The 115,519-nt window shown below is 39.9% G+C and overlaps 12 protein-coding genes and 1 pseudogene across 12 annotated transcripts; all 13 read left to right on the top strand.

Moving 5' to 3' along the window:
* The first annotated feature begins 9,662 nt into the window (after window positions 1-9,662).
* LOC118356395 (keratin-associated protein 2-3) lies at window positions 9,663-10,052 on the top strand. Its single transcript, XM_035724740.1, has one exon. It carries the CDS (start codon window positions 9,663-9,665, stop codon window positions 10,050-10,052), a length of 390 nt encoding a protein of 129 aa, XP_035580633.1.
* Window positions 10,053-14,710: 4,658 nt separating this feature from the next.
* Window positions 14,711-15,100, top strand: LOC118356400 (keratin-associated protein 2-3-like). Its single transcript, XM_035724770.1, has one exon. It carries the CDS (start codon window positions 14,711-14,713, stop codon window positions 15,098-15,100), a length of 390 nt encoding a protein of 129 aa, XP_035580663.1.
* Window positions 15,101-19,356: 4,256 nt separating this feature from the next.
* Window positions 19,357-19,746, top strand: LOC113908092 (keratin-associated protein 2-3). Its single transcript, XM_035724769.1, has one exon. The coding sequence runs from the start codon at window positions 19,357-19,359 to the stop codon at window positions 19,744-19,746; it is 390 nt and encodes a 129-aa protein (XP_035580662.1).
* Window positions 19,747-28,544: 8,798 nt separating this feature from the next.
* Window positions 28,545-28,934, top strand: LOC118356387 (keratin-associated protein 2-3). The gene has a single exon (XM_035724695.1). The coding sequence runs from the start codon at window positions 28,545-28,547 to the stop codon at window positions 28,932-28,934; it is 390 nt and encodes a 129-aa protein (XP_035580588.1).
* Window positions 28,935-32,609: 3,675 nt separating this feature from the next.
* On the top strand, window positions 32,610-33,065 carry LOC113908088 (keratin-associated protein 9-3-like). Its single transcript, XM_027568054.1, has one exon. It carries the CDS (start codon window positions 32,610-32,612, stop codon window positions 33,063-33,065), a length of 456 nt encoding a protein of 151 aa, XP_027423855.1.
* A 4,803-nt stretch (window positions 33,066-37,868) lies between these two features.
* On the top strand, window positions 37,869-38,267 carry LOC113908091 (keratin-associated protein 9-3-like). Its single transcript, XM_027568057.1, has one exon. The coding sequence runs from the start codon at window positions 37,869-37,871 to the stop codon at window positions 38,265-38,267; it is 399 nt and encodes a 132-aa protein (XP_027423858.1).
* Window positions 38,268-56,646: 18,379 nt separating this feature from the next.
* Window positions 56,647-57,114, top strand: LOC113908087 (keratin-associated protein 1-3-like). Its single transcript, XM_027568053.1, has one exon. The coding sequence runs from the start codon at window positions 56,647-56,649 to the stop codon at window positions 57,112-57,114; it is 468 nt and encodes a 155-aa protein (XP_027423854.1).
* Window positions 57,115-59,330: 2,216 nt separating this feature from the next.
* LOC113908089 (keratin-associated protein 9-3-like) lies at window positions 59,331-59,756 on the top strand. The gene has a single exon (XM_027568055.1). The coding sequence runs from the start codon at window positions 59,331-59,333 to the stop codon at window positions 59,754-59,756; it is 426 nt and encodes a 141-aa protein (XP_027423856.1).
* A 15,765-nt stretch (window positions 59,757-75,521) lies between these two features.
* LOC113908042 (keratin-associated protein 3-1) lies at window positions 75,522-76,093 on the top strand. The gene has a single exon (XM_027567927.1). The coding sequence runs from the start codon at window positions 75,556-75,558 to the stop codon at window positions 75,847-75,849; it is 294 nt and encodes a 97-aa protein (XP_027423728.1). The 5' UTR covers window positions 75,522-75,555; the 3' UTR covers window positions 75,850-76,093.
* Window positions 76,094-80,888: 4,795 nt separating this feature from the next.
* Window positions 80,889-81,239, top strand: LOC113939064 (annotated as a pseudogene).
* Window positions 81,240-83,796: 2,557 nt separating this feature from the next.
* LOC113908050 (keratin-associated protein 3-3-like) lies at window positions 83,797-84,093 on the top strand. Its single transcript, XM_027567947.1, has one exon. It carries the CDS (start codon window positions 83,797-83,799, stop codon window positions 84,091-84,093), a length of 297 nt encoding a protein of 98 aa, XP_027423748.1.
* Window positions 84,094-90,400: 6,307 nt separating this feature from the next.
* Window positions 90,401-91,002, top strand: LOC113907987 (keratin-associated protein 3-3). The gene has a single exon (XM_027567835.2). The coding sequence runs from the start codon at window positions 90,621-90,623 to the stop codon at window positions 90,915-90,917; it is 297 nt and encodes a 98-aa protein (XP_027423636.1). The 5' UTR covers window positions 90,401-90,620; the 3' UTR covers window positions 90,918-91,002.
* Window positions 91,003-94,011: 3,009 nt separating this feature from the next.
* KRT40 (keratin 40) lies at window positions 94,012-108,757 on the top strand. The gene is made up of 8 exons (XM_027626413.2): window positions 94,012-94,138; window positions 102,968-103,415; window positions 104,133-104,215; window positions 104,472-104,628; window positions 106,028-106,189; window positions 106,268-106,393; window positions 107,711-107,931; window positions 108,451-108,757. The coding sequence occupies exons 2-8, from the start codon at window positions 102,969-102,971 to the stop codon at window positions 108,548-108,550; spliced, it is 1,296 nt and encodes a 431-aa protein (XP_027482214.1). The 5' UTR covers window positions 94,012-94,138; window position 102,968; the 3' UTR covers window positions 108,551-108,757.
* The last annotated feature ends 6,762 nt before the right edge of the window (window positions 108,758-115,519 follow it).

Below are 115,519 nucleotides of genomic sequence, written 5' to 3'. Positions count from 1 at the left end.
CTCTTTAATACCCATCACTAGGCTAACCCATCCCCCCACCCTCCTCCCCTCTAGAACCCTGTTTGTTTTTCAGAGTCCATCGTCTCTCATGGTTCGTTTCCCCCTCCAACTTACTCCCCTTCATTCTTGGCCTCCTGCTATCTTCTTCTTTTTCTTTTTTTTTCTGCTTAAAATATATTTTATTCTGTTTTAATAATTTATGTTATGTTAATCACCATACATTACATCATTAGTGTTTAATGTGTTCCATGATTCATTGTTTGTGCATAACACCCAGTGCTCCACCCAGAATGTGCCCTCTTTAATACCCATCACTAGGCTAATCCATTCCCCCACCCCCCTCCCCTCTAGAACCCTCAGTTTGTTTTTCAGAGTCCATTGTCTCTAATGGTTCATCTCCCCCTCCAACTTACTCCACCTCATTCTACCCCTCCTGCTATCATCATCTTTTTCTTTTCTTAACATATATTGCATTATTTCTTTCAGAAGTACAGCACCGTGACTCATCAGTCTTGTACAATTCACAGTGCTCACCATAGCACATACCCTCACCAATGTCTATCACCCAGCCACCCAATCCCTCCCACCCCCCACCACGCCAGCAACCCTCAGTTTGTTTCCTGAGATTAAGAATTCCTCTTATCAGTGAGGTCATATGATACATGTCTCTCTCTGATTGACTTATTTCACTCAACAAAACACCCTCCAGTTCCAACCACGTCGTTGAAAATGGCAAGATCTCATTCCTTTGAATGGCTGCATAATATTCCGTTCTGTATATATACCACCTCTTCTTTATCCATTCATCTGTCGATGGACATCTTGGCTGTTTCCACAGTTTGGCTATTGTGGACATTGCTGCTATAAACATTGGGGTGCACGTACCCCTTCGGATCCCTACATTTGTATCTTTGGGGTAAAAACCCAGTAGTGCAATTGCTGGATCGGATGGTAGCTCTATTTTCAACTGTTTGAGGAACCTCCATACTGTTTTCCAGAGCGGTTGCACCAGCTTGCATTCCCACCAACAGTGTAGGAGGGTTCCCCTTTCTCCGCATCCCCGCCAACATCTGTCGTTTCCTGACTTATTAATTTTAGCCATTCTGACTGGTGTGAGGTGTTATCTCATTGAGGTTTTGATTTGGATTTCCCTGATGCCGAGCGATGTTGAGCACTTTTTCAGGTGTCTGTTGGCCATTTGGATGTCTTCCTTGGAAAAATGTCTGTTCATGTCTTCTGCCCATTTCTTGATTGGATTATTTGTTCTTTGGGTGTTGAGTTTGATAAGTTCTTTATAGATTTTGGATACTAGCCCTTTATCTGATATGTCATTTGCAAATATCTTCTCCCATTCTGTCGGTTGTCTTTTGGTTTTGCGGACTGTTTCTTTTGCTGAGAAAAAGCTTTTTATCTTGATGAAATCTCAATAGTTCATTTTTGCCCTGGCTTCCCTTGACTTTGGCGTCTTTCTAGGAAGAAGTTGCTGTGGCTGAGGTCGAAGAGGTTGCTGCCTGTGTTCTCCTTTAGGATTTTGATGGACTCCTGTCTCACGTTTAGGTCTTTCAACCCTTTGGAGTCTATTTTTGTGTGTGGTGTAAGGAAATGGTCCAGTTTCATTCTTCTGCATGTGGCTGTCCAATTTTCCCAACACCATTTGTTGAAGAGACTGTCTTTTTTCCATTGGACATTCTTTCCTGCTTTGTCAAAGATGAGTTGACCATAGAGATGAGGGTCCATTTCTGGGCTCTCAATTCTGTTCCATTGATCTATGTGTCTGTTTTTGTGCCAGTACCATCCTGTCTTGATGATGACAGCATTGTAATAGAGCTGGAAGTCCGGAATTGTGATGCCGCCAGCTTTGCTTTTCTTTTTCTATATTCCTCTGGCTATTCTGGGTCTTTTCTGGTTCCATACAAATTTTAGGATTATTTGTTCCATTTCTTTGAAAAAAGTGGATGGTGTTTTGATAGGGATTGCATTGAATGTGTAGATTGCTCTAGGTAGCATTGACATCTTCACAATGTTGGTTCTTCCAATCCATGAGCGTGGAACGTTTTTCCATTTCTTTGTGTCTTCTTCAATTTCTTTCATGAGTATTTTATAGTTTTCTGAGTACAGATCCTTTACCTCTTTCGTTTAGTTTATTCCTAGGTATCATATGGTTTTGGGTGCAATTGTGAATGGGATCGACTTCTTGATTTGTCTCTCTTCTGTCTTGTTGTTGGTGTATAGGAATGCCACTGATTTCTGTGCATTGATTTTATATCCTACTACTTTACTGAATTCCTGTATGAGTTCTAGCAGTTTTGGGGTGGAGTCTTTTGGGTTTTCCACATACAGTATCATATCATCTGCAAAGAGTGAGAGTTGCGAGGCACTTTCTTCTAACAGACCAAAATACACCCAAAATCTAGTGTGTGGCACTGATTATGCACTAGCCTGATCATATTTGATCATATTCTGTTTTTTTTGTTTTGATCTGTTTTTGTTTGTTTTTATCTTTTTCTTTTTCTTTTTTTTTTTCCTCTTTCTTTTTTCTTTCTTTCCCTTTCTTTTCCCCTGGTTTCAGGTCTTTTCTGATTTGTTTAGAGTATATTTTCTGAGGACTTTGTTACCCTGTTAGCATTTTGTTCTCTCATTCATCTATTCTCCTCTGGACAAAATGACAAGACAAAAAATTACCTCAACAAAAAGAACAAGAGGTAATACCGTCAGCCAGGGACCTACTCAATACGGACGTTAGTACAATGTCGGACCTAGAGTTCAGAATCATGATTTTAAAGATACTAGCTGTGCTTGAAAAAAGCATGGAAGTTATTAGAGAAACGCTTTCTGGAGAAATAAAAGAATAAAATCTAACCAAGTCGAAATCAAAAAGGCTATTAATGAGGTGCTATCAAAAATGGGGGCACTAACCGCTAGGATAAATGAGGCAGAAGAGAGAATCGGCGATACAGAAGACCAAATGATGGAAAATAAAGAAGCTGAGAAAAGAGAGATAAACAACTACTGGATCACGAGGGCAGAATTAGGGAGATAAGCAATACCATAAGAAGAAACAACATTAGAAAAATTGGGATCCCAGAAGAAGAAGAAAGAGAGAGAGGGTCAGAAAGTATACTGGAGCAAATAATAGCAGAGAACTTCCCTAATGTGGGGAAGGAAACAGGCATCAAAATCCAGGAGGCACAGAGAACCCCTCTCAAAATCAATAATAATAGGTCAACACCCCGAAATCTAATAGTAAAACTTACGAGTCTCAGAGACAAACAAAAAATCTTGAGAGCAGCTCGGGAGAAGAGATATGTAACCTATAATGGTAGAAACATTAGATTGGCAACAGACCTATCCACAGAGACCTGGCAGGCCAGAAAGGACTGGCATGATATATTCAGAGCACTAAACGAGAAAAATATGCAGCCAAGAATACTATATCCAGTATATTTTTCAATGACATTGAAAATAGAAGGAGAGATAAAAAGCTTCCAGGACAAACAAAAACTAAAGGAATTTGCAAACACAAAACCAGCCCTACAAGAAATACTGAAAGGGGTCCTCTAAGCAAAGAGAGAGCCTAAAAGCAGCATAGACCAGAAAGGAACACAGACAATATACAGCAACAGTCACCTTACAGGCAATACAATGGCACTAAATTCATACCTTTCAATAGTTACCCTGAATGTAAATGGGCTAAATGCCCCAGTCAAAAGACACAGGCTATCAGATTGGATTAAAAACCAAGACCCATCAATATGCTGTCTGCAAGAGACTCATTTTAGATCCAAAGACACCCCCAGATTGAAAGTGAGGGGGTGGAAAACCGTTTGCCATGCCAATGGACACCAAAAGAAAGCTGGGGTGGCGATCCTTATATCAGACAAATTAGATTTTAAACCGAAGACTGTAATAAAAGATGAGTAAGGATGCTAAGTCCTAGTTAAAGGGTCTATCCAACAAGAAGATCTAACAATTGTAAATATCTATGCCCCTAACATGGGGGCAGCCAATTATATAAGGCAATTAATAACAAAAGCAAAGAAACACATCGACAACAATACAATAAGAGTGGGGGACATTAACACCCCCCTGACTAAAAAGGACAGATAATCTAAGCAAAAGATCAACAAGGAAATAAAGACTTTAAATGACACACTGGACCAAATGGACTTCACAGACATACTCAGAACATTCCATCCCAAAGCAACGGAATACAAATTCTTCTCTAGTGCCCATGGAACATTCTCCAGAATTGATCACATCCTAGGTATAAATCAGGTCTCAACTGGTACCAAAGATTGGGATTATTCCCTGCATATTTTCAGACCACAATGCTTTGAAACTAGAACTCAATCACAAGAGGAAAGTTGGAAAGAACTCAAATACATGGAGGCTAAAGAGTATCCTACTAAAGAATAAATGGGTCAACCAGGAAATTAAAGAATTAAAAAATTCATGGAAACCAGTGAAAATGAAAACACAATTGTTCAAAATCTTTGGGATACAGCAAAGGCAGTCCTAAGAGGAATGTATATAGCAATACAAGCCTTTATCAAGAAACAAGAACGATCTCAAATACACAACTGAGTACAGATCCTAAACCTACACCTAAAGGAGCTAGAGAAAAAAACAGCAAATAAAGCCTAAACCCAGCAGGAGAAGAGAAATAAAAGATCTGAGCAGAAATCAATGAAATAGAAACCAAAAGAACAGTAGAACGAATCAATGAAACTAGCAGCTGGTTCTTTGAAAGAATGAACAAGATTGATAAACCCCAGGCCAGACTTATCAAAAAGAAAAGAGAAATGACCCAAATCAACAAAATCATGAATGAAAGAGGAGAGATCACAACCAACACCAAAGAAATAGAAACAATTATAAGAACATATTTTGAGCAACTCTATGCCAGCAAATTAGATAACCTGGAAGAAATGGATGCATTCCTAGAGATGTACCAACTACCAAAATTGAACCAGGAAGAAATAGAAAACCTGAACAGACCTATAACCACTAAGGAAATTGAAGCAGTCATCAAAAATCTCCCAACAAAGAAAAGCCCAAGGCCAGATGGCTTCCCAAGGGAATTCTACCAAACATTTAAGGAAGAATTAATACTTATTCTGCTGAAACTGTTACAAAAAATAGAAAACTTCCAAACTCATTTTATGAGGCCAGAATTACCTTGATCCCCAAACCAGACAAAGACCCCATCAAAAAGGAGAATTACAGACCAATATCCTTGATGAATGTGGATGCAAAAATTCTCTTCAAAATACTGGCCAATAGGATCCAACAGTACATTAAAAGGATTATTCACCATGACTAAGTGGGATTGATCCCTGGGCTGCAAGGTTGGTTCAACATCTGCAAATCAATCAACGTGATATAATATATTAACAAAAGAAAGATCAAGAATCATATGATCCTCTGAATAGATGCAGAAAAAGCATTTGACGAAGTACAGCATCCTTTCTTGATCAAAACTCTTCAGAGTATAGGGATAGAGGGTACATACCTCAATATCATAAAACTCATCTATGAAAAACCTACAGTGAATATCATTCTCAATGGGGAAAAACTGAGAGCTTTCCCCTGAGGTCAGGAATGTGGCAGGGATGTCCACTCTCACCACTACTATTCAACATAGTATTAGAAGTCCTAGCCACAGCAATCAGACAACGAAAAGAAATCAAAGGCATCCAAATCGGCAAAGAGGAAGTCAAACTCTCACTCTTTGCAGATGATATGATACCTTATGTGGAAAGCCAAAGGACTCCCCCCCAAAACTGCTAGAACTCATACAGGAATTCAGTAAGGTGGCAGGATATAAAATCAATGCACAGAAATCAGTGGCATTCCTATACACCAACAACAAGACAGAAGAGAGAGAACATAAGGAGTCGATCCCATTTACAATTGCACCCAAAACCATAAGATACCTAGGAATAAATCTAACCAAAGAGGCAAAGGATCTGTACTCAGAAAACTATAAAATACTCATGAAAGAAATTGAGGAAGACACAAAGAAATGGAAAAATGTTCCATGCTCATGGATTGGAAGAACAAATACTGTGAAGATGTCAATGTTACCTAGAGCAATCTACACATTCAATGCAATCCCCATCAAAATACTATCCACTTTTTTCAAAGAAATGGAACAAATAATCCTAAAATTTGTATGGATCCAGAAGAGACCCCAAATAGCCAGAGGAATGTTGAAAAAGAAAAACAAAGCTGGCGGCATCACAATTCCGGACTTCCAGCTCTATTACAAAGCTGTCATCATCAAGACAGGATGGTACTGGCACAAAAACAGACACATAGATCAATGGAACAGAATTGAGAGCCCAGAAATGGACCCTCAACTCTATGGTCAACTCATCTTTGACAAAGAAGGAAAGAATGTCCAATGGAAAAAAGACAGTCTCTTCAACAAATGGTGTTGGGAAAATTGGACAGCCACATGCAGAAGAATGAAACTGGACCATTTCCTTACACCACACACAAAAATAGACTCCAAATGGTTGAAAGACCTAAACGTGAGACAGGAGTCCATCAAAATCCGAAAGGAGAACACAGGCAGCAAACTCTTCGACCTCAGCCGCAGCAACTTCTTCCTAGAAATAGACTCCAAATGGTTGAAAGACCTAAACGTGAGACAGGAGTCCATCAAAATCCGAAAGGAGAACACAGGCAGCAAACTCTTCGACCTCAGCTGCAGCAACTTCTTCCTAGAAACATCGCCAAAGGCAAGGGAAGCAAGGACAAAAATGAACTATTGGGACTTCATCAAGATAAAAAGCTTTTGCACAGCAAAAGAAACAGTCCACAAAACCAAAAGACAACCGACAGAATGGGAGAAGATATTTGCAAATGACATATCAGATAAAGGGCTAGTATCCAAACTCTATAAAGAACTTCTCAAACTCAACACCCAAAGAACAAATGATCCAATCAAGAAATGGGCAAACGACGTGAATAGACATTTTTCCAAAGAAGACATCCAAATGGCCCACAGACACATGAAAAAGTGCTCAATATCGCTCGGCATTGGGAAATCCATATCAAAACCTCAATGAGATACCACCTCACACCAGTCAGAATGGCTAAAATTAACAAGTCAGGAAACGACAGATGTTGGCAGGGATGCGGAGAAAGGGGAACCCTCCTACACTGTTGGTGGGAATGCAAGCTGGTGCATCCACTCTGGAAAACAGTATGGAGTTTCCTCAAAAAGTTGAAACTAGAGCTACCATACGACCCAGCAATTGCACTACTGGTATTTACCCCAAGGATACAAATGTAGGGATCCGAAGGGGTATGTGCACCCCGATGTTTATAGCAGCAATGTCCACAATAGCCAAAGTGTGGAAAGAGCCAAGATGTCCATCGACAGATGAATGGATAAAGAAGATGTGGTATAGGGGCCCCCAGGTGGCTCAGTGGGTTAAGCATCTGCCTTGGCTCAGGTCATGATCCCAGGGTCCTGGGATCGAGCCCCACATTGGGCTCCCTGCTCGGCGGGAAGCCTGCTTCTCCCTCTCCCTCTCCCCCTGCTTTGTTCCCTCTCTCGATGTCTCTCTCTCTGTCAAATAAATAAATACAATATTAAAAAAAAAAGATGTGGTGTGTATACACACACACACACACACACACACACACACACACACGATGGAATATAATGCAGCCATCTAAAGGAATGAGTCTTGCCATTTGCAACGACGTGGATGGAACTGGAGGGTGTTATGCTGAGTGAAATAAGTCAATCAGAGAAAGACATGTATCATATGACCATATGAGGAATTCTTAATCTCAGGAAACAAACTGAGGGTTGCTGGAGTGAGGGGGGTGGGAGGGATGGGGTGGCTGGGTGATAGACATTGCGGAGGGTATGTGCTAAGGTGAGCGCTGTGAATTGTGCAAGACTGTTGAATCACAGACCTGTACCTCTGAATCAAATAATGCAATATAAGAAAAAAAAAAGTAGATAGCAGGAGGGGAAGAATGAAGGGGGAAATCGGAGGGGGAGATGAACCATGAGAGACAATGGACTCTGAAAAACAAACTGAGGGTTCTAGAGGGGAGGGGGGTGGGGGGATGGGTTAGCCTGGTGATGGGTATTAAAGAGGGCACGTTCTGCATGGAGCACTGGGTGTTATGCACAAACAATGAATCATGGAACACTACATCAAAAACTAATGATGTAATGTATGGGTATTAACATAACAATAAAAAATTATTAAAATAAACTAATGATGTAATGTATGGTGATTAACACAACAATAAGGAAATTTAAAGAAAATGAAAAAAAAGAAGTAAATTTATGGAACTCATCACAAAGGGTAAGGTATGGGGTGAAGCATAATTAAAAAACAGTAAAAGGAATTAGATATGCGCATTATCTCAGTGCCACCATGTGTTACCAGAGGGAATCAGACTGCACTTTGAACATCCCGGAACAAGCAATCCCCACACACCCACCCACCAATAAGCCAAGATCTGTTGATTGCTTCTCACAGAGAAACCTCTGCACTGGTGCACAGATCTGACCCAGCAAACAAGTCCTGGGGCCCTTTCGGATTATCTCTCACTGGGACAAGACACTTCCCTAACTCTTTTTCATTATCACTTTTAATGATGCTTGCTTACTTTAAGACTTAAGATAAAAATGGGGGGAATACTTGCAATGTTCTCTCTCCTGTCTGAAGACTATGTTCTACCGAATAAACATAAACATAAAACTCATAGTAGAGGCTGCTCACTGAGGACCGAGGAGACCTAGACCCCACTGTGTGACTGTGGTGAACCCACATGACCTCTCTTGTAAGATGAGGGGATAGGCCTATATGTTCTCTACAGTCCCTTCCCAGAATCTACACATGCAATGATTAATCCTGAATAAATTACAAAGATAAAAACTGCAACAGATCCTTGATGAAAATTTTACAGTCAAGGTAGAAGTTGAGTTTGGTCAGGAAGAGGAGGGCATTCCAGGCAAATGGGGCAGAGAGCCTAGGACCTACTGGGGAAGAGTGACTAAACCAGGATGGCAGGGGTCCAGGATACCATGTGGTCCCTCCTCATCTGAAAACCACAGACCTGCCTCTCAGTGAGTCATGGAAGGAGACATCTAGGAAGCAGATAGATGTCTACTGGCCAGCACAAGAGTGTTGCTATTAACTTGTTACTGTTAGGGGCACGGGTGTAAATTGCCAAATTACCACTGTTTGGGTGGTAATTATGTGAGTCTTTGAAGTCCAGCAATAAAATGCTGACTTTAAGGCTAAAGAGCAGAATGATTAGATAACTATCCTAGTTTAGAAAACATACTCTTTTCTCTTGTATGAGTTAGGAATATTTCCAGGAAAAATCATCAGAATTGAATCCAATGTCTACATTTGGTAAGAATAAACAATATGAAAAACAAAGGAATGTTTGTGGTTGTGTGCATGGATGTGTATAAGGTGAAGATTCAAAAAACATCATTTACTCAATGCTAAATCCTCACTTAATTGGCCAGAAGATTAAGAAATGATCATGTGTCCTGGGGGTCATCAGCAGCTGGCCAGGGTATATAAAGGCCCCAGAGCCCGACAAAGACATTCACACCTGACAACACCCAAATCCTCTCACCAGTCCAACCCAAACCAACTCCAGACATCACCATGACCGGCTCCTGCTGCGGCTCCACCTGCTCCTCCCCGGGCTGTGGGGGAGGCTGCTGCCAGCCCTGCTGCTGCCGTGACCCCTGCTGCTGCCGCCCCGTGTCCTGCCAGACCACGGTGTGCCGCCCCGTGACCTGCACCTGCCGCTGCACGCGCCCCATCTGTGAGCCCTGCCGCCGCCCTGTCTGCTGTGACCCCTGCTGCCTGCAGGAGGGCTGCTGCCGCCCCATCAGCTGCTGCCCCACGTCCTGCACGGCCGTGGTCTGCCGCCCCTGCTGCTGGGCCTCCACCTGCTGCCAGCCCATCTCTGTGCAGGCGCCCTGCTGCCGCCCCCCCTGCTGCCAGCCTGCCCCCTGCCGCACCACCTGCAGGACCTCCCCCTGCTGCTGAGACCCCACCACCCCCACAGAGCAACACACTGGAGCCTAAGCACCTATTCTGCATTTTAAGAAAGTAGAAAGAAAAATAGATATTTTTCATAAGGTGACAATAGTCATTTTTACATCCTACCATTTGGATACACAAGCAGATGTCCATCACCACCCTCAGCCAAATTCCTACATCTCCATCAGCAGAAGACACCATGGATGGTAAATCTCTCTTCAAAGGTCCTCAAAATGGACTTCGCAAACTCATCCTGAACTCTGAGGGCTGCTCAAACCCTCCCTGCCATCTTTTGTAATGTGCTGCTCACTTGTTTTCAATAAACTCATTTTTCCTGTAAACTTCCCTGCTCTCTGATTCATTCAGTAGTGCATGTTTATTAGTGTACACAGATGATCAGACAAGGAATAGGAAGAAGAAAGACAAGACAGAGAAGGTGAGGAAGACAGGAGAGGAAAGGGAGAGGTGCTAGGAATCCTGATATGAATCTTAGAAGGTGGTACAGGAAGGCCAGGCTAGTCCTCAGACTGCTTATGTGGGTAGGAAATCTGTGCACATGGGGTCCTCCAGGGTCTGTTCTTTGCCCACATGTCCAGGTTCATGTCTCAACACCCCTAAGTTTCACTGCAAGTAACACTAAACTCACAGTAATGGCACATGCCATGCAGTTCCATATGTCTTTGCTTCTGTCACATTCTTTCATTTGTCTGGAATATTTTTTTCCACCTACCCCTTCCCTCCACTTTCTTCACCTACCTAACACTGAGTCATTTCAGATTCAGCTCAGCCTTCTGTAATAATCCTGGCCTAACCCCTCCAACACATAAACACACCCACACACATGTGCACACACACAGACGTGTGTACATTGCATGCACACACACACACACAGAGGTCAGGTTAGGTGCCCCTAACATGTGCCAATAGTATTCTATGCTTACTTCCTTCCCCATGTGCCATAATATTGAGATGATCTATTTCTCTGTCTCCAATGAAGGGGCCACAATTTATTTATTCTGGCTTTCAGTACTGAGCTCAATGTTTAGAATATGGTTGGCATTTGATTTCTATTTGTTGAATCAAACAAAATGAGAAGGTAATTGTCTTCATGACAAGAATTCTAAAAGGTAGATATTCTACTTTAAGCAGAATCTTCAGCGTCAGTATAACTTAACTTCTCTGACCCTCAGGTTTCCTCATGGGCCAAATGGGAAAGTTAATCTCATAAATGTAAGTTGCTAGGAAAGTTAAATGACCTTATGTATGTAAAGTGCCTGGCACACAGTATTCACCCAGTATTCACACAGTACCATCCACTGATATTCCTTGTTGCACATTTGAACATCACTGTATCAAATGGGCTCAAAAGATGTGCTATTTATTACATATTATGTCACTGAGAGTGGGAGAAGATTGAGGAAAAGGATTTTTGTTTTTTCAAGATAGTTCACATCCACTGGCAGAAACAGATTTCCTAAAGTAACAAAGCATATTCCTAAGATTTCCTAAGTATAAGAAAACAGGGCAAAAAAAAAATTCATCATCAGATTGAAGCTGTCTCAGAATGAAAGTGCTCTTTAAAAGTTGATCGGCTAATCCATAGGAAAGAGCCCTAGATTACAAGCTTTAAGAATAAGGGTTTAGCATCAGGAGCAAGGAAAGCTGGGGATAATACATGCATCTGATGGACTTTTCCTTCTACCCTGAACCACCCAAAGGAATTAAACAACTCAGACTGTAAGAAACTCTGAAAGATTACTTGGGTTAGTCTTCCCTGGCTTTAGGCAAATGGTATTTCTTAGGCTGAAAACAAATTTTTTTTTAAGTAAGCTCCACACCCAGCATGGAGCCCAACACGGGGCTTGAACTCATGACCCTGAGATCAAGTCACTTAACTGAGCCACCCAGGTGCCCCTAGGCAGAAAAGATATTTGTTAAATTCCAGAAAAAAAATCCCACCCACTCCCTGATCACCTAGAATTTTTCCCATCTAAAACATTCTCTTTTCAATGAATGATATCCATTTCTTTTGTCTTCCACGTTGTACAGATTTCATGATAAACCTGGCCTATGAAGAACAGCAGAGACAGATGACTCTTCCCCTTCTACAGCTGAGGAAACATGCTGGCAGAAGGACAGGTATCAGCTCTAAGCCACACAACTGCTAGGTGACGGAGGAAGAATCTGAATCCCTCTTTGTCATCCCTACCCTGTTCCTGCCCTTTCTCCCTCACTCTTTCCCTTCTCCATCTCTGACTCTTATGATTGAAGGGTATTTCAAAGATCATTTTGGAGAACAGGGAATGCATATTCTGTTTTCAGAATTTAAAAACCTTCCGAACATCCAGTGGCCAGTTCCTAACAAAACACAACTCATGAAACTATGAAGGAGAGGGCATGGTTCACCAACAGAAAAAGTCACCAGCATTGCATACTTTTTCAGTCCAACCACAAAAATCCCACAATTTATCACCACCATGGTTAACATTTACTTGTTCCCACTCTGGTAATTATGTTCTTGCAGAACATCTGGAATTCAAATAATAGGACTAAAAAAGCCCACGTGGTAAAGATTGGAGACAAGCTCTTGTCCAACAAGCTTAGGTTTATTTATGTGCTACAGCAAAGGAGACTACACAGCATAGGACCAGGGGCACCCCACCCAACGGAGGTTTTTTTATAGAATTTTGAAGAATGGTAGAGTTTACGTAAAATTACACGAAATGGTGTCTTAATGGGCTCAAAGCAAAACAGGTTTGTGCAAAAGAATTAACATCAGGACTGGGCTGTGACAGGACTTAGGTCCTCTATCTTGAAAACTACAGAATTAAGATAAATGAGGAATGTTGTACCTAAAAACCTCAAACTTTGCCTTTGGGTTGGGTATTGAGGCTGCTTCTGTGTGTTAAGATGACTAAGATCCTGTCCCAGAAATAGTGGGATCTTCCATTCTTACCAATGTGTCTTAAAACAGCAAAGTTTCTGACAGACTATGATTTAAGGACACAGAATTTCTTAGTGTTCTGTCCCTTTTGTTACTTAACAAATGCAGTGAGTTTACAGACATCTTTCTATTCTTACTATTTGAATTGCTGTATATATTCTAGGACAAATAAACAATACACTAAACCATAAATCAAGCAAGTTCCCATTTTACTTCACTAGATGGGATAGAAGTTTTGCTAACTAGGTGGTAAGGGGCTCCACTAGTCTGGAGAAGACTAGGGGTCATTCATCGGTGTTTAGAGCCAACAAAAGACCACAGTGTTGTCAACACTTTGCCCTCCTTTTATCTGCATGACTTTAGAGAAATCATTTTACAAACCAGGACACTCAAAAACTGTGAAGGACTATGATGGGTCACAAACTCAAAGGCCTTCAAGGACCAGGATTATGGCAGACCAACAAATGTATAAAACATGATCTATCAAATGAAACACTTTATGGAGACAAATTTGGTCTGAGAGTCATCAGCAAGCCTTGGACAATGTCATCCTTAACCTACCTTCCAACTATAAATTTATTTTCTATACTCCCACTTTCCTTAGCTGTGGCTGAAAAAGACAAAGCTATTTTATCAGTCGTCAGTACATGTGGTTCCCCTTGTTTTTCCCAAAGCCAATTTCACACTTCATAAGGAACCAAACCCTTGGCCAATGGACCAAAGCATCTACAACAGAAAGATAATTGGTTCCTTTATAAATATTTTCAATATGTTTTGAAGAACTCAATACAAGTGCTTATGGTCACACCTGGAAAGAAAGAGCAGTCCCAATTTCAATTCTATTTCTAAGACCGTACTCAGGAAGGGTCATTCAAAATGCATAATATGAATAAAGTCCTCACTTAGTTTGACCTTGTTGTCCCATGAAAAGTCTTCTCCTTTCATTGCTTTATCTGCCTTTGTCTTGCCATCCCAACATGTGTAATTATTGTGTGATAAGAAACTACTTAGAACTTCCTTTTCTTCCTTTCCCTCTCCACTCCCAAATAGCATGGTGCTGTTCACACAGTAAGAGTCTCAGAAGTATCTCTGATTTATAGGCCAACTGGAGTCACTCCAGTGCTTCTGGTGATTACTTCCTTAAAAATGAGGTAAAGCACTATTCTGTTTTCCAGAAGCACTGGGCCATTCTTCCCATAGCAGAATCAGTCCATGTCTCCTTCCATGAGTCATTCTGGTTTTTCAGAAATTCTTGCTTCATCTCAATGTCAATCAGAAACCAGGCCTGTGACCTCATGAAACTTACAGTCTCACACTTAATCATGGGTGGTGAATAAGATGAACAAGAGGAAAGTATGATGGTGGCAACACTGGATTCTTCAAACTTTCAACTTGTCATGTGACATGGTCTGGAAGGATTGGTTATTCCAGGAGTAATTTTTTGGATAATATAAATCATCAAGTATTCATTTCAATGAGGAAGAAAACAGGCAGAAAGGAAAGCATCTTCCCATGATGTTGGAATCACTGCCTCAGTAACTGAATCCACCAATCTAGAGGTCGATAGGCAGCCACCACTCCAGGAAATGACCTGTGACCTGGGGGGTCATCAGCAGCTGGCCAGGGTATATAAAGGCCCCAGAGCCCGACAAAGACATTCACACCTGACAACACCCAAATCCTCTCACCAGTCCAACCCAAACCAACTCCAGACATCACCATGACCGGCTCCTGCTGCGGCTCCACCTGCTCCTCCCCGGGCTGTGGGGGAGGCTGCTGCCAGCCCTGCTGCTGCCGTGACCCCTGCTGCTGCCGCCCCGTGTCCTGCCAGACCACGGTGTGCCGCCCCGTGACCTGCACCTGCCGCTGCACGCGCCCCATCTGTGAGCCCTGCCGCCGCCCTGTCTGCTGTGACCCCTGCTGCCTGCAGGAGGGCTGCTGCCGCCCCATCAGCTGCTGCCCCACGTCCTGCACGGCCGTGGTCTGCCGCCCCTGCTGCTGGGCCTCCACCTGCTGCCAGCCCATCTCTGTGCAGGCGCCCTGCTGCCGCCCCCCCTGCTGCCAGCCTGCCCCCTGCTGCACCACCTGCAGGACCTCCCCCTGCTGCTGAACAGCTCATTGAGAAATATTCCAGGTGTTCAGAAACATGCAAAAACTCTTCCCACCCCAAGGGATCTGATGAGAGATATCTCCTTTGCAACCTACATGCTCTTCAACAACTAACTCAACAGTAGCTGTCTATTCATTTGCCCACATAATTACCCAGTTAATCCCGGCCCTCTTTGACAATCTTTAGAAACATCCCAACTTTCATCATTTGAATTCCTGGCTTGAAAAAATGAGTGAACAAAGATCAAAGTTCCTCTTCAATGGAGGTCTATCACACTGATTCATCATCACTTCTCTACTATTACAAGACAGGGTATTTTTCCAGGATATCATTATATTTACGATGGGGTTTCACATGGTAAAATAATAAAAATTTTATTTCTGGGAAGCAAGTGTGTTTCTATTGTTTATTAATCTTCAAAAGCTTATTTTTAGCTTATAGTATGGTATGCAGAATCAGAAAAAAACAAAGAAAGAAGGATTTTTCAAGGGCCTTTTAAGTGTTCGGAACAATTCAGGTGCCAAGTCTGTAATTTTAATAGCAACTCAAATAATGTAGAACATCTCATGTGAGGCACCTTCAGAGTTCACGCCACAGGCTTCGTGGTGATGCTGAAGAAATGGAGAGACTACAGCAGGTTTCTCTAATTGTGAACTTGACCCATGAATCATCCCCACACATGTGATAAGGGGGAGGAAGCCTAAGTTAGAGCTGCATTTATACCCTGATTTAGAAAACTGTGCAGTGATTAATATAATTGGTACCTGGGAATCCTGAACCACTGAAGGCCTAGGCTGGAAGAATCACTATTCCATCTTTCCCGTGGCTCCCCTCCAGCACCTCTATGGCCAATTCTGATTCTAATAGAGTGACTGCTGCTGGGAAAAGGAGATATGCGGCTGGAACCATTCTGATTTAGACCTCAAAAGGATTTTACCATTAAAACAATGTCAAGGTAGTTGCAATAGTAAAACATTAATCCACACTGGATATGCTTTTGTTGTTGTGAAACACTTTTAGGCTGGTCAGGAAACCAACCACTATTGTTTTCCTGAGAAATATGCACTGAGTTTCCAACATATGATCTAAAAGAGTTTTTCTGAATGTGTTGCTTGTCTGCTTGGGCATATCTACTGGCCCAGAGAGAGGAGGCAGGCCAGGTAAGATTTGTGAAGGGCTGGACCTTGACAGACTTTGTTCATTGCTGGATTCCCACTGATCTGCACCATATTTGGCACATAGGATATAATAATTTGTTGAATGAGGGAATGGGTAAGTTCTACAGGGTTAGAAGAGAGAAAAACACCTCCATCCCTCACAGATTCTCTCCTCATGCTGGACATGTGCATTCCTACAATAAAATAAATAAGCCACCTCATGAAGGAAAGTATTTTTCTTGAAATATGGTAAAAACTTTTCAACAAGAAGTCCATTACAGTCAAAACATTTACATGCACAATGGTGTTTTCTCTTTAGTAAGGGTTTAATGGTTTACTGGTAGATAGGCTCACAAGTCCAGTTACTTTTACACGTTCTTGAACACCATTTAAAAAATTCTCTAACTACACGATTTTCCCCTCTCAGGGTTTTCCTTGTTAGCCTTCTAGAGAATTCCTTGTCTTACAGTATTTTCTCAGATGCAGAATTCTTTGTGTACTCCCAAGCTTATCATTATTATTGGATTGTGTTTGTTTCCACAGTAACTCCATGCCATGGCCAACCACAGTGGTTGGTGTGGATCTCGGTAAGCCTGCAAGAGACTATGCAAGCAGAATGATCAAAAAGGAGGCTTGCACCACAGCTTTCAACCACAGATCTAGAACAGACTTAGCTGTAAAGCAAAAGGTCAAAACCAAGAAAATCCAAAGGCAGAGTCTACAAAATGACTGAGTGAAATGATTTTCCTACAGTCCCAAACAATTGATAATCACAATTGGCTCTGTAAGCAGGAATATGCTCAAGCGTAGTGCATGGGGAGACATTGGAACAAGACACAGGGTATGACAAAGCAAGCCTGGAGACCACCTTTGGCTGGGATCACCACCTGGGGGCTCTGTTATGCTGGCAGACTGCAACCTTCATGTAGATGGTGGTATAAGGGCTAAGGGCAGGCTGCTCCAAAATGGGCCACTTTGGCATGAACATTTTTCTGAGTTAAAAGCAATCAAAACCCAGCAGATTCAGGAAATGCTCTTTACCTACCCCTCAACTACCTGCATCTACCAGGAAGAAACCTATTAACAAGATTCCTCTTTATCTAAGACACTTATCTGCATAATAGGGCAACCTATGTTTTCCAAACATCTCCTCTCACCTTCCTGCTAATGGTCTTTCTCCCCTTTGTATCCTCAGGCCCCTATCCCTCGCCTTAGCTCATATAAGTATCATGTTGCCTCACTGTCTTTGGAATTTCCATGGCCCTGTGGATTCCCCATAAGTATGCTATTAAATTTTATTTTCTCCAGTTAATCTCTCTCATGTCAATTTGTTTCTTAGTCCAGCTAGAAGGACTTTAAAGGGTAAATTCTTCCTTCTCAAAAGTGGCTTTGTTCATAGTGCCCCATAACCACTTATTTATGTCCAACTTTGATCCTATCTCCTTAGGGTATGTTTTGGAATTTTTAGAAAGCTATGTAGGAGATAATTCTTTGAATTCCTGAGGATTTTGGAAAGACATAGTGTCCTTTCAAATAACTCTAAAAATTAGCCATTTCATTTTATTTTAAAAATATTTTTTTAAAATATTTATTTTAAAAATAAATTCACTGTTAAAATTCCTACAAAAAACAAACATTCCTTAATGACAGGGAATATGGTAACCATTTCATTCTTCAGCTCCTTGGGCTTACAAATAAAGTTCCCACAGATGTTTTTGCAATAAGTCCTGGCTCCAACCTAGTAGGTGTATGACCTTAGGCAAGTCACTTCTCTGGTTCCTTATGTGTAAAATGAGGAATACAATACCTCCTCATGGGATTTTATGAGAATAAATTAATACATTTATTTCTTTTAGCACAATATTTAGAATATAGTTGTTAGAATTAAATGATATTCACTTCATGAAGATTAAAAAATGAAATTCGCCATGGTTTGGAAAACTACAACTATGGAAAATAATGAGCACATACCTAAGACAAAAAAAAAAAAAAAAAAAAACCTCACAGTAACAAAGAGTAGAAGAGAGGTTACCAGAGGCTGAGTTTATATTCTACATTCTATACATAAGGAACCAGATCAGTGACTTGCCTGAAGTCATACACCCATGACACCCAAGTGTTGGAGCCAATATTGTGGGATGGGGGCGCGGGGGGAGGAGATAATTAAGAAAAAAAAGGTGCAGTAGTGGTTGCCAGGGGCTGGGGAGAGGGGTTCAATGTGGAGTTAGTGTTTAATGGGTATAGAATTTCAGTTTTGCAAGATGAAAAGAGTTCTATGGGCACCTGTGTGTCTCAGTCAGTTGAGCATCTTGATTTCAGCTCAGTCACGATCTCAGGGTCAGGAGATCGAGCCCCACATCAGGCTCTGCATTCAGCACGAAGTTGGCTTGGGATTCTCTCTTTCCCTCTGCCCGCCCACCCACACCCTCTCTCTAAATATTTTTTTTAAAAAAGAGTTCTAGAGATGGATGATGCTGATGGTTCACAACAATATGAATGTACATCATACCACTAAATTGTACACTTAAAAATGGTTAAGATAGTTAACCAAAATAAAAAAATTGGGGGAGAAAACCCCACTGATAATAAAATGATAAGATGCATTCCTGTAGCTCCAAAAAGTACACAGTAAAACTTCTTTTACTGACAGACCATGACTTTTAAAATAGTCCCTTACTATTTTCCTGAACTTGTTTTGTCCAGGAAGCATGACAGCTACACTGTGCTATCAAAACAACAACTGGCAAAAACATCACTGAATTATAAAGATAATTGGAAACTTTGAAGTTAAGGTCATTAAGTTCATATTTGAACCATAAATAGCAAAATATAATGGGTCTTCATTAAATAAGGAAAGCAAATGATCTTTCATGAGTACCTGAGCATCTAAAAAAAAAAAAAAAGAAGTCTAGGGAACTTGCTAACGTATCAGTGCCATTTCAGAAAGAATAAACACAAACAAGGAAATGACTTGTGTCCTGGGGGTCATCAGCAGCTGCCCAGGGTATATAAAGGCCCCAGAGCCTGACAAAGACATTCACACCTGACAACACCCAAATCCTCTCACCAGTCCAACCCAAACCAACCCCAGACATCACCATGACCGGCTCCTGCTGCGGCTCCACCTGCTCCTCCCCGGGCTGTGGGGGAGGCTGCTGCCAGCCCTGCTGCTGCCGTGACCCCTGCTGCTGCCGCCCCGTGTCCTGCCAGACCACGGTGTGCCGCCCCGTGACCTGCACCTGCCGCTGCACGCGCCCCATCTGTGAGCCCTGCCGCCGCCCTGTCTGCTGTGACCCCTGCTGCCTGCAGGAGGGCTGCTGCCGCCCCATCAGCTGCTGCCCCACGTCCTGCACGGCCGTGGTCTGCCGCCCCTGCTGCTGGGCCTCCACCTGCTGCCAGCCCATCTCTGTGCAGGCGCCCTGCTGCCGTCCCCCCTGCTGCCAGCCTGCCCCCTGCCGCACCACCTGCAGGACCTCCCCCTGCTGCTGAGAAGTACATTATCACTGATGGTCCCCAGTAAATGGTGGCGTCCGTCCATCCTGCTCTTCATGACAGAACAGCATGCCTTTTCTGAGAAGCCCGTTTCACATCTCTTCAGTCTAGCTCAGAATAGGCACTGGAGCCCCCTTTACAGACTGACTACTGATGAAGAGTACCCTGTCCTCTCAGGACCCCTGTCTAACTCCTCAATCACGTCTTCTGTCTTCTAATAAACTTAGTATTTCCAACATAGAAATCATGGTCTTTGTGATACTTTCTTTCAGCAGGTTCTGTCTGTTTTGTCGGGAGACATTCAAAGCAAGATGCAGAAAAATCCTCTCCAACTGTTCTCTAAAATACCCTAAGTCTGGGTAGTTTCCTTATTATTCTTGTAAGGGGAATTTATAAGGCACAGTAACCAAGTGAGAAAGGTGGGCACGGCTAAATCTTCATCACACATACAGAGTCAGATGTGCTAACAATCCAGACGTCTCAAACATCTGAGAAATGTCCTTTAACAACAGCCAGTAAGGAGGCTGCATCTAGGCTGATACTTACATCCCTGGGATGAGGGCTCATTCACTGACCTGACACCTGTTAGCATAGCTTAGAAAATCCCGTATGTTAGAGGTGGAAAGAACCTTAGGCAACATCTGGCCAAACACGTTTGTGAAGCTGAAGAGCAATGAGTAATGAAAGATTAAATAAGTTTCTTACTAATATAATTAAAATCACTGATGTTCAGAAAAGACCCAGGAGACCGTAAGCCCCCTGACATTAAGCCCTTAAGTCAAATACTTCCTCTCAGTATGGTAGGAGACATGTTCTTCTGCCCAGAGGAACTCTTTGGTCTTTAGTGGCCAAGAATAACTGTGGCTTTGGCTAATTCCTTTCTATGTGTTATAGATCTGGTAGTAATTTTGAATGTTATTCACAGTGTCAACTCTTGTAGGTACTGAATTGACACTGGTTCTCAAGGGCTGCCAATCCTTGTGCTCAGGAATTGGGCAATAATGGCATTTTCTAAGCAAATTAATCACTGTCAGTCTACACATTGTTTGTTGAACATCTACTATTACTATGAGTAAGACACTGAGTTGACCACCCTGAGGAAATATGAACAAATAAGAGGGCTCTTGTGATACAATACATTAACAAAAGAAAGAACAAGAATCATATGATCCTCTCAATAGAGGCAGAAAAAGCATTTGACAAAGTACAGCATTCTTTCTTGATCAAAACTCTTCAGAGTAGAGGGATAGAGGGTACATACCTCAATATCATAAAAGCCATCTATGAAAAAACCTACAGCAAATATCATTCTCAATGGGGAAAAACTGAGAGCTTTCCCCCTGAGGTCAGGAACGTGGCAGGGATGTCCACTATCACCACTACTATTCAACATAGTACTAGAAGTCCTAGCCACAGGAATCAGACAACAAAAAGAAATCAAAGGCATCCAAATCAGCAAAGAGAAGTCAAACTCTCACTCTTTGCAGATGATATGATACTTTATGTGGAAAACCCAAAGACTCCACCCCAAAACTGCTAGAACTCATACAGGAATTCAGTAAAGTGGCAGGATACAAAATCAATGCACAGAAATCAGTGGCATTCCTATACACCACCAACAAGACAGAAGAGAGAGAACCTAAGGAGTCGATCCCATTGACAACTGCACCCAAAACCATAAGATATCTAGGAATAAATCTAACCAAAGAGGCAAAGGATCTGTACTAGGAAAACTATAAAATACTCATGAAAGAAATTGAAGATGACAGAAAGAAATGGAAAAACGTTCCATGCTCATGGATTGGAAGAACAAATATTGTGAAGATGTCAATGCTACCTAGAGCAATCTACACATTCAATGCCATCCCCATCAAAATACCATCCACTTTTTTCAAAGAAATGGAACAAATAATCCTAAAATTTGTATGGAACCAGAAGAGACCCCGAATAGCAAGAGGAATGTTGAAAAGAAAAGCAAAGCTGGCGGCATCACCATTCCAGACTTCCAGCTCTATTACAAAGCTGTCATCATCAAGACAGGATGGTACTGGCACAAAAACAGACACATAGATCAATGGAACAGAATTGAGAGCCCAGAAATGGACCCTCAACTCTATGGTCAACTAATCTTTGACAAAGCAGGAAAGAATGTCCATTGGCAAAGACAGTCTCTTCAACAAATGGTGTTGGGAAACTTGGACAGGCACATGCAGAAGAATGAAACTGGACCATTTCCTTACACCACACACAAAAGTAGACTCCAAATGGTTGAAAGACCTAAACGTGAGACAGGAGTCCATCAAAATCCTAAAGGAGAACACAGGCAACAACCTCTTCGACCTCAGCCGCAGCAACTTCTTCCTAGAAACATTGCCAAAGGCAACGGAAGCAAAGGAAAAATGAACTATTGGGACTTCATCAAGATAAAAAGCTTTTGCACAGCAAAAGAAACAGTCCACAAAACCAAAAGACAACCGACAGAATGGGAGAAGATATTTGCAAATGACATATCAGATAAAGGGCTAGTATTCAAACTCTATAAAGAACTTGTCAAACTCAACACCCAGAGAAGAAATGATCCAATCAAGAAATGGGCAGAAGACGTGAACAGACATTTTTCCAAAGAAGACATCCAAATGGCCAACAGGCACATGAAAAAGTGCTCAACATCGCTCGGCATCAGGGAAATCCAAATCAAAACCTCAATGAGATACCACCTCACACCCGTCAGAATGGCTAAAATTAACAAGTCAGGAAACGACAGATGTTGGCGGGGATGCGGAGAAAGGGGAACCCTCCTACTCTGTTGGTGGGAATGCAAGCTGGTGCAACCACTCTGGAAAACAGTATGGAGGTTCCTCAAAAAGTTGAAACTAGAGCTACCATATGACCCAGCAATTGCACTACTGAGCATTTACCCCAAAGATACAAATGTAGGAATCCAAAGGGGTACGTGCACATAATAGCCAAACTGTGGAAAGAGCCAAGATGTCCATCGAGAGATGAATGGATAAAGAAGAAGTGGTATATATACACAATGGAATATTATGCAGCCATCCAAAGGAATGAGATCTTGCCATTTGCAACGACGTGGATGGAACTGGAGGGTGTTATGCTGAGTGAAATAAGTCAATCAGAGAAAGACATGTATCATATGACCTCACTGATACGAGGAATTCTTAATCTCAGGAAACAAACTGAGGGTTGCTGGAGTGGGGGTGAGGTGGGAGCGATGGGGTGGCTGGGTGATAGACATTGGGGAGGGTATGTGCTATGGTGAGCACTGTGAATTGTGCAAGACTGTTGAATCACAGATCAGAAACAAATAATGCAACATATGTTAAGAAAAAAAAAAGAAGACGATAGCAGGAGGGGAAGAATGATGGGGGGAAATCAGAGGGGGAGATGAACCATGAGAGACGATGGACTCTGAAAAACAAACTGAGGGTTCTAGAGGGGAGGGGGGTAGGGGGGATGGGTTAGCCTGGTGATGGGTATTAAAGAGGGCACGTTTCGTGTGGAGCACTGGGTGTTATGTACAAACAATGAATCATGGAACACTACATCAAAAACTAATGATGTAATGTATGGTGATTAACAATAAAAAAAATTTAAAGAAAAAAAAAGAGGGCTCTTGCTTCAAAGAGGTTATAATGTATTTAGGGAGATGAGGTATAAATAAGAAAAAAAAGTCAAATAGTACATAATGTAAGCAATATAAATATAAAAGAAATGCCATAAGTAGTTAAAAATAGTTGAAGATTATAAACCTACTAGGAAACATGATGCAATTGTCTTGTCATATATTTAAGTTACAAATAAATAAGCTGTAAAATATTCAACTATTTTGTGAGGAAAAATGTATTCTGCATGTTTATGCCTAAAAATTATCTAAAACATTATGCAACAAAATCTAAGAGTAATTGGGGATAATATTCAGTTTCTTCTTTATATTTTTCTTAATTACATTATTTTAAAATGAACATATATTTTCTCTTTAATGGAATGTACTGTCTAAAACCTGTATCTATTTTGGGAAAAATATTTAAACCTTTCTCATAATTATGCTCTGCTCTTAAAAACCTAGCAGAGTCTAAATGGATTTAAAGCAGATAATTAGCAGCTCTTTGTACTCATAAGAAGTTATTTATTATATAGAGAGAATACCACTATGCTATATATGGTGGACTTTCTGATAGCTTTAAACTCTGATTAAATTATTAAACACTGATTTGTATTTTAACTCTTCAGGGATCATCTCAATTGCATAAAATTAGGTGGCAATTTGATACGTCCCAAATAAGAAATTTTTTAAAAATTGTTGGCAGTTTCAAAAAACAAGTATAATTATTTTTGTCCATTTGAATAGACTATTGAGAATTAAGAACACAAGACAATATTTTCCATGTTAAAATTTGTTCATGATGTCATTGTTGAATGTTAGCATTAAATAAAGACCTAGCATTAGTAATACAAAATATGCTGCCCATCACCACCAGGAATCTGTCTAAATCAGTTTTAAGGCTTTTTTTAACAGACGTTTTTCTAAGACCTCACTCTGTGTTGCATGGACTGTGGAGTTCTCAGTATGGTTCAGGTCACTATCCACAATTCTGCCACATATTCTTCTTGTAGGTTCTACAACAATAACCTAACTCCCCTTTCCAGAAATTGGTGTTAAAAAAATGGGGCTCTATATCTTCCTTCCAGGCATTTTTATTTTATTTCATGCTATTAATGAAACTCTCCAATGGATAATCTTATTTACTATATATTCTGTGGTAACCTAGCAAAAAGCTGGCCATTTGTCATATCAAATATGTTCATCTTTATTATAAATTCAAAATTTAGAGTTTATAAGGCATCCACAGAAAATGACTTTTTAAAAATATATTTTGTCAATTATGCCTCAATAAAGCTGACAAAAGATGAAATGCCACATAAAAAATATATATACACATATATATTTATTTATTTATTTAATAAACACAAAACAGTTGCTAAGTGCCAGGCACTGTTCTTAGTGCTTGACAAATAATAGCTTATTTAATGTCACAACAACCTGGGTGTGTCCTATCATTAGCCCTCATGGCCCAAGCACACACAGCCAGTAAGTGGCCAAGTTTTCAGTGAAGGTTATCTAGTTTTAGGATAAGTGGCATTAAAAAATGCCATGTGGCTTGCCACCAATGTCAAATCACAGAGTTCTGTGGCATAAATTACTGAAGTATGACCCATATTTTCTCTGCCTGGAGATGAAGTTTTTGTTTTGTTTTGTTTTTAATTTATTTATTTGTCAGAGAGAGAGAGAGCACAAGCAGGGGGAGTGGCAGGCAGAGGGAGAAGCAGGCCCCCTGCTGAGCAAGGAGCCCGATGCGGGACTCAATCCCAGGACCCTGGGATCATGACCTGAGCCGAAAGCAGACGCTTAACCTACTGAGCCACCCAGGTGTCCCTGGAGATGAAGTTTAAATATGGGTTAGGGATGAGCATCTTAGACTGAGTAATACTAGAACTGCTTACTGAGAGACTCATGGACTCTCTTTGTGGATCTTTACAAAGGGGAAAAAAATGTCTTTGGAATGATTTTGGATCAAAAGTATTTAGATTAATTAGTCTTGTTAACTTAAGGTTTTATGTATCTTCCAAAGAGGCCCCCTTTGCATAAAATGTGATCATCATGAAAACCCCCAACAACATGAAAAATTATGAGACAATGTGCCTTGAAAAGAGCTAAGCACAAGCAACAAAAGCAAAAATCAGTAAGTGGGACTACATCAAACTAAAAAGCTTCTGCATAGCAAAAAAAACAACGCACAAAATGAAAAGGTAACCTACCAAATGGGAGAAAACTTTTGCAAACCAAACATATCTGATAAGGGGTTAATATCTGGAATATATAAGGAACTCCTGCAACTCAATAGCAAAAACAAAAAGCAAAACAAACAAAAAAATTTGAAAAATGGGCAGATTACTCAGCCATGAGAAAGGATGAATACCCACCATTTGCATTGACATGGATGGAACTGGAGGGGGATTATGCTAAGTGAAATAAGTCAGGCAGAGAAAGATAATTATCATGTGGTTTCACTCATGTGTGGAACATAAGGAATAACATGGAGGACCAGAGGGGAAGGAAGGGAAAAATGAAGAGGGGAGAAATCAGAGGGGGAGACGAACCATGAGAGATTCTGGACTCCAGGGGAAAAAACTGAGGATTTCAGAGGGGACGTAGGTGGGGGGATGGGTTAGCCCAGTGATGGGTATTAAGGAAGGCACATGTTGTGATGAGCACTGGGTGTTATAAACAAACTAATGAATCATTGAACACTACATCAAAAACTATATGTTGGCTAACTGAACGTAATGAAAAAAAAAAAGGAAAAGAAAAAGGGCCAGGGGACCTGAATAGACGTTTTTCCAAAGAAGACAGAGACCAACAAGGTGTCCAATATCAGTAATTATCAGGGAAATGCAAATCAAAACCACAATGAGATATCACCTCACACCTGTTAGAATGACTAGTATAACAAGATAAGATATAATAAATGCTAGTGAGGATGTGGAGAAAAGGGAACCTTCCTTGGTGCACTGTTGGTGAGAATATAGTCTGGTACAACTACTGTGGAAAATGGTATGGAGACTCCTCAAAAAATTAAAACTAGAACTACCATATGACCCAGGCAATCCCACTTCTGGGTATATATCTGAAGGAGACAGTTACAATCTCAAAGAGGTATCTGTACTCCCACGTTCATTACAGCATTATTCACAAGAGCCAAGGCACTGAAGCAATCTAAACTATGATAGATGAATGCATAAAGAAAATGACATATATGAATACACACACACGTCATATATATATTACTCATATATATATATGCCGTGTGTGTATATTCCAAGAGAAGTCTTGGAATAACTGTGTTTTATAAATACATAATGAAGTATTACTGAACCATAAAAAAGAATGAAACCTCACCACTTGTAACAACATGGATGGACCTTGAGGGCATTATGCTAAGTGCAGTAAGTCAGAGAAAGGCAAATAATGTATGATCTCACTTACATGTGGAATCAAAAACATCGAATTCATAGAAACAGAGAGCGGAAAGGTGGTTGTCAGGGGGTGAGGGTAGGAGAAATGGGGAGATTTTGGTCAAATGATACAAATTTTCAGTTATAAGATGAATACCATGGATCTAATGTACAGCATGGTGACCACAGTTAACAATACCATATTGTACATTTGAAAGTTGTTATGAGAGTAAAGCTTTAATCTCCTCACCATAAAAACAATAACAAAATGATAATTATGTAGGGTAGGGTGAAGGATGTGTTGACTAACTTTATAATGGTAAGCATTTTGCAATATCCACATGCATCAAATCATCACAATGTACACTTTAAGCTTACACAATTTTATATATCACTTTTTTCTCAATAAAGCTGGGAAAAAGAAAAAACAAAAAAGAGCAGAATACACAAGTTTTTAATCTCGGCTCTGGTTACTGCTTTGAAAAAAATCATGTGTGTCCATAGACAAGAGAAAGAACATGAAATGTGAGAGAGTCAAAGGTCTTCACTGATGAGACCATGCTTCATTCCTCCCTCTTCTGTTTCCCCAATTATGACTATATGTTCAGTCAGTTTACATTCCTTTTAAGTTTTGAAATTATGTTTAAAATTCCATGGGGATTTGGGGAGCTTTAACTCCTGGGGCTTGAGGCACATTCTTTTGAAGGATGGGAATGATCCTAAAGTGACCCCCCCCCAAATCCTATCTGGTAAATAATAAGAAGGGAAAAGTTGAAAAGTAATGAGATTTCTTCCCCCATGCAAATCTCCAAGAGCCTCTGACAACCCTTCCCTAAGAAGCAGTGTCATCACAGAATGGCTGTGCAGCCTCCTACATACCTCCTCTGATCAATGTATTGTCTATGTCTGCAGTGCTGGTTGAAAAACCCCCATCTTGTCACCTAGTCATAGTGCCCACGTCAAGTATATTAAGAAAAAAATTTCCCGTTACACAATTCTTTATCACACACACAAGAAAGGCAAATATAAAAAATGTCATGTCTCAGAGCTAAATATCAACATTCTGTGGTCAGAAGGACCATAGTTGCTCAAACTTGAGCTAGAGAAAAGAAAGGGGAAAAGCTGTGGATATTTTATCCCAATACTTACCTGGTTTACAAAAATAACCTTTTAGCTTTCCCATACAAGTTATCTGAGCTGCAGTCTTATTCAAGGTACATGCATTCCACTGTATCAAGTGATATGTCAATAAAGTTCCAAGGAGTCCACACCCAAGGATATGTCTAATACCTGTTTGATTCACATGCAGGTTTCCCAGGGCAGGTCCTGGGGGTCAAGTACAGGATCCAGTCACTGATCTAGGAACCCCTATATGTTTAATTTCTTTTAAAATTTGCAGTTCCTTTAGGACCATTTTCCCCAAGATTCATCAGGTGCTATCTACCCAAAATAAACATCAAGAGCTGCTATCATCTCAAATGACTGTGAGTGCTTAGATTTGGTGATGAACAGCATGAATATATCCATATTTAGGAATGCAACAAGAGTTCTTTAATGAGATCATGAGTATATCACAAGCAATGCAATCATTAGTCAAAACAAAATTCTACTTAATTGGCCAAAAGATAAATGGTTGGGGGGGGCGGTCAGCAGCAGCTGGCCAGGGTATATAAAGGTCCCAGAGCCCTACAAAGACATTCACACCTGACAACACCCAAATCCTCTCACCAGTCCAACCCAAACCAACCCCAGACATCACCATGACCGGCTCCTGCTGCGGCTCCACCTGCTCCTCCCCGGGCTGTGGGGGAGGCTGCTGCCAGCCCTGCTGCTGCCGTGACCCCTGCTGCTGCCGCCCCGTGTCCTGCCAGACCACGGTGTGCCGCCCCGTGACCTGCACCTGCCGCTGCACGCGCCCCATCTGTGAGCCCTGCCGCCGCCCTGTCTGCTGTGACCCCTGCTGCCTGCAGGAGGGCTGCTGCCGCCCCATCAGCTGCTGCCCCACGTCCTGCACGGCCGTGGTCTGCCGCCCCTGCTGCTGGGCCTCCACCTGCTGCCAGCCCATCTCTGTGCAGGCGCCCTGCTGCCGTCCCCCCTGCTGCCAGCCTGCCCCCTGCCGCACCACCTGCAGGACCTCCCCCTGCTGCTGAGAAGTACACCGACTATCTAGAACAAGCAATCAACGTTCTGAAAAAGTCAAACTCCCATCTCTACCTAACAAACCTCCTGCCCTGAACCATCAAGACCCAAGTCAACCAGAGGATGAATGGAAATCCAGGCTCATCTATTAAGACTTGGGCTGTTCTCAAGTCTGTAATAGTATCAACTCCCTTCTTCCCACTGGAGATCTTAGGTCTTGTGGCATGCTTGTTTTCTAATAAACTTCTCTTCTTTGGCCTAGCAAATACACATTTGGTTTTACTTATTCTAATTTTTTCCATTAAATTTAAATAAAACAAAATGTATTGATTGCCTACCATCTGCAAATCAAGGCTAGATGGTATACAAGAGAAATTAAAATTGAGTTAAAAATGTGCCCCTCTTTAAGAAACTTCTAGGGAGATAAATGAAAGTCATAACAACACAACTAAAAATTAAGAAATGAAAAAAAGCACAACACATTTTGGTGTCGACAGAGAAATCACTATTGATCGGGGAGGAAGACTGAAAAGGGAGCTAGCATTTTAAATGGGTTAAGATTTCGGCATGCAGATCTAAGGGAAGATGGCATTCTCAACACTGGTAATAGTATGCACAAAGGTATAGAGAGAGGGATTGTTCAGAGGATAGTTTGGCTGGGAACACTGGACATATGTAGAATAATAATGGAAGATAAATTTGAAAAATGTGTGTGCTTTGAATACTAACCAAAGGAGTATGCCCTTAATGCAATAAATACTAACGAGCTGTTGAAAGCCTTGGGGAAAGTGAATAGAGGACAGGCATTGGGCATCAGGATGATTCTTATGGTAGCTGCTTATCAAAAAAGAAGGCCAAAGGCTAGACATAAAATGGCTATACAGAAACAAATCAAGAGGCCATTGTACTCATCCAAGTGATACACAATAAGAACTGACCTAAGATGATAGCCATGGAATAAAGAAGACACAAAGGGTATGGCAGACATAGAAACCCAGAAGGTATGTTACCTAATATGAATGTGGGAAATAAGAAACAATTAAGAATTAAATGTGTTATTGCAGCTCTAGAGAAAACTCTTCTGGTCAGAAGACACTTGAAAGAATCTAAACATATTCATGCTTATTTACTGTGTGTCCACAGCATTTCTGTTCACTAATATTTCTATTCTTGAGCTATTATAAAGCATTTTTTAATAGGAAGCAAAGCGTTTTAATAATTAATTGATCCTGGAAAACAGCATGGATAAAATAAAATGAATTGATGTAGGAGGGGGAGACAGAAGTTTTATACCCTGCTTTTCTGGCTGTGTGCTGTGTGAATAAAGCAAGTCACTAACCTCTCCAAAGTGCAGCCAGTCCTGGACTCAGTAGTATTCTAACATCAACTGATGCCAAGAGGAAATTAAAAGCAGTCTGTACCACAACATCAGTGTTCCAACTTAAAACTGTGAGGATGGATGGAAGTATATTTGCCTCTTTTCCTTGATTCATCCCTCCTATCAGTACTACAATGATTTGCACACTAGAGCAAGATATGAGACAGACAGATTGAATCTTGCTTTCTGCCCAAAACTTTAGTGCTCTGTGCATAATATATGATGATTTACTACTTATAAAAACAATGATGTCAGTTTCTTTTTTTTTAATGATGTCAGTTTCTATAACTACAATCAAATGTTTGGACAAGGTGATTTATTAATTTTTTGATCTCTGATATTTGATGATTCCTTCAACCACTTTTCAACCTCATACCTATAGTCATGGTTATCATATGACATGAACATCTTTCTTGACAGTAGCATGAATCACATTCTAATGTAATTCTATCGCTGCACAAACCAATACTTCATAAAAAGCTAACTATGTGCTTCTATTCAAGATTGGAAGGAAAGAATAAACCTACCACAAGTAGCAATAATATGCTCTTTTGGTTACCACTTTTTTTTTTATTTCCCCCCATGTAACTCTACACATTCTTCTTTTTTTATTGTTATGTTAATCACCATATATTACATAATTTGTTTTGGTGTAGTGTTCCATGATTCATTGTTTGTTCATAACACCCAGTGCTCCGTGCAGAATGTGCCCTCTTTAATACCCATCACCAGGCTAACCCATCCCCCCACCCCCCTCCCCTCTAGAAACCTCAGTTTGTTTTTCAGAGTCCATCATCTCCCCTGGTTCGTCTCCCCCTCTGACTTACTCCCCTTCATTCTTCCCCTCCTGCTATCTTCTTCTTTTTCTTTTTTCTTAAAATATGTTGCGTTATTTGTTTCAGAAGTACAGATCTGTGATTCGACAGTCTTGCACAATTCACAGCGCTCACCGTAGCACATACCCTCCCCAATGTCTATCACCCAGCCACCCCATCCCTCCCACCCCCGACCACTCCAGCAACCCTCAGTTTGTTCCTGAGATTCACATTCTTCTTTTGACAACACATTCTTTCTTTTGACAACCACCAAAATTGTTTCAAATTTATTTCACTGAAATTTATATACAGCTTTCTGGCTGTGTACTCTGTAAATGGAGCAAATCACTTACCTCTCCAAATTATAGCCATTCCTAGATTCAACAGTATTCTAACATCGACTGATAATGAGGGGAAATCAAAAGTGGTCCATACCACATCAATCCCTTTACACTTATACCTTAAGTATAAGGTATATTTAATCTCTTTGCTCTTATACCTATTGAATGATATTTGATCATTCATTTCCTACACTGCCTTATATACATTGTAATCCAGGAAAAAGTATCTCCTAACTCCTGCTTTTTCTTTTATTGATTCCCCTTCATAAATTCAATTGTCATGCTCTTTGGTCTAGTATCATTTCACAGGACACATGGTGTAGTTACATAAAATGATAAACTGAAAATAAATCTCACCTTTAAGAAATACTGTCTAGATAACTCACATAGCAGTGATTTTTATCTTTCATAGAAAAATATAAATTACACTTAAAATTTTGTGTGATATTTTCCTAATTACTGACTACAAATTTTAGTCCTTCTTTTAAATTCATGCTAATAAAATATCCACAGTAAATTGGGATGGAACAGTTTATGTTCAACAGGTCTTCCTGAGTGATATTTTCTCAAGTCAATGTGTGAAGTTCAGGAGAGATCATGGAAATTGGAGAGATTCAATTTCTGGAAATATCTATGAATTTCTATGAATGTGAAGTTTATCAGAGTTTCTATCTGGCTGATTGTAATCAAAAGAATATAAACACAGTCTTACATAAAAGACAGTCAATTGTTAGTAATTTTTTTCTGGAGACTTGAGTTTGGTGAATATGACCCTAAAATCACATCATCTTATGAGTGAGAGTCACTTTGTCAGGTGATGTGATCGTAAATGCAGAATGGAAGCTGAGACTTGAGGAGAAATTACAGCATTATTTGGAAATGAAACAACAACTATTTCTATCAAGGACAAAAACATTCAGTGAGTATTAGCTGAGCAATAAGGAAAAACCAATCTGGGGATGCATTTAAAATAATTCGATATTTGAACAATCAAAGGACTCTGGGAAAGCTTGTTTAAAGAGTAACAAGATAAAAATGCTGCCCATCACAAACACAGGAACCAGCCAAGACCTATAAAAGGCCCAAGTGGAACAAGCAGCTCTAACTCAGAAAGTCCACCAAGCAACCCAACTCTCAACCCAGCTCCTGACCATGGCCTGCTGCTCCACTAGTTTCTGTGGATTTCCCACCTGCTCCACCAGTGGGAACTGTGGCTCCAGCTGCTGCCAGCCCAGCTGTTGCCAGACCAGCTGCTGCCAGCCAACCTGCTGCCAGCCTAGCTGCTGCCAGCCCAGCTGCCAGACCAGCTGCTGCCAGCCAACCTGCTGCCAGCCCAGCTGCGGTGGGACCAGCTGTGGCACTGGTGGTGGCCAGGAGGGTGGCTGCGGAGCTGTGAGCTGCCGAGTCAGGTGGTGCCGCCCTGACTGCCGTGTGGAGGACACCTGCCTGCCCCCCTGCTGTGTGGTGAGCTGTACGCCCCCAACCTGCTGCCAGCTGCACCATGCCCAGGCCCCCTGCTGCCGCCCATCCTACTGTGGACAATCTTGCTGCCGCCCAGCCTGCTGCTGCTACTGCTGCCAGCCCACCTGTTGTCAGCCCACCTGCTGAAAGCCTTCTAAAGGAATCCTGAGAAACTGGCACGAGCCATTGTAGAGTCACAACAAACTTCTGAACCCATACTCCAGCTTGCAAACTCTTGTCACATGGCTACATAATTTTCCTAAAATGTGAATTTATAATTGAAGACCAAAAATATTTCATAAACCTGGATATGAATAGAAGTCCTACAAGGTTAAGAGGAATACGTAAAACTGTACTATAAATATCATCTGAAATAGTTCAACAGCTCATTGGATTTGGGATTTAATAAAATTTTTATTCTTCAGTAATGAAGTCATTGTTGGAGCTTTTATTTGGAATTTGTTATTGCTATCGGGGTACTTGGATTTTTCAAAATCTCAATAACTGTGATATGGCAGTATGGTTTTTCTTTATTTTTGTCCTTTTATAAAGGTCTTTAAAAGATGGTTTCCCTTTGTTTTACCATTAAATGGTCCAATATTCTGCACCCAAAATCTATGATTAGAAGAATCTATCAGTATTTAGAAATTATTTCCCAAGGTCCTCACACGTGCAAACTGATGGGCTAGGTGTTCCAGAAGATCGATTGTACAAAAAAGGAATTTTTATGTCATTTGGTTTTTTTTTGATGTAGTGTTCCATGATTCATTGTTTGCGCATAACACCCAGTGATCCATGCAGAATGTGCCCTCTTTAATACTCATCACCAGGCTAACCCATCCCCCCACCCCCCTCCCCTCTAGAACCCTGTTTGTTTTTCAGAGTCCATCGTCTCTCATGGTTCGTCTCCCCCTCCAACTTACTCCCCTTCATTCTTCCCCTCCTGCTATCTTCTTCTTCTTTTTTTTCCTTAACATATATTGCATTATTTGTTTCAGAAGTACAGATCTGTGATTCAACAGTCTTGCACAATTCACAGCGCTCACCATAGCACATACCCTCCCCAATGTCTATCACCCAGCCACCCCATCCCTCCCATCCCCCTGTCATTTAGCTTCTGGAGGTGTTACCAAATCCATTCACTTCATTCATATAGGATTCTGTGTACAATTCTTTCAATTATCGAGGGTATAAAAGGGTAATACATAGTTGGAAAGACAGTAAACACAAGATTTCAAAGTACTAGCATAAGATGTAAAGGCATCCCGAGTTCTTGTTCCCACTTTGTAACTAAGAATCCATGGATTCTTGAGCAAGGCCCTTTGCCTCCCTGGGCACCAGTTTAGAAAGCCTGGAAAATAAGAGAACTGACGTTCATTGCTTACAACATCCCTCCCAGGCATAGGATGGATTATTTCCTAAACAGGTGATGCACTAACAATTAGAGTCTTAGATGCCCAACAGGGAAAAAGTATTTAATGGTCAAATAATGTTGCATGCGTTTTCACCATCTTGAAGGTTTATAAAGCACATTAGAAGGATTGCTTAGCCGGGTGATGGGTATTAAGGAGGGCATGTACCGCATGGAGCACTGGGTGTTATATGAAAACAATGGAACGTGGTATCACCACATCAAAAATTAATGATGTATTGTATGGTGACTAACATAACATAATAAAATTTAAAAAAATAAAAAATAAATTTAAAAAAGCACATTAGAATATTAAAGAAAGTTCTATAACTATTACTCCCACACTGATTTAGTCAGAGAATCTTCCATTTATTTATTACTAACATCCTGTAACACTAGTATTCCTCAAAATATACTTTGGAAAATGATGAAAAGGAATTTCAACTAATGTTTCTATAACATCTATACAGTTGTTTCATGTATTGTTAAGTAGAAAATAAATATTCATTACAGGAATGGATTTAAACAAGCATGATACTGACATTCACTATGCCCATTCTTACACACAATGAGTCTAAAACATGTTCAACACTCTATGTCCCTCATATACCACTCTCTTATCTTCCAACAGATTAGGAAGACTTAGGTTGGATGCACCTTTGACTTAGAAGGCTTCAGCTTGGAGGCACCAAAAGAGCCAGGTTGACATTCAGAAAGAAGATCTTATTACTTGATTCAGAATAAAAAGTTGGGGATATTCAACTGGTTGGTATATCAACCACGTCTTATCACTCAGGAACCTAAGTAAGGCAGAGGCAACTGAATTAGAGAACTATTTAAAATGGATTTTTAAGGAATTGAGAGACACCCCAACATTTACAGTAAAAAACCCAGAACCTTGATCTCTTAAAGAAAAATAACTCAAATATTAGTATGTATAAACAGAAGGCAAACATGCAATAATAAGAGACAAACACATCCTTTCTTCTTATGGTACTATTTGGTCTGGGCCCTGTCGCTTAAATGAAGTAATGAAAACCAAAGAGAATACACATAGTAATAAAATAGTTTTAAATGTAAAGTTACTGGCATTCTTTTCTCAAAGAAGACCACAGATGGGGATATCCAGCATTTAAACAGGACAGAAAATCTACCATCACAAATGATTAAAACTTCTTACTCTATTTGTATTAGAACCAATCAAGAAGAATTGGATTTAAGTGGTAGGAGGAAATAATTTTATTTTCTTGACTTATTTAGGGAAGATAAGGGAATATTCAGATTAATCTGTGGCAGAAAAATAGAATTCTCAAATTTTAAATGTCATATCTTATGTGATGGTTTAATCTTGTATCAACTTAACTTGTTTAAGGGATCCCTAAATAGCTGCTAAAACATTATTCCTGGGTGTGTCTGTGAAGGTGAAGGAATTAGCATGTGAATCTGTAGAATGAATAAAAAACATTGCCTTCACCAATGTGAGTGGGCATCATCGAATCCATTGAGCCCCAAATAGAACAAAAAGGCAGAAAAGGTGAACTGTTCTATGGCTCAAGCTGGGACATTCATCTTCTCCTGCCCTCAGACTTCAGTGCTCCTGGTGGGACTTCTTAGGCTCCATATTTGTGTGAGCCAATCCCTCACAATAAATCTCTTTCTACCTATTTATATATATCTTACTGGTTCTGTTTCTCTGGAGAGCTCTGGCTAACACATCTAATAATTCTCTGAGAGCAACTAAAGACCAGAAACATGAAAACTGAGTTAAGTTTTGCACCAAGGGAGATGCTGTAAACAGTGCGACACCAGAAAAGCCAGAAATGGAGAACTAACAGACAACACTACTATCTCCAGGGCCCTTATCAGGAGGTATTTCAACTCCTCAAACATATGAACTTTTTTGCAAGGGGAGATAAATGTTTTTATTATTTACCATTTATCAAAATCAAATATTCTACTGAATTTAAATATGAATTAAATAGCTCCTGAGATTGTAATGGTGATAAATCTACCTATTCCAAACATCCACAGTAAAAATAAATTAGCTAATCAAAGAATCTGTGATATCAGATTTGCTTAAGGAGAGGAAGCAAAAAATTCACATACCTTTTAACTCACATTTGACATGGGATTTGAAAATGTCTTAATTCTGATTTGGGAAGAGTTATGATCTTAACTCAAAGCTGTCATTTCTGGAGAAGCAGAACTAATACCTGGTATTCTGGTTCAAACTCTGTATTTTAACTTCCATTTCCCTATAATAGAATCCATACTCAACGAAGGCCAGGTCACCTTTCATTGTACCTACACAAAAGCTTCATCTTCATCCTCATCAGTTGTTTCATTCAAATTATATTAACTTTCAGCGAGTTGGACTAGTTTCTAATATGTACAGTAAACTGCATACAGCAGATCTAACACACCATAATGTGTCACATGCTCCAGTGTTAATACACTGGGTATGATTTTTATGCAGTTAAGGACATTTAAATCTAGAAGACATCCTAATATCAAAGTTTAGATGAAGTCACAAGTCAAATGGATTAACCTTTTTAGCACCTGAGATTTTCTCGAGGTGTGATTATGGAGTTAAAAAAAAATTTCCAGAGAAGTCCTAATAGTGTTATTACTCACCCAAAGCTCTGCCTTTCTTCCCTTGACTCTAAAAAAGTTTGAAAGTGGACAAATTTTTACATCTTTCTTTTACCCTTTGATTTTCTCTAGAACAATTGTTTACATGGAAAACAGAGTACTGACTGTAGTGGTTGAAAGACTTTACGCTGGAGTCAGATGATGTGGGTTCAAATTTCAGATTCACCACTTGCTGCTGTGAACCTGGGCAAGAGATGTAAATCTGTTTGAGGCTTGGTTTCATGGAAGTAGCTCTAGGCATGGCTCATAGGACTGCAGTAAAAATTAAATGAACTGATACATGCAAAGTAGTCAGAACCATTTAAGCACCTAAGTGCTCCAGAAATTGTGATCAGTAACAACCCATCCACATTTCCCAGTCCCCCAAAAAAGCATCCCTTTCCGGCCAGCTGGATCACTTTGCTTCATAGTCAAATTGAAGATGAAAAAGATAAAGGAGCAGTGGTTGACACTGGAGCCATGTTGCTGGGAATTAAACTGTCATGTGAGACCCAAGGGCCCGATTATCAGGGTCAACACTGAGTAATACTGACACTCCTTAAAGGTGAGGCATCAATTATTTGTAGGGCGATGACCAAATTTTAACAAATATGGGGGATTATGGGTTATGTACCAAATGAACGCCAATGACTACTTAACTGTGGTAAAGAATCTTAATTGAAGACCAAATAAAATGAACTTACAAAGGCTTTCAGAGGTTGAACAAATAACTCAGGAATAGGGCAATTATTATTCAGAGACAGATTATTTATACACAAACAAGGAAGAGATTTTGAGAATTATGTAAATCATAGCTAGTCAAGGCTTATAAAAGGCCCAATGTGGAAGTCACCACCAAAACTCAAAAACTTCTCTTAACAACCCAACTCTCAACCCAGCTCCTAACCATGGCCTGCTGCTCCACTAGCTTCTGCGGATTTCCCACCTGCTCCACCAGTGGGAACTGTGGCTCCAGCTGTTGCCAGCCCAGTTGTTGCCAGCCCAGCTGTTGCCAGACCAGCTGCTGCCAGCCCAGCTGCGGTGGGACCAGCTGTGGCACTGGTGGTGGCCAGGAGGGTGGCTGCGGAGCTGTGAGCTGCCGAGTCAGGTGGTGCCGCCCTGACTGCCGCGTGGAGGACACCTGCCTGCCCCCCTGCTGTGTGGTGAGCTGCACGCCCCCAACCTGCTGCCAGCTGCACCATGCCCAGGCCCCCTGCTGCCGCCCATCCTACTGTGGACAGTCCTGTTGCCGCCCAGCCTGCTGCTGCTACTGCTGCCAGCCCACTTGTTGTGAGCCCACCTGCTGAAAGCCAGGCTGCTGATTTTGGATTCAAAGTTTCAGCTTCCAAATCAATTCATGAACTAATTATCTCTTCCACCATCCATGGAGCACTAACAAATTCTTGAACTTTTATTTGGTTTTTGTTTTGGGGGATACCAAATATTTGGGCTTCACAGACCTATCTGATTCCATTCAATTCTGGAAAGACCTTGATTTCCCCAGTGAGGTTGCCAAAATACAAATTTAACTCAAGAAATTGCCTTCAGGATGCATTTCAATCTACTCTGTGACTCAGTGCCACCGATGCTGCAGAAGAATCATCTGTCCTTCTCAGATATGTTCACCTCCTATACTCCACCATTCTGCAAACTGCACTCTTTATGAAAGAGGAATAATATACCAAGGTCTTTTAAATTATATATTTGGTGCAGCAAACATATTTTTCTTCATTGAGTGTGTTCATGATATGTGTTTCATAAAAAGTCACAAAAGATTTTAGTCTGTTTTTGTTATCCCACACTGCTTTCTAGGAAATTTGGCCACATCTAAAGGAGGTTAATCCCCATAAAAAAATACAGCAAAGGCAGTTACACAGGGCCTCAGAAGTGGCACAGGCTCTATTTCCATATCCTGACCTCACAAAGTGCTTTCATAACCAGAAAGTTATAGAAGTCAAGAAGCAACTCTGAATCCAGAGCCAGAATATGATGTATTTTTTTCAAGTCTGTTAGAGGAATGCTCTTTCAGGCCATCTTCAAACTGTGGGAACATATGCTAATATATTATACTCTTCCACGTATACATAGTCTTGCAGAGTAAAGCAAGAGAGCTACAAGTTGGGGAAGGCTCTCTGAGGAAATATGCTTTTGGTTAGATGGAGAAGTCTACTTTTTTTTCCCCCATTTCTAAAATGGAAGTGAAGATAATAACATAACGAATTTGGTTTAAAATTTTCACTTAGAAATACGTATATTTATTATACATACACATGCATTTATACATAATAAACAATGAAGGAAAAAATAATATACAATGAACTTATACATACTTAAACAGAGCATCAAGAAATGCTTCATAAATCTGGGTAGTTTTTGGAAGGATCAGGATTAATTTGTGGTTTCTTGGACTTAGAACTGGAGGGAGCCAGGGGCTCCTGGGTGGCTCAGTCAGTTGAGTGACTGACTCTTGGTTTCAGCTCAGTTGTGATCTCAGGGTCATGGGATTGAGCCCTGCATCAGGCTCCGGGCTCAGCTCAGAGCTGAGTCCTGCTTAGGACTCTTTCTCCTCCTTCTGCCCTCCCCCCTGCTTAGTCGGTCAGTGTCTCTCTCTCTCTCCCCCCACCCTCTCTTCTCCCTCTAAAATAAATAAATAAATCTTGGAGAGAAAAGATGGCGGAAGAGTAGGGGAGCCTATTCCAACTGGTCCCTGGAATTGAGCTGGGTATCGGCCAGACCACTCTGAACACCCACAAAATCAGCCTGAGATGTAAGAAGATCTGGATCTCTACAAAACAGAATATCACAGGGCAGTTGGTTTCGAGGTACGAAGCAGGGAGCCATGATTCCACAAGCAGATATCGGAGGATAAATGGCAGTGGGAGGGAGTCTGGCTGTGGGGATCTGACACCGCCAGTGAGCGATAGCCTCCTGCTCTGGGGATGGGGCACAGACTCGCAGACCTGTAGCGGTGGGAAAGGACTTTAGATGGAAACCAGAGTGGTGGGGCTGTGCATGGGAACTTGGGGCGGCTGGCGGTTTTAGAAGCACAAAGGACAGAGACAAGCCTGGACCTGGAGGTGAGGACTGGGAGAGCTGTGGAGGAGCCCACGACCCAGGATGCTGCAGTTTATAGCAACACAGACAGAAATGGAGATAGTGTGGCCTGGAGAGCTCACTGAAGAACAGATTGAGATCTCTCTGCTCTGAGGCAGAGGGTTGGAAATGGTCTCTTCTGCTCTGACTCTCAGAAAAGACATGGAAAGCCACCAGAGAACAAAAGCCCCAAAAAACCGGTTCCCACTGAGCCCATCCCCTGCCACAGGGGGCAGGGCAACTCTGCCCAGACAGGGTTGCCTGAGTAACAGTGTGGCAGGCCCCTCCCCCAGAAGACAGGCTGGGAAAACAAGAGGCCAGCAACCCTAAGGTCCCTAAAAAAACAGGTGCATCTTGCTTGGGTTCTGGTCAATAATTTGGACTCTATACATTCCCTCAACCACCCATCAACAGAATGACTAGGAGGAGGCACCCCCAAAATAGGAAAGACTCAGAGATTATGACTTATGCCACAGATTTACAAATGGATTCAGAATAACCAAGGCAGTTACACAGGGCCTCAGAAGTGGCACAGGCTCTATGTTGGAGATGGAATTCAGGCTAGCAATTGTGAAGACAATAGCTAGAGTGGAGAAATCAATTAATGGCAACATAGAGTCTCTAAGGGCAGAAATGAAAGCTGAATTGGCAGAACTTAAAAATGCTATCAATGAGATCCAGTCGAATCTGGATAATCTAAGAGCTAGGGTAAGTGAGGCAGAAGAACAAATTAGTGACCTGGAAGACAATTTAACAGATAAAAAGGGAAAAGAGGAGGGCAGGGTAAAACAACTCAGATTCCATGAAAATAGAATCAGAGAAGTAAGTGACACCATGAAGCATTCCAATGTCAGAATTATTGGAATCCCGGAGGGGCTGGAGAGAGAGAGGACTAGAAGAGATATTTGAGCAAATTGTAGCTGAGAACTTCCCTAATCTGGGGAATGAAACAAACATTTGTATCCTAGAGGCAGAGAGGACTCCTCCCAAGATCAAGGAAAACAGGCCAATACCCTGGCATGTAATAGTAAAACTCACAAATCTTAGAACCAAGGAAACCATCTTAAGGGCAGTTAAGGGGAAGAGATTCCTTACGTACAGAGGGAGGAATATCAGAATAACATCAGATCTATCCACAGAGACCTGGTAAGCCAGAAAGGCCTGGCAAGACATATTCAGAGTACTAAACGAGAAGAACACGCAGCCAAGGATACTTTATCTGGCAAGGCTATCATTTAGAATGGATGGAGAGATGTAGAGCTTCCAAGAGCAACAGGCTCTTAGAAGAATATGTGACCACTAAGCCAGCCCTGCAAGAAATATTAAGGGGGGTTCTATAAAAGGAGAAAGACCCCAAGAGTGACATACAACAGAAATTTACAGGGACAATCTATAGAAACAAAGTCTTCACAGGCAACATGATGACAAGAAATTCGTATCTTTTAATAATCACTCTCAACATGAACGGCCTAAATGCTCCCATAAAATGGCAGAGGGTTGCAGATTGGATAAAAAGACAGGACCCATCCAGATGCTGTCTACAAGAGACTCATTTTGAACCTAAAGATACATCCAGACTGAAAGTGAAGGGATGGAGATCCATCTTCCATGCCAGCAGACCTCAAAAGAAAGCTGGGGTAGCAATTCTTATATCAGACAAATTAGATTTTAAAGACTGTAGTTAGAGACACAGAAGGAGACTATAGCATTCTTAAAGGGTCTATCCAACAAGATCTAACAATTGTAAATATCTATGCCCCAACATGGGAGCAGCCATCTACATAAGCCAACTGTTAACCAAAATAAAGAGTCATATTGGTAACAATATGTTAACTGTAGGAGACCTCAATACTCCACTCTCAGCAACAGACAGATCATCTAAGCAGAAAATCAACAAAGAAACAAGAGCTTTGAATGACACACTGGACCAGATGGACCTCAGAGATATATACAAAATATTCCACCCTAAAACAACAGAATACTCAGTCTTCTCGAGCACACATGGAACTTTCTCCAGAATAGACCACATACTGGGTCACAAATCAGGTCTTAACTGATACCAAAAAATTGAGATTATTCCCTGAATATTCTCAGACCATAATGCTTTAAAACTGGAACTCAATCACAAGAAAAAATTTGGAAGAAACTCAAAAACTTGGAAGCTGAAGACCACTCTGCTCATGAATGTTTGGGTCAACCAGGAAATCAAAGAAGAACTTAAACAATTCATGGAAACCAATGAGAACAAAAACATATCGGTCCAAAACCTATGGGATACTGCAAAGGTGGTCCTAAGGGGGAAATACATAGCTATCCGTGCCTCACTCAAAAAAAAAAAAAAAAAAAAAATATATATATATATATATATAAATCCTGAATTCACCAACTAACTCTACACCTTAAAGAACTAGAGAAAAAGCAACAAATGATGCCTAAGCCATGCATTAGAAGAGAAATAATTAAGATTAGAGCAGAGATCAATGGATTAGAAACCAGAAACACAGTAGATCAGATCAACGAAACTAGAAGCTGGTTCTTTGAAAGAATTAATAAGATCGATAAACCACTGGCCAGACTTATCCAAAAGAAAAAAGAAAGGACCCAAATTAATAAAATTATGAATGAAAGGGGAGAGATCATGACTAACAACAAGGAAATAGAAACAATTTTTAGAAATTACTATCAACAGCTATATGCAAATAAACTGAGCAAGCTGGATGAAATGGATTCCTTCCTGGAAACCAATAAGCTGCCAAGACTGAAACAGGAAGAAATTGACAACCTGAATAGGCCAATAACCAGTACCGAGATTGAAGAAGTAAAAACCTCCCAAAAAACAAGAGTCCAGGGCCTGATGGATTCCCTGAGGAATCCTACCAAACATTCAAAGAAGAAATAATACCTATTCTCCTGAAGCTGTTTCAAAAAATAGAAACAGAAGGAAAGCTTCCAGACTCATTCTGTGAGGCCAGCATTACCTTAATCCCCAAACCAGGCAAAGACCCCATCAAAAAGGAGAATTTCAGACTGATATCCCTGAATATGGATTCCAAAATTCTCAAAAAATAAATCCTAGCTAATAGGATCCAACAATACATTAAAAGGATCATCCACCACGACCAAGTGGGATTTATCCCTGGGATGCAAGGGTGGTTCAACATTCGCAAATCAATCAGTGTGATAGAACACATTAAAAAGAGGAGAGAGAAGAACCATATGGTCCTCTCAATTGATGCAGAAAAAGCATTTGGCAAAATACAACATCCTTTCCTGATTAAAACTCTTCAGAGCATAGGGATGGAGGGAATATTCCTCAGGTTCATAAAATCCATCTATGAAAAACCCACAGCAAATATTATCTTCAATGGGGAAAAGCTGAGAGCCTTTCCCTTAAGATCAGGAACACGTCAAGGATGTCCACTCTTGCCATTATTGTTCAACATAGTACTAGAAGTCCTAGCAACAGCAATCAGACAACAGAAAGAAATAAAAGGTATTCGAATTGGCAAAGAAGTCAAACTCTCTCTCTTCGCAGATGACATGATACTTTATGTGGAAAACCCAAAAGACTCCACCCCCAAATTACTAGAACTCATAAAGCAATTCAGTAATGTTGCAGGATACAAAATCAATGCACAGAAATCAGTTGCGTTCTTATACACTAACAATGCAACTGTAGAAAGAGAAATTTGAGAAACGATTCCATTTACAATAGCACCAAAACCCATAAGATACCTTGGAATAAACCTAACCAAAAAGGTAAAGGATCTATACTCTAGGAACTACAGAACACTCATGAAAGAAATTGAAGAAGACACAAAAAGATGGGAAAACATTCCATGCTCATGGATCAGAAGAATAAACATTGTTAAAATGTCTGTGCTACCCAGAGCAATCTATACCTTCAATGCCATCCCAATCAAAATTCCAATGACATTTCTCAAAGTGCTGGAAGAAACAATCCTAAAATTTGTATGGAACCAGAAAAGACCCCGAATCGCCAAGGAAATGTTGAAAAAGAAAAACAAAGTTGGGGGCATCATGTTGCCCGATTTTAAGCTATATTACAAAGCAGTGATCACCAAGAGAGCATGGTACTGTCACAAAAACAGACATATAGACAAATGGAACAGAACAGAGAGCCCAGATATGGACCCTCAACTCTATGGTCAAATAATCTTCAACAAAGCAGGGAAAAAAAAGGAATGGAAAAAAAGTCTCTTTAATAAATGGTGCGGGGAAAATTGGACAGCCACATGCAGAAGAATGAAACTTGACCATTCTCTAATACCACACACAAAGATAAACTCAAAATGGATGAAAGACCTCAGTGTGAGACAGGAATCCATCAAAATCCTAGAAGGAGAACATAGGCAGTAACCTCTTTGACATAGGCCACAGCAACTTCTTTCAAGATACATCTCCAAAAGCTAGTGAAACAAAAGCAAAAATGAACATTTGGGACTTCATCAAGATAAAAAGCTTCTGCATAGCAAAGGAAACAGTCAACAAAACAAAGAGACAACTCACAGAATGGGAGAAGATATCTGCAAATGACACTACAGATAAAGGCCTGGTATCCAAGATCTATAAAGAATTTCTCAAACTCAACACCCAAAAAACAAATAATCAAGTGAAAAAATGGGCAGAAGACATGAACAGACACTTCTCTGAAGAAGACATACAAATGGCTAACAGACACATGAAAAAATGTTCATCATCATTAGTTATCAGGGAAATTCAAATCAAAACCACATTGAGATACCACCTTACACCAGTTAGAATAGCAAAAATGGACAAGGCAAGAAACAACAAATGTTGGAGAGGCTGTGGAGAAAGAGGAACCCTCTTACACTGTTGGTGGGAATGCAAGTTGGTATAGCCATTTTGGAAAACAGTGTGGAGGTTCCTGAAAAATTAAAAATAGAGCTACCCTATGACTCAGGAATTGCACTCCTGGGTATTTACCCCAAAGACACAGATGTAGTGAAAAGAAGGGCCATATGCACCCCAATGTTCATAGCAGCAATGTCCGCAATCGACAAACTGTGTAAAGAGCCGAGATGCCCTTCAACAGATGAATGGATAAAGAAGATGTGGTCCATATATACAATGGAGTATCACTCAGCCATCAGAAAGGATGAATACCCAACTTTTACCTCAACATGGATGGGACTGGAGGAGATGATGCTAAGTCAAATAAGTCAAGCAGAGAAAGTCAATTATCACATGGTTTCACTTATATGTGGAACATAAGGAATAGCATGGAGGACATTAGGAGAAGGAAGGGAAAATGAAGGGGGGGAAATCGGAGGAAGAGACGAACGATGAGAGACTATGGACTCTGAGAAACAAACTGAGGGTTTTAGACGGACGGGGGTGGGGGGATGGGTTAGCCCAGTGATGGGTATTAAGAAGGGCACGTACTGCATGAAGCATTGGGTGTTATACAAAAACAATGAATCGTGGATCACCACATCAAAAACTAATGATGTATTGTATGGTGACTAACATAACATAATCAAAAACTTTTTAAAATAAAAAATGAATTTTTTAATAAATAAATAACCTTTTAAAAAAAGAACTGGAGGGAGCTGAAGATAATTCTTTTTTATTAAAAGTTTTACTTTGGTGAAAAACAAACTGAGGGTTCTAGAGGGGAGGGGGGTAGGGGGATGGGTTAGCCTGGTGATGGGCATTGAGGAGGGCACGTTCTGCATGGAGCACTGGGTGTTATGAACAAACAATGAATCATGGAACACTGCACCAAAAACTAATGATGTAATATATGGTGATTAACATAACAATAAAAAATTAAAAAAAAAAAGAGGATATCTGAAGAATAATAAAATATAACACTTAAAAAAAAAAAAAAAGTTTTACTTTGGTTAAGATTATAGTGCTTTATGAACAGCCAGCAAGCCAAGACAAAGTTTACCGATCAAGGAGAACGGGAGAACTCCACTGCTAGGGGAATACTGCACATAGAATTCATGGCTTTTTTTACCATGATTCATTCGTTTTTCAGTTAATTTTTTTAACTTTTTTTTATTGAATTTTTCTTTTTCCCCTTTTCAACCAACATCATATCAATCCCTTTGTTAAAAAAATATTTTCTATTTTTCATTTTTAGAGTCATATTTTATCCCTTCATAGTAGTTACCCTTATTTTTGGCATATATATATAGGTTGTTCTCTCTTTAAAATTCTGAGATACAGTTTCTTCTAACAGATCAAAATATACCCTAAATCACTAGTGTATGGTTTTGTTCTAGTCTACTGCCTGATCACATTCTCTCCTTTTCTTTTCTCTTTTTTTTTAAATCTTCTTCTTTCTTTTTTCAAACAACTTATCAATTCCTTTTATAAAATCTTTTATAATTTTCATCTTTACAATCATCTTCCATCCCTTCATTGCATCAACCCTTATTTTGTACATATATGTCTTTCTTCCTTTAAAATTTTAGGAGGCACTTTTTTCTAACAGACCAAAATACGCCCAAAATCTAGTGTGGCACTGATCTATGCACTAGTTTGATCATATTTGATCATATTCTGCTTTTTTTGTATTGTTCTGTTTTTGTTTTTATATTTTTTTCTTTTTTTTTTCTCTTTTTTCTTTCTTTCCCTCTCTTTTCCCCTGGTTTCAGGTCTTTTCTGATTTGTATACAGTATATTTGCTGGGGACGTTGTTAATCTGTTAGCATTTTGTTCTCTCATTCATCTATTCTCCTCTGGACAAAATGACAAGACGAAAAAAATCACCTCAGCAAAAAGAACAAGAGGTAGTACCGTCTGCCAGGGACCTACTCCATACGGACATTAGTACGATGTTGGACCTAGAGTTCAGAATCATGACTTTAAAGATACTAGATGGGCTTGAAAAAAGCGTGAAAGGTATTGGAGAAACCCTTTCTGGAGAAATAAAAGAACTAAAATCTAACGAAGTCGAAATCAAAAAGGCTATTGATGAGGTGCAATCAAAAATGGGGGCACTAACTGCTAGGATACATGAGGCAGAAGAGAGAATCAATGATATAGAAGACCAAATGATGGAAAATAAAGAGGCTGAGAAAAAGAGAGATAAACAACTACTGGATCACGAGGGCAGAATTCGAGAGATAAGTGATACGATAAGACGAAACAACATTAGAATAATTGGGATCCCAGAAGAAGAAGAAAGAGAGAGAGGGGCAGAAGGTATATTGGAGCAAATAATAGCAGAGAACTTCCCTAATGTGAGGAAGGAAACAAGCATCAAACTCTAGGAGGCACAGAGAACCCCTCTCAAAATCAATAATAATAGGTCAACACCCCGAAATCTAATAGTAAAACTTACGAGTCTCAGAGACAAAAAGAAAATCCTGAAAGCAGCTCGGGAGAAGAGATGTGTAACCTACAATGGTAGAAATATTAGATTGGCAACAGACCTATCCACAGAGACCTCGCAGGCCAGAAAGGACTGGTAAGATATCTTCAGAGCACTAAACGAGAAAAATATGCAGCCAAGAATACTATATCCAGCTAGGCTGTCAGTGAAAATAGAAGGAGAGATAAAAAGCTTCCAGGACAAACAAAAACTAAAGGAATTTGCAAACACGAAACCAGCCCTCCAAGAAATATTGAAAGGGGTCCTCTAAGCAAGGAGAGAGCCTAAAAGCAGCATAGATCAGAAAGGAACACAGACAACATACAGTAACAGTCACCTTACAGGAAATACATTGACACTAAATTCATACCTTTCAATAGTTACCCTGAATGTAAATGGGCTCAATGCCCCAATCAAAAGACACAGGCTATCAGATTGAAATAAAAAACAAGACCCATGGATATGCTGTCTGCAAGAGACTCATTTTAGACCCAAAGACACCCCCAGATTGAAAGTGAGGGGGTGGAAAACCATTTACCATGCTAACGGACACCAAAAGAAAGCTGGGGTGGCAATCCTTATATCAGACAAATTAGATTTTAAAACAAAGACTGTAGTAAGAGATGAGGAAGGACACTATATCCTACTTAAAGGGTCTATCCAACAAGAAGATCTAACAATTGTAAATATCTATGCCCCTATATGGGAGCAGCCAATTATATAAGGCAATTAATAACAAAAGCGAAGAAACACATTAACAACAATACAATAATAGTGGGGAACTTTAGCACCCCCCTGACTGAAATGGACAGATCATCTAAGCAAAAGATCAACAGGGAAATAAAGACTTTAAATGACACACTGGACCAAATGGACTTCACAGATATATTCAGAACATTCCATCCCAAAGCAAAGGAATACACATTCTTCTCTAGTGCCCATGGAACATTCTCCAGAATTGATCACATCCTAGGTCACAAATCAAGTCTCAACCGGTACCAAAAGATTGGGATTATTCCCTGCATATTTTCAGACCACAATGCTTTGAAACTAGAACTCAATCACAAGAGGAAAGTCAGAAAGAACTCCAATACATGGAGGCTAAAGAGCATCCTACTAAAGAATGAATGGGTCAACCAGGAAATTAAAGAAGAATTAAAAAAATTCATGGAAACCAATGAAAATGAAAACACAACTGTTCAAAATCTTTGGGATACAGCAAAGGCAGTCCTGAGAGGAAAGTATATAGCAATACAAGCCTTTCTCAAGAAAGAAGAAAGGTCTCAAATACACAACCTAACCCTACACCTAAAGGAGCTGGAGAAAGAACAGCAAATAAAGCCTAAACCCAGCAGGAGAAGAGAAATAATAAAGATCAGAGCAGATATCAATGAACTAGAAACCAAAAGAACAGTAGAACAGATCAACGAAACTAGGAGCTGGTTCTTTGAAAGAATGAACAAGATTGATAAACCCCTGGCCAGACTGATCAAAAAGAAAAGAGAAATGACCCAAATCAACAAAATCATGAATGAAAGAGGAGAGATCACAACCAACACCAAAGAAATACAAACAATTATAAGAACATATTATGAGCCACTCTATGCCAGCAAATTAGATAACCTGGCAGAAATGAGTACATTCCTAGAGATGTATCAACTACCAAAATTGAACCAGGAAGAAATAGAAAACCTGAACAGACCTATTGCCACTAAGGAAATTGAAGCAGTCATCAAAAATCTCCCAACAAACAAAAGCCAAGGGCCAGATGGCTTCCCAGGGGAATTCTATCAGACATTTAAAGAAGAATTAATACCTATTCTCGTGAAACTGTTCCAAAAACTAGAAATGGAAGGAAAACTTCCAAACTCATTTTATGAGGCCAGCATTACCTTGATCCCAAAACCAGACAAAGACCCCATCAAAAAGGAGAATTACAGACCAATATCCTTGATGAACATGGATGCAAAAATTCTCACCAAAATATTAGCCAATAGGATCCAACAGTACATTAAAAGGATTATTCACCACGACCAAGCGGGATTTATCCCTGGGCTGCAAGGATGGTTCAACATCCGCAAATCAATCAACATGATACAATACATTAACAAAAGAAAGAACAAGAATCATATGATCCTCTCAATAGATGCAGAAAAAGCATTTGACAAAGTACAGCATCCTTTCTTGATCAAAACTCTTCAGAGTAGAGGGATAGAGGGTACATACCTCAATATCATAAAAGCCATCTATGAAAAACCTACAGCGAATATCATTCTCAATGGGGAAAAGCGGAAAGCTTTTCCCCTAAGGTCAGGAACGCAGCAGGGATGTCCACTCACACCACTGCTATTCAACATAGTATTAGAAGTCCTAGCCACAGCAATCAGACAACAAAAAGAAATCAAAGGCATCCAGATCGGCAGAGGAAGTCAAACTCTCACTCTTTGCAGATGATATGATACTGTATGTGGAAAACCCAAAAGACTCCACCCCAAAACTGCTAGAACTCATACAGGAATTCAGTAAGGTGGCAGGATATAAAATCAATGCACAGAAATCAGTGGCATTCCTATACACCAACAACAAGACAGAAGAGAGACAAATCAAGAATTTGATCCCATTTACAATTGCACCCAAAACCATAAGATACCTAGGAATAAATTTAACCAAAGAGGCAGAGGATCTGTACTCAGAAAACTATAAAATACTCATGAAAGAAATTGAAGAAGACACAAAGAAATGGAAAAACATTCCATGCTCATGGATTGGGAGGAACCAACATTGTGAAGATGTCAATGCAACCTAGAGCAATCTACACATTCAATGCCATCCCCATCAAAATACCATACACTTTTTTCAAAGAAATGGAACAAATAATCCTAAAATTTGTATGGAACCAGAAGAGACCCCGAATAGCCAGAGGAATGTTGAAAAAGAAAAGCAAACCTGGCGGCATCACAATTCTGGACTTCCAGCTCTATTACAAAGCTGTCATCATCAAGACAGTATGGTACTGGCTCAAAAACAGACATACAGATCAATGGAACAGAATCGAGAGCCCAGAAATGGACCCTCAACTCTATGGTCAACTCATCTTTGACAGAGCAGGAAAGAATGTCCAATGGAAAAAAGACAGTCTCTTCAACAAATGGCGTTGGGAAAATTGGACAGCCCCATGCAGAAGAATGAAACTGGACCATTTCCTTACACCACACACAAAAATAGACTCCAAATGGTTGAAAGACCTAAACGTGAGACAGGAGTCCATCAACATCCTAAAGGAGAACACAGGTAGCAACCTCTTCGACCTCAGCCACAGCAACTTCTTCCTAGAAACATCGCCAAAGGCGAGGGAAACAAGGGCAAACATGAACTATTTGGATTTCATCAAGATAAAAAGCTTTTGTACAGCAAAAGAAACAGTCCACAAAACCAAAAGACAACCGACAGAATGGGAGAAGATATTTGCAAATGACATATCAGATAAATGGCTAGTATCCAAAATCTATAAAGAACTTATCAAACTCAACACCCAAAGAACAAATAATCCAATCAAGAAATGGGCAGAAGACGTGAACAGACATTTTTCCAAAGAAGACATCCAAATGGCCAACAGACACATGAAAAAGTGCTCAACATCGCTCGGCATCAGGGAAATCCAAATCAAAACCTCAATCAGATACCACCTCACACCCGTCAGAATGGCTAAAATTAACAAGTCAGGAAATAACAGATGTTGGCGGGGATGTGGAGAAAGGGGAACCCTCCTACACTCTTGGTGGGAATGCAAGCTGGGGCAACTCCTCTGGAAAACAGTATGGAGGTTCCTCAAACAGTTGAAAATAGAGCTACCCTACGATCCAGCAATTGCACTACTGGGTATTTACCAGAAAGATACAAATGTAGGGATCCGAAGGGGTACGTGCACCCCAATGTTTATAGCAGCAATGTCCACATTAGCCAAACTGTGGAAAGAGCCAAGATGTCCATCGACAGATGAATGGATAAAGAAGAAGTGGTATATATACACAATGGAATATTATGCAGCCATCCAAAGGAATGAGATCTTGCCATTTGCAATGACGTGGATGGAACTGGAGGGTGTTATGCTGAGTGAAAAAAGTCAATCAGAGAAAGACATGTATCATATGACCTCACTGATATGAGGAATTCTTAATCTCAGGAAACAAACTGAGTGTCGCTGGAGTGGTGGGGGGTGGGAGGGATGGGGTGGCTGGGTGATAGACATTGGGGAGGGTATGTGCTATGGTGAGCGCTGTGAATTGTGCAAGACTGTTGAATCACAGATCTGTACTTCTGAAACATATAATGCAACATATGTTAAGAAAAAAGAAAAAGAAGATAGCAGGAGGAGAAGAATGAAGGGGAGTAAGTCAGAGGGGGAGACGAACCATGAGAGATGATGGACTCTAAAAAACAAACTGAGGGTTCTAGAGGGGAGGAGGGTAGGGGGATGGGTTAGCCTGGTGATGGGTATTAAAGAGGGCACATTCTGCATGGAGCCCTGGGTGTTATGCACAAAAAATGAATCATGGAACACTACATCAAAAACTAATGATGTAATATATGGTGATTAACATAACAATAAAAATTTTTTTAAAAGATTATAATGCTTTAATAGAAAAAGATTATAGTGCTTTATTCATTAAAGAGTTAATGAAAATCATGAAATTATAAAGCATGAATAAAGGATAACATGTAAGCAAAGAATCAGTTTCCCCAACACTTCTAGAGACCTGATCCAACCCAGAAGACACCCTTGCACAACAGAACAAAAATGGAAACATGTTTTGTCCTCTTGTTCCTTTAATTTTAACTACTGAACACTTTCAGGTATCACTACCTAAGAGCTCCTACTGAGAAAAAAATTAGAAAATAAAATGACAAGTGACTTGGGTAAAATGCAAAATTGGCTCTTTATCATTTCAATACACTGTCAATCATTCATTCCCTTCTTGATTCAACAAGCATTTACTGAGTGCCTACATTCAAGATTGTGCAGAAGGCACTGCGTAGAATACCAAAATGAATCAGACATGGCAGATCATACCCTTAAGGAATGAATGATCTGGTAGAGCAATTACATAATTTTAGCCCTGGAGTGTCCGAGAGATCATCTCATTTTACAGACGAATAAAACAGTGTTCAGGGAAATCAAGCGACTTTTCTGAGGTCACAGAATCACTTAATGGTAGAACTGGTTTGAGAAACCTGTTTAGTTTAATTAGCTTAATTTAATTCTCATAATCACCTAAAGCTGGACTCCTTTAAAGTCCCTTTTAGCTTAAAATTCTGATTTTTTTTTTAATTCAAAAGCACAAACTAAAAACAATTGAGGATTTTATCAATAGGGGGATGTGAACAGAGTATGATATGATCATATTCTGGAATACTGCATAGTTTTTAAAAGAATGACTAATACATATGGGATAGGCCAAAAATTAGATAACCTAGATAAAATGGATAAATTCCTAGAATCACATAACCTATCAAAACTGAATCAGGAAGAAATAGAAAATCTGAACAGATTTATAATTAGCAAGATTAAATCAGTAATAATAATAAAAAAAAAAACCTCCCAACAAATACAATCCCCAATACCAGAAGCTTCACTGGTAAATCCCACATTTAAAGAAAAGTTAAAATCAATCGTCCTCTAATTCTTCCAACAAATTAATGAGGAGGGAACACTTTCAAACTCACTTTATGAGGCTAGCATTATCCTGATACCAAAGCCAAAGACACTACAGAAGAGAAAACTAGAGACCAATATCCCTGATGAATACTGATGCAATATTCAACAAAATACTATCAAACAGAATTCAACAGTATATTAAAAAGGTTACACACCACGACCTAATGGGATATTATCCTAGAATGCAAGGATGGTTCAACAGAAAAAAAATCAGTGTAATATATCACATAACAGAATAAAGGGGCAAAACACATGGTTATCTCAATAGATGGAGAAAAGAATTTGATGAAATTCAACACTCTTTCATAATAAAAAAAACAGAAAACAAAACACTCAACAAACTAGGAATAGAAGGAAACTATGTCAGCCTAATAAAAGCCAAATATGAAAGCCCAAACTAACATCATACTCAGTGGTAAAAGACTGAAAGCTTTTCCCCTAAGATTAGGAAAAAGAGAAGGGTGCCCACTTTTATTTATTCTCTTTATCATAGTACTAGAAGTCCCAGGTAGAGCAATTAGGCAAGAAAAAGAAGTAAACAGCATCCAAATAAGAAAGAAAAAAGTAAAATTGTCCCTACTTGCAGATGACATGATATGATATATAGAAAATCCTAAGGGCTCCACAAAAAAAAAAAAGAATAAGAAAATGTTTAAACTAAACAAATTCAGTAGAGTTGTAGGATACAAAAATCAATATACAAATCAGCTGCATTTCTATATACTAACAACAATCTATCAGAAAGAGAAATTAAGGGGTGCTGGGTGGCTCAGTTAGTTAATTGCCAGACTCTTGATTTCAGCTCAGGTCGTGATTTCAGGGTCATGAGATCGAGCCCCACATCAGAGTCTGCACTGGGCATGGAGCCTGCTTAAGATTCTCTCTCTCTCCCTCTCCCTCTGCCCCTCCCCGCTGCTCTCTCTCTTAAAAAATAATAAATAAAATAAATTTTAAAAAGAGAAAAATACTTAGTAATAAATTTAACCAAGGAGATGAAAGATCTGTGTACTGAAAACTAGAAGACATTGATGAAAGAAATTAAAGAAGACACAAATAAATGGAAAAGTATTCCATGCTCATGAATCAGGAGTATCAGTACTGTTAAAATGCCCATACTACTCAAAGCAATTTACAGATTCAATGCAATCTGTATCAAAATTTCAATGGTATTTTTCACAGAAATAGAAAAAAGAAACATCCAAAAACCTGTATGGAACCACAAAAGACTCTGAATAGCCAAATCAATCTTGAGAAAGAGGAACAAAGCTGGAGGCATCATACTTCCTGACTTCAAACTATATTACAAAGCTACAGTATTCAAAACAGCATGGTACTGGCATAAAGGCAGTCATATAGACAAATGAAATAGGAGAAAGAGCCCAGAAAGAAACCTTTATATGTACAGTCAAATAATTTTCAACAAGAGTGTCAAAACCATTCAATGGGGAAGCACAGTCTTTTCAACAAATGGTGCTAGGAAAAGCGGATATCCACAAGCAAAAGAATGAAGGTGGACCCTTACATTACACCATACACAAAAATTAATTGAAGATGGATAAAAACCCTAAAGTTAGGAGCTAAAACTGTAAAACTCTTAGAAGAAAACACAGGGGGAAATGTTCATGACATTGGATTTGGCAGTGATTTCTTGGATATGACACCAAAAGCATACACAACAAAAGTAGAAAACACATAAATTGAACTATATCAAAATTAATTTTGCGAAGGACCAACGAACAAAATGAAAATTCAATCTACAGAAAGGGAGAAAGATTTGCAAATCATATATCTGATAAGAAGCTAATATCTAGAATATATGAAGAACTCCTACAACGCAACAATTAAAAATTGGGCAAAGGACATGAATGGACATTTCTCCAAAGAAGATAAATAAACAGCCAACAAGCATATTAAAAAATGTTTCATATCATCAGTCATTACAAAAATGCAAATCAAAACCACAATGACATACAACCTCATACCCACTAGAATGTCTAATCTCAAAAAACCCAAAAAGTGCTGGCAAGGATGTGGAGAAATTGGAACACTTGTGTACTGTTGATGGAAATGAGCAGCCACTATGGGAAATAGTATGGCTGTTACCCAGAAAACTTAAAATCTGTAAATTGCTTTGAGTAGTATGGGCATTAATCACAATAGCCAAAAGGTTGGAAGCAGCCCAAGTGTCCATCAATGGATAAACAAATTGTGGTATATACAAACAAAGGAATATTATTCAGCCTTAAAAAGGAAGGAAATTCTCATACATTCTATAACATGGATGAATCTTGAGGACAGTATGCCAAGTGAAATAAGCCATTCATTAAAAAGACATACTGGATAATTTCACTTATATGTGGCACATAGGTTGGTCAAATTCATCTAAACAAAGAGTGAAAAAGTGGTTACCAAAGGCCTAGGGAGGAGAGAATGGAAAGGTTGTCCTTTAATGGACAAAGAGTTTCAGTTTTGGAGGTTAAAAAGAGTTCTCGAGATTGCACACCAATGTGAATGTACTTCACACTAGTGAACAGTGCACTTAAATGGTTAAGATGGTAAATTTCATATTATGTGTATTTTAGTATAATTAAAACTTTTTAAAAATACATATAGACCCCAACTTTTACTTAGATGATCTATCTATCTATCTATGCTGGTTTATGTCCGTAAAAGCAGGGAGAAACGTGTCAAAGAATATGCACCAAACTGTTAATATTTATTATTTCTGAAGTACTAGTTGTGGAGGGGATGGGTGTTTTGGGGAAGAGAGGAAAAAATACTAAATTTCTTTATATGTCTGTGTACTGTTTGACTTGTTAAAACACGTATTCATTACTAGCATATATTTTTAATTTAGTAGAGTCAGAAAACAAGCTACCAGCAAAAGTCATTAAGGGTTTCAACTGGGAATATGTACACTGATGGCTGAAGGCAAAAATACTGGTTAGAGCTCTTAGTATCCTATAACTTGCACAAACAGATTCTAGAAAGGCATAGTGCTTTGGATGTTGATTAATTTGGATAGCTCATGTTTTGATGACACTAATGTTAGTCATTCCAAGTCTTAACAAATTCTATTTATGAAGTCCTGATCCTTAATTTAGCGACTACTTAGGAAGAAAATGCTCAATTTAGATAAACTTGGCCTACAGGTTAACAAAGGTATGACAAAGCAAGCCAGGGTTGGCCCAACTCTAGTCTGTCATGTGATTTGCATAAAGAGGTGTTACTGATTGGATTCCATAATGATCCAGAGGGCAAAGAAGAAATATAATGAGACTTAACTGAATAATGACCAAAGTAGGCTGTTGAAATGCTATTAATAACTTTCTAAACAACTCAGGGATCGGCCAATCAGAGACTTACTTTGCAAATGGTATCAAGGAACAATACTGAATGTCAGGGAAATATGCAGCTCTAGGAAATATATAAAAGGCCAGATGTAGAAGGTGCAGCCAAAACTCAAAAACTTCTCTTAACAACCCAACTCTCAACCCAGCTCCTGACCATGGCCTGCTGCTCCACTAGCTTCTGTGGATTTCCCACCTGCTCCACCAGTGGGAACTGTGGCTCCAGCTGCTGCCAGCCCAGCGGTTGCCAGACCAGCTGCTGCCAGCCCAGCTGCCAGACCAGCTGCTGCCAGCCAACCTGCTGCCAGCCCAGCTGCCAGACCAGCTGCTGCCAGCCAACCTGCTGCCAGCCCAGCTGCGGTGGGACCAGCTGTGGCACTGGTGGTGGCCAGGAGGGTGGCTGCGGAGCTGTGAGCTGCCGAGTCAGGTGGTGCCGCCCTGACTGCCGCGTGGAGGACACCTGCCTGCCCCCTTGCTGTGTGGTGAGCTGCACGCCCCCAACCTGCTGCCAGCTGCACCATGCCCAGGCCCCCTGCTGCCGCCCATCCTACTGTGGACAGTCCTGCTGCCGCCCAGCCTGCTGCTGCTACTGCTGCCAGCCCACCTGTTGTGAGCCCACCTGCTGAAAGCCAGGCTGCTGATTAATTAAGAATGAAAGGGGAAACTAAACAATCCGCTCTGATCTCTGAAGAAGGGTTCAATTTTACTCCCATGCTAAGTATCATGATGTTTCTAAGCTACTCAGAAATAATGGGTCTTAGGACCCTCTTGGATGTGTTGAATTAGCACACTAAAAGCATGTATCAGAGTATCTAGATATCCTGCCTTGCTGGAAAAGGCACCAGCGTAGGGTATTTCTTCAATTCAGTGACATCTCTGGTCTCCTCCCTATCTCTTGATCCCCATGTATTTTCAGACCTGCTTTCTCCTTGAATATCCCTTTAATTTCAAATAAAATGTTTAAATGTGTAAAGCAAACTGAGTTATTTTCTTCCCTCTACCTCTAAGCTTGTCCATCTTTAGCTGGAATTCAAGAAGAGTGGATTTGCATTTTGATAATAATCCTAAAGCATAAAGTCTAAATCAGAAAGATTAAATACTAATTACATTATGCTTAAATCCATCAGTTAATAAAATGCTCCATGCATTAAATATCTTCATTGTTATTCAAATACTTAAAATGTTCTAACCTATTATGATTAGGTCTAAACCAGTAAAGTAACTTTTGGCTAAAATTTTCAGGTTGCTCAAATCTATGGGATTTCTAACCTACCTCTACCATTTTAATCTCCTTCCAGTTTATACACTAGATGTTCTCCTTCATGTGTGCCTAATATCTAAAGATTATATTACTTACTAAGTAAATTTTAAAACATCTACCAGATACTATCTTTTAGATACTATTTTCCAAAAGCATTTAGGTTTAATTCCTATGTCTTAGCCTATTATATTCTTCACACTCATCCCCAAATTGTTCTCCAAGTTTCAACTCCCAACGCTCATCTCCATTTACTTGAGTTCTTATAAAATATATATCTGGTCTAAATGAGGGTAGAACAAAGAGCCAGGGAGATACCCTGTGAGTTCTACCATCACCATTGGTCAGACACATGCATTAGAAATCTCAAACTATGTATGTTGCACTTTGCAACCCAATTTGAAAGATGTTCTCTTAGGAAGTTAACATAAATCTAGAACAAAAAAAAATACTTTTGCCATTTAATTTTTTAATTCCACATTAAGTATTTTAGTGCAATATATAAAATACAATAGAACAAAATATAGGACACTTTATGAAAAATATTTTTCAAGTTATTTACAAGCTCCCAGCACTTACCTCTATCATTTAATTGCTAGCAATGACAGATCAAACATAATTGACAATGCTAGATCAAATGCATTTCAAAGAATATAGTAGTAGATGGCAGTACATTCTTCAAAATGTCATAACTCCCAGATGCTTTTCCCTGAGACTTGGTTCAAATATTCCAGCAGTAGAGAAATATTTCATCACTTCCTACTCTCTTTTGACAATAACAAAGACTCCTCCATGAGAGGCACTACAGCTTGAAAGTTCTATTAAATCATTTACAAGCAGTACATGTGTCCATGAATCATGTCTTTTACTCCACCCATTCAAAATCAGATTTGGTAAGCATTTATTAAAGTTCTACCTGAAGCTAAGCACTCTGCAAAATACCTTTATATAAACTGTCACTTGTTCACAAGAAAAGATTTCTGACCTAGAATATGAATAATATTTACATATTTCAAACTGATTGAAATCAAAGGAACTATAATAGTAATTTGATTTGATGTTGGAGTAAATTAGTGGGAAGCTTTTAATTATGTATGACCAAAGGTACTCTTCAATTCAGGGGATGTTCCACAGGCCTAAATTCAACAGAATTCAGTCTGTACAGACAGAAGGAAAAACTAATAGTTAAACCTAAGAGCACAATTAGCCTTAGCCTTAGACATATGGACAGAGTGTCACGTGAAATAACCACCTCTACAAAATGAGGGTGTTGACGTGGACTAAAATGGAAGGACTCTTTGAACATGGAAAACCACAAATGTATTCCAAAGAGCAAAGGACCAATATGAGGAGTCCAAATGAAACTATAAAACAAAGTAATTTCTAAACTGCTGCTTATAATGGGTCATAAGTATTTCAATGTAAGCCAATCAGAGAACCAATGAGGAACAAATTTAAACAAAAACAAGGATGTTAAGAATTTTATAAGTAGAAGCTGGCTCAGATATATAAAAGGCGTGCCTGACATAGACTTTACCACCAAAACACCTACAAGCAACCCAACTCTCAACCCAGCGCCTGACCATGGCCTGCTGCTCCACTAGCTTCTGTGGATTTCCCACCTGCTCCACCAGTGGGAACTGTGGCTCCAGCTGCTGCCAGCCCAGCGGTTGCCAGACCAGCTGCTGCCAGCCCAGCTGCCAGACCAGCTGCTGCCAGCCAACCTGCTGCCAGCCCAGCTGCGGTGGGACCAGCTGTGGCACTGGTGGTGGCCAGGAGGGTGGCTGCGGAGCTGTGAGCTGCCGAGTCAGGTGGTGCCGCCCTGACTGCCGCGTGGAGGACACCTGCCTGCCCCCTTGCTGTGTGGTGAGCTGCACGCCCCCAACCTGCTGCCAGCTGCACCATGCCCAGGCCCCCTGCTGCCGCCCATCCTACTGTGGACAGTCCTGCTGCCGCCCAGCCTGCTGCTGCTACTGCTGCCAGCCCACCTGTTGTGAGCCCACCTGCTGAAAGCCAGGCTGCTGATTTCCAGTTGCCCAGGACACAAGATCTGAATAGCGTAATTCCTCAACCACCCCTGGACCACCACAAGTTCTTAGACTTCCATTTGCATTTTTGTTATGGGGGCTACCAAGTATATGAGTTTTATCTGATTTCATTCTGCAGTGAATACCCTGACTGTCCACTGCTGACACAGAAATGCTTGTGAACCCACCAGCTGACTATCAAAATGTTTTGGATATACTATTTCTGATTTTTCTGCAGGATTGAAAATTACTGATATACTGTGGAATTAATTCTTGAGAACTACCCACAAATCTAATTCTTCCCTGCTTTATAATTTATTTTTAGCTCTGTTTACCTAACATTTTTTTCTAACATCAAAGGCACCAGAGTATAGTCAAGTGACTCTCCTCAGTTGTCACCAGAGAGAATGGACTCTTCACTCAACATTCACTTTCTAAGGAGTAGGCTAGACTTTTTCAACTTTCAACAACTGATTCCATCCCTTTTTTTGCAGGGTGAGATCATAATGATCTTGTCTATTGGCTATTTCAATTACAGCTATGATACAGTGTTTTCTGTCATTTCTTAATAAATACTATAACTGGGCAAACAAACCATAGTCTGTGTTTCTACTTGTACCTAAAATGGATTAACTGTGATAATTTGTGAATGCCTACCTGAAAGAAATACATTTATTTCTTTTTAAAAGAAACTGAAATCATATATAGTGTATTCATTCACTTTTTTTTTCTTTTTTTTATTCATTCATTCATTCTATAAACATTTATTGACCACCACTTCTAAAGCAGGGACTATGGAGATCAGAAAGATTAAGACTTAACTCTTATCTTTGAGGACTTTGCTATCCAGGACTTTGCTATTCTAAACTGCTGCTTATAATGGGTCATAAGTATTTCAATGTAAGCCAATCAGAGAACCAATGAGGAACAAATTTAAACAAAAACAAGGATGTTAAGAATTTTATAAGTAGAAGCTGGCTCAGATATATAAAAGGCGTGCCTGACATAGACTTTACCACCAAAACACCTACAAGCAACCCAACTCTCAACCCAGCGCCTGACCATGGCCTGCTGCTCCACTAGCTTCTGTGGATTTCCCACCTGCTCCACCAGTGGGAACTGTGGCTCCAGCTGCTGCCAGATGGACAAGCTTAGAAAAAGTATATGTGTGAAAATAGCTACAAACAATTTAACAAGATAAACTGTATTCTCTTAATAGTTGGTAGAAAAAAATCTCCCTCTCCTTTAGGGAGATGCTTCTGTGGCCAATAGCCTTGATGGTCCAACTTATAATAGGTGCATCACATGTGACATGCATGTCAGCAAACATAAAAGCCTAAGAGAAGGATGTAAGATAATATAATTACACATGAGGCAGAGAGGAGGATTTTTTTTTTTTTACTCCAGAAAGGGAGTGAGAAGAAGAAAGAAGAAAGGAGAGACCCAGTCAGGAGGTCATGAATATTACTCTATGATTCAACCCCGTTAAGTTACAAACTCACACAATCCTTAGGGCAGGTCAACTTTCCTGCGAATACCAGTGAAAGAGCTGAGTTTCATGTCTGGGTTGATTCAAAGGGAGTTAGAGACAACCCAGGACCCAGACAGAGCAGGGGAAACTACAAGAAAGTAATGCCTCAGGAACACTCAGAAATTGTGGAGAGGCTCTGGATAGCCACTGCTGTGGAAAGTAATATCTTGGTTATGTAGACTGCAAAAAAGAAGATGGAAGGGCCAGAAACGGGATTTCAAAAAGGAAAAGATCACTTTGGGACCAGCAGGGGTTATGTCAGGAGCAGCATTTGGAAAGGCTTCAGAAGGGAAGCAATCTTTGGGGTCCTGAAGATCATTCTAAATGGCAGGAAAAGAGTGAAAAAGAGTTCAAGCTGCACACCATTAGAGTGGCTAAAATCCAAAGCAATGACAACACCAAATGCTGGTGAAATGCTGCTGGAACAACAAGAATTCTCTCTCACTGCTGGTAGGAATGCACAATGGCACAGCCACTTTGGAAGACTGTTGGGCTGTTTCTTATCAAGCTAAACACAGGCTTATCATACAATCCAGCAATTGTGCTCCTATGTATTTATCCAAATAAGCTGAAAACTATGTCCACACAAAACACAAAAACCTACACATGAATGTTTATAGCAGCTTAATTCATAATTGCCAAGAATTGGAAGCAACAAAGATGTCCTTCAATAGGTGAATGGAAAAACAAACTGTATTACATCTATGCAATGGAATACCATTCTGTGATAAAAAGAAATGATTTATCAAGCCACAAAAAGACATGGAAGAATATTAAATGCATATTACTAAATGAAATAAGCCAATCTAAAAAGGCTACATGCTATATCATTCCAACTATAGAACATTCTGAAAAAGACAAAACCATAGAAACATTAAAATGTTGCCAAAATGTTCTGCCGACTATGCCCCGCAGATGCCTGTAGTCCAGCATTAAAATAACAAGCTTATAGATTTAAAAAAAATAAAGTTATAGAAATAGACACAGGACTGGCCTGTGAAATCTAAACAGAAGTCAGTTATGGGCTTTTAAGAAACCTTCCTTTTATTGATAAAAGGGACATATACTGCTGGTGCTTCTCCTTCCTCTTCACCCAGACTATTCTTTTCACTTTAAACACAGATATGACTCCTGGAACTACAAAATCCCAAGAGAATGGAAGGGACACTGGTCCTGACATAGCTGAGCCTCTGCACCATTGCTAGCAGTTGCCTACCTGTGAGAAAAGTCCTTTGATCAAGCCAATATCTGTTGGTTTTTCCAAAACTGGAAACCTAGAACATTTCTAACCAATACACTATGCAATAGACTGCAGTAAGCTCTCAAAATGGAAACTTCCTATATATGACACCTATGAGGACTTGAGATGCATAAAACAGTTAAGTGATAGGAAAAGCACATCAATCACAAATTCTAAAGGAAAAGAGAGAATTTTTAATTGAGGTTCATTGACCATAATATGGGCATATGGATAACAAAAGGGAGAGAAGAAAATCAGGTGGGGGGATTAAGGTAATAAATGATGGAGAAAAGAATGAAAAGGAAAAGCACAAAATAGAGAAAAGACAGAAGAAACAATGAAAAAGACTAGGGACAAGAGGCAGAAAAGGGGGGAAATGATAGGGAAGACAGGCATGAAGGAGAGAGTGGAGAACCACTGTGACCTATGGGCTAATTACACTTTCTGCACACTTTATTTCATTTAACATTTACATCAATCCTTAAAATAGATATTGTTATCCTGGCTTGTAGGTGAGGAAAGTAAGTCTAAATGAAGCTAAGTAGCTTGCTTAAATCACATATTCTTGTAAGTAAGTAAACAAACAAACCACTAAAATCTGAACCCAAATCTGTCTGACTCCAAAACTCACAGAGAATGAAATTAAGTAACTAGACTTGAAGGAGGTGTAAGGAGGTTCAGAAGATTTAAAAATGGCTATTTGGAAGCTGTGGAAGTCAGAATAAGTTCCTCTTTGTGTCAGTTAAGTTACTGTCTCTCAGTCTACCTGGATAGTCCAGGATAATCTCTTTATTTTAGAGTCAACTTATTAGTAACCTTAATTACAAGAGCAAAGTCCCTTTTGTCCTGTAACATATTGATGGGTATGACACCAGGGCTCAGAGGTCATAGGACCCCAAATTCTGCCTACTCAGGGGATTACCAGACACTATGTTGACACTAATTCCTGAAGACCCAAAATGTCACTCCAGTCCATCAGTGAAAGTGGTGGCTGATGGTGGCCAGATGATAGTTGGAGTCTTACCACTCATTTTAATCACAGTGGACCCAGTAGGTCCAGAGATCAATTCCTCAATTTGTGAATCTATAACTGGGATAATCTTCTTGACAATTGGCAGAATCCCCACATTTAGCACTCTGGCTTGAGGAATAAAGCTCAAATGGTAGGAAGAACCAAGTAGAAGCCACTGGACGTTCCCCTCCTTACAAGGGTAGTAAATCAAAAATGATACCAGATCCCTGGAGGAACTGTGAAGATGAGTGCCATTTTCAGAGACTTGAATAAAGCCCAGTGGTGATACCTAGCATCTCCCCACTTACTGTCTTGTTTGTCCTATGGAAAAAGCAGACAAATCAGAATATAAGAGTAATTATCTACTTTATTTTAAACTAATTTAGGTAATGGTCCCAATTGGAGCTGATGTTCCAGATGGAGTGTCTTTCATGGAACAAATCAACATAGCCCCTGGCAACTGGAAGTATGCAGTTTTTGACATGAAGATGTCTTTTTCTCCATATCAGTTTGCTAGGACAATCAGAAGTAGTTTGCTTTTAACTGGTATGACTAACAGTAACCTTACAAATATTGCCTCAGGGCTGTGTCAACTCTCCTGCTTTCTGTCATAATATACTCAGCAGAGATCTTAACCATCTTGACATTCCACACATCATATCAGTCCACTATAGTGATGACATCGTGCTAATTGTTTCTGAGGAGCAGGAAGTAGCAAGTACTTTAGATGTCTTAGTAAACACATGTGAAACTCCCGGGTTGGAAATAAACCCCACAAAAATTAAGGAGGTCACCACCTCAGTGAAACTTCTTGGAGTCAAATTGTCTAGAACATGTTGAGATCTCCTTTCTAAAGTGAAAGAAAACCTGTTGTCCCTTGACCTATCTTCAGCTAGGAAAAGCACAACTCTTGGTGGGCTTTTTTGCATTTTGAATTCAATATATACTATATTTGAGTGTACTAGCGTAACCCATCTACTGACAACCTGAAAAAGGACCATTGTAGATTTTCCTTTCAGAAATGAAGTTTTAAATCATCCCCTATCAGGTGAAGAATCTCAACCAGTTGAAGTCCTGATTGAGCATAAGGAAAACATAAAATGCGTAGTGGAGGAAGAGAGTTATAAATATCAACTACCGTCTTATGACCAATTAGAAGGATTATAGAAACTATATTTCTATAATCTAAAAACTATATTCCTTATTTTTCTTCTTTCTCCTTCCCTTGTTTAGTGCCATATGCTGTACCCAGACTAAACTTCAAATGAACCCAATTTCATTTAATATTCCATCAGTTCTGTGAAACAGTTATCTTGGTTTTGTAAGATGAGTAAATTAAATCTGAAAGAGGTTAAACAAACTGAAATCAGGATCTCAAAGAGACATGTGTACTCCCATGTTCACTGCAACATTATTCACAATATCCAAGACATGGAAGCAAAGTAAGTTTCCAACAATGAATGATGGATAAAAAAAATGTGGTATTTACATACAATGGAATATTATCCAGCTTTAAAAAAGAAGGAAAATCGTGTTGTTTACATGGATGATTATGCTAACATAAATAAGCCAGATACAGAACAAATCCTATATGACACCACTTTTATGAGAAATCTAAAATAGTCAAACTCATAGAAGCAGAGAATAGAATGGTCGTTACTGATGTGGAGAAAAAGGCAAAAAAAAAAAATTAAACTTCCTTACAACTTACAGCCCATTAACAAGTATTTAATACAGGCCAAGTAACCTTTCTCCAGGAACTCAACTGCCTTGATGTTAATACTTTGCTAGAGGCAAAAGACAACCTTAGCTTGACATTAGCCAGATCTCCAGGATCCTGCAAAAATCCCTTTGGAAACTTCCTTTATCTCTACCCCCACCGAAGATGTATGTTAGCAATCATCCTCCAAGTATATGGAACACTGATATTTACCTGAAGGGTCTCATGATTAAGGTTTTACTAGATAGTAGTAAATGGACTTTTCCTAACTACTAGCCCCTCAGGGTCCTGGAAATCTTGCTTCCAAAGTTCCTTAGAGACTCATGCTATCCCTAATGCCCTCTCAACTTGAAAGTATACAATCAGCCACTCTTCACAACCCCACTACAGCTCTTACTGCCCACAGGTCCTGTCCCTGTGCTTTAATAAAACCACGCTTTTTGCACCAAAGATGTTTCACGAATTCTTTATTGACTGCTCCTGAACCCCAATATTTCACATCAGTTACCAGAGGTTCAGGGGTGGGGAGAATTGAGGAGGTAATGGTCAAAGGGTACAAAGCTTCAGTTATGCAAGATGAGTAAGTCTTAGAGATCTACTGTGTACCATAGGGTCTATAGTTAGCAATACTGTATTGTATACTTAATTTGCTAAAAAGATGTATATTAAGTGTTCTTATCACAAAAAAGGAAGAAAAAGAAGAGGAAACTTTGGGAGTTTATGGCATTGATTGTGCTGTTTCACTGGTATATACTTATCTCCAAACTCATCAAGTTATTTAAATTTAAATAGTTTTGTATGTCAATCATATCTCAAAATATTTTTTAATGAATAAAATTAAATAGCTTGCTTATAGTCACACTGCTCAGAAGTAAAAACTAAAATATGAACCCAACTCTGACTCCAAAACTCATAACGAGACAATGAAATTAAGGAACTGTAAATAAAGAATGGTGTGGGGAGGTTCACCTGATTTATTTTTTATTTTATTTAAAATCAATTAATTAACATATAGTGTATTATTAATTTCAGAGCTTGAGTTTAGTGATTCATCAGTTGATATAACACCCAGTGCTCATTACATCAGATGCCCTCCTTAATGCCCATTACCCAATAACTCCATCCTCCCACCCACCTCCCCCCAGCAACCCTCAGTTTGTTTCCTGTAGTTAAGAGTCTCTTATGGTTTGTCTCCCTTTCTGATTTCGTTGGTTCAGCTGATTCAAAGATGCCTATTTGGGAAGCTGTGGGCTTTCAGAGTAAGCTCCTCTGTGCCAGGTGTTAAGTTACTGTCCCAGCTTCATGCCCTCCCTGCTGTTGTCCGCCCTGTGATGCTCTGGAAACCACTCTGTCGGGCTTTACCACTAGGGGGTGACAGAGGAAAGCTGCAAAGCTGAAGAGGAAGAAGGAAGGAGCTCCTTCCTTTTTGCTTCCTTCTGCTTAATTGGGACTTCCTGTTTGCTGACAATTCCCAGGATTATCTCCCAATAACACTTGTTCACTCCAGCAGCTGCAGATCCTTTCCAGAGAAGCACCTAAATCCTGTCTGCAGTTTTCTCAACACTTGCAGAACCTGCTTCACTGCACACCCCACTCAGAGTCACCAGCCAGCTAGTTTAACTGAAACATCTGAGTCTTGGCTCTGCAGGACAGCCCCCTCTCTAAATTTCTAAGTGTTAATTCCCTCCCTCCTCCGTTGAAAGAAACTATCATTCCCAGGGTTTTCTGCAGTTCTTACATTTGTAACATCTTAGTATCCCCTTTTAACCCTTTTAGTTACCTAAGAACTTATTTTAAAATTCTCCATATAAAATTCACTTGATTCAAATAATGGGCGTGGTTCTTGTTTCCTGAAGGGATCCTCACTGTTAACACTCTTATTGCCTTTAAAAATTCAGATTATTTACTGAACCATTTGTTCAGACTTCCCACTTACTTTGGTTAACCCTAGGAACTGACTATGGAAAAAATGTCTCCGAGCTTTGGAGGTGGCAGCCAGAGAATTACATTGGAGGCCTGACAGAATCTGACTGAGGAACTAGAAAGATTACTCAGCACCATTTAGCTCTGTAGTTAAGAAAGCTCTACCATTTCTATTAAAAACCTTCTACACAAAGTGGGCTGTGCCGTGGAGAACTGACAACAGATGGCCCTTTGTTAATTACTGACTTATCCCCAAAACCATAACTCTGACTTGAGAGACCTGCTTTCCATCATGGTTATTCTATTAAACGCTAATAGGCAAACTTAGTTTTAAAAGCCCAAGAATACAAAGGGATTTTGAGAAACTTCAAGGGAGAAAATGTTGAATCATCACATCAACTGAAGCATGAAAGCCATAGGGTGAGCCTGGGGACTTGAGAGTTAAGTAAAAGTGTTCTTGTGAGATTCAGAGAGACTAATCCAAAGCACCAAATATTTGTCATATTGGGGCTCTTCATTTTTTTTTAAAAGATTTTCAATATAGTATTTATCTTAGGTGGAAGAGACAAACTAAATCTTTTCTCAAAAGGATAGGAGGAATCTTGGTCTGAATGGAACCAGAATAAAGTAAAGATAGTATTCATTTGTTCAAAAGATGAGACCTGTAGACCTGCAGAAAAGATCCTAGTAGGTTTATAACATTGTGGGATGGAGAAGTGAAGGAACTCTGGATTTTCAGAGCCACTGAGGTGGTGAGCCATGAGAAAGTTTGAGAAGAGTCAAGATGACAGAGGTTTATCTAGAGTAACAGCCAGGAAGATCTTGAAGCAGGCGGAACTCATGGTTCTCCCCTAGGGGGCATCATGAGGGAGGAAGGAGACAATATAATGAATCCTAAAGATAGAATTCAGGAAACTCTGAGGTTAGAATTTTGAAACTTCACCCCAACACTTACTGTTTTATTGAAAAGAGACAAAAATGACAGAGAAGCATACAAAGGTTAAGAATAGAAATTAGTGTGGACCAGGGGCTGAGACTGGAAGTAAGCCAAATATCTTGTTATATTGTATTTGAGTACAGGTTGTACACTTTGATCACTCTAAAGACATTTTTAACTGTAGGAAGGGACAAAAAAAGGAATCAGAAGACCTAAGATGAAAATCACAAATCTACCCAGTTTTAGCTTGCCTATCAAATGGGGGTTCTAATACCTCACAGTGTCCCTATATCAAATAAGTTTATCAATAGCAATATGCTTGGCATGTAAAAAATTAATAATTTTTTCTCTTCCTCCTCTCCATTCAGTTGTACATCTTTAGGAGTACAAAACCCTGTGGACTATTAGGAGGCTAACAACACCCAGATACACAAGAGTGGAGGATAAAGCTGAGAAAACTAGAATGAGGGCTGCCCAGGGTGATGTTTTACTCCATTTGGGTGGTTGTTCCTTCTTTATCCAACTCATCTGCACACTTTTAATTTGTGGGAATTTTTTCCCGCATATGATGTTCCTCTCCTTTCTATTCTTTTCTTCACATACTTCTTCCCAATGGACCAAGAAGCCAAATTCCTACTGATGAATGCTGACCAACTATGATTATAAGCTATCCTAATACATCTTGGTTCTCCAGTTAAAATTTCAAACGGAATTTCAATGTGAGTTGCATCACTTCCCATAAACCACAGATATTGATGAGAAATGCAGAATGGAGAAATCCATACTCAAGCTGACAGATTTGCTTCAGTCCCCTCTAAGTAATAAATCTTACTGAGGGTTTGCTTGGACTACCTCCACAAAATGGCAACATGGCAGAAGGTACTAGAGAAGGAGACACTGCTTCCCAGTAGCCTCACAGGGTTCCAGCAAAGCAAGGCTAAGGGCCACTTAGTCCTTCCTTTGTAGAGGTGGAGCCCCTACTGGTTGCAAAGTTGAAGACTGTGAACAGGCAGAAGACTTTCCAGACACTGAGAGACTGGAAAGCTAAACTCCTAGATTTACCCCTAGATCACCCCATTGTTAAATAGAATTCACAGGTGTTCACCTGTGAATGATGGAAAAAGAACATTTACTTAACAATAACTACCCTTTATTTAGAACCATTTATTGAGCACTATGTTTCAGACACCACGTTAAACATTTTTAATGCATTAATTTATTCCTTACACATTCTAGCAATGTGGTATTTTACAAATGGGGAGATTAATGAAGTGATTTCCCTGCTTTAGAAAAACATGCCAGTGGCTCTCAATGGTCTACCTACTTAAGTTCAAACTCCTCAGCCTGAGAGTCAAGACTCTCCATCTAGCTTTTACCTCACATGACTATTGTCTAGACATAGTGCACTCACTATTCACTGCCTCCTAATGACAATTTGTTCTTTTCCACATCTGTGCATTTATTGAAGCTGCTCACTACAATTGGAATGACTTTCCTACTCTGCTTAAAGTCCTGAGTGCCCAACGAACCCCAGTAGAAACTAAACCATCCCTGAGTCCCCTAAATCTCCTAGCACAGTGCAAGGCAAATAGCAGGGTATCAACAAAGCCTGGCTGAAATAAACTAAATTACATATTTTCTCTTCAAAAATATAATAATCAACAATGGAGAGATTGTGGATTAGTATACAGTGATTAAGAACACAGACTCTGGAGCCAGATAGCCAGGGTTCAAATCCCAACTCTACTATTTACCAGTTGCTGACCTTGATCAACTCATTTACTCTCCCTATGCCTCAGTTTCCCTCATCTATAAAACAAAGGATACCTTCAATACCAACCACATAGGGCTATTGTAAGAATTAAATGACATAATACATGTAAAGCATAGAACCGCATCTGCTACATAGTAAATGCTATATGAGGGTTTGCTGTTGTTATAAAATCAGCTGTATATTAAACAACTCAAAATATATTTTAAAGTCATCATGTCAGCTAATATTTAAATACATAAACATTTAATCATCTTAATTTAAAAAAATTTCAACTACTTACAGGAATTCTTTGAAAATTCAGTAGCTATTTAATTCAATCCAGTAATCAGATTTGTCCAATCAATGGGCAAAAGCATCCAATTTAATAAAATTATAAGATATAACTATTGTTAGCAAATAATTCCAAGGATGTAAAACCCTAAGTTTACTATAGAATAATTGTGTTTAACTGTCTCAATATTAGATTTCACACAGTGAACAGCTGAAAATTTGATTTTCCCAGTGCCTGGCATATATTAGGGATTCAAATTTTATTGAACATCCATTTTCCCAACCAGGTTAATTTTACTTAACACATATTTTATACCTTAACTATGTATAATCTCCTGTTACTATCTGCACATTCTACAGCCCACAATAACACATGAGAACCCCCCAAGAAAAATAGGCAGTACTGCCAGCCAGCAGAAGCTGGGTGAAGCGTGCATGTGCCATAGTACTGTGAGACCTGCTCTGGCATGTTGCATCGGGATCATACACGTCCACGTGAGACAAAGTGGAAGGGCTCACTCACTCCCTTTAAGTCAATATCAGCGGTCTTCAAGTCACAAAACATTACTTCCATTTAAAAGAAACCCAAACAACACGGCTAATAAGCTGGCAAGCATTATATCTGTCTGGGCTATAACCACACACTAGAAAATATCTGGAAAAGGCCCCCAAAGTCCACCATTTAACCCAAACCCAGAATCTTTTGCCTGCCTGCTCAGCAAAGAATAAAGTGGACATTATGCAATGAAAGGACTGATGTCCATAGCAGTCCTGATGCCAGCTATGTTTTCTTCCAACTGATATTATAAAGGAGTTCCCCAGAAATTGAAAAGATCATGCAATTCAGAAAACAAAGACCGAATGTTTTTACTTACAGGCATTTTTATTAGGATGACAAACTGAAAAGGCTCCTATAGCCTGCTTTTGTGAAGGGATGAAATGTTCCATCAGGCTTAAAGAAAATTGAGTTGCCTCGAAGTGTGAAATCTCACCACACTGACATTCCTGCTGACTCGGGAGGTGCCATCATGGGAGGATTTTCCCGACAGCACCCCAGAAATCCAGGATGTTGGTAAAGCTCACAAAGGCTCACAACAAACTGTGACTAACACACATAAAAGTGACCTTTCATCCCAGACCAACAACTTGGCAGTAAGCACATTCTGTGTCTGGGTGGTGGAGCCTCCTGTGTGTTCAGCCCTGCTCCCTCTCATGGGCTTCAGGCTGCTCACCCTGCAGGTCCCACACTGACCTCATCATCCACCCCTTTCCACCAACCCAGATGGCAGCTCTGTGACTCAGCTCCCCTCTTGCCTATGAGTAAATCTGAGACCTAAACATGGTCCTTGGTCTGTCTCTCCACACATCTTCTTGATCAGCACAACCTACCATCTCTACTTTCAAAAATGTCTCCCCAACTCTTCCACCTCTTACCAGTTCATCCACCGCTGGCAACACGCCTCATCCTCTCGTCTGGACCACAGATTGTTCTGTTTCCACTATGGACCTGCAGCACCTCCCTTTCCCCAGAACATAACACATGTTTTCACCCCCTGCTGCAAAGCATCCAGTGCATTCTCAGTGCCTTTAGAATAAAACCTAAACTCTGTTGAACCTACAAAATCCTACACGGCCCAGCACCTGCCTACCTCCATGAACCTCATCTACTTTCACACTGGTCTTTTGCTGCATGCACTCCAGCCACCTGGCAAGGGCTGTCGCTGACTGCCCTGACCAGCGGAGTGTACTCCCCGCATCACCTCCAACCACTCTGTGACTTCACCGTTCCATTTTCTTCTGGCACTTGTCACTTGTTGTGGTCACTACTTCATTTTTTAAAAAATATTTTATTTATTTATTTATTTGAGAGAGAGATCACAAGCAGTGGGGAGGGATAGAGAGAGAAGCAGACTCCTCGCTGAGCCGGGAACCCGACACGGGGCTCGATCCCAGGACCCTGAGATCATGACCTGAGCCGAAGGCAGACACTTAACCAACTGAGCCGCCCAGGCGCCCCCACTCTTTCATTTTTTTATTGTCTGTCTTCCCCTGCTAGAATGAACACCTTGACAGCAAGGACCTTACCTTACCTTACCTGTTAACTTCTGTATCTGGGTCTCAGATACAGTGCTGTCTCTCACAGTGCTGGGTCTTCTGCTGAATGAACTAACTAATTTTAAAAAAATGTACAAAATTTAGTTATGTAAAATTTAATCCCAGAAAAATGCTGATTTTTATTAATAAGTGTGAGGAATTGCTATTAGACAAGGTGCCATTCACTAGCCATATGACTTTAAGTCATATTTAATACCCTTACTCTCAGTTTTGTCTTCTGGGAAGTTGGTGTAGTAACAGTCCTGGCCTTATAGGGTTGTACGAAGTAAGGAAGAAAATGTGCATAAAATACTATGCACTATGCCTGGCACATGGTATATATATTCAATAAATGCTACCTATTAGCTGAGGATAAGATGACCATGTTGTAGTCATCTTAAAACAAGAATATTAGTTTTGTTGTGGAAACTGATGTGCCACTAGTGGTCCCCAGGAAATTGAATAATGTGATGAGAAATCCCAGATATATCCCCTCTTCTCTATGATACCCTCTAAGACAGAAATCACACCCTCCTCAACATCCCCGTAGAACACCCAAATACCTTCCCATTCACTGTCCCTGCCTTCAAATTATCTCCTTCCTACCGCTAGCATTTTAGTTAAGAAAACAGGTTCTAAAATCAGCTCCCTTTCTATGGTCTCAAGACCTTCAATAACCAGATCCCACCCTTTCCACCAATCTCACAACAACTCATCTTGAGGATTGTCTTCACTCTAGTCAGAACAATACCCCCACCCACCCACCCACCAAGAGGGAATATAACATCGTGGTTGAGAGCGCAGATTCTGGAGCCAGACTGCTTGGCTTCAAATGCCATCTCCATCATTTACTCCCTTACTATTTACTTAGCCTGTTTATACCCCCAGGTTCCTCATCTGTAAAACGGCAGGGATAGCAACTTTGCATATATCATAAGCTCGTGGTGAGAACTGTACCACACATAAAGCACTCAGCACAAGGCCTAATACTTAGTAAGTGATGCTGCTACTGAGCCTCTACTCAAAACTAGTCATCTTTCTAAAAACAAATCCAAACATGTCCCATATTTGTTCAATACCTTTAACTAATGTCCACTGCCAAGAGGATGAAGTTCAAAATCCTGAGTGTAGCATTCTAGGTACAGAGCAAATTCTTCCTACTGTGGCACTAACCCACCTTTCCAACTCCATCTCCCACTGTTCTCCTCCACAGCCTCCCTAAGAAAGGGAGATCCAGAGTTTGTGCTTTGTGCTTCCCCCAATCAACACTTGCCATCCCACGAACGCACCCATGGCATGTTGTTTCCTTGCTTCACTTGCTGAAATTCCCTTCCTATTCCTTTCTACCTGCTAAGCTCCTAATCATCCTTCCCTACCCACCCTATTGTTCCCTTTTCATGAAGTACTTCCTGAATCTTCCAGGTAAAGTCAGTGATACCTACTTCCAAACTCCCACACCTCACCTAAAAATCCTGAATGTACAACCCTATGTTGTCATTTGCCAGTTTACTTCTCTGTGTCTCCTCTACAACATCCTCAAGGGCAGGCTCCTATTTGCTCCTTTTTTTACGCAATGTCTGACTTGCAGCAGGTGTTCAGCCAATGAGGGTTTGACTGAACTAAGAGATATCTATGAAAGTAACGTGGACAACAAGCAAAATTCTAGCAGAAGAATCCAAAACCACAAAATCATTCTAACAGGGATAAGATGGCTAAAATGAAAGCAGTTTTAATGTTAAGCATCATTTGGATCCATCATCTTGTTGATTTTGGCTTCTGACACCTTTATCATGTACAATTTTCTACTTATTTTTAAAGCCTGAGCCATTTTATATGAAGATGGGTCAAGAAAACATTCTTTAAGACTTTCAAAGTAAAATATTTCTGAAGGTTTACTAGTTTAATATTTTTCCTACTCCAGGGGCGCCTGGGTGGCTCAGTCGTTAAGCATCTGCCTTCGGCTCAGGTCATGATCTCAGGGTCCTGGGATCGAGCCCCGCATCGGGCTCCCCGCTCTGCAGGAAGCCTGCTTCACCCTCTCCCACTCCCCCTGCTTGTGTTCCCTTTCTCACTGTGTCTCTCTCTGTCAAATAAATAAATAAAATCTTTAAATATATATATATATTTTTTCCTACTCCAAAGCATCTAAAACATCACAGTGTTATGCCTTTATTTATTTAAATAATTCTATCATTAGGGCTTTAGTAGTTTAGATGTAACTTGGAAATCTCCCCAAGTGTGCTCCATAGAACACTAATTTATGAAGCTAACCTATGGAAATTAACAAACAAAATGATTCCATGGCCAAGTAAGTTTGGAGAAAAATACATGTTCTATCTCTTTATTGGCAAGTCACAGAGTGTTTTAGCATATTAAAGGCTCTGGAAGGTCCACCAATGAAGAACTCTATTTCCCAAATGTATTTACCAGAGAACCCTTTAATGTTCCTTCGAACAGATGTTCATGGAACTCATTTTAGGATATACTGCACTGTTTTGTCTCTAAATGGCCCCATATGCCTGTTCTTTGGGTCACAAATAATCTTAATCCATGACATTGTTGGATGGAGTTTTAAAGGGCATCCGTCACTGTACAGTTCCTGACTCCCATCTGCCTGTCCCTGACAGGTTATCGTTCACCACACGCATGGAGGGAACAGAAAGCAAATTATTTCTATAGCTCTCTAAGAAAGTGTTTCTTTACACAGAATCAGAATCTCCTTCTCTATAGATCCCATCTGTTCATCTTAATTCAGCTTCTTGGAGCCATGAAAAATAAATCTAAGACTTTTAGCACTTTTTCAGGCAGAAGACCTAAATTATCATATAGAATCTTTGGTTGCTGATAGACTAGCAATCAAAAAGCCTACTTATCTCATCATCTGAAAGTAGACAAAGAAATGTGGGGATGATTTGCAGATACCTAGCATACCAGGCCATCACTAATGATGTATAACGATTAGAGGATGACTCGGTGCCTTTGAAGACTGAAATGAAATGTCCTTAAAGTGACAAAGAGCCCAACATGAAGAGTCCTAATTTGACAACAAAACAACCTAAGCCCCTTTTATGAGATAAAGAGTGTGTCTCAGGTAATAAACACTTAAGTAATTAGATGGTTTTAATGGAGATAGCTATAAACTGAAACACAGGGGAAAAAAATCTTGGTAATAGGCTGACGCCCAGGGAGGTGAGTATATAAGAGCCAAGGCAGAAGAGAGAAGCATTGAGACACCAATAGACTTCTCTTCTCAACCCAACAAAACCCTAACTCCTGACACCATGGCTTGCTGTGTGCCCTGCTGCTGCAGCATCCCCACCGGCCCCGCCACCACCATCTGCTCCTCTGACAAATGCTGCCGGTGCGGAGTCTGCCTGCCCAGCACCTGCCCCCATGACATCAGCCTCCTCCAGCCCACCTGCTGTGACACCTGCCCCCCACCCTGCTGTGAGCCTGACACCTATGTGCCAACTTGCTGGCTGCTCAATTCTTGCTACCCAACTCCTGGAATGAGTGGGATCAACCTGACCACCTATGTTCAGCCTGGCTGTCAGAGTCCCTGTGAGCCCTGCTAAGCAACACGTCTCTGCACAGGTTCAGGAATGTGGGGCTCATCAGCAGGCCTTCAACACCTGCTACTACCTACGTCAGGCTAAATCAATCCCAAGTCCCTGGGCCATGTTTTCATGAATTCACCCAACTTCTTCTCTCCTCCTTTGAGTGGAGTTGGAGACCTTCTTTCGGTCTTTTAGGCCATTTCATTGCTCTTTGAGAAATAACCATTTTGACTATTCCTTAATAAACTTTATTCTGGCTTAGCAAATGTGACTTTGTGATGATTTATTCTCATATTTCCTCTCAGGGAAAGTGGAATGCCTACCTAAACCTGAATAGCAGGTCATCTTATCCAAGATTTATCGCAGCAGAAGGAGAGCATTTGTGGTGGAATCATTGAAAAATTAGATACTGGGGTGCCGGGTGGCTCAGTTGGTTGAGCAATTGCCTTGAGCTCAGGTCATGATCCCAGAGTCCCGGGACTGAGTCCCGCATCGGGCTCCCAACTTGGCGGGGAGTCTGCTTCTCCCTCTACCCTCTCCCCTCTCATGCTCTCTCTCACTCTCTCTCTCTTTCAAACAAATAAATAAAATCTTTAATAAAAAAAGGAAAATTAGACACCAGCTCTTTGTGACGGGTTGAAAAGTGAAAAATTCACTAGGTCATTTTGTAGGATCTTTTTACTTAATAGGTATTTTTTGAAGACAACCACTATGCCAAGCCCTATGCTGGAACCTGGAGATTAATACGTTTTTTAAATGTTTTACTTATTTTAATTTCCATTGTCCCTAAAATTGACTTCTTTCTTCCTTAACTGACTAAACAAACTGATCACTTTGCTGTCATGTAGAAATAATTTTGATTCCCTCAGTTATAGTCATTAGTGAAATTCCAAGTTCAAAATGCAATGTAATTTGGAGAAGAACAAACACCTATTTCTTGATATATTCCGTCTTCTAGAAAAATCAATTCTGAATATTAGCATTCATTGGGTATTCCTTGCTCCCTCAAATGAGGCTTGATTTACATGAGTCAGAATGATCTTTGAAAGTTTACTAATCCAAGTGACATATAATATCATGGCATTAAAATGAACTGAAAATATCAGGCTATAGAGCAGTAGTCTCCATCCACAAGAAATAGGCACACAATTCTGGAAGCAAAAACACACAGTTCCTCTTAGAACAAAACTTTTATGATGACCATTAATTCATCTCCTTAGTTGTCCTGGAAAATTCCAAGTGTGTAAGGTATTTACAGAAAGTACCCAACGTGCAATCTCATATATTTTCTTGGACTTGCCTTGGAACTTTGGGCCATTCACTTCCCTTCCAGCATCAGTTTCCTTGTTATCACAGCAGAAATGATACTCTTATCCCTGCTTGTGTCTCAGGATTACTGTGAGAATCAAACGACCCAACAGAGCCCCACTCTGGATGGTGAGAGATGCTCACTCGCCATTACTGCCACACTATGGTTCTTACCTTTCTCACCAAAAGGCATCCCCTTATTTCTTGAAAAATATTATTTTCCCCATGTACCTTTGTAAAATTATAATTCATTGCTTCCTTCATGTTTGTTCATAAGTACATTTATAAGCATTAGTGAGAATTTTAGGATTAATATACCCAAGTTACCTCTTTTTTAGTCAAAAGCAAAGAAGTTTGACATTTTCATTCATGTTTGTAAGAGATAAATATTTAGACTTCATTTTTAATACTGAAAATAAGTCTGAGTGTCCAAGTACTACCACTGTGGATCTTTAGGCATTCGAAGATCCTTGATTCTAGTTAAAATGCCCCAGATGGAACCCAGAAAATGTGTGGCTCTGCGGTTGAGCTGCCTCTGTGGCCCTGAGCCAGTCACTTGAGCTCTGTGGGTCTCCGGTCTTAAATCACTTAAACAGGCTGGTAGACCAGAAGCTCTCTAGAGACACTTTCAGCTTTAAAAGTCTATGGTTCTAGATCGTCCAGAAGCATTTCAAGTAACAAGTACTCCATGCCACTAATCAACTCCATCCCACTTTATCACTTTTGCTACTTTATTCATAATAGCTAACATTTGGTGAATATCTACTGGGCATTCTAATTTGTGCTTCATGGGCATTATTTCATTTATTTCTTTTTTTAAATTTTATTTTATTATGTTAATCACCATACATTACATCATTAGTTTTTGATGTAGTGTTCCATGATTCATTGTTTGCGTATAACACCCAGTGCTCCATGCAGTACGTGCCCTATTTAATACCCATCACCAGGCTAACCCATCCCCCCACCCCCTCCCCTCTAGAACCCTCAGTTTGTTTCTCAGAGTCCATAGTCTCTCATGGTTCGTCTCCCCGTCCCATTCCCCCCCCTTCATTTTTCCCTTCCCACTATCTTTTTTTTTTTAACATCTAATGTATTATTTGTTTCAGAGGTACAGGTTTCATTTATTTCTAACAAAAAACAAAGACAGGTAACTACCATCATTCTCTACACCTTACAGGAGAGAAAACGGAGACTCCCAAAGTTACACAAATAGTAAGTGACAGAGAGGGGATTAAACCTAAAACTGCCTGAATCCATAAGCCGCTTCTCTTTCCACTACACCAAAGCACACACCTCCTTTGCAGACAGCAGTATGTCCAAGACAAATAGGATTACGTATGGCTCTCTTTATCCAGGAGAAAGTATATGCCACTTAACAATACACTTTCCACTATCCCCCTAAATTGTATATTTGGTGGTATATAATAACTCACTTTCTCTGAGGTGATTACAGTTTAAGACAAAATGAGTATACACAGTGAGTCTAGGAAAAATTGTTTATGTTTCTAAGGTGAAAACAAGTTATGTTTTTTTAAAGTTAGACTTTAAATACTGATTAGCAGCCTCAGCACAAGAAAAACATTGACTGGGTCATTAACCCTGCACTGAAATATAGAATGGCAACTCAAACCACATTTTCGATTTTCTGATGAGTTTCAATAACCCAGTTCAAGGCAAAAACAAACTACCTGTAAAGTTAATAATTGTTTATCCTTGATAATAGAACAGAAAACCAAGTCATATCATTTTTCTTTCAAATTTCTCCTGGCCTCCAGGCCTTTCTTTCCATCTTCACTGACTCTAGCCTAATTTAGACACTGATCATTAGACGCCTGATCACAGCCTCCTAGTTAACCTTGGTTCAGTAAGACCATGCCTCTCCCTTCATCCAAACTATACCTCTGTCAGACCAAGGCTTCTATCCCTACTATAAATATGGCTAAATTGAATTGCTCAAAACTCTAGAATAACTCAATTTATTTATTTATTATTTTTACTGAATCAAGGCTAAATTCTTCAGTGTGGCTGTCAAGACCCCCAGTAATCTGGTATAGTAATTTCTACCAAATCTTACCTGCTACTAATCGTGAGGCAAAGTGCAGCCTACACTCTTGTCAGAGCAATGTCCCCTATATGACAGTCAAGAGAGCAGTCTCCTCGACCAGACGGTCCTTGCTTTAAATCATCACTTACTAGCTATGTGTCCTTGGTCATGTCATTTAACTTCCTGCCTCAGGTTCCTCAACTGTCAAATAAGATTAAAAGGAGTTTGTACCCTACCTAACCAGTACACCACAGAACTGTTCAGGTCATGAAAAACTAGGAAAGACTGAGAAAAATTGTCGTTGATCAGAGGAGACTAAGGAGACATAATGATTAAATGTATTGTGGGATCTCAGATTGGATCCTGGAACAGAAAAAGGACAGTAATGGAAAAACTAGTGATATCTGAATAACATCTGAAGTTTAATTAACAGCAATGTACCAATGTTGGTTTTTCAGTTTTGACAAACGCACAATGGTATTGTAAGACATTATCATTCAGGGAAATCGAGTGAGGGGTAGTAGTTTGTAGTTTGTAGTTGAGAAAACTAAAGCCCAAATAACTTCATCTAGGGTACACAACATGTAACTTATAATCTGGATTCAAACCTAGCTCCAGAACTCCTCCCATTACCCTGTCCTGTACTTAATTATACATTGTTTGAATCATACGCAAAGGGATTTCTAGCCTTTTCCATCAGACCTTGTACTCTTGGAGGGCAGGCACCACGCCTTCTATTTTTCTATCTCTCCTACACTTTTCAGAATATATTAGAGATTGAGTAAATACTTGACTTATAATGAGTGGATTCGCTTACCAGCATCCTTTACTGTAGATATGTACTAGCTTTGGACATATGTTAATATTATCACTGAATTAAAGTGGAAGGAATTTTTTAAATGTTTGATAGGAAGTGACTACCAGCTTTGACAGTTTTGAAAAATGAAATAGGCAGGTGAGCAGTTGGTTTTTCTGAAAAGAAAGAACTTTTCATGTTGTAAGCTCATTTTTCAGACCATATATAGTCTTATGGAACTATGTTTTAATATGTTCAGACTCCTGGTTAAAAAAAAAACACAATGTCCTTTGAGAGCTTATTTAAATATTTATACATAATTGTGTACACAGATAATGTAGTGGATCGATACAGAAAATCATCTAGCAGGCTCTGAACTTCCCAAGATGATTTTTTTTATTTCTGATATTCATTTATTCCCTCAAATCCATGAAAAGACAGCAAGGTGAATCTGGCAGGAAAAAAGTCCCGGAGGTTTTGACTTCCCAAATATATGAGGGCACACATTTTGAGAAGGATCATTTCTTACTTCCCAGGGAAATCACTCTCGATTCTTTACACTCAGCAGTGATCATTTGTAAGAACAAATTCTGGTTGGTAAAAAAGAAGAAAGTTAGAAAAGACAGTGAAGTATTTACCTACGATGGAGTAAGTGGAGAACCTACACTGATACCATTTTGAAACCTCAACAGGAAGCACGTTTGAAATGTAGCAACACAACCAAATAAAACTTAAGGAGAGCTCATCCTGCAGCTGATAAATAAGAAGGTAGTGAGTTATTTGTATGGGATTATACAAACAATAATAGGGAAACATTCTGATGGACAGAAGCTGTGTTCCCTGAGACAGCTTGATATAAAAGACTCACAGAGAACAACTTTGTAGTAGATCTTCCTTTGCAACAAAATGTCTTGCTGTGAGTCTTGTCTCCAAGGCTGCTGCAGCATCCCAACTGGCCCTGCCACCACCATGGGCTCCTCTGACCTATGTTGTCAATGTGGAGTCGGCCTACCCAGCACCTGCCCGCACGAGATCAGCCTCCTTCAGCCCACCTGCTGCGACACCTGCCCCCCACCCTGCTGTGAGCCTGACTCCTACATGCCATCATGTTGGCTGCTCAACAGCGGCCACCCTCCTCCAAACCTGAGCGGGATCTCTGTCACAACCTGTGTCCAGCCCACTAAGTGTGAAGCACCAGGCTGTTAGCCAAAGATAGGTCTGAGAGCTTGCCCACATTGCCCCAAGGGACAACAATAGTCGTTAAGGGCGGTTCAGCAAATGGTCTTTAATTAAAAGCTCTGGAAGAAAATGTTCTGACCCTGTGTCTTCAGTTTTGCAGAACTGTTCTATGTTTTGAATGATGATTTCCAGTGAGAAGTCAAATAAATGCTGTCATGGACCTCCTCACTTTAAAACTAAACACCACTGCGCCCTGAACCATGTGGTGTCTTGTGTTTAATGCTGTAATTACCAAACAACTCTTGACACATGTATGTACATCATAAACCTATAAATATGTCCAGCAGAATGACACTGTCTGATGACATCAACATAAATCTCATAGGCAAAAGGAGGCCTCACAAGGATATGTACATACTTGAAGAAAATTGCCTGAATAGTCAAATATATTAAGCCCTAAGCTTAACATCATTTTAAATTCCAAGGTCAGGACCTACTTTTAATTTTAATGTTTCCCCTGCCTCTTAAGTAACTATCTCACATATCTCCTTTTAAAAGATTCTGAGAAACTGGCAATTAAACATCCACGTACAGAAGAAACCCCAAAGACTGAGCTGAGCCATATTTTTTTCATTGACTCATTTAGGTGAAGCTTTGAATGTAAAACCGTTTTTGACCAGGTGTAAAAGCACAAATGAAATGAATTGTTCTGCTTATTTAAATTATTATTATTATTATAAGGAGCTATTCTAAAATAAATACGTATCTTTTTCATTCTAATCTGTAATTTAATCCAATTCAATACACATTTATCAAATGCCTACTATGACCTAGGTACTTGACAGAGACAAAGAAGATGAAGACATAATTCCCACTTTCAGAGAGTTTGCATTGGAATGAGGAAGACAGATATAAATGATGAGCCATAATATATAACAGACTGAAATGAGGTCTAAATGAAAAGACTGGTGGCATACTTTGTGAAAGCAAAGAATGAAAACACCTAGAAGAACCACCTAAAGGTTGCTGTGAAGGAGATAGTTGAGCTGATGCTTGAGGAATGAACAGGATTTGAGAAGTAGAGAAGCAGGGAAGGACACTGCAAGAAACAGTATGATCACACAGAGATGCAAAGTACCTAGAGGGCACTAATTTTTTTATTTGATAAGCTTTGTGATACATATCAATATTTAAGCAAAAGTCAAGCCAACTTCACTAACGAGTTTTTCTTCTCATAAAATGCATGAGGCTTATTTACCAATGACATTTAGTATTTTCCACTAAATTTTCCATTTGTTTCAGCCAGGTTGCTTCTCTTTTAAACAGGCCAAGTTGGTTTTCAGTAATGTCCCCTCAGAAACACCCCACCAAAGAATCCATACTTCGTGTTTCCTCAACAACAACTTGCTAACCGACAAATTATGTAATTTAGATTCTACTACCTGGATAGTTTTGTGCTGATCAAAGGGAAGTATGTGAAGATGCTGGAATCAGGATATTACACCTACAGATTATTCAGTCCCACTTCCTCATCTGCCAACCTAAGACTCCAGCAAATCAAGGCCAACTGAGGTGAAGAATGCTGTATAAGGCATTCCTCAAAGGAATTTACAACCTAACTGAAGATCCAAGATATGAAAACAAATAAACATGCACAGTAGGAAGTAAGCCCGTGAAAAAAAGATTTCTATAGTTCTAAATCACATTGGATCAGATCCGCTTCCTGAACCCACTGTTGTTTTGTGAATCTTATGACTTACGCTTTTGACCTTGTTTCAACTTATTTTAGATTTAGTGTACAGCATTCATCTGAAAATGAATAAGATGAGGTGATTTTCTTTTAACGGTACATTTAACAAAAGTCAGCAACTGGGTGGATCTTTCTTCCCAGTGAATTTACATTTTGACTCACTAGAAGATTGGCATAACTTTGAGTAAAGACTGTTTAAAAAAAAAAAAACAACAGAGTAATACAACCTCTGGAAACTTGGAATAGGGTAAAAATAACGAAAAGGAGTTTCATCGTATTCCATTCTGGCTATCACCCCACTTGCTCAATAGAACCTGAATTATAGCCTCAATAAATAAAGTAAATATGTCTGAGATGCATATAGCCATATGCAACATTCATCTATAAGTAGCCATGTCCTTGTTGACTTTATTGAGAGAATGGTCCAATTAACTATGAGTTATATATACTGAAATTAGTAATTAAAAATTGTACATTATGCATATTATTTTAAATTAAGGGGGAGAAAAACAAGGACATGAATATAGCCTCTGAGACTATAGCTAAATTGTCTCTCACACTGATTATCCTTAATTCATATAAGGTTTGGCATTCCAGGACCCTGTGAAGATAAAATGTAATCATCTTATGACAAAAATGACATGATGAGTCAAAAACATGATTTACCTTAATAAGGGCAGGACTCTTAATGGACAAGTAAATACCAAACTGATTAGAGAATCTTAGTGAGGAGGGGTGGGGTAAACAAAAATTGGAGGACGCCTTCTGGTTGGACCAACACCCACTGGGGAGGGTATATAAGAGCTTCAAAGCAAGAGGAGACATTTGTACCTCAGAAACCTCATCTTTCCAAGAAACCAAGAGCAAACACAGATTCCCAACGTCATGGCTTGCTGTGCGCCCTGCTGCTGCAGCGTCCCCACCGGCCCCGCCACCACCATCTGTTCCTCTGACAAATGCTGCCGGTGCGGAGTCTGCCTGCCCAGCACCTGCCCACACACGACTTGGTTACTGGAGCCAACCTACTGTGACAACTGCCCCCCACCCTGCCACATTCCTCAGCCCTGTGTGCCCACCTGCTTCCTGCTCAACTCCAGCCACCCCACCCCAGGCCTGGAGACCATCAACCTCACAACCTTCACTCAGCCCTCCTGTGAGCCCTGCATCCCAAGCTCCTGCTGAATGATGGCTGCTTTGCTCCGTGCCTGACAATGAAGGACCCAGAAGCGTCTATTCAGTATTCACTTGCCTCAGCAGTTTATCAGATGTTGAGGCAGACCAGATGGCCCAGATCTGAAAACCTACCTTTCGTTTTAATGGAAAGAAAAAAAAATCAAGACATTTTTTATGGTTATTTGGCTGAATAACCATTTGGTTCATTTGGGCAGGTGAACATCATCTATTATCAAAATACTGTTGGAATCTCTAAGAGCTCAGACTATATTTTCTGGTCACGTTGCTTCTTGGATCCCATTTCTTATATTGGATATTTTCATAGAGGAAAAAAATTCTTGATGGGTTTTCCAATAAACGTCATTTCTCTGGCAAGCTATGTTGTTTGTGTATGTTAGAGTTTCAGGTATATTTCTTTAATTTAAAAAAAGGTAAAGATAAGATGATTATTTTATTAAAAAAAAAGAATCTATCAGAAGAATGCTTGGAACTAGCCAGCTTCCTAGGCTTGCTAACTTCAAATTGGTTATCTTTTATGTTCTCTCCTTTTCCTCAGCCAAATACAATTTGGAGGTGAGCCAATATTTATTTACCTACACTTTGCTGGGTAAATCACATTATTAACTCACATAATCCTTAAAATATCACTCATAGATGAGGAAAATTAAGCTTCAAGAATTATTCAACATTCCCAAAGTTACTTAGTAAGAAACCCAGAATTCAGCTCCTCATATGTCTGACTTTAAAGCCCAATTCTTTCTACCATATGACAGAGGCTCCAATACTAAGAGCCAGAAGCTGAGTGAACAGTTATGACACCAACTTCAAACGTGCAAGAGAAAAAAATGTAAGAATCTTTAACAAAATCATCACATCCAATTGTAATAGAAAAGGATCTATTGGCTCACAGATTAAAAGTGGCAGGTATTCAGTTCTAAGATCTGGGTCATTTAGTGGGCCTACCAATTTCAACTTCATTTTCCCTTAAAGAGAACTCAAGTGGTCAACTCTAGAAGCAGGGCACTAGGAATATATCTCTACTTGCCACCGTCCTTAGCACAGAAATTCAACTCCAGTGATCAACAGAATGCCAAAACTCTTCAGATGATGAGCTGTGAACTAGAGCTAAGGTCTTGATTAAACACGACGTAATGGGGCACCTGCATGGTTCAATCGGTTAAGCATCTGCCTTCAGCTTGGGGGTCCTGGGATCAAGCCTGACATTGGGCTCCTTGCTCGGCAGGGAGCCTGCTTCTCCCTCTCCCTCTGCCCTTCCCCTTGCTTGTGCTCTCTCTCTCTCTCTCTGTGTCAAATAAATAAAATCTTTTAAAAAATGATTTAATCTATGGCTTAATTTTACTTGTTTTTACCAACCTACTTAATTTTATCTTGAGATTATCCTTTACAAGCCTTAAAGAGAGAATACATATATAATACATATCATGAAGTATACATGTACAATACATGTTATAATGTATCTATGTGTCATTCATATACAAAGGCACAAGTCAGAATTTGAAAAGCATTGAGCCAAAACCAAAAGAATATAGGCAAAAAAGAAAAAGGCAGGGCAAGGAAGGGAAGAAGTAAATGCCTTTGAATAAACATGTTTCTCAATGTCCTTAGCGTGCCTGCCAGTCTCCCCAGAGAGGGATTTCTCAGACGATCTCACAGGCTTATTAGTGGTTTGAATGAACAGAACTTAGCAGCCATGGGGTACATGCATAACAACCTGCAACACTGCCAACAAGGGATTTAGTCCATTCACTCATTCATTTGGCCAGTATTTCATGAGGGCTCCCCCTGTGCCAGGCACCATATCTGTGCTAAGATTATAAAGATAAAAGAAATGTTATTACCTAGAGTGCTCTCAAGTTTCTCTCGGATCTGGTGAGGGAGACAGACAAGTTATTTTTTTTTAATTATTTATTTATTTGAGAGAGAGCGAGAGAGTGTGGGGGGAGGGGCAGAGGGAGAGAAACTTCAAGAAGACTCCCTGCTGAGTGCAGAGCCCAATATACGCTCAATCTCATGACCCAGGAGACCATGACCTGAGCCAAAACCAGGAGTCGGATACTCAACCAACTGAGCCAGACAAGCTATTATAATCACAATACATGTGGTCTACACACAGCTATGAATATATTTATAATGCATGTGGTTCCTGCGGGCAGATGTGAGCAGCATGGCATGCAGGTACACAGAGGAACTAAAACCCAGATTTGGTGATTCAGTGTCAGGGTGAGGGATAGTTATGGAAAGCCTCCATGCTATTCAGGCTAAGCGTTAAAAGATGACAAGGCAGGAGAGGTGGAGAGAAGCTGTTCCACACACAACAGCAACTTATTAACCCATGGATTGAATGCACTGAAGATGGGGAGAAGAGGTGAGGGAAGGAGGAGAGAAGAAATGCAAAGACCCTGACGCTGGGACTCCCTAAGCAAAGGGTTTTAAGACCGAAACCTCCAAACCAAGAGAGATTTGAAGCAAGAAAATAACAATCCTATTTTGTCTCTTTTTATTATCAACATTTATGTCTTCACTGTCACAGATACCCCTGTAGGGCCAAGGGCAGGCCACCCCAATATGTGTCACTTTGGCATACTAATTTTTTTATCATACTGATTATTTTAAATAAAAATTACTTAAGAGACAGCCTATGCAAGGACATTCAGACCCTCTTCTGTCCCTATGAGAGCTGGAAATAAATCTCCAATGTGAAAGGTACCCTCCCTGCATTAGGCGGTAAAGACACATCCTCATTATCACCAGAGATAGGGAATGTAGAGCTGAGAAGGAGGTATAAACAAACCTTGCTACCTTTTACTAATTTACTACCACAGCCCAAATTCCATTTACAATTCCTTACTATCTGAAGCTCCCAAAGTTAAGTCTTCTTTGACCTGCCAATTCCTCACATACTCTCTCTTTGCCTCAGAAGTATAAAAACTGCCTGCCTTGGTCATTTCTTTAGGTCTCAATTTCATTATTGGCCTTCCACGTGCACATAATAAAACTTTGGTGTTTTCTCCTGTTAATCTGTCTCATGTCAGATTTAATTCTTAGGCCAGCTGGAAGACCCTCAAGGGGAGAGGAAGAATTTTTCCTTCCCCACACCCCCATTGACTACAGATGGTATAATTAAAGCTAGGCAAGTTCTTGTGTGTGTGCATGCATGTGTGTGTATGTATTTTCAGCAATTTGAAAATCTACCATCTAATCAGAATCACCATGTTTTTCCTGCATTTGTTTAAAGGAAAAAGTTACCTTTGTTTCTAAAAATAAAACGTTTAGTATCTGACACATACGTTAAACTTGCATGTTAAACCACAAAAGAGGTAGCACAATCTCAATAGGTCCTATATTTAGTTTATAACAAGTCAGTCACCAGGCCAACTAAGGCAAATTAGCTCACCTCTCTAGGATTCACTGTCCTAATTTACAAACAAAGGAGAGTTATTGCCAGGTCTCTTAGACCATGAAAAGAAAAATTTTTAATAAAGTACCACAAGTCTTTTCAATAAAAGACGAGTTTACTATGATAAACTTATTACTTTACAACTGTTTCTAATATATAACTAAATATTATTTATAATTATGGAAACATTCTACACAGAACAGTAACAATTTCTTTATCCTTATAAGCTTGACTCAAAGTAACACTGCATTCTAAATAAGAGAGCGATCTCTTTCTGCCATGAAATCCTGTGAGAATCTGCAAACCCCTTTATACGGTTTTTCTTAAAATGTCAAAATAATTTCCTTCTGCTTATCATTTTTATGCTCTTATAACCCTTCCTATCATAATGTATAATAACAGCAACTTATAATAATATGTGCATGATAAACCTTCCATCAGACTCCACGTTGCACGAAAGCAAAAACAAGGTCTATTTTGTTCACTGCTGTATATCCAAAATTTATCACAGTGCTTGGCACATGGCAACTGCTCAATAAATGTCTATTAAATTATTTTTAAAATACTGAAAATGTTAATCAGTCCTAAATAAAAGAGTGAGCAATTTGGCAGGTATTCACTCAAAGATAAATCTGTTTGAAGTCCAGGGACATCAGCAGAGACTACAAATCCTTTCTTCCAAGCAGAGTCATAAAGAACTTTTTTAAAATTTGAAGTTTATGAATTTCTGTGTCAGCTGTTTTCTCTAACTGTAGGTATGAACCTTCAGATAAATGCTTGCTGTTTCCTATAAGGTTGTTCTTTTACTTATCTGCAGCTGTATTTTTTCTTCTTTAGACTGTTTATTTTCCCTTTTCCTTACTTTGAATTTTATCTGCAACTTACTTGGATAATGATTATCTTTGCGTAGCACTTTATGATTGTCTATGGACAATAACCTTCCAAGTAGAAGAATGTAGATATTATGATCCTTATTTGCAGAGGAGAAAGATGAAGCTCTAAAATGTGAATGAGCTGCCGTAACAAGGAAGGCAATGAGCAGGACTGGGACCAGTAAAGAGCTTTCTGACTCCTAATGTGGTCCTCTTGAATCTACAGGAAAGCCTTCCAGGAAAACCACACAGACATGCTCCCCCACCATGCACAGATACACAGGTATACTTGAAGGAGGAGGTGGGAAGCAAGCGAGAAGAATCATGGCTTGAAGAGTGAGTGAGTCAAAGTTGAGTTGGAAATGGTGTGAAGGTCAGAATGATCCTGCACAGAAGCCCACTCTGTGTTCCCTCTTAAATATGAACCATGCCTGAAGCCTAAATGGTGTATTGGGACTAAAGAGTCCAGGTCCTTTCTACTACAGATACATTTGATTTGGGGAGAAAATGCACTACATTGGGAAAAAAAAAAAAAACAGAATAAAATCAAATGTATACAGATTAGCTTAGGCCCTTAACTTCACTTTCTATTTGTAGTAATTTCATGTGAATATTAGTAGCGTGGTCTTGAATTATTCTTTTACTTAGCATGTAGACATAAGCTACAAATTCAACTTTCTCATACTTAGCAGTGAATGAAGGAAACAAAGCAAGCTAGTTCTCAATAGAGAGATAAACAGCCAATACACACATGAAGGAATGTCTCAACTAGTTATAAAAGAAATACAACAAAATTTCATTTTTCACTCATTAAATTGGCAAAACACTTAAAACAGCCACCAAAAAGAATAGGGAAATGGCAATTCTCAAATACAGCTGGTGGGAATACATAAATAGAGGCAAAAAGAACCATTCTGAAGCGTAGTATGGTAATGAATACCAAAGGCCTTAAAATATTGTTCCAATAATTCTACCCAATAATTATGTCTGTTCCTGAGATGATCAGAAATGTGCATCAAGATTTCCATCCACAGTTGTTACTACTGCCACAATTACCACCATGCAAATAACCTAAATGGTTAATCATATAAAATTTTAAAGTAACTGATGAATGCTAGGAAACATTAAGAATAACATTATCAAATATACTTCAGAATACAAGATAATGAAAATATATATTTTAGGCAAAAAGGCAAGTTATAGAAGAGTAGGTATGATTCCAGGAACATAAAAAATAATAAACAAATGTATAGAAAAATGACTACAGGGATATACACAAATATTCATAGAGAATTTCTCTTGATGATAAGATTACAAGTGAGTTTTCTTTATACTTCTTTTGTCCAAATTTTTTTTTCACACCAGTCAGAATGGCTAAAATTAACAAGTCGGGAAACAACAGATGTTGATGAGGGTGCAGAGAAAGGGGAGCCCTCCTACATTGTTGGTGGGAATGCAAGCTGGTGCAGCCACTCTGGAAAACAGTATGGAGCTTCCTCAAAAAGTTGAAAATACAGCTACTGTACAACCCAGCAATTGCACTCCTGGGTATTTACCCCAAATTTTTAAGTATATAATATTTATAGTCAAAAATGGAATAATAGGTCTCTTTTAAAACTCTGCCCATGTTTCTCAATAGCGTATTTCTCCATATTAATGTAGGTATGATCTTCAAAAGTCCCAAGACTTAATACAATGTTACATGTCGATTATATCTCAACAAAAAATTAATTTTTTTAAAGTCCCAAAGCTAAAAGAAAGTCACTAAACTTAAGTTCAACTTTTTCAAACAAGAATATATCATCAGGTCAACTGATATAGATAAAGGCAAAGAGACTAAACATTAGACCAGCACTAGAGATAAGACCTATGACTACAGGTATATTACTGTGCAATATTCCCCAGAAATTCTGGTGTTGGAATTATAATAGAAGCTTTTGGTGATACGTCATAAAGCTTGTGTTCCAGTCACAAATAGCAAGAGTAATCAGTTCAGATTTAGCAAGGAACTCAAATAAATGTTAATTAGGAGAATAGAGACTCTTTACAAGCATCTAAATGTCAAACCAATCAAAGGATTATGGGTACACTAATATAAACAAGAACCAGGAAAGAAGCCTTCTGGTTGGACCAACACCCACTGGGGAGGGTATATAAGAGCCTCAAAGCAAGAGGAGACATTCACACCTTAGAAGCCTCATCTGTTGTTACAACCAAAGCAATTAAAAACACAGATTCCCAACGTCATGGCTTGCTGTGTGCCCTGCTGCTGCAGCGTCCCCACCGGCCCCGCCACCACCATCTGTTCCTCTGACAAATGCTGCCGGTGTGGAGTCTGCCTGCCCAGCACCTGCCCACACACGACTTGGTTACTGGAGCCAACCTGCTGTGACAACTGCCCCCCACCCTGCCACATTCCTCAGCCCTGTGTGCCCACCTGCTTCCTGCTCAACTCCAGCCACCCCACCCCAGGCCTGGAGACCATCAACCTCACAACCTTCACTCAGCCCTCCTGTGAGCCCTGCATCCCAAGCTCCTGCTGAATGATGGCTGCTTTGCTCCGTGCCTGACAATGAAGGACCCGGAAGGTTTAGCGTTCACCTATTTCAGTACCTGCAACTAATTGCCTCTGCTTTCCAAGTTGAAACAAGGATGACGTTATCCCTGACAACTCTGGCTCAAAAAGAAACCAAGAGACTTTCAATGGCCACGTGGTAGATAGTAGTGATCAAGGGCAATTTGAATAGGAGGATGCTATTGCCTTCCGAAGTTTTTCATTTCCACCCTATTAAAGTTTATCTTTCTTTGGGTACTTTGGGAATTCTGTTTCCAGTGCTGGGTGGTAACTTTCTGGAAACTGAGGAGCTTCTTCATGATCATACTAATAAATTTTCCATCTCTGGCATAGCACAAATGTCTACAATTATGTTTGTTTATTCCTATCAATTCATTAAATGTACTTACCTCCAAAAGTCAGCATTTTAAGAACTGAGAACATCTGCAAAACTAAAAATAGTGACTGTACAAATGTTTCTTGCATTTATTGTTCTTGTTTTTTAAAGAAAACTAAATGGCTTTGCATATAAGAAGGTCTGCTATATCAGCATACTTGCAAATAGACTTTCCCTGACTTGTCCTCCCAAAAAACGGTTTAAGGTAAATTGGGAAGAACTGAACATGATATGAAGACATAACATAACAAGTCCCAATGACTTGATGGGTTTATGCAAAAAAAATAGTAACTTTATAATGTCATTATTCATTCAGTAAACATTTATTCAATACCTAATTATGTGCCCTATATTTTATTGTCCCTGGTCAAAATGAGTAGACTGTCTTAGCAGGTCAGGCAGATACAAACACAATACCCATTCATTCCTTTGTACAATTAACAATTATTTATTGAATGCTGGGCACTGTATTATAATAAAAAATATAAGTGTTCTACTAGTAGTATTAGTAAAGTGCTGTGATACCATAAAATTGAGGACAATTAAGAAATTAAGATTGTTGCCATAGTGATAAACAGGAGAAAGACATAGTCAAAGACTAACTAGAGCTGGTGTCAAAGGGATATGAAAGAGAGGAAGGTGTCAAAGAGAGATTAGGCAGTGGGGTTATGTCACCAACGGAGCAGAGAAGGAAAAGAGAATTAAAGAAGGAAATTTGTATTCTGCTCTAGATCTGTCAAGTTTGAGGCACAATTCTGCATCTAAATGGGAGGTTAGCGAGCTAAAATTTGCACAACAGTGTTCTAGAGAGGAATATGAGGGAAGGTGCACAAGTCTGTGCAAAAGTTCTTATCAAGTACTTGCAATGGGCTGGGTTGTATGCATGCAGGATAAAATTCCATGAGGCTAACAGAGTGGCTACTGGGGAATAAAGAGCTGAATGGGGATACCAGCAGTCAGTCAATACTAACAGACACCGAAGTTCCAGCACATCCAGAGATGACAAAGCTCTCAGTACCTCTGGCATTCAACTGATGTTCCAGAAGGACACACCAAAAGAGGAAAAATCACAACCTTGAGTAAAGAACACACCAAATTATACTTGCTCTAGGAAAGTCTAAAACCAAGTCTGAGAGAATCAAGAGAATCTTCCAGTGATTTAACTTCTTGTCAGAACAAAACTCAACACGCTGCACTCTATAACATATCAAGACTTCCTAAAATACATCATCCAGAATCAACAACATATACTTAAAAATTGCCAGACAAGGGTGCCTAGGTGTCTCAGTCGGTTAAGCAACTGACTCTTGGTTTTGGCTTGGTTGTGGTCTCAGGTTGTGGGCTCCACACTCAGTGGGGTGTCTGCTTCCTCTCCCTCTTCCCCTCCCCCAACTCACAGGCATGCTCACTCTAATAACTCTAAAAAAAAAAAAAAAAACCAAAAAAACCCCACAAAATTTGCCAGACATATGAAGCAGGAAAATGTCATCCATAATAAAGAAAAAAAATCAGCCAATAAAAACAGGTCCATAGACACACAGATATTAGAATTAACAGACAAGAATTTTATAACAATTACTATAAAAGTTATTGTAAGTATTTTCTTGGACTTAGGGAAAGATGAACGCAATGTGAAAGGAAAACAGTGAACAAGATGAAGAAACTCATCAGAAAAGTGAAATTTTAAACTTTTAACAAATTAGTAACAAGCTAAATTAAATTTAAATTATTTAAATTAAATGAAAAGCAAATAAAAATTATAGAACTAAAGGGTACAATCTGAAATAAAGAATTCAATAGATGGCCTTAAAAGCAGATTGGAAATTGCCAATTAGGAGTGAGTTCAGTGAATTAAGATAACTCAAAATAATCGTAAGATAGATAAAAATTATCAAAACTAAAACAGAGGGGCGCCTGAGTGGCTCAGTCAGTTAAGCGGCTGCTTTCGGCTCAGGTCATGATCCCAGGGTCCTGGGATCGAGCTCCACATCGGGCTCCCTGCTCAGCAGGAAGCCTGCTTCTCCCTCTCCCTCTGTCTGCCGCTCTGCCTACTTGTGCTCTCTCTCTATCTCTGTCAAATAAATAAATAAAAATCTTTAAAAAAAAAAAAAAACTAAAACAGAGAAAGGGATTGAAAAAAATGAATAGAACCTGAGCAGCCTCCTGTGGGACAGCACCAAGTGACCCAACAATTATGAAATAGGAGTTCCAGAATGATAGGAAAGTGGGGCAGAAAATTGGGTAGAAAAGGGCTGAATTTTTTCCCAATTTAATGATATAACTTATTGAACTGCAAGTTGAAGACTCTCAACAAATCCCAAATAGGTAACACAACCAACCTACACACACACACACACACACACCACCTAGCTATACCACAAACGGTTGAATAAAAAAAGATCAATAGCACACCTTAAAAGAAGAGGAGTAAATACACATTAAATAGAGGGCAGCGAAGAGAAAAAGAACGTCTGCCTTGTATTTAGAAAAGAAAAAAAAATGGAGGCCAGAGGACAATCAAATCTCGTTTTAAAGGTCCTGGAAATAATAATAAAAAAATCTATTAACTCAGAGTTTTATAGTTTGTAAAAACCACTTTCAAAATGGAAGGAAAATGAAAACACGTCTAGATAAAGCTAATAAGAAGTGTCCACCTGAAATACCACGTTCGAGTTCTGGTTCACGAGGACGACTGAGCAGCTCCTGAACGCCCCTCCTCCCCCAGAGACGCTGGTCTACGGCTACATTTAGAACCACTTTCTCTTACAGAAACCTAACGGCTGGCTGAGCGACACACCAGGCCACCGAAGCGGGTAGGAGAGGCCCTGGCACAACCTGGCCAACAGCCCCCTTACCCACCCGCCCCCCACCTCTGGGGGTGAGGGGTGACCCGCAACCAGGAGAGAACTCAAAACCCGGAGCCTCTCCCCGAGCAGCTAAGCTCAAACCCCACATCGGGCATCCCAACTTTCAGACACGCACTTGAAAGACAAACCCCCAAAACAACCAGTCCTGAACACCAACGGGGGCTCGAACCCCAAGCCCCACGAGACAGCGATCTGAGAAAGGGCTCTTAAGGGGCTCGCGCTTGGACTCACCGGTGCCGGGCCCAGCTCAAGGCAGCCGAGGTCCCCAGACTTCAAGCGGAGGAGGCGCTTCTGCTTATAGTAAAGCGTGGGTGGCTGAGGGCTGTCACTACTCCACACACACCTCAGGGACAGCACGGACCGAGGCTGCTGGGCGCCACCTTGGCGTTCTCCCGCTCGTGCTCCCCGGCTGCAGGGTTTCCCTAAACCGAGCGTTTATTATACTCAGCTGGTGCCCGGGGTTTTGCAGCCACAGCTGCCTAGCCGATTCGTCTTGATCACCTGGCTCTGGAAGCCAGAGGAGCTTGTGTTCCTGGTCCCATGAGACTGTAATAATCCGTGTCACCCAGGAAGGAGCTCAGGACCCTGTGTGGCACCCCGATTTTTGGGAGTGCTACAAGGGGACACCTATTGTGGCCATTGGAGCTTATGTTCATGTGTCCCAGAGGACTGTAACCAAGGGAGAAAGAGTTCTTACCCAGGAGCTTGGTCTTTCCAAGAGGCCTTTAGCTAATCATCATGGCTGCACCTGAGGGGCAGATTTCCAATTAAACATACAACTGTAATCCTTTCTAGAGACTTCGGCGGTGGGCGCTATCTTCACCTTCACCCTCTGCAGCACTTCAGAGCACCAGTGTCCCCTGAAAGGGAACTTTACATACATCTGGTGCCCTGGTTTTTTTCTGGTGCCCAAGGGACACTCCTTGTTTACTTTGCACTTTGGGGTTCCACAGGACTGTGGCAACTGGGTAGACAGTTCTTGGCAGGCTGCCACCCCAAAAGAACTACATAAATAATGCATTTCCCCCCCACCCCCACCCCCTCCTCTTTCTGTGAAGAAGAGACCTCTTCCTTGTCCCGGAGCTTTGGCCTGCAGGGAGGGCTCCAGACCCAGCACACATTCAGTGTTGAGCTTCTCTCAAGGGACCGTGGACACCATTTTGGCGCTCTCTCTCTGCCTTGCTCCAGCTCGGTGGTATAACCCAGAAAAGGGCTTATACACTCATCTTGAGTTTTTGTGACCGCTGCTCAGAGGACACCTCCAGATCACCTGGCTTTGCTGGCCAGTGGGACTTATGCTTACGGTCCCACAGTATATATTTGCATACTTTAAAAAGCTAATGCCTAAGAGTCTGGTTCCCAGTCACCCTGAGTCTAGATGCTGACTAAGATCCTCCCCTTTGGGGCACTGACAGGTCTTGGGACAGCCTTAACTGCTGGGAGCTATTAAAAATATAACAGGCTACTTGGACAAGCACAGGGGTTTGAAACACAATCAAGAGCCACAGCAGAGCTGAACAACAAGGTTTATCCCTACGTAAGGTCACTCCTTCAAGACTGGGAGAGGTGGTTCTTTCATCTCCTGCATAGAAACCAATACCGACAGTCAAGCAAGATGAAGAAACAGAGGAATATCTTCCAAATGAAAGAATAAGATAAAAATAAAATGAATTAAAGACTGGAACGTAAGACCTGAAACCATAAAACTCCTAGAAGAAAACATAAGCAGTAAGCTCCTGGATATAGGTCTTGACTATGATTTTTTAAATTTGATCCCCAAAGCAAAAGCAACAAAAGCAAACAAGTGGTACTACATCAAACTAAAAAGCTTCTGCACAGCAAAAGAAATCATCAACACAATGAAAAGGCAACCTATTGAATGGGAGAAAATATTTACAAATCATATATCTGATAAAGCACAAATGTCCAAAATATATAAAGAACTCATATAGCTCCATACCAAAAACACAATCCAATTTAAAAATGGGCAGAAGTTTTGAATAGACATTTTTCCAAAGAAGACATACAAATGGCCAATAGGTACATGAAAAGATGTTTACATCATTAATCGTCAGGGAAATGCAAATCAGTACCACAATGAGATACCATCTCATCATTCAGAATGGCTAGTATCAAAACAATAAGAAATAAGTGGTGGCAAGATGTGGAGAAAAGGGAACCCTTGTGCACTGTTAGTGGGAGTATAAATTGGTGCAGACACTATGGAAAAGAGTATGGAGGTTCCTCAAAAATTAAAAATAGAACTACGATATGATCCAGAAATTCCTCCTCTGTGTATTTGTCTGAAGAAAATGAAAATACTAACTCAAAAAGATATATGCACTCCCAGGGGCTCCTGGGTGGCTCAGTCAGTTAAGCAACTGCCTTCGGCTCAGGTCATGATCCCAGGGTCCTGGGATTGAGCCCACGTGAGGCTCCCTGCTCAGCAGGGAGCCTGCTTCTCCCTCTTCCTCTGCACCTCTCCTCCCGCTCATGCTCACTCTTTCTCACTCTCTCTCTCTCAAATTAAAATCTTAAAAAAAAAAGATATATGCACTCCCATGTTAATTGCAACATTATTTACAATAGCCAAGATGTAGAAACGACCTATATACATATGTGGAATATTATTCAGCCATAAAAAAGAATGAAATCTTCCCATTGAAATAACATGGATAGACCTTGAGAGCATTATGCTAAGTAAAATAAGTCAGATGGAGAAAGATAAATGCCGTATGATCTCTCATATGTGGCATCAAAAACAAACAAACAAACAAATAAAACCAATTTGATAGTTATGGAGAACAGATTGGTTGCCAGAGGCAGGGAAGTGGGGAGTAGAAGAAATGGGTGAACTGTTTTGTTTCTTTAGTTTAAATAAACTGAATTTTAAAAATAAATAAATCACTTTTTAATATAACAGAAATAACTAAATAAATACATCTTGAAGTTTATAATCCAGAATAAAAATTATAATCAACAAAGACAATATCATATCTTCTAATAAAAAAGCATATATTTTTGTCATGATCTGACAGTAGAAAAGCCATCAATAAACTTTACCAATACCATTTTTTCAATTGTCTTAGCCCATAATCAGCATGATGCTAACACAGTTAAATATTATCTACAGTAATCCTTAAATGCTTTAAATTTCGTTTTAATTCAGAAGAATAATATTCTGTTATAAAGAGATGGGAGTTGAAGAAAAACAACTAAGACAAAGTACTTCCAGAAAAAACTTTCATTTATGCTATAGCATGTAATAACCACTTTAGAAAGTTTTCTTTTAATTTTTACTTTTTGATAATCTTAAGCAAAATAATGATGTTCTTGGCACTTTATTTTGTAGCTCCTGTGCATTTACCCTAATGGTATTTTCATCCACTGAAATTGATTGGCTTGGATTATAAAATGTTTTCTCTATGATGTGGGAAACACTGAAGGAAGTCCTTTTGGTTTAAAATAGTAACTTTACCAGATGGAATCTCAGACCACAGGAAGCATTAAAGAACACTGGAAATGGTAAATTTAGAGGGATAATAGAGAATGTGTTGCCAAGGGGCATATACTTTCTCCTGGATAAACAAACCAAGAAAAATAGGCAAAAGACTTGAATAGTTGCTTCACAGAAAAAGATATCGAAATGGCTAATAAAGGCATGAAATTTGCTCAACATCAGTCATCAGAGAGATGTAAATTAAACCATGAGAGAACACTTCACACTGACTAAAATATTTATAATTAAAATATCTGACAACACCAAATGTTGGTGAAGTTATAGAGGAATTAAACCTCTCCTACATTATTGGTAAGAGTATAAAAGGGTATAATCACTTTGGAAAAAGGTCTGATGGTTTCTTATAAAAAGAAACATATACCTACTGTATGACACAACTTCCTACTCCTAAATATTTACCAGAAAGAAATGAAATACATATCCATAAAAATATCTGTACAAGAATATCTATGGGAGTTTTATTCATTAACAGCCCCAAATAAGAAATACTCCAAACGTTCATCCAAAGGAGAATTGACATATTGTAGCATATTCATACAACGAAATACTCCTCAGCAACTTTGTGGGTTTTTTGTGGGGTTTTTTTTTTTTTTTTTTTGAAAGAAGGAAAGAAAAAAAGAGAGAATGGAAGGAAGGAACGGAAGGAGGAGGGAGGGACGGAGGAGGAAGGAAGGAAGGAAGGAAGGAAGGAAGGAAGGAAGGAAGGAAGGAAGGAAGGAAAGAAGGGGAGGGAAGGAAGGGGGAAGGGAGGGAGGAAGGAATCAAGCAAGCAAAGGAAGGAAGGAGGGAGGGAGGGAAGGAAGGAAATACTGTACTGCTGGTATAAGGGACAACATGGATGAAATAAAAACTATGACATTGAGCCAAAGAAATCAAATTAAAAAGTATGCACACTCTGTGATTTGTTAAACTCAGAAAGACAGAATACCAATCTCTGGTAGCCAGAAATCAGAGGAGTTTTTACCTTTGGGAGGTAGTGAAAAAGGACACATGGGAACATTCTGGTGTCGTGGAGATGTAGATATCTTGACTGGGGTGAAGGTTACATAGGTATATGCATTTGTCAAAACTGCATTTCAATATATGTAAATTTCATCTCAACTTAAAAATTTTGGAAGAAAAAAAGAATATGTATTTGGCAATTAGGGAGTTAATGGGGACCAAGATTGATCAGCTAGAGACTGTACATTGGCATTAAATTTTACTATTTATAAAGTGAAAGATATCCATATTGTTTATGCCTTGACAACTCGATGTAGAAGTGACAGGTTATTATTTTTCCCCGCAGCGAGTACTAACTAAGTCCCAAAGGAGTTGCATGACTAGATGAAGACAATGCAGCTAGTTAGTAACAGCACTGGAATGAGAATGTAGACATGACCAGGAGGACATTGCTCTTTGTCCTCTGCCAGTCTTCCTTGTCCTGCACCATTCAGTTTCTTTCATAAGCAATTATGTGTCAAAACAGAAACCTCTACTGAGCCAAGTGGTTATATTTTTAGCAAACATTTATTAAGGGCCTATTATATTATGTCCCAAGTGCTGAGGATAAGCCAAATAAGGTATGCCAGTCTTAAAAGAGACATTTTCCAAAAAGGAAAAAGACCAGTAAACATAAAAATACTGAGAATATTAAGACATGTGACAATTGCTATAGTGGAGGTGTGTGCAGAGTGCAATGGGAAACACCTCCATCACAACGTGGGGCAGTTGAATGCCATTTCAGCTGTCTTAACAGGTGGGTTCATCTGGGGTGGCAGGAGAGCAGCGGACCAAGGAAACACCACCTACAAAGCTTGAAGGATGGCTGTAGTCTGGGGTTTGTGAGACAAAGTATCAGGCAATTAGCCTAGAAGGGTAAATTGGCACCAGATTGGAAAAGGTCATTTGCCAAGCCAGGAAGTTCAGATTTTTTTAGGTGGAAAGTGGCAAAAAATAGATTTGTATTTTACTAAAGTGAGTCCAGCAGCAGTAAGTGGATATTCTGAGGTACGGACACATTACAAGAAGAAACAATGATGTCATTTTATCATGACCTTTAACGGTATCTATTTATTTTCTCTATTCCCGATGTTCCCTTCTTTTGAGGATGATCTGCCATAAAAAGGAATTCTGGGCAATTTCAATATTCTTTTTTGTTGTTGTTTTGTTTTTGTTTTTTAAGTAGGCTCCACACCCAGCATGGAGCCCAACAGGGCCTTGAACTCAAGACCCTGAGATCAAGACCTGAGCCAAGAACAAGGGCCAGACACTTAACCAACTGAGCCACCCAGGCACCCCAGCAATTTCAATATTCTAAGACGGGAACTAAAGCTATCGATGGTCATACAACACTACCTAATTAATCAAGCCCAAAATAAAATAGTCCTGTGTCTTGGTGCTCTCACTGCTTTTCTCTCTCTCTCCTCTCATTCTTTCCATATATCAACATTTTACAAAAAGAATTAGCTCAAGATACAAGGAAATATTTCTTATTTTTACCTGCAGTTACTTTAAAATAATGACATATTGCTGCATTTTAATTAATTGGAACCTATGATAGACAACCAAGACATGGATTCTCTTCAAAGAAATTCTTCCTTTGATTCATTAGGTTACTGTGGAAATTAGAATTTTCTCCAGAGATTTGTAATTTCCGATTTTCAAATATGTTTTTGAATCCTTGAACTCATGTCCTCTCCAAAACAGTATCAATATAGCATCAGCACTCCAAGAACGTGAAATGGACAGAAGACAAGAACAGACATTTCTCCTAAGAAGACATACAAATGGCCAACAGACACATGAAAAAATGTTCAAGATCACTTGCATCAGGGAAATACAAATCAAAACCTCAATGAGATAGGACCTCACACCAGTCAGAATGGCTAAAATTAACAACTCAGAAAACAACAGATGTTGGTGAGGATATGGAGAAAGGGGGATCCTCTTACACTGTTGGTGGGAATGCAAGCTGGTGCAGCCACTCTGGAAAAGATGTGGTGTATATATTCAATGGAATATTACTCAGCCATCAAAAAACTTGCCATTTGCAACAACGTGAATGGAACTACAGTGTATTGTGCTAAGTGAAGTAAGTCAGTCAGAGAAAGACAAATACTATATGATTTCATTCGTATGTGGAATTTAAGAAACAAAACAGATGAACATAGGAGAACAGAAGGAAAAATAAAATAAGATAAAGAAAGAGAGGGAGGCAAATCATAAGAGACTCTTAAAGATAGGGAACAAACTAAGGGTTGCTGGAGGGGAGGTGGGGGGGGATGGGGTAACTGGGTGATGGGCATTAAGGAGGGCACGTGATGTAATTAGCCCTGGGTGTTATATGCAACTGATGAATCACTAAATTCTACTCCTGAATCTAACACTACACCATGTGTGAACTAACTTGAATTTAAATAAAATATTGAAAGGAAAAAAAAAAGAGCATTTAGCATTAAGTGTTGAATTATAAAGAGAGTCACTAAAATCAAACCCAACTCCACTTAATGAATAATAAATCCTAAGAGTCTACAACCATACCACCCTGAAAGTGTCCAATCCTTTCTAATCTTGGAATCTAAGCAGAGTCAGGCCTAGTTATTACTTGGATGGGAGAGTAGGAAATACTAAGAGGCTATTTGCATCCACCTATTCAAGATCTTTTGGTTTGTTTTTGGTTTTGGTTTTTCCATTATCAGCTACCTAGGAAGAAGTGTTCAGAGTTAGAAAAAAAATTAAGTTTTTTTTCTGGATCATGAAAATTTTGACTTTGTCAGCATAGTGTTTTCTTTCCAAAACTTAAAGATTCTGGAGGCAATCTTCTTTGCCCACCTTTGAAAATGAAATAAATACCACAATTATGCCAAGCAAAGTGAAAGAGATTATGCTACAAATGGAGATGAAATTCAAGACAGAATCCAAAAAAGTTATCTCAAATCCCTATCCATTCAGTATTGCACCAGGGATTTCAGCCAATGGAACTGCTGGTCTGAAACTCACATTATAAAATTTTATTCCCCAGTCCCAGTGTTTCAAATGTTTATGAAATTGTGGCCTTAAAAAATAAGTAAATAAGAGAAAACAGATTCCATCTCAGAAAAGAAGATTTCTGTAGCTTCTTTGCCCCTATTCTGAAGTGTAACCCATGAGGGTTTAGTTTCCCAAGAGACTAAAAGACTGTAACTTAGGAATTGTATTTCACTCAGGGCGCCTGGGTGGCTCAGTCGTTAAGCGTCTGCCTTCAGCTCAGGTCATGATCCCAGGGTCCTGGGATCGAACCCCACGTCGGGCTCCCTGCTCAGCAGGGGAGTCGGCTTCTCACTCTCCTCTCTCCTCCCTGCATGCACTCTCTCTCTGTCTCAAAAAAATAAATAAAATCTTTAAAAAATTGTATTTCACTCTTATTATTATTACAGGTGAAAAATAGTATCCCCAGCCTTAGTACCCTTAATCTAAAAATGAGGCATAGGAAATGTGGAGAAAGCAAGTTTCAGGAGATCGAAGATCACAGCTCCAGATCTTGATAAACAATTTGTATTTTGGCCTGGAGGGTACAAATTATGCCCATCAGTTATATAAAATGACTTTTCAATTTGCACACAGGTAGACATGGTTCATACACACACACACACACACACACACACACACACACACACACACACACACACACGCCCATACACACACACTTTAAACCCAGTATACACCTCACTCCTCTACCACATGAGCACAGCAAGACCATAAAAAGCATTGCAAAGATTGCTAACTACATGGAACATTTTTATGATGGTGGCACAAACAAATAAATGGCATTTAATGAGATGTAATATGAATTTTAAAAGGATATATAAACCATTTCCAATACATAGGAGCAAAATCTGTGGGAATATTATTTTCATTATTTGTAGTCAGTTGTATCTGTAACTACTGAGTGGCCAAATTTTCTCTGCCTTTTCCGTATTCTACCAAAAAAAGATAATGCTTCCTATGAAGATTTTCTGAACCAAGCATTTTATCCTACTGGCACATGGAAATAGGCCCTTCCTTAGTAACCTGAAGTTATGCCTCTTTTATGAGGCATAAAACTCTTCTCAGCAAACAAACAACACTAATAAATGTTCATATGAAAACTGGCACCAACAATGATAAGCAGAACATCCGGTACATTCTGTAAATACCCATTTTGCGGGCTGTATAAAAGTCTCAGGAGGGAAAGAGACTTTGGGAGCCAGTCAGCTGGAGTTTTGCAACTCGTCTTTGTTCTCCGCTTCTAACAGGATGACTTCTGAGTGTTCCCCCACGTGCTGCTCTTCTGAATCCTGTGCCAGGGCTTCTGAATGTGCCTTTGCTCCAACCTGCTCCATGGAAACCACTTGCCTCCCCAGCACCCCTGCTACATCCAGACGCCAGACTCCTAGCTTCCTACCCAGGTCTCGCTTGCCAGCTGGTTGCCTCACACCATGCTACTTTGCTGGGAGTTGTAATACTCCGTGCTTGGTGGGGAACTGTGCTTGGTGTGAGGATGGGGTGTTCAACAGCAATGAGAAGGAGACGATGCAGTTCCTGAATGGCAGACTCGCCAGCTATCTGGAGAAGGTGCATGGCCTGGAGGAGATGAATGCAGAGCTGGAATGCAGGATCCGAGAACAATGTGAAGAGGCTATCCCACTGGTGTGCCCCGATTATCAGCGTTACTTCGACACCATCGAAGAGCTCCAGAAAAAGGTCTGGTGTTTCACTGCCCTGATGCTCCACCCTCCCAATCTGTGATTTGCTTTATCTTTATACAAAAAAAAAAAAAAAAAGGCTGTTCTATGGAAGTCCCCCAGGGAAAGGGGTCTTCCAAGAGGTAGTGTGATGTAGAGCAACAGGTGGTGGGCTGAGAGTCAGCAAACATCAGTATTACCTGCCGGGCTGCCAGTAATCATTGAGTGGCCAAAATAAACTCACTCACATCTAGACTATCATCCAGAGTATGAGAAAAAACTGCATTACACCTAAAGTTTTTGCTGTATGTAACGCTGGACATTTATATTTCCATCTTTAACACAGATATTGATATTTCATCTTTTTAATCATGTAATGTCACCCTAGTAATCGTTTTCTTTTCTTACTGATGAATTTTTATCATCATGGATGGGGACAGAGTCATAATACAAACTACCTATGGAGAAAAATCCGAGTTCAACTGCCAAGGAATATTGCAAAATGCCTTAGGCCACTGAAAAACGAACGCTTTTTTTTCTATATTTCTTTTATAAATTGGTCCTGCTTTTTTCTTCACTGAAGCGACATGGTTAATAAGAAAAATAGGCTGAACGCTATTTTATACTTTCTTATAAACACTTTTAAAAGATAAATAATGGCATAGTTATTAAATAAATAGATATTTAGGTTTCTTTCAAAGAGCCCTCTATTACATATAACTAACTTACTCACCAGATCTTGTGCACGAAGGCAGAGAATTCTAGACTTGCCGTTCAGCTTGACAACTGCAGACTGGCTGCCGATGACTTTAGGTCAAAGTAAGTTAAATTTGAATTTGAAAATAATTAATGGTTGCCTCTCTCTCTCTCTCTGTCTCTCTCACACACGTGTGTGTGCACATACCACAAATATTCTCTATATAAGATTTATTTTAAGCTAAGAATGCTCCCAAAGCTCACATTTATTATTTGGGATATGGCTTCCCTGAGTCCTTGTGTCACTCACCAGCATGCCCAGCACTGTGCACAGTGTCTAGCAAAGTAAGCACAGTCTGCATCTCTTTTGCTGTGAAAGGTACGAATCGGAACTGTCTCTTCGCCAGCTGGTAGAGACAGACATTGGCGGCCTGCGTGGGATCCTGCGTGAGCTGACTCTGTGCAAAGCTGATCTGGAGGCCCATGTGGAATCTCTGAAGGAAGATCTCCTTTGCCTTAAGAAAAACCACCAAGAGGTGAGGAAAGTGGTAAAATTGCTGAACGAATGTAGAAGTGACAAAGTCAAACTGATAGATTTCGTGTTGTGTATATAAATTGAACTGGGCGGATATTGCTAAAGCTGGAACGAAATTACTCAAGGCACTGAGTAATTTCACCTCAACAAAAATCCTGTAGGATTTTTGTGCCCTTAGTGCCCACCGTTCTTGGTCACACCGCTTCAAAGAATGAAGAAGTAAACCAGACTAAGAGTGGTGGGCAGCAAAGCAAAGTTTATTGAGTGATAGTATAAAGCTCCCAGAGTGGGAGGGGACCTGAGAGGGGTGGCCGTTTTGGTGTTCAAATCTAGCGGTTTTTATAAGCTCTTTCGAGGAACTGTCTTGAGCATCCTGAGTGTGGGTCACCTGTGGATTGGCTGTTAAGGTGTGCCAACCAGGGCTTTGATCATGCACCTGTCTACCTATAGGGTTATTGTTCACACGTTGCTGGTCTTTGGGGCTGACATCTGGAGACTAACTGCCTCAACTTGTGATAGTGACCAATGTTTTATGGTTAATTGTTATGTTTCGGGATGTTTTGCAAAAGTCACTCCTGCAGAGGCTGCTAGATGGGATGCTATTGTGGCCTAGTCTATGCTATAAAACAGGATGCTAGTGTAGTTTTGTCTTAGCTGTCCCAGCTCCCTGTTTTCTTATTAGGGACCCTGGCCAAGCGTCCAATTAACCTCTAACAGCACTAATGTTGTTCAGCTTGATCACTCTGGCATAGCTTTGGATGTACATGTGAAATGGGCCCCGGCCAGTATCACATGAAAGAACCAAACTGTTCACCTGCCATTGCTTTTGTGAAGGAGGTAACTTTACAAATGGCCTTCCTTAGAGGCATTATGCCACATGTAACTCTAATTCATAAGGTATGAAAATCAGGCTGACAAACACAGAGTGTGAAGGCCATTTCAGAAAGGCGATAACATCTTATGCAATATTTGGACCAGTATTTTAAAATATTCTACATCTATAAACTTTTTAAAATCATAAAATATGAGGATATGATTATCTCATGTTGATGAAGCTACAAAGTGAGTAGTTAAATGATGTAACAGTATATTTTCCCTTTGAGCACGTGTTGATCATAATAGCATTTACTGAGATCTTCCTATGTGCCAAGGACTTTCATAAGTGCTTTATATGAACATTAACTCGTATCTCTCACAATAACTCTCTGGGGAAGGCAAAATTATTATACCCATTTTGCAGATGCAGAAACTGAATGATGAAAAAAGATTCAACCTAAGCAATCTGAATCTAAATCCCACACTTTTACTCACTTCTCCGGAAATGGGATGCCCTTGGGATGTCAAAGTAGATTTTTTTCCCCACCCTTCCGTGACTTTCTTTACTCCATTCCCTCTTCCAGGAGGTCAACTTGCTTCATGGACAGCTGGGTGACCGACTCAGTGTGGAGCTGGACACTGCCCCCACCATCGACCTCAACAGGGTCCTGGATGAGATGCGTTGTCAGTATGAAACAGTGCTCGCCAACAACCGCAGAGACGTGGAAGAATGGTTCGCTGTTCAGGTCAGCACCCAGAGCAAGAAATGACAGGCTTCCAGGCTTCTGCCTTCTTTGCATTCTCTAATCATACCTGTGTTTCAGACCGAGGAGCTGAATCAGCAGCAGTTGTGCAGCGCGAAGCAGCTGCAGGGCTGCCAGACAGAGATCCTGGAACTGAAACGCACAGCCAATGCTCTGGAAATTGAGCTCCAAGCACAGCAAAGCCTGGTATGGAAGGAAAGACAGCTCTGTTTTTCTCACTGAAGAATCAGACCCTGAGATGCTAACCCCTCTTCCGTAACCCCAAGGAGAGACCCACAGTTCACATGGCAGAAAGTCTGAATTTCTGATTTGCAACGATTATATTTCCTTGCCTTTCCCAAATACTGCTGTTTACCTAACTAGAAGCAGAAGTGATAGGTCAACAGCTTGTACTGCCCCAACGGGATGCCCTGACCTTCCCTCCTGGGCTTGAGCACGATCCTGCAGCACCTTCCAGAGACAGAGGGAGAGAGAGAGAGAGCAGGAGAGCAGGAGCAGAATGAGAGCGGAACCTCTGAGCCAAAGGCACTCAAGCATTCTGGTGGGTTTTAACTCTCTTTGGATTCAGGCCAATTTCCCAAGCTCATCATCATATAAAAGAATGGTATTCAAACTTTGCATTCTACCATTACCCTAAACTTTCCCAGGATCCACACCTCAACCGGACCCCTCATTGCACCCCACTCCACCAAGCAACAAGAATACCATGCATTGGGGGGTGCCTGGCTGGCTCAATCAGAGGTGCACGTGACTCTTGATCTCGGGGTCATGAGTTCAAGCCCTACATTGGGCGTAAAGATTACTTAAAATAAATAAACAACTTAAGAAAAAAAGAATACCATGCTTTGAAGATCATCCTAGCCAGTTTCAGTCGAACACCACTGTCTGTGCCACGTTAGGGCCTATAGAGACTATGTGGGTGAATAATAGCTGCACTTTCATCTTGTGAGAGCCTTAAAAGCCTCACAATAACTTTATGGGGTAAATCCCTTTATTAACCCCATTATACAGATGAGGAAGACTGAGATTCAGATTAAGTAGCAGGGGTCATGCAGTTTTTAAGAGGCAAAAGTGGAAGCTGGATCCAGCTGGTTCAATCCCAGAGCCTCTTTTCTACACAGCTCCTCCCTGCCTCAAGCCCATTCTCAGTTTCTCCTCTCAAATGCTGTTGATCCTCCTTAAGCTACACCAGTATGTTGCAGGTTGCAGTGGGCATAGTGATGGTAGTAATAACTAACCCTTATACAGCTTTTAAAATTTTTTCCAGGCACTGTTCAAAGTGCCTTACACATATGAATTCCTTTAATCCTCACAACCATCCTATGAGTTAGGTACTTTGCATTGCCCATTTTTTATAGAATAAAACAGAGGCTCAGAGAAGCTAAGTCATTTTCTCAAAGTCACATGGCAGCACTAGGGTAGAGCCAGGATTTGAAAACAGGCACTCTGGCCCCACGGACTATGAGACACAGCCCTTCTGAATACACTCTTTTCCTTCTGCAGACAGAAGCTCTGGAATGCACCGTGGCAGAGACGGAGGCCCAGTACAGCTCCCAGCTGGCCCAGATGCAGTGCCTGATTGATCATGTGGAGGCCCAGCTGGCTGAGATCAGGTGTGACCTGGAGCGGCAGAACCAGGAGTGCGAGCTGCTGCTCGACACAAAAGCCCGGCTGGAGTGTGAGATCAACACGTACCGGGGTCTCCTTGAGAGTGAGGACAGCAGGCAAGCTCCACACGATTATTCTCAAAATCCCCCAAGTCACAAAGAGGCTCATGCAGGAGAATCCTGCTTCCTCAAGATCTGCCCGAGGTGAAACATCCCTAATGCATTAAAGAATCTCCTTACAAGAGTAAAAAACAAACAAAAACGGCTGAGGCTAATCACATGACAGTAGAAGTGTTTAAAAGTATTCTAAGTTCTAAAGCAGATCAAGAATCGTATGTAAGATTCCATGCTGGGGGGTCTCCCTTTGTTCCTGCCTTCCGCCAAAGGGAAGTCAGGAACATGCATAAGACGACATTTGCAAAGTGAAGTAAACACATAAAACTGTATTCAGCTAGCACGGCTGCCATGCGCATGAAGTGGCAATGCTGGGTGCAGGCCTGAAATAGGCTAAAGTCAAATGTTACTCGGCAAAGAGTGTGCAGAACATCATCTGCAGGGCAAATTTTGGCATGACCTTTCTTGAGTTGAAATTTTATCTCGCTTTCCCTTGTTAAGCTTAGTTCAAAATTTCCACAGGCTTCCCTGTAACCCGTGTCCTGCCGTAAGCACATCAAGCAACACTTGTGAGCCATGCTCGGCGTATGTGATTTGCACAGTCGAAAACTGCTGTACATGAATCCTAACCCCCCTGCGCAGCAGATGGAGGAATCAAAGCCACAGTGTCCTGGAAAGGAGATGTGGCTTCAATCACAGACATCCAAGCCTGAAAGTCAAGAAGGCGTTTCTATCCTAAAATTGACCTCTAAACATCCTCACTCTATTTCTGCTTTATCATTTCCTCTCCTGCCTGCTTATTTGTGATATTCTAGGAGTCTATAAAACTTTCTTGCTAATCTCCAAATAAAATGTGTTTCATTCCTTTAGCATGGTAAATACAGCTTTGTGACTTATAACTGTGGATATAATATCATGTGATGTCAAGGTAATGGCCTAAACCCATGGTAATAGTTTCCTTTTGCACAAACTGAAGCTGAAAATAATTTTTAACTCCTCAAATACAAATAGATTAACTAATCCATGCAAAATGTCATATATCTTGGAAGACAGTTGTATGTATCTTTCTGAGAGGAAATTTAGGAATATATGTTATTTTATTTGTAATTATAAAAGTACAGGATTCTTTCTTTTTTCAATTTGGCACATGAAAGGGGAAAAAAGTCAGTTACAATTCCACACCCCAAACATCCTTGTCAGTATTTTGGGAGCTTCCAGCTTTCTTTCTTTCTTTTTTAAAGATTTTATTTATTTATTTGACAGACAGTGAGAAAGGGAACACAAGCAGGGGGAGTGGGAGAGGGAGAAGCAGGCTTCCCGCGGAGCAGGGGAGCCCAATGCGGGGCTCGATCCCAGGACCCTGGGATCATGACCTGAGCCAAAGGCAGACGCTCAACAACTGAGCTACCCAGGCGCCCCTAGCTTTCTTTCTTATAAGAGGTTTTTCCATATGGTGGTAATCATATTTACATATGCACATAGTTGAGTAACCTATTTTTTCACTATGTCATGTAAATATTTTCAATCCCAATAAACATATAAGATTGTCTTGTAACCATTATTTTAGTGGCTGCATAAAATACCATAAGGTAGGGACGCCTGGGTGGCTCAGTCAGTTAAGCATCTGCGTTGGCTCAGGTTCTGCACTGGGCTCCTTGCTCAAAAGGGAGCCTGCTCTTCCCTCTGCCTGCCGCTCCCCCTGCTTGTGCTCTCTCTCTCTCTCTCTCTCTCTCTCTCTCTGACAAATAAATAAATAAAATCCTTTAAGAAATTTTTTTAATAAAAATAAATAAATAAAATACCATAAGGTACATTGGTCTGTTATTGGACATTTTGGGGTATAAGAATAATTATTCACACACATTTAAAAAGCAAAACAGAGAACTCCACCTCCAGAAAATGAAATAGATGTATATTTCCTCATTCCTCTTCCTAAGTTTGACTAAAAACCTGAGAAATTACATATAAAACAAATATAAGCTGACTCTGAAAGGTTGAAGAAGCCAAACCAACTAGAATCATATCCAAGGAACAGCATGGTGGCAAGTTCCCTAGGTTTTCTTTTGGCCTCATATATCCTGTGTTGGGAGCTGGAGAAACCAACAGCCCATAAACACCAGCAGATGCAAACAGAAAAAAAAAATCTCCACGAAGAGGATAGTCAAGGGACATGAAGGGAGGTAAGGTTTCTATATTCACCTGCAGTGATGTCAACACCAATAGAGCATGATAAGGTATATATGTGTGTGTATATATATAATGTAATACCTTAAGCAACTACTTAAAAAACTATGCAAAAAAATACACTTAAAACACTATATATAAATCAAAGTGGAATTCTAAAATATATTCAAGGAATCCACTGGAAGGCAGGAAAATAGGACAGAGAGATGAGAAAACAGAAGGAATAAACAGAAAACAAAAAATAAAACATAGACTTAAGCCCCACCATATCAATAATTATAGCAAATGGAAACAGTCTCCATACACTAATTAAAGGAGAGAGGTGGCAGAGTGGATAAAAAGAGCATGATTACATGCTCTCAACAAGAAGCTCAGTTCAAATACAATGATACAGGGAGGCTGAAAGTAAAGTATTGAAAAAAAAATACACACTTGTTCATAGCAGCTTTATTTGTAATAGCCAAAAACTGGAAACAACCAAAATGTTCTCAAGATTCAAGGCCATTATGCTGAGTGAAAAAAGGCAATCTTGGGCGCCTGGGTGGCTCAGATGGTTAAGCATCTGCCTTCGGCTCAGGTCATGATCCCAGGGTCCTGGGATCGAGCCCCGCGTCAGGCTCCCTGCTCCTTGGGAGCCTGCTTCTCCCTCTGCCTCTCTCTCTCTCTCTCTCTGTCTCTGTCTCTCATGAATAAATAAATAAATAAATAATCTTTAAAAAAAGGCAATCTTGAAGGGTCATATATTATATGATTGTACTTATATGACATTCTTGAAATGACAAGATTACAGAGATAGAGAACAAATCAGGCATAGCATGATGAATCTTTATGGTGATTGAATAGTTGCATATCTTTTTTTTTTAAGATTTTATTTTTTATTTGCGAGAGAGAGAATGAGAGACAGAGAGCATGAGAGGGAGGAGGGTCAGAGGGAGAAGCAGACTCCCCACTGAGCAGGGAGCCCGATGCGGGACTCGATCCAGGGATTCCAGGATCATGACCTGAGCCGAAGGCAGTTGCCCAACCAACTGAGCCACCCAGGCGCCCCTGAATAGTTGCATATTTTGAGTACTGTGGTGGTTACATGAATCTACATATGTGAAAGAAATATACACATCTACATCGTGTGTGTATTATATACACATTGTATCCATGTCAATATCCTGACTTTACAACTGAACTATATTTGATCAAGGAAGATAAAACCACAGGAGAAAGCTAGGACACATGGGATCTCTCTGCACTATCTTTGCAACTTCCTGCGGATCTGTAATTTTACATATTATATATACATATATGTATATATATAACATTATATATGGATCTATAATTTTCAAAATGCAAATGTTCTTTTTAAAAACATATAGTGGAAAACTAGAGGGAAGTTCTCCTCTTCACTTTTCTATTTTGTGAACACTCAGAAATAAAGCATATAATAATCATCAATCCAGGGTAGGATTAAAGAAAAGTCAAGTTGCAGACCTAAAATTTTAGAAGTGTTTATTAATTTATGTTAGAAGTGTTAATTAATAAAGTGTTAATAACTTTCTTGATTTTAACAATAAAAAGTAGTGAAAATGCTCAAACTAAAATATTTTACAGATGAGTAAACCCAACAAATATTTGTCAAACCCCATTATTCTTCTGGATAATGAAATCAGGAAGAAATCTAATACTGTAGTGTCATCATAAATCTCAGCCACCCGGAGGTTTCCACCGTATCAATCTCTGTCTGCATCCGCCTATTCTCGGCCTTTCCCATGGTTTCTTTTCTGCCTTGGTCAAAACTGTAGGGAAAAAAACCCAAATAAATAAACAGACAAATAAATATATAACATATATTTATTATAGATATTTGTATATAAATATATCTTATATCTTATTTATTATAAATATAAATATATTTGTTTATTTGATAGTTTATATGAATATATAAATAGTATATATTTATTTAATAGTTTCTTCAGCATCTGTAATAATTTCCTATGAGCTATATCCAATTTCCTTTCAGAAAAATACACAACTACCTTCCATGATCTACAACATTTTTGCATGGATTCATTCATCTATTTGTATTTTCTGAGTTAAAAATATTTTCAGTCTGGCTTAATGCAAAATCAAAGTGGAACTGAAGTAGGAAAATATCTTTAAGATAGAATGGCCGCCTTGGGGGCTCTCATGTTACCTGAAGCCTTATCACAATTGCTTTTACAGTTTTGCATATTATTGCACTAAACATTATGTTAAAGACATAGGTTAATTCTAGGGGCACCTGGGTGGCTCAGTCGTTAAGTGTCTGCCTTCGGCTCAGGTCATGATCCGGGGGTCCTGGGATCGAGCCTCGCATCGGACTCCCTGCTCAGCAGGCTTCCTGCTTCTCCCTCTCTCACTCCCCCGGCTTGTGTTCGCTCTCTCGCTGTCTCTCTCTCTCTGTCAAATATATAAATAAAATCTTAAAAAAAAAAAAAGACATAGGTTAATTCTAGATCTGACCTCTTCTTGGGTTGGCCACCCTGTTCCAAATGGTGCTAGGATGGGAGGCCTCAAGCTTTTTTTTTTTTTTTTTACCATATCGCACAGGTACTGGCCAAATGTCCTTTCCTTTCTATCTTCCAACAATGATAAAAACTTCTAAAGTCCTAGCAGCATTAAATATATGTCTACTTTGGAGTAGTGTAATAGATTTATATTTGCATGGCAATAAATACGTTTTTAAATTCAGTTATTGGAAAAGTATAAACCAAAATTATCATGTTACAAATCTGGATCATTATGTACTCTATAGTTAACCAAACAACCCACAACAAATTAATTGCTAATGATGATGATAAATACTCACAAGTGACTGAATTATACACAAAAAGCAAAGATTTCCATCATTGAAAACTCTGACATCCTAAAACAGCACTGAGAAGCCTTCCTCCAAAATGTAGGAATTCCATCCTTTTCCACGTGGACATATGCAGTAGGCATTCCCCTGGGTTGTCAAGCACTGAAATGTCCATGTTACTTTTGGATGAAACAATAAGACCTTCCTCGGTAAAATCTAGTTGGGTCTTAATTTTTAGTTAAGAATATAATATCTTAGACATTGGGGAGGGTATGTGCTACAGTGAGCGCTGTGAATTGTGCAAGACTGTTGAATCACAGATCTGTACTTCTGAAACAAATAATGCAACATATTTTAAGAAAAAAAGAAAAAGAAGATAGCAGGAGAGGAAGAATGAAGGGGAGTAAGTCAGAGGGGGAGACGAACCAGGAGAGATGATGGACTCTGAAAAACAAACTGAGGGTTCTAGAGGGGAGGAGGGTAGGGGGATGGGTTAGCCTGGTGATGGGTATTAAAGAGGGCACATTCTGCGTGGAGCACTGGGTGTTATGAACAAACAATGAATCATGGAACACTACACCAAAACAAATGATGTAATATATGGTGATTAACATAACAATAAAAAATTTTTAAAAAAAGAATATAATATCTTTGTAGCTTTAATAATGCACTAAACAAGATACCAGTAATTTTAGCACTTAGTGTTGCATGAAAATTATAATCTAAAATATAATGCATCACTCATCTATAAGAACCAGCAAAAAAGCCTTGCATTCTAGGTTCTATGTATAGCCCACACCATAAAACAATGACCTCAAAATTTGCCTGCTCTAAATGCAAGAAGCATTCATGACTCAAGGACTCAGGCTCCTCATAGTGTATATTCGGTATTTACAACTCATGGATTCCTTGCTGGCCCTATGGAAGTGATATTTCCTTCTCAGCTACTGATCTCAGGCTGGACCTAAAGCCAATCCTTCCTCTCTCCTGCACAGCCTCTTTCCCAGAAGCCTCCAGCCAAGACAACGCTGTGAAGGGAACTCCTTTCTATCACTCTCAGACTTGCTCTTCCAGCATCTGGAACATGCTGCCTCCCCAGCCCCTGGGGCAGGGAAAGAGACTGCCTGAGGGTCTTGAGCTAGAGATTAAAGGCCTGGTTACTCCTAAATGCAAGGGGACAAGAAAGAGTCATCTTCCCATGTGCGCCAAAGGAGAAGAGAACCAAATATGGGTGAGTGCTGAATTCTCTCCCAGAGCAGCCTTGAAACACCTAGATGAAGAAAGGTGGAGGAACCCTCAACAGTAAACATGTTCTGGCGCAACAAAGCAAGGAGAGCTTAAAGAATGGCAAGGGATACAGTTTGGCTAGAGTGTAAGCGGTGGGTACAGGAGTCAAGGGATATGAGGTAGAGTCAGCTGGGTCAAGACTGTGGAGTGTCTTAATTGCCAGGCAATCAAGAATTTGCACCTTGCTTTGTAGGAAGCATTTCTGCACTGGAAAATGGTGCTATGTTAAGGCAGATAAAGAAGCTCTTCAAGGTAGACTGTATTGTACAATGTTTACAGGTTAGCCAGATTGCCAAAAGTTAACAACTGAGCTGGTGGTAGCAAATGAAAATGACAGACACCCAATGCTGTCTCAAAAAAAAAAAAAAAATGGTAATGAAAGAAGGAAGAAGGGGTCCCTGGGTGGCCCAGTCAGTTAAGCATCTGCCTTAAGCTCAGGTCATGATCCCAGGGTGCTGGGATCGAGCCCCACATCGGGCTCCTTGCTCAGCAGGGAGCCTGCTTCTCCTCTCCCACTCCGCCCCCCTGCTTGTGTTCCCTCTCTCGCTGTGTCTCTCTGTCAAATAAATAAATAAATAAAATCTTAAAAAAAAAAAAGGAAGGAAGGAAGAAGCTGCCTTCATGGCTGAAGGGCTATACAGTTATCAGTAAGACATATTTTTGGATCAAGTAACAAACATGCTTACAGGGAAAGGAAAATTGATCAGGCAGAACCGAAGATGTGCAAGATGCAAGAAAGGAGGAGTATAATTGATGAAATGTGATACTGAAGAAATCAAAGAGGAATCAGCTCCAGAGCACAAATAAAGCAGTCAGCCATGCAAGGAAGGAAAAACTGCCTGAGACACACAAGAGAAGAAAAGTAATAAGATGGGGAAAAGGGTACAAAAACAAAAATACAAAATAATTATCAAACTCTCTTTCTGATTCTGAAAGTGATACATCCAAGTTGTGGAATGTGTACAAAAACATAAAGAAGAAAATAACATTCATCAATAGTTACAAAATTCAAAGAAGTCCACTCTTAACATTTAGATATCTTTCCTTCTGGTCCTTTTTTATATGTTTTTAAAATTATTACTATTTCAAATGCTGTTATTTTTAGTCAAATTTATCCATTTTTTGTGGTTTCTTGATTTTGAGTCATTGTTATAAAGGCATTTCGCACTCTTATTTTATAAAAGAATTCTCTTATATTTCCTCTTAGCACATCTATGACTTCCATTTTTCACAAGAGAATCTATGATCCATTTGTAATTCAGGTATATGAATAAAGTAGTGAGCATTACT

The sequence above is a fragment of the Zalophus californianus genome, chromosome 16 (genome assembly GCF_009762305.2).
Source record: "Zalophus californianus isolate mZalCal1 chromosome 16, mZalCal1.pri.v2, whole genome shotgun sequence".
Classification (NCBI taxonomy): Eukaryota; Metazoa; Chordata; class Mammalia; order Carnivora; family Otariidae; genus Zalophus; species Zalophus californianus.
Note: the sequence above shows the minus strand (reverse complement) of the source record. Positions and strands in the feature narration are given on the sequence as shown.

What these genes read in the sequence shown, in the direction of transcription:
- LOC118356395 (XM_035724740.1), top strand. Translation starts at nt 9,663, where the DNA reads ATGACCGGCTCCTGCTGCGGCTCCACCTGCTCCTCCCCGGGCTGTGGG.
- LOC118356400 (XM_035724770.1), top strand. Translation starts at nt 14,711, where the DNA reads ATGACCGGCTCCTGCTGCGGCTCCACCTGCTCCTCCCCGGGCTGTGGG.
- LOC113908092 (XM_035724769.1), top strand. Translation starts at nt 19,357, where the DNA reads ATGACCGGCTCCTGCTGCGGCTCCACCTGCTCCTCCCCGGGCTGTGGG.
- LOC118356387 (XM_035724695.1), top strand. Translation starts at nt 28,545, where the DNA reads ATGACCGGCTCCTGCTGCGGCTCCACCTGCTCCTCCCCGGGCTGTGGG.
- LOC113908088 (XM_027568054.1), top strand. Translation starts at nt 32,610, where the DNA reads ATGGCCTGCTGCTCCACTAGTTTCTGTGGATTTCCCACCTGCTCCACC.
- LOC113908091 (XM_027568057.1), top strand. Translation starts at nt 37,869, where the DNA reads ATGGCCTGCTGCTCCACTAGCTTCTGCGGATTTCCCACCTGCTCCACC.
- LOC113908087 (XM_027568053.1), top strand. Translation starts at nt 56,647, where the DNA reads ATGGCCTGCTGCTCCACTAGCTTCTGTGGATTTCCCACCTGCTCCACC.
- LOC113908089 (XM_027568055.1), top strand. Translation starts at nt 59,331, where the DNA reads ATGGCCTGCTGCTCCACTAGCTTCTGTGGATTTCCCACCTGCTCCACC.
- LOC113908042 (XM_027567927.1), top strand. Translation starts at nt 75,556, where the DNA reads ATGGCTTGCTGTGTGCCCTGCTGCTGCAGCATCCCCACCGGCCCCGCC.
- LOC113908050 (XM_027567947.1), top strand. Translation starts at nt 83,797, where the DNA reads ATGGCTTGCTGTGCGCCCTGCTGCTGCAGCGTCCCCACCGGCCCCGCC.
- LOC113907987 (XM_027567835.2), top strand. Translation starts at nt 90,621, where the DNA reads ATGGCTTGCTGTGTGCCCTGCTGCTGCAGCGTCCCCACCGGCCCCGCC.
- KRT40 (XM_027626413.2), top strand. Translation starts at nt 102,969, where the DNA reads ATGACTTCTGAGTGTTCCCCCACGTGCTGCTCTTCTGAATCCTGTGCC. An exon ending in GCCGATGACTTTAGGTCAAA is followed by an intron (nt 104,216 to 104,471) that starts GTAAGTTAAATT and finishes TTGCTGTGAAAG; the next exon opens with GTACGAATCGGAACTGTCTC. An exon ending in TTAAGAAAAACCACCAAGAG is followed by an intron (nt 104,629 to 106,027) that starts GTGAGGAAAGTG and finishes TCCCTCTTCCAG; the next exon opens with GAGGTCAACTTGCTTCATGG.